The following is a 144179-nucleotide window of genomic DNA, read 5'->3' on the forward strand; positions in this document are numbered from 1 at the left end:
AACAAAGGAAGGTTCAGACTTGGAGATAGCTTTAACACATTTATTAAACTGTTAACGATTCTCCTACTTGGATTCGACTCTTCTGTTAATCCTGCTATAAGTACTCAGACTGACGGACCAGTCTGCTACCATCCAGGTGGGGTGTGTGATGTGTTTCAAATCAACCCTGTGTACTCACTGAGTGTCTCCACTGGAAAAGAGGAAGATCATGTGTGCTGTGTCCTTATATATGGGTTGGTGTGATGCCCCCGTGGTAGGGTCACCTGTGTGTCGTAAATGCCAATTGGTCATGTCCTATCTTACTGATCGTGTGTGTCATGTCTCTGGTGCTCCCTCTTGTGTCTATCTAGTCTACGTGTATTTACATTAACCCCTTGTGTATTTACAGTGATGCATATCACCACACCAACCGTGAAGTCCTTGCAGATGAATCAGCTCTGGTTGGCCAGGCCTTGCTTATGCAATGTAGATAGTCTTCCTTTGGTCTCTGTGAGATGCAAACTTCTTTGGTACTGCCAAATAGCCTCTTTTGTTCAGGGCCACAGGCAGACATAGCTTTAGCCTTTTTGAAAGGTCTTTATCCAGTTCTAAAATTGCAGAAATTAGCCGTGAAGATAGTGCAAGGCCCGGGTCCCCTGACTTCATAGCAGATTATAATGCTGATGTGCTAAAATATGATACATATGGAGAGGCTGAGAGACAGGCAGGAAAAATAAAGGAATGGGGAGATAGTGGTGCTGGAGGTCAGTGGCAGGGTGATGCGGTTGGCAAAAAGGAAAGCATAAAGGGTTGGACTGAAAAGCAACAGAATCACAGAAAAATACAGCAGAGCCCCTTCAGCCCATCAAGTCTACCTACCTAAAAAAACACCTGACTTACCTACTTAATTCCATTTGCCAGCCCTTGACCCATAGCCTTGAATGTCATGATGGGCCAAGTGCTCATTCTGGTTCTTTTTAAAGGATGTGAAGCGACCCACCTCCAACACTCTTCCAGGCAGTGGATTGCAGACCATCACCACCCTCTGGGTAAGAAAAAGTGTTTCCTCAAATTTCCCCGAAACCTTCTGTCCTTCACCTTGAACTTGTGTCCTCTCGTGACTGACCTTTCAACTAAGACAGTTGCTCCAAATCCACCCTGTCCGTGCCCCTCAATCTTGTACAATAGTGAAGGCACATAATTAGTTCTTTCCAGTGGAAAGCATATAAACATTAGTGGGTGTTTCAATTCCTGCTCATGTTACTTACTCCCCATTTACTTCTTTCCCACTACTGAATCACCAGACGTCCTTCACCTTGTATTGCATATCTCCCTTTGCAATTGGTTTTGCCTCCATCTACTCTCTCTTCTGTTCCTTTTCCGCTATGTCCTTACCTATCTCTTCCCTTCTCCCACGCCAGCCAATCCTTTTATCTCCCTTCTCCCACCCCAGCCAATCCTTTTATCTCAACTAGCATTGAGCTAAGCAAATGGCATTTAAAAAAAAAGCATTTATAAATTGGAATCAATTTATAAAGACCCAGATTTTGCAGAGGGAATAATGGTGTGGCATTCAGTACTCATCCTCATGAAAGAATAAATTTGACAGCAGCTTGCAATTCATGCAATCAAACATGGAAATCCAGATATTGCTAATTTTTCATACCACTACCTCACCAAGAGACTGTAGTATTTACTCATTACTTAGCAAAATGGCCAGAAAATGTTGTCCATTCAAGTGCAAGTAATAGCTTGATAATTTTAAATTATTACCAACTAGCTCTCCGGCCCTGAAAATTTACTTTACCCGTAGATTTTGATTAGTGTTGGGAGAATTTAAAACAAATGCTGAAATTATTTTAAATTTGTCTCTATCACTTAATCCTATTTTCCTTTTCCTCTAATTCTGTAAATAACTTTACATTTACTTAAATATTCTCACCTACGAATCTTGGTTTCTACTCAATGTCACAATAAGAATTCTTCAATCTTATGAGACACCCAGTTACTCTGCTCAGAAAAGGACCAGATTCCCTGTAGTGGACTGTATAGTAGCTACACTAAAGTTGGTCTCTAATTACCAGTCATGCAAAAAATCCAGTCTGTGGACAACTTTTACACAATCAATGGAGAGCGTTTCTTGTGCACCACTGACCACACAATCTGACTGTTTTATTTTTAAAAGGTGCTTATAAAGCAATAACTATCCTACAAATGTCTTCAAAAACAAATTAGCAGTTTCGTGCTGGGAAATTGGTAGAAGAGGGAAAGGCACTGGGATTGTGGAGTTAGTGGTTTCCTGCTTTAATTCTAATAGTGCCGGACAAATAAATATTGCAAATGCGTACTGTTATAGTTTCTGTATCAATACTTCAATGTATAAAAAGCAGTGAATTGTTGCAATATTTTTATTCAGGCCTTTTCTCGTGTCAGTTAAGCTAAAGTATTTTTTACAGAACAGCAAAAATCCTTCAACAGAGTTGGTTCAATGTCAGCTGATATTGATCCATTCTCCATTGAGTTTCTTCTGATTGTATTACCTTGGCTAAAAAGACTGGTGCTTTTGTGCACCATTAGAGACAAAAGTACAAAGAACAATACAGCACAGGAACAGGCCATTCAAGCCTGAACCCGGCATGATGCCACCCTTGGCCAAAACCGTCAGCACTTCCTCCTGGTGTATCTTTCTATACCCACCCTATCCATGTATTTGTTAAGATGCCTTTTGAATGTTGTTAATGTATCTGCTTCCACAACTTCCCTGAGCAGCGCGTTCCAGGCACTCACCACCCTCTGTAAAACAAAAAAAAACTTTCACCGCACATCTCCTCTAAACTTTGCTTCACAGACCTTAAACCTATGCCCTCTAGTGACTGACGCCTCCACCCTGGGAAAGAGTGCGCTGCCCATCCACGCATCTCAATCTTGTAGACCTCTATCAGGTCACCCCTCAACCTCGTCATTCTAATGAATACAGTCAGAGTCTATTCAACCTCTCCACATAGCTAACACCCCCAGACCAGGCAACATCCTGGTAAATCTCCTTTGCACCCTCTCCAAAGCATCCACATCCTTCTGGTAGTGTGGCTATCAGAATTGTGCCCAATATTCCAAGACATCAGATTTGATTTTAAAGAATCATTCCACATTATGTGATATATTGAACATAACCATTCTGAGTTAATTTCGTGCAAGTTGTTTTTTTAAAAATTAATTCAAATTCAATTAAAAAAATGAAAGGATGTACTGGCGCTGGAGGGTATGCAGAGATTCACTAGGTTAATCCCAGAGTTGAGGGGGTTGGATTACGAGGAGAGGTTGAGTAGACTGGGACTGTACTTGTTGGAATTTAGAAGGATGCGAGGGGAATCTTATAGAAACATATAAAATTATGAAAGGAATAGATAGATGTGGGGAGGTTGTTTCCACTGGTGGGTGAAAGCAGAATTGGGGGCATAGCCTCAAAATAAGGGGAAGTAGATTTAGACAAAGGGTTGTGAATCTATGGAAACCCCTGCCCAGTGAAGCAATTGAGGCTCCTTCATTAAATGTTTTCAAGGTGTAGATTTTTTTTTAAGAATAAAGGGTTATGGAGTTCGGGTGGGAAAGTGGAGCTGAGTCCACAAAAGATCAGCCATGATCTCATTGAATTGCAGAGCAGGCCTGAAGGGCCGGATGGCCTACTCCTGCTCCTAGGTCTTATGTAAATGAAGATAGAAATAAAATCAAATTCTATATTGAAATATGGTGACAAGATAAGTTTCTGGGAAACCTACCTATGCAACATTAAATTTGTTAGAAAGAGAATGCAGAGGTGCTGCATTTATTATAATTCAAGTTTTCAATTAAAATCACAAACTTAATATTGGTGGTGACACCACAGGCACATTGTGGAGCATGCATTATCTACGAGATGTACTGCAGTAACTCTCCAAGGCAACTTCAAAAGCATCTGCCAAACCAGTGACCTCTGTGACAAATGCAGGAAAGTTTTATAATTGCAAATATTGTATTGTTTGTTGCAGTAATGTTATTAAAATAACTTGGGTTACAGTATACAGATTATATACCTGCTAAAGCTGTAATTAAGGGGTTACAGGTTATATGCCTGCTAAAGTTGTAATTAAGGGGTTAACGGCAAGGCAGAGTCACTTGAGGGGGCTGGGTCTGTTTTATTTCTGTGTTCAGCCCTGCCCTGTTGTATTCAGTTTCATTTTTAGTTCTGCTCTGGATTGTGAAGGGAGGTGTGTTTTCTCAGACTGCCTTCTGAAAGCTTTTCTCCCAAGGGCATTGTGAATAATCTGTAAAGCACTGAGTGTTAAGTAGCATTTGACCTGTGCGTGTGGATTTTGTTTAATTGAAATTTTTGAAGTAGATAGGAAGTAAGCTCACAAAGACCTTTCTTTTTTTTGTACAAACAGTTTAACTGTTAATTGGAAAGCTGTTTTTTGCTTGGATGTTAATGGGGTTAATCCCGTGTTAATAATAAATTAATATAAAAGATCCCTAGGTGTCAGTGAAATCACTCCTGCAGCAAAGTATCCTTTCCTCAGTTTACAAATTGAAAAATTGTTGGGGTCTAGTCTGGTTTCCTAATATTAATTGGGGCTGATTCAGGTACTGTAACACCTCTACCACCTGCAAAAAGCAGGGCAGCATGTGCAAGGGGTCACCACAACCTCCACATTCCCCACCAAATCATCAGCCTGACTTGGAAATGTAATCACCATTTTGTTCACTGCTGCTGAGTCAAAATCCTGGAAGTCCCCAACAGTGGGCCCACCTACACCACATAGGAGTACAGCAGCTTAAGAAGATCGCTCACCTACAAGCATTATACAATCTACAAACTTTTCAAGCATAACAGTAATAAATACTGGTCCTGCCAGTGACACACACATCCAACGAATGAATGTGACGTTGGACAGGAAATCATTAGAATACACAAGTCTGAAGATTACAGAGGGGGATGAGGCCATGAAGGAATTTAAAAATAAGGATGAAAATTTTAATAATAAAAGTTCACAAAATAACTTGAAGGAACACTTCTGCCATTCACATCCTGAGCCTTCAATTATAGAATGGACCCAAACAAAATTTACATGGTGCAAAACTGATCACTTCTCAGCTCTGCAGCAAGATGGCCCATAACTTTGTGCAACTAACATAACTATGTATATTCTATGTATGTTTAGATCTAGTTTGACCACAAGCTTAATTGGCAAACTAAAATTGAGTTAGCAGGAATACAGGTTATGGTCATAAACAGAAAAACGTTTGGAGTTTCTAATTTGTATTCAAAATGGGTATCCAAACTATTAGTCAGGTTGCACAAGACTGATATCAGTCAGTACTGGGGGACTGACTTACCACAGTCTCCCTAGTAACCATGATTACTCCGATCTTGTCCTCAAACTACTGAACTGGCAGCTCAAATAGTAATTTAAACTGAATCTCTGGTAGAGCGTAGTGACTAGCTGCAAGACGCAAGGATCAACTGTAAAACTGAAATCAATCTGAATGCATTTCACCAAATATGAAAATCAGTTACTTATAACATATGGTTTAAAATAATTTAAAACAAGACTTTAATCGTTTAGGAGGCAGAAACAATTCACAGTTTCACATATACTCTACAGAAATTAGTGAGTGAAATCAAACCCAAAGTTTGAACAATTGACTGGGAAAAGAAACCTAAGAAATGTGTTTTAGAAAATGCTTTTTATATTTAAATATTTTATTATAATACAATTTCCCTGCCACTTTGTTCCTTGGAAGCAGTGCACAACAAAACACATATCATTGTGTAATAAAACTATCTTCTGTTCATTACCCACATTCTAGGTTAACTGCCGCACAATGAGGCATCAATATAATGTTCAAATTAGATATATATTTATATATGTATATTAAAAAAACACAAGACAAAGTTCCTGTTTTTCCTCAACTCTTCATCAACATACTCAAAAGTGTAATTCAAGGGGAAAAGGCACATAGTACCAAAGAAAATTAATAGAGCTGAGTCATATGTTTATTGAGCTTTGAAGTATGCCAAAGGATATGGCCTTGATTTTTAATACATATTTTGTACCTAACAATATTGTAACAAAATATCAGAAAATGTTCATCTTAGTAACTATACAAGTTGGGGGATATAAATAGCCTCTTTTTAAATCCTATTTATGTTCCCTTTCAATAACTTTTGAATGAATTCAATTGTATAAACATATCAAATGATACTGCTTCCAGAAGCTAATTCATTTTAAGAGCATTTCTATACAGAAATCATTTGTACACAAATATTTTATTCACACTTATATAATTTGTTCCAAAAGTATTTGGGGCATAGTGCAGCTACACAGTGCTGATAATTTAAATCTCGCAGTCATAAGCAAGAAAGGCATAGTCAGATGTAATCATCGTGAACTGGCTCTCCACTGACATCACAGTAATGGATGAAAATGGCCACAACTCGCTGAAATACACCACTCCTCATCTGCCTTCGCTCGGAAATCTCCTCACCAATTGTTTCCATGCAAATGTCAGCTGACAATTGTCCTTTTCTCCGTGGAGCATAGATTGTAGCTGGGGGGGGGGGGGGGGGGAAGAGGAGAAACAAGACAATTACATATCAAAGGGTTCCAGACAATTCAATTTAGTTTGATTCAATTACATTTGTTTTAGGTCTTAAATGTACTCTCACATGACAATACTTTAAGAAATAAGTGTTTCAAAAATGCACCTTTAAGAAATGGGTGTTTATCAGTGATGTCATAGTATGGGTGGAGCTGGGCTGTCTGTCAGCTTTTTACATTCGTTTTTGAGCAGGCTGTTATAGAGTGTGTTTTTGGTTTCGTTTTCAGTGTTGGAGCTGAAGTCAGACAAAGCAGGTGTACTGTTGATCTCTTTGCCATGAAAAGACGATCTCTTGATCATTTGGCGAATTCAGAATTATAAATGTTTTCAGTAGTGAATGTAAACCTGATGTGCTTCTGTTAAAAGGTGTTTCTTCTGTCTTCTGGATGATGTTTGGGAAGTTATGAAGGATTACTTAGTGTTGTATTCTTTGGGGGTTGTATTTGAATTGATGGTTGCTAAGATGTTCACTGTATGTTTTAAAAAGGTTAACTTGAGTTCATAGAATAAACATTGTTTTGCTTTAAAAAAAAACTTTTCCATTTCTGCATTACCACACCTGTAGAGTGGGCCGTGTGCTCCCCATACCACAATCTATTAAAAGTTGTGGGTCAGGTGAACTCCATGATACACTTTGGGGTTCTCTAAACCCTGGCCCATAACAGTATACCAGCCTCGAAAAGTAACAATTAAGTTGCCATAAATAAATATGCACGTCCCACCAACAATGCTTGGGATCGTGACATGAAGCAAAAACCTTGTCTAACTTTTTCTTTATCGCAGAAGATGGCTGAGGAAAGTCTTTGGCTGCATCTGTTCTCTAACATAACACTTTGGGCCCGATTTTAACTCTGTAAAAGTGGATGGATTTTGAAGGGGTTAAAATCTCACCCTTAAATTCTGTGCTATGCTTTCTTATAATTAAAGGGGACTGACCAATACTTGCTTGATATTATAACTTACCTTTTAGTCCTTCCTCACACATGGTGCCATTACTGTTCTAAATAAGTGCCACTCTTTTAGGTGATGGTGGAGGTCAAGACTTTATTTTGCTCTTTATGCTCTTCCTCTTCCACTTAAAAGTTCGTAAAGAAAATCTTTATTCTATACAGCTGGGTCTTAGATATGGTAAAGCCGGAATAATGCTTTGAAGTAAGGATAATAGGATTGTATGTTATAAACTGTTGAAGTCAAAACAAGCCAGAGGTGGCCAGTGTGTGGAATATCTGCTCGGCAGCACAGTAGACATGCTGGTATTAAACAGGTGAGCTTCAACAGGTTGCCTGCCTTTTTCTTGATTCCTGCTGGAGTTCCGTTCTGTTCTAAATTACCTGATCACAAACAAGATGGCATTAGGGATGGCCTATTGGCTTCAGAATCCCCAGATTATAGTGTAGGTTGTGGACAACTGAGGAAAGGATACCCAATAATTATCCGCTGTTGAACATCAACGTATCAATACGATGGGTTACACTGACCCAGCAATTGAGGGATAAAGGAGGAATACTGGATTTTAAAAAAGTGGATTCATAATGAAGAAACCAAAAGTCATTCCTTTGAACCTCAAAGAGCTTGAATTGTGGCTTAAAGAAAATGGCTAAAGAACTTAAAAATTAACCCTAAAAACATAATCAGAATGTGAAGAGAATATTTACTTCTCTCATCATCTTCAAAGTCATATCTTGCATAGCTGTTCGGTTCTGCAGTGCGTAGTGAACGAAGCCATGGGAAGTCAGTGATCATGAAATAGGGAGCTCCATCTACTGTTCCTGTCAAAAAACAATTATAAGTAGAACATCTAACATCTGAGAAAATGGCATTTTGTTCTCAAGTACAAGACATAAAAAAACGGAGTAAAATACTAACCCTCAAGCTACATGTGGAATGACCACATAATATCCTTAACATATATTATATGAATTTGGAAAATAATAAGATGCTCCTTTGATGGGTCAGGGGCTAGAAACATTGCCTGGTATAGCACAAGACCACACAAACCAGACAACTTCAGATTGATTTGCAAGTCTGCTGAGTTCGAACACCCCAGCTGTGATTAGCCAATTGAGGGGAGTAAAATTAGCCAGGCTCCACAATAAATATATAGCCTTGTATTTATTTTCTCCTCATGTACCTAGCTAGCTTTTCCTTAAACACATCTACACCCTTCGCCCCAACAACTGTGTGGTAGCAAGTTCAGTATTCTCATCACTCTCCAAGTGAAGAAGCATATTTATTGTACATTAATTATTTATTGCTGAAAGGTTTGAACTCAGACAGGCATCAGGGATTTTTTGAGTATATATTACTGTGTCCAACATGAAAGCTATGCTGACTTCCTAATCACCAAATCATAGTAAAGAAACCAAACAATTATCCCTAAAGAATTTATTAACATAACCACAGAGAACAGTATGCCCTGAGACTACAGTGGTTTAAATAAATTAACATCCATCCAATTATTCCAGTAGTATTACCTATGATAGGAGCACAACAAAATTAATTATTAGTAATTTACACATTTTAAGGACTCTCTGTAAATATTGGGACAATCTAGGAGGTCTCCTTTATTCTCTACTGCCAACAGAATGATACTCAGGATATAGAAACAAAAAAAACTTTGCACAGATCAGCTAGCTTCAGGCAACCACTTCCAGAAAGATGTGTCTGAACCCTTGTGCAAAATGTTGACTTTCCTCTCATCCAGCATGCCCACAATAAAAATACCTTTCTCAAATTCTGCACTGCATGAAACTGGGCTCTCCATCAGCAGATTTGAGGTACTTAGGCAGGAGATCATGCTTTTTGGAATTATGTTTTTCAAAGTGCTGCACGGTACATTAGAATACAGTGAGTAACAGTAATAATAAGGCTGGTGAGGAAGTCGACAGCAATGATCGGCAAATTGGGGATCATCAGAGCAAAAGCAAATCACGATAAAGCTATCAATTGAGAATGCGAACTGGGCCAAACATCATCGCACAAGTTGCCAGATGCTTGTATTAGTTTGAAGATAATAACCTGCTTATCACGGCCATTCTATTGATTAAAGCTCAATAGTAAAATAAAAATTTAAGTAACTGGCTTTCGTGTATATGCTATTTTTCAAAATATGGCTTGGTGCTTGTGACATCCAAAATGTTGAGAACTCCAGCTTGATGACCACCAAATTTCAATATTGCACCTACCTTCTAAAGTATAAATATCCCTTCCCCATGGGTATTTGAGGTACTTTTTTACATCTTCTTCAGTCCGAGTGGCTTCTGGGAAGAACTCGTACTTAATCAATTCTCTGAAAAAAGATGATCAACAGTTTAAGATCAGCAACCTTCCTTAACTATATCAAAGTAAGAAGTCTTACAACACCAGGTTAAAGTCCAACATGTTTGTTTCAAACACAAGCTTTCGGAGCACTGCTCCTTCCTCAGGTGAATGAAGAGGTATGTTCCAGAAACACACATATATATATATATATATATATAGACAAATTCAAAGATGCCAGACAATGCCTAGAATGCGAGCATTTGCAGGTAATTAAATCTTTACAGATCCAAAGATAGGGGTAACCCCAGGTTAAAGAGGTGTGAATTGTCTCTAGTCAGGACACCTGCAAATGCTCGCATTCTAAGCATTGTCTGGCATCTTTGAATTGGTCTATATATGTTTCTGGAACATACCTCTTCATTCATCTGAGGAAGGAGTAGTGCTCTGAAAGCTAGTGTTTGAAACAAACATGTTGGACTTTAACCTGGTGTTGTAAGACTTCTTACTGTGCTCACCCCAGTCCAACGCCAGCATCTCCACATCATAACTATATCAAAGTATAATTTACCCAACAAATTCGAATTTGTATTTCAAGAAACCAATCCAGGTTTCCACAACATAGAAAGAGGAGTATGACTGTAGCTCATGGAACCAGTTCTACATTTCAATCAGACCATGCCTGATCTGTAACTCGGTTCCATTTACCAGTTCTGAAGAACTGAATTAACCAAAATCTACAGCATTGTAGACTCCAGATTCTACTGCACTTTGGCAAATGTCCTGATTGCACAGTTAAACGGCCTAACTCCAATTTTAAGATTGTGCCACCGTGTTTGGACTTGCCCAGATGAAATAGTTTCTCTGTATCAAACCTACGGAATTCCTTTATCATTTTAATAGTATTAATTAAATCCTCTTATCAGTTGCATAAACCCAAAGGAATATATGCCAAGTTCATTCAGCCTGCCCTAATAATTTAACTCTTTAAGCCACAATATCAGTCTGGCAAGTCTCCACATCCCTTTTAAGGCCAATATATCCTTCCTGAGATGAGGTTGTGAAAATCAAACATGGTACTCCAGACAGCATTTGGCTCAGGCTCTGCAACAACTGATGCATAACTTCCTGTGTTGTACTCCAACCCCCGTGTGATTTTAGCGGTTTGTGTACACAGATGCCCAAATTCTTTCAGCTCATTCACAGCTCCCAGTTTCTCATTACAAAGTATTTTCATTTGCCTTTTCTAGATCCAAAGTGGTTGATTTGCTAGTTGGCAGCAGCTGGTTGGAACAAAAGGCCTCTCCTGCGCTCTATATCCTATGATTTCACATACTTCCACATTTAAGTCCAGCATTATTTTCTCCATTCCCTTAGTCCAGCTACACCCACTTAGAACTTTCTGCTCCCATCCATGCAACTTACATTGATGTTATCTACACATTTGGATATTTAATTTTCTAGTTTGTCTTTGAAGTAATATAAATGGTGGAATGCTGAAGCCCCAGTATGAATCTCTGGGGAATCCCATCATCTGCAAACTTCAAGTTCCAACCCACGTCAATAAATTACTTCCAATTCCATGTGCTCCATTTCTCTCTCGAAAGTACCGAGTGGAAAATGCCTTCTGCAGGTCCATATAGAAAATATCTATTGCTGTAAGGTCAGTAACCACTCCCCACCCCCCCCTAAAAAAAAACCCCAAACCCCAGATTACTAAGACTGTTGCACCTTGTGCATGATGCACAGTTTCCATTGTGTGCCAGTGGTGGAGGGAGTGAATATTTAAGGTGGTGATTGAGGTGCCGGCTGTTTTGTCCTGGATAATGTAGAGTTTAAATGTTGATCAAGCTGCACTAATGCAGGCAAGTGGAGAGAATTCCATTACTTGCCTGACTTGTGCCTTGTAGATGGTAGATATGACTTTCAAGAGTTAGGAGACTTACTTGTTGCAAACTCTACCTCTCCTCCAGATACTTCTCTTCCCTATTCTTCCCCAAACACCCCTCCATGTGTCCCAAATCACTTAGACTCAATTTGCTGCCTAACTCCTACTGCATATGTAAAAACATAATTTACATTGTTCTTGTAGCCAGTATTTTGAGGCTGATCCAGTTAAGGTTCTGGTTAATGGTAACCCCCAGGATGTTGATGGTGGAGATGCAGTGAAAGCAATCCTATTGAAGGTCAACTGGGGATGGTTCAATGCACTCTTGTTGGAGATGATCATTGCCTGGTATTTGTGCGGCACAAATGTTATTCCACCTATTTACCCAAACCTTAGTGTCATCCAGGTTTTGTTGCATATGGACACAGGCTGTTCAAGTATCTGAGAAGTAGTGAATGGAATGGGACATTGTGCAACTGAACACAGTCCAATCAGTAAGCCTTCAACCATCTGGCCAGTGACCTAACAGCTGACTGTAAGTGAACTGCCAATGAATTAGAATTGTTTCAAGCTAAACATTAAGCTCAAATGTAATGAACAATTTCTATATTGCTTCCCCACTACACACCCAGACTTTCTCCCCCACGCCCAAATCTCTGCTCAAAGAAGTCCACAAGGTTCCCAGTTCACTCAGCTCAAGCATTGTATAAAGAATAATAAGAATGCTTTTTTAATTGTAAAGTCTTTGATTTCATAGAAATAATTGCAACTTTGTATAATAGAACATACTTACTGATTAATATTTGCTATTGTGTCCATCCAACTACGAATGCGAACCTTGTTTCGCACATTTGGTGGGTTGCTAAACTCATGAATAATACAGATATGGTAAGGGTATGGTCCACTAAATATCTTCCGTTCCAATTTTAAAGTATCAATCTGCAATGGTATGAAAAGCAATTTAAATTGTTATGCCCAACACAATTTTCAATAGCTCAAAGGAAATCCATGAGTATAGTTTACACTCTTATGAAGTGGATACATTAAAGTTAAGGAAAATATTTCTTCACATTTTATTTTATTATAAGTTTATTATCTTAGAATTTCTTGAGGACCTCCTATCAAAGGGACCCTGACAAAGAGAAGGGATGACACCTGCTGTTGAAGCCTGTGAAGAGAAAGGGGAAAACAATCCTTTTAACCCTATTTTTGACAACAATTACATTTTTATACACTAATAGATCAATGAAAATATTTACTTTATTAGCTGAAGTATCTTCAATCCACCAAGAATTCAGCACTAAAAATCTAAATTGCTGGAAACACTTAGGCAGTGTCAAGCAAATGCTGCCTGACCTACAAGTGTGCTTACAACAATATTTCAATTTGGCCTCAGATTTCCAGCAGCTCTTGCAATTTTCTCATAGAATGCAAGCATCATTTGCTGGGCCAGAATTTACTGCCTATCCACAATTGCCACCGAGAGGGTGGTGGTTAGCCACCCTTTCCAACTGTTACAATTGGTGAAGGCAGCGCCAAATTGCTGTTGGCTGGGGGGTTCCAGGAAAGCAATCCTGAAAGAATGACAATATATTTTCAAGTCAGGGTGGTGTATAACTTAGGGAGGTATACCTAGGTGGTGTTTCCATGCTCTCATCCTTTTAGATGCCAAGTTTAGGAAGTGCTGCTGAATAAGCCTTGGCGTGAATTTTGGCAGGGGTTCACCTCCTGCCATTTGAAGAGTCGATGGGGACCACATCCCTGCCAACGCAGACTGTCCCATAGCCAATTTATGCTCCAATTAACTCGATTGGCTGTAGGTGGGACTTCTGCTCCTCACTCAGAAGGAAGTCCCATTTTAAGAGCTCCTTGCCGACAGCTCACCAGGCCTTGCGGTGACAGTGCTGCAGTGGACAGAAGAGGCACTGCACCAACCTGCCTATACCAAAGTGCCAGAGCTGATGGACAAGGTAAGTGTAAAGGGTCCAGGGCAGGGAAGGCCTGGGGGCTCACCAAAGCGGTGATTAGGGTCTCAGGGGAAGAGGATGGTGGGGGAGAGACATGTAGCTCCAGAGTTCACCAGACCTCACGGGAAGGTACCAGACATGGGGGGCTTCTGTGTGGTGAGGGTGGGCGGGAACCAGGAGAGAATCCCTTCCCGGCAATTTCATACTCCTCCACCACCTTAAATCCCACTGGTCGGGTGCTCAATATTCTAGCCCTTGCAGAGTTGCTGCTGTGCAACGTATAGATGGTATTGCAGCAGCCATACTGTACCACTGATGGGAGTGGTGAATATAGTGTACCACTGATGGAGTGGTGAATATAGTGTACCACTGATGGGAGTGGTGAATATAGTGTACCACTGATGGGAGTGGTGAATATAGTGTACCACTGATGGGAGTGGTGAATATAGTGTACCACTGATGGAGTGGTGAATATAGTGTACCACTGATGGGAGTGGTGAATATAGTGTACCACTGATGGGAGTGGTGAATATAGTGTACCACTGATGGGAGTGGTGAATATAGTGTACCACTGATGGGAGTGGTGAATATAGTGTACCACTGATGGGAGTGGTGAATATAGTGTACCACTGATGGGAGTGGTGAATATAGTGTACCACTGATGGGAGTGGTGAATATAGTGTACCACTGATGGGAGTGGTGAATATAGTGTACCACTGATGGGAGTGGTGAATATAGTGTACCACTGATGGGAGTGGTGAATATAGTGTACCACTGATGGGAGTGGTGAATATAGTGTACCACTGATGGGAGTGGTGAATATAGTGTACCACTGATGGGAGTGGTGAATATAGTGTACCACTGATGGGAGTGGTGAATATAGTGTACCACTGATGGGAGTGGTGAATATAGTGTACCACTGATGGGAGTGGTGAATATAGTGTACCACTGATGGGAGTGGTGAATATAGTGTACCACTGATGGGAGTGGTGAATATAGTGTACCACTGATGGGAGTGGTGAATATAGTGTACCACTGATGGGAGTGGTGAATATAGTGTACCACTGATGGGAGTGGTGAATATAGTGTACCACTGATGAGAGTGGTGAATATAGTGTACCACTGATGAGAGTGGTGAATATAGTGTACCACTGATGGAGTGGTGAATACATAAGGCGATGGACGGGGTGCCAATCCAGTAGGCGGGTTAGTCGTGTTGCCAAACTTCAAGATGTTGTTGGAGCTTCTCTCATCTCATCACATTCCTGACACATGTCTAGTTGGAAGTCAGGTGAGTCTCTCATCTCAAAATACCATCCTCCTAATCTACAGCCGCAGTATTTATATGGCTGGCCTAATTAAGTTTCTATGCAATGGTGACCCACCAGGAATTACTGGAATATGGCAGCTGTTTTAAAAAAAAATAAACACCCGAGTAACAATAAATACATTAACAGATTCATAACTGCTGAATTAAAAAGGAAATAAAATAGGGAAGAGCAGGGATTGTAACTAACTGAACAACTCATTCAAAGGGATAACACAGGCACAATAGCCTCAGGCAGTCTTAATGCTGGATGTGGTGCAAAAAAAGCAGCATGGGAGATTATTTTCAATTCCCAGTCTTCATCAATACTAATAAAGAGGATGCATCATGCGAGACAGGTTGCAAAACGCACATATACACATACACAGGTTTAACATATCACTGAATGGGACAACTCTCATGTCATAAACTAAATCAGGTTGAAACATTACCAGAGTAGCAATAGTTTGGCAAACAGAACATATCACCCCAAAGAGATTCAAACATAATGTATTCCTATATGAAAATCTGGAACACATTATCTTAGAGTGGCACACAGACAAATTAATGGCACTTATAAAATGAACTATTAAGGATCTATTGAAATATCATGGAAATTAAAGATAACATTTTATGGACCTTACAATGAAAGTTAATTACATTTAAAATAGCTATATTCATTCACCTGTTGCATTGGCCGGAGATAAATGATACGGTTCCTTTCAGGAGGCATTTGTAAAATCTGGTCAAGAACCTGTTCAATGTTGAGCTTCCGACATTGTACATAGTCAAATCGGTTTACAATTGGTGCATTGTCCACCTTTAGGTGCTTTAGTACCCTGCATCGAGTAGCTTAAAAATAAACAAACACAGCATTTACTTATTCAATCACATCTGCTGTCTAAAGGACAACACAAATTGTGCTGCTGCTAACGATCCACAGCATCTCATGGATGCCCAGTTTTGAGCAAACAGATCATACCTACTTTACATTTAGTATGACAGGAGTGCCACACAATACAATGGAGGGTATCCACAACGTGAAGACAAGATTTTGTCTTCACAAGGACTGTGTGGTGGTTATTCCTACCAATAAGTTATGGACAGATGCAACTGTTGACTGCAGATTGGTGGGTGCAAAGACAAATAGCTTTTCTCGTGTTTGCTCACTCACCACCTGCCACAATGGTGCTACCGAGCCACTGTTAGCAGATATTGAAGACCCCCTATGAAGAGTATATACTCTGCCCTCGCTATCCTCTGTGCTTCTTCCTAGTATTGATTCAACATTGTGGAGTACTGAATCATCAGCAGAGCAGAGGGTAGCAGATGGCTATCTGCAGGTTTGCTTGCCCATGTTTTATCTGATGCCATGTGACTTCATCGGGCGCAAGTCAATGTTGAGTACTCCTTGGGCTACTTCCTCCCAACTATGTCACTGTGCTATCACCTGCCATGGAAGAGGGCACACAGGGATGTTGACGGAAGGACACTTGCTGAGAGTACACCTAGATGCCAGGCAGTTGCTGACAAGTCCCCAAATATTATTGAGGATTAGTGAGTTAGGAGTTTGCAAATGTTACTGGACTGTGTGCACCTCTATTGTGCTGCGTCTAGCTTAATACTGGAATCTCTATTCTGATTAGAATTTCTGTTGGTGTTTGATATACGAGTGCCATTTTGAAGGCAGTTAAGAGTTCAAATACATTGCTGTGGGCCTGGAGTCAAATATGGGCCACTCAGAGTAAGAACTGCAGATTCCCTCTCTAAAGTACATTAGTAAACCAGATGGGTTTTTAATCGATCTGATCACTATTACTAATACTAGCTTTTTACTCCAGATTTTAAAACAAATTAACTGATTTTAAGTTCGTCCACTGCCAATGTGGAAATTGAACTCCTCTCCAGATTTGTCCAGTCATCTGAATTACCGTTCTCGTAACTTAGCCGATATGCTATTGTACCCATTTGAAACATGAGAAGAGAATTTTTAATTGCACTTTGGGATCTGGGAACCAATGCTGATTGGGAAGGATATGGAATGGGATATGGGCAGTAAAGATTTGGATGAACTGAGAACTCCAAGAGGAAGTTGGGAGGTTGCCCCATCAGATAGTTGAATTTGGAAATGACTTGAGCATAGATGAACGTCTTATCAAGAATGGATGGTGGAGGAGGAACAAGGAAGAATCAGGAGAAAAGGGGAAAGCAGATGATGTTACACAGATGGAAGTAGACAATTTGCAATACAGAAGATGGAGATAAGAAGCTCAGCTCGGGGTCAGAGGTTACAAACTGCCTGCTTCAATCCAGGAAACTGGGGAAAATAGAGATCGGACTCTGGTTTAATAATAGAATCTACAGTGCAGAAGGTGGCCATTCAGCATGCACTGGCTCTTGGAAAGAGCACTCTACTTAAGCCCATGCCTCCACCCTGTCCCTGTAACCCCACCTCACCTTTTTTTGACACTAAGGGCAATTTACCATGGCCAGTCCACCTAACCTGCACATCTTTGGACTGTGGGAGGAAACCGCAGCACCCGGAGGATACCCACACAGACACGGGGAGAACGTGCAGACTCCGCACAGACAGTGACCCAAGCCGGGAATCGAACCTGGGACCCTGGAGTGGTGAAGCAACTGTACTAACCACTATGCTACCATGCTGCCCTTAACATCTCCACCAAAAGATAGTGTACCACGCTATGTACTATACTGAAGTGTCAGCCTAAGATTATTTGCTTAAGTCTCGACGGGAACTTGAAGCCGTTATACGACCAGACAGGTGACTGTACATAACTTAAATTCTTAGAGCGGGTCATTGCATTTTCCTTGCCTAGTACACACGTTTAGATTATTTTTATCGACAGCACAGTGGTTAGCACTGTTGCTTCACCGCTCCAGGGTCCCAGGTTTGATTCCCAGCTTGGGTCACTGGCTGTGCAGAGTCTGCACATTCTCCCTGTGTCTGCGTGGGTTTCCTCCCACAAGTCCTGAAAGACGTGCTTGTTAGGTGAATTGGGCATTCTGATTTCTCCCTCAGTGTTCCCAAACAGGCGCCGGAATGTGGTGACTAGGGGATTTTCACAGTAACTTCATTGCAGTGTTAATGTAAGCCTACTTGTGACGCTAATAAAGATTATTAGATTCAAATTTTTAAGTGCAGCAGCATAACAAATTAGAACATGATGCTGCCTGAGCTCTCAACGTAATTATGCTGTGGAGAACAACTGAGCAGAGACCAGGATACTCCCTACGAGATTTAAATGATCATTCTTGGAATTTGAATGTCACTGGTAAGATTGCCCAAGACGCCTTGAGAAGGTGGTGGTTGGTATTCTTAAACAGTTGCAATTCACCTGGAACCATAAATATGGTGGTCACTAACATTCAATTAGGGATTCGGGAGAAACCTCTTTATTCAGTGATTAGAATGTAGAGCTTGTAGAGAATGTAGTTGAGATGAATAGCATAGTTGCATTCAAGAGGATGACAAACAACTTGAGGGAGAACGAAACAGAAAGATATGGTGATAGGATGAGACGAAGTAATGCAGAAGGCAGCTCAAGTTACATATAAACTTGTGTTGGATGGCCTTTTTCTATACTGTAATTACTAGGAGTCTGAATTTAAGTCTGTGTAAGTGGGTGGTGCTTTGAATTAAGTTTAAAATCTTACCCCAAGTAGACTAATCCAAAATTGCTATTAAATAGGAATTATCATGATACTGACTGAGTGACAATGATATTTACAGTTCTTATTTAACACTATTCTATAATATTGTCAGCTATTCTGATGCTGTCTGCCAGTTATTTGCAATTTTGAACATTGAATGTCTTTCATTCATGCTTTCAGTTGCATTCCCACTTCTGGCCAGTGAATAGCCCATCAGGTTTTTCACTATTTTAAAGAGACGTTTTGTGCATATAATATACTACATGTTCCCAATGTGTCGATATGATGAACATGCCAAAAATAATTCAAGCACTTACCATGGATAAACATCATTTTGGGACAATCTCTGAGTACCAAGTCTGTAATTCCACAATTTGTAAGTGTAATCCCAACTAAATTTTTGGACTTCAGGTTAAGAACCTGTAATACAAAGTGTAGGTTAGCTATTTAGGAAGGCAATAATCAAACATTTAAAACAAATTAAAAATGTAATTTATTTTTAAAGCAATTACTACAAGGTTCTGGAGTCCATGCATGTCATGAACTACAAAATAAAAATGTCTGTTTGGACAATATATGGCTTGTCCCCCAGCATAAGGAGACACTGAACTATCCCGTTTTGAAAGATTCCAGACCTATGCTGAATCAGTCAATTTTCTCCAAAGCGATGGCACAGGTGCTAAATCTGCTTTCTTTGTCCTGGTTTCAGGGAGAGAAAAAGGAAGAAAGAAAATGACTCTTATTTCTGATTAAGGGAGCTGAGCTTCTTATCCCCATCTTCTCTATTGCAAATTGTCTACTTCCATCTGTGTAACATCATCTGCTTTCCCCTTTTCTCCTGCTTCTTCCTTGTTCCTCCTCCACCATCCATTCTTGCTGAAACGTTAATTTATGCTTGTCATTTCCAAATTCAACTATCTGATGGGGCAACCTCCCAACTTCCTCTTGGAGTTCTCAGTTCATCCAAATCTTTACTGCCCATATCCAGCACCTCCAGTGTGCAAGGAAACAATGAGTGCTGTCATGTCTTATGTGATCACCTAAACTGCTGAAACTCATTTTAAGACTCACACATGAAAAAATAGCCATATTGCCAGAGGACACCTGTAGAAACCCACCAAGGAGATAATGCACGCAGATGAACCGTAAAGATGGTACGAAGAGGGAAAACTCACAAAACATATATTTAAAAGACTTGGGAATTCTTCTTGTAACTGCACAGTCAAAGAAAATGGCAGTAATATTGATTTATTAAACTGAGCAGTTTATTTAGAAGCACTTGCAGTGAATGATTCTTCAACTTTAATTTTTCCCACCTAATAATAGCAATGTTGAAAGAAAGAAGTTGCTCTAGAAATCTGATGTTTCACCTGGACATGATCATCCTCAATGACTGGATCACTTGTGCTTGTTGATTTATCCGCTGTTCTTTTCCGCTTGACAGATTGCCTGGGCTTGGGTTTAGAAATATCTGGTAAAAAAAAACTTATAGGAGTGAGGACGAATTGAATACTTGTAAACAAAACAAAAATATGGATCAGAAAAATTATAATGACACTGCATTTTGGAAAAACTTCAAAAGCAGATCCAGGGTTCGTGCAGTACAACCAAGATATCACTTAATCTACAGAACACAGAAAAATACAGCACAGAACAGGCCCTTCGATGTTGTGCCAAACTTTTGACCTAGATTAAGAACAAATTAATCTACACCCCATCATTCTACCCTAATCCATGTACCTATCCAATAGCCGCTTGAAGGTTCCTAATGTTTCCGACTCAACTACTTCCACAGGCAGTGCATTCCATGCCCCCACTACTCTCTGGGTAAAGAACCTACCTCTGACATCCCCCCTATATCTTCCAACATTCAACTTAAATTTATGTCCTCTTGTCATGGTTTGTTCCACCCAGGAAAAAAGTCAGACTGTCTACTCTATCTATTCCCCTGATCATCTTATAAACCTCTATCAAGTCACCCCTCCGTTCTAATGAGAAAAGGCCTAGCACCTATACTTTGGTCAATCCAAATTTCAGGTTATTGCACGGAAATACGCTTTTCTACCATCTCCCTACATCAAAACAAGGAAGCATCTGCTTCCTCAATAAAATGTTCGGTTTCAATTCTTTATTCCATGGATACTACAAAGACTATAAATCTCAACAATATTCTGGCAATGGTACTGAAGACTTGTGCTCCAAAACTGGACACCCTCCTCATTGTTCCAGTACAGCCAACAACACTGGCATCTACCTGGCAATACGGAACATTTCTCAGGCATGCACTGACCACAAAAAGGAGAAATCCAGTTCAGCCAATTACCGCCCCATTAACCTACTCTTGATCACCAGCAAAGTGATGGAAGGGGTTGTCAATGGTGCTGTCAAGTGGCACTTATTTAGCAATCCACCTGCTCAGTTTAGGATTCACCAATGTCACTCAGAGCTCTTGACCTCATTACAGCCTCAGTCCAAACAGCCTCAGGCAAAAGTCAAGTGCTGAACGCCAGAGGTGAAGTGACAGTGACTGCCCTTGACATCAAGGTAGCATTTGATGGAGTGTGGCGTCAAGGAGCACCAGCAAAATTGAAGCAAAATGGAATAGAGAGAAAGCTCACTTCTGGTTGGAGTTACACGAAGCTCAAAAGGCTGTGATTTTTGCAAGTCAATCATCTCAGTTCAAGGTCATCACTGCAGGAGCTCCTCCTAGTGTCCTAGGCCTAGCTAACGTCATTAATGACCCTCCCTCCATCATGTCAAAAACCTGGATATTTGCTGATAATTGCTCAATATTTACTCCATTCGTGGAGATTCAGAAGCAGGACATGTCCAAATACAGCTAGACCTAGACAATATTCAGACTTGGGCTGATAGGTGACAAGCAACAATCACACTACACAAGAGCCAGGCAATGGACATCTCCAAGAAAAAAGCTAACCATCTTTCCATGACATTCAATGGCATTACCATTGCTGAATCCCTGTGGTCAACATCCTGGGGAGTTACCATTGACCAGAAACTAAACCGGACCCGTCATGTAAATGCTCTGGCTACAAGAGCAAGTCAGCGGCTGGGAATTCTGCAGTAACTCACCTCATGACTCCTCAAAACCTGCCCACCATAGCCAAGACACAAGTCAGGATTGTGATGCATTACTCTCCAATTTCCTTTGCACTCCTGAACTCCATACGCCCGTTTAAACAACCCTCAACACTGTCCAGGACAAAGCAGCTCACTTGACTGGCACCACACCCACCACCGGTGCACAGTGGCAGCAGTGTACACCATCTACAAGATGTAGTATACCTGTCAAACCCACAACCTCTACCACTTGAAGGACAGAGGCAGCAGATGCATGGGAACACCACCACCTGCAAGTTGTTCTCTAAGCCGCACAACATCCTGACTTGGTACTATATCGCCATTGCTGGGTCAAAATCCTGGAACTTCCCACCTAAAAGCACTGTGGGTGTAACTATATCATATTTCACAATATTATTAGCGATGAGTAATTGAGCACACTTCCAACTTTTTACCCCAACAGTAAGAAATACTTGCAGGTTAGCATAAGTTGAAAAAAATGCTTCTCTAAATGCATTTTAGCTCAAACTTTCACAACTCTGCCAAATAAGATGTCAACATTTTTAATGTCAGCTATGTGCCTTCTTGTATATTCCTCAAAATTGGAAACTAATGCTGTAAATATACTGTGAACTAAATTAAGAGGGCATTTATACAGCACTTAGGTATTTTGTTACAGTCTGCATTCCAGCCAGGCAGAATCACATTTAAATTGTTCAAATTCTGCCTGGTTGGAAATGAACTGCCCTATTTTGGAAATAATTTTGCAACCCTGGATACAACCTCCACAGAACTCTCTCCCAATAGTTAGACATTTTAAACATTGGAGAAGGGAGTGGGGTGGAAATCACTACTCTTTACCATTTTAATTCAGGTAAGCAGGTTTTAAAAAAATTGTAGGTTTAAAAAAAAGATTATCAGTGCAATGTACCCTGTGCCACCCACTGATTGCTATAGATTAAGCCCAACATAACCCGATTTAGTATTATAAAATCCACAAGCTAGTTATCAAACATTCAAAGTACAAATTATGCAAACAATTTTGTCCAATGCTTAACATTAAGTGCAATATTGGAATTTTGTAGGTGACATAATTGCAGACCGCTACAAATGTTACAGATACAAAACTATCAGCAAGATACAGAAACACGGACTTCAAAAGTGTTTCAATGCAGCAAAACACATGCGCTTTAATCACTCATCAAAATTTAACCTGCATTTCGAAGCTGGTGAGTGGAACTCCACAAATGCATGTTGTGTAACTGGCCCCAACAATATCTTACCAAAGAGCAGTACAAAATCAATCTATAAATATATGGCTATTTATAGATGCCCAAACTAAAGCACATCATAACCGTATTTGAAACATTATTAATCAGTTTGCCAAATTGTTTTAACAGCTTCTGCCAAATATCTACAGTCTTGGATAAGAAGCATATTAGAAGATTCATTAATCTAGCTACAGATTCAAGAATTCCCACATGGCATATGTGGGTGGAAATTGAAAATCAAACATTGGATATCTAAAATAGAACTAAAAATAAAGGAAAGCAAGACACCGAAACAGAAAAAGGTCAATGTTCTAAATAAGGCCCTTCACCAAAACATGAACTTTGCTTTATTTTTCAGATGCTGATGGATCCACTGTATGTATCCAACGTTATGTTTTAATTTAAATAAAGTAAGATTTTAATGTGATACCATAGTAAACCTCGTTTGCATGGTTCCTTTGACCGATCTGAAAATACTGGAGTGCATCATTACCCTCCAAAACGAGGGGCTGAGGACCCGATTGCCTGTATAACAATGAAGTCAGGGCCAAAAATACAGTGAGCAGGACACCACTGCTTGGCTTGTACCACCTAACTTCCACTGGCACAAATGTCCAACAGAAAGTCCAAAGATGTCCGGAGCTAAGCTTAGCAACTTCATACTTGGGAGCTGTTGATTGTGAAATTAATTCCCACTTTTTGCAGTAAATGACTCAGATGAAACAGAGATACAAGCTTTGGAAGGAAAAATGCACAGATCCGTCCTTATTCTAAGTGGATGACGGAGAGTACGGAATAGTCTTTGCCTTTTGAGGCTGTTAACGTCTTTCACCACCCTTCTGCTTTTCCTCAATATTCCTCTAAATCATTGACAAATTCACAAGTAACAAAGTCAATACTGTTCTTCATCCAAGGTTCCAAACGTAGTGGCAGAACCTTAGCGAGCAGCTTAACGTCCGCATTTAAAAGCATGATGGGTCGGTAGGAACCGTACTTGGATGGGTCCTTGTCCCTCTTCAGGGGAAAGGAAATAGAGACTTGAGCAAGGGTTGGAGGCAATGAAACACAGAATTGGGGGTCATTAAACATATCTAACAACAAAAGGTGCGAGCTGTTCTGAGAACTTCTTATAAAATCCGGTCAGAAAGCCATCCGGACCAGAGGTCTTACCAGCCCAATACATTTTAAAATCTCATCTGGTGTTAATGGGGAGTCTAACCCATACCTCGTCTGCCTTGACAGTTGAGATGGGCAGAATCATAGAACCTCTACAGTGCAGAGAGGCCATTTGGCCCAGCAAATCTGCACTGACTCTCTGAAAGAGCACCCTACGGAGGCACACCCCCGCCCAACCCTGTAACCTCACCTAACTTGTACATCGCTGGACACTAAGGGGCAATTTTATCATGGCCAATCCACCTAACTTGCACATCTTTGGAGGATACCGGGCAGGTTATCCAGAAACTCAGACATGATCCGACTTGTCCTCGGGGGGGGGGGGGGGGGGGGGGGCCTCATATTTATACAGGCCACAGTAATAGGATTTAAAAGCTGCAATAACCTGGCGAGGGGTGGAAACGAGGTTGCCACGCGGGTTGAGTATCTGGGGTATCTCATGGGAGGCCTTCTGGCGTTCAAGTTGATGAAGCCAGAAGAAGACATGCTTTCTCCCCATACTCATAAAATGCACCGCTGGAGTGCTGTATCTGACGTAAGGCCTAATCAGTGGACAGAAGCTCGAACTGAGACTGCAACCTTTTTCTGCTTGCATATATTTCTGGAATTGGATCGAGCAGTACTGACAATATATCTCTAAAATGGAGTCCTCTGCTGTTCTAATTTTTTCATCTTCAGCATATATCTGCTCTAAGAAATAATTCTCCCCCCCCCCCCCCCCCCCTCCGCCCAAGGACGCCCTTAAGAGCCTCCAACAATGTGGAAGGGGAGACTGAGTCGGACCTATTCAATTTGATATAGTGATTTTAGAGGTGGTTAAGCACTCGCAATTTTTTAATTTATTTTTTATTTATAAAATCGGCCAGCGTAGTAGTATCCAATCTTCAGGGTGGGTGTTGGTTGGGGCCGGATTTAGCAACAAAGTGTGGGGTGCGGTTAGAGATTACAATTGCTGATTCTCAGCTGCCACTACCAAAGGGAGGAGAGCCATATCTAAAATGAAAAAATCAAAAAGGGAATGCACATGGCGAACATGAAGGGGAAAACAAAAGAGAAATCCCTATCATTTGGATGCAAGAAATGCCAAGGATTTACCCCCTGATTTGACCCATAAAAGGCATCACTGATGGGACAAATGATTTAGTATTAGAACGATCCAAAACACAGTTCAGATCACCTCCTAAAATAAGATGGTGTGAGTTAAGGTTGGGCAGGGAAGCTAACTGAAATTAATGAAATTCGTATCATCCAAACTGGGGGTGTAAACCTTGACCAGAACTACTCGGGAACCGTAGACGATTATGCATCGACCATTGGGGTCAGCCACAATCTGAGAAGAGGGAAATTGACTCTTTTATTAATTAAAATCACCGCACTCCTGGCTCTGCTATTGAAACTACAGTGAAAAACTTGCCCAGTCCAACCTTTACATAGCCTGGCCTGATCCTTAATATACAAATTGGTTTCTTGCAAAAAAAGTCTCAAGATCAGCGAATGCTCTCGACCGTTTTACAGGACAATTTAAAGCTTTCATGTTCCAGGTAATTAGTCGGATTGGAGGTCCCACCGCCCCTCAAAACCGGAATCAGCCATTCCTGTGGCGAGATGTTAAACAAGGGGCACAACTAAGATAAAGCAAGAAGATCCACCCAAGATGGTCTCCGGATCAGGTCAGATGACTCGACAGAGAGGCCAGCAGACACCATCAGCAAACTTGAACTCACACCTCCTCAAAATACCATCACAGTTGAGTATAACTGCATCCCAAAGCAAAAGAAATGATGGCAAACAATAACCTAGCCCAAAGCCTATAATTGACAAAACAAAACAACACTACAAACCATTATTATGAGCTGCAGAAAACCCTCTAATACCACTCCGATTAACTAAGACCCTCTGTTAGCAGGGAGATTCACAACTGGAGAGTAAAAACTTATTCAACCTACAATGCCACGTCGACGACTAAAAGCCATTCCAAATGATAATAATGAAAAGAGAAAGGGGAAAAAAATAGGCTAATATAAAAAGGACAAACACCAGAAACCTCTCAAATATAAGTAAATGCATTAAGAATACACCCAAACAACGAACATGAAAAGAAATGAAATACAAAGTGCACATTCATAGAGCAATCTAACAAATTAAACAGAGCTCAACTTGTACCTCTGAACAAAGGAGTCAGCATCGCCCGGTGAATCAAAAAAGTGGTCTTGTTCTTTGAATGTTACTCAAAGGCAAGCTGGATAGATTATTCCGAATTTGACTCCACTCTTGAACATGATGGATATCACTATTAAAAGTGGCTCTCTTCTTAATTAGGCCTGCACTCATGTCTTGGTACAGTCTAAGAGTGGCCTTCCCACGTGAAATCCCAGTGCTCCTTTGCCCATCGAAGAACCACCTCCTTCTCTTTGAAACTGTTAAATGTTGCAATCACCGCACGAGGACGACCTTCCAAGCCAGGCTTAGGCCGAAGTGGGCTATTTCCGGGGGGTTGGAAGTACACCTCCACCCACTGTCTTGTGGAACATGTCGAAGAAATATTCAGTAGGGGTGCGGCCCTCGATCCCCTCTAGTAACCCCACAATACAAATACTCTGCTTTCTGGATCTATTCTACAAGGGTATTCAACTTAGTTGTCAATGATTTGTTAACTTTGACCACAGAAGGTTGGACTCCATGGAGGTGATCCTATTCACAGTGGTCCGACAGAGCCGTCTCCATGACGTTAATTGCGGCTCCATGAGCTTTGACGGTTTTAGCGGTGGTTTTAAGAACCAAGCGGGGCCAACGCCTCTTCAATTTATCTTTTAAGATCCACTGACAAGGTTTGTAGGTGTTTATCGAGCTGAATCGGAAGAATTTTGGAGAGAGCTCCGGCCGTTAGTGGAATGATTGGAGAAGACACTAACTCCGCCATCCAGTAGCTCTACGAAGGCTTCAGAGCCAGTTGACGAGTTTCGGACCAATTCTTTTTTGCCTCTGCCTCTCTTGGGCATCTCAGAGAAGAGAAAACTGTACACCAATTTTTTTTCAAACCTTTTTGTCCAGGACCCATTTTTAGCAACTGGCCGTCCTTTGGCCCCACACCAGCCGAACTTTGCGACCCATTTTCGCTTCCTTTAATTTGACAGTTGAGCCTGCTTGGTCTTCAGGATCTCACCTGATTTGCCATTGAATGTTACACTTCTGCTAAGGACTTCGCCTGATGATTTAAGATTTTACTGCATCCGTTGAAAAAAATCAAGAGGTTTGTCCTCAAACTCGCCATGTTTGGTCTTGAAATGCCTTTGAAGTTTTGATAGTTTAATTTTTCATTTGCCAGTACTTCGTTACATATAAGATACACAAACTTTACATCCTGATTTGCAGTGGCACAAATAATAAACCCATACCTCAAGAAATCTTTTTTTACACTGCTTTGTTCCTGTTTTCAGCTTCGACTTCATGGGTTGTTCAGAAGTGGCCCTGGAACTTACAACAGCACCACTGGCACCTACGAAGTGGAGAAATCTCTCTTGCGCCCAGAGCACGTGACATCAGTGTACCGGGTGCGTGACCTGCTCTCTGCTGCTGCTTCTGGAGAGAAGACTCCATCAATTAAAAAAAAAAAATCAGCTCCTGGGTCAGCACGCTGCCATCAGAAGGAGGCGTTCTGCTGGTTTAGCACACTGGGCTAAATCGCAGGCTTTTAAAGCAGACCAAAGCAGGCCAGCAGCACGGTTCAATTCCCGTACCAGGCGCTGAAATGTGGCGACTAGGGGCTTTTCACAGTAACTTCATTGAAGCCTACTTGTGACAATAAGCGATTTTCATTTCATTTTCATTTCCTTGCTGGGCTCTGGGCCTGCACACTGCTGAGGGGGCATGCATGCGCAGGGTGTCCGGCATTTGGAAAGCCGGTCGCAGACAACATTTTAAAAAGATGGTCCTGGCCATAGAGCACTTCTTCCCAAGATTGGAAACGCTGCGATCGTTTGCCCCGTGACCCTCCAGACACCCGCATGCGGGTCATGATCCTGACTTTTAAAATTACTGTTCACTTCCAGATCAGAAAGGTGTAAATTCAGGCTTCACTTCAAAGTTTGAGAATATAATGTTAAGACCGAGTCTCAAGTTCAATATTAAGCAACTGCTGCATTCAGAGGCATGGCGACTTTTGGACGAAGTTCAACTGAGGCTCCGCCTTAACCCGCTCTGGTGGATACAAAAGATGCTATGAACTATTCGAAGTAAAGCAGGGAATTTTGCTCATCACCCTTCGCCACTCCATCAAACAGATCTGATAATTTAAGTCATTTGCTGTTAATGGGACCATACTGTATGTAAAGCAGCTATCTTACTTGTCTGCATAATGAGCGCACTTCAAAATGAACCCATTAAATTTAAAGAACTTTGACCCCATTCAAATGCAGGTCCTATTGTCTATCTTGTTCATTCAAAATCTTAAAAACGGTCATGCGATTGAGAAAGAACTGGGAAAAAACAGCTTCAATTGCAAAACTTCTCTGTATTTAAGAAGGCAATCAAAGGCAAGAACTGTAAATATTATGAATAATGCTGACCACAGATGGTTAATATTTTGCACAATTGCTTTTTCCAAGAGTACACAAGAGAAGCTACAACCGCAGTCCTTCATTAAGTTGCAATAGCCCTAGTAGAATTAAGGACATGTATATAAATGGAACAATTGTCCTGGACAACTAATAAACCTAAGAAACAAAAATTCCCAAAAATACATGTTACTAATCCCCGAATACCAACAGAAACACAATAACTGTTGGATGCTGATAATTATGAGGGATTATTAGAACAGTGGAGAGGTAGCACAGATCGACAAGTGTATAATGTAGCAATCATTTTTTAAAAATTCAAATGAAACAAATACAGGCAACTGAAGTCTATTTGGGGAAAATCACTATGAATGCTAGAAATCCTAAATGAGAAAAGAGCATTCTGAAAATATGTTAATCTGCAGCATCTGTGGAGAGATAAACATTTAAATGTTTCAGGTCTATGACCAATTGTCAGAAGTCCAAGTTCTTTCAAAAGGGTTACTGATCTGAAAGGGTAACTCTCTTTTCTCTGGCCACAGATGATGCCAGATCTGCTGAGTATTTCCAGCATTTTCAATTTTTGCTGTAGAATAATTAGTCTTACTTCAACAGAATCATAGAAATTTACAACCCTGAGGCCATTTGACCCATTTTGTACACGCCGGTCGAAAAAGCGTTGCCCAACCAAACCCCACTTTCGGTCCGTAGTCTTGTAGGTTACAGCACTTCAAGTACATAACCGGGTATTTCTAAATGTGATGAGGGTTTTTGCCTCTAACCGTACAGGCAGTGAACTCAGACACTCCCAACCCTCTGGGTCAAAAAATGTTTTCCTCAAATCTCCTCTATTCCTTTGACTAATTGAATTACTTTATCCCCTGGCTATTGACCTCACTGCTACTGGAAATAGGCCCTTGCAATCTGCACCCCTCAAAATTTTATAACCCTCAATTAAATTATCCAGCCTATACAATCTTTTTTGCCAGTCCAGATAACATTGTCATAAATCTCTAATGTACTCTTTCTCATGAGATCATATTCTTCCTGTAATGTAGTGAGCAGAACCGTATCCAGTAATCTACTTGTGGTCCAACTGCACTTATGTTATATCTCCGCAAATAAAATAAGTATCCCATATACCTTTTAAACCACTTTAAAGATCTGTGGGAATGCACCTCAAGATCCCCATACTTCGCAGTGCAATATTACATCTACTGTACATATCAAATAATTGGATCATCAAAAGCAAACTTGGCAATCTGCATAATTATTATTAGTAAATTGTTAATCGAGTCCAAAACTGCTTGACATTTTTTTAAGGAAGTGATAGCGAAGGAGACTATAGATCAAAACTTACACGGAGTGGCAATCAGTGTTGGATTGCCACTCCATGAACAATTACTTACTTTGAATTTCCTCAATGACCATATCGTCCAACCTTCCCAACTCGGGCCAAACAATATCCAGCAGCGCAACAGTCATCGAGGCCCAGCATGAGAGTCAAGATGAAAGGGACACGCTGCTTTTTTACAGCACTAGATGCCTTAATCTAGGAAGTTTAAAGGTCAAATTAAAATGGACAGGCCAGGAGAAGTTAAGTGGGTTGGGTTTGGGAGGTGGGGAAGGGTTTGGACAGTGCTGTGGGGGTTGGGAGATAGAGTCCCGTCAGGTCAGGTGTTAGGCTTGGGGGATCAAGTTGGTTCAGTATTAATTTTTCCAATCAGGTCTTAAGCATTCTAACTTTCTACGGGTAACTATTTCCGAAACACAGTTGCAATCATTGAACATTGCAATTTAAAATCGCATTTACGGATAGTTCCCAGGACAGGGCAATTACCCAGAGGAAGTCTACACTACTGGGTAACTGCCATGCAAAGCCTTCGCTCTGAAGTTCTGAGAGAGGCAGTGGCGTAGTGGTATGGGGAGGCAGTGGTGTGGTGGTATTGTTGGTGGACTAGTAATCCAGAGACCGAGAGTCTTCTCTGAAGACCCAGGTCCAGACCCAGATGGTAAAATTTGAATTCAATAAAAATCTGGAATTAAAAGCCTAATGATGACCATGAAACCATTGTTGATTATCAGAAAAACCCGTCTGGTTCACTAATGTCCTTTAGTGAACAAAATCTGTCGTCCTTACCTTATCTTGCATAGACGTGACTCCAGATCCACAGCAATGTGGTCAACTCTTAAATGCCCTCAGGGATGGGCCATAAATGCTGGCCTGGCCCAGCGACGCCCACATCTCGTGAATGAACAAAATAAAGATTCCCCAGCACATCTTCAGGGTAACTCCCAAATCCAACGCTGGGGAGCTTGTGCATTGACAGCCCTATAATCTGATACCCATAAACCTCTGAAGATTTATGGTCAAACTTGTGGGGATACAGGGTAAAGCTTGGAAATAGATTAGAAATTGAAGAATAATTGATGGCTAATTAGAAAAGTTACTTGTGAAGATGGAGGCGGTAAATAGAACCTGCTGATTTAAGTGCCCCAAAAGTCAATATTAGGGCAACATGATTTCTAATTTACATCAACTTGGGTTCAGAAACCCAAAGTAAAATGGTCACATTTGCAGATGGTAAATTGAAAGGGCTAAGAAAGCAACATGAGAAATACAAAGTTGAATAAAATAAACTATGGCAAGTGAAAATGAACAGACAGATGTAAAGAATTGGACAGAAGGGAAAAATGTGTTAAATACAAACTCCATGAATGGTATTGAAACATCCAAGCTTCTGGTGAAAGCTAAATTTGAAGTTAAACACATTCCATTAATACAGAGCAGCAAACCACACAGGTGACTGAATGTTGAACTGTAATACCAAGAAAGAAGGGAAGAAGTGATGCCTGCTGATTATTGCACTGATCAGAGTTTAATTTGAGTTCAGTTCCAGTCACCAAGACAGAAAAGGAGCTCTCAGCACTGAAAGCAGTTCAGAAAAGAGCCACAAAGGTGGTTCCAAAAGTCGTATGTCTCAGTACGAGGTAAATCTGCAGAGACGTAGGCTTTTTAACCACAAAAGCAAATCAGATGAAATTTTAAGAGGCTGGCAAAACAATATGGAAAGGTTCAGAACTAAATTGCAAGAGCAGGAGTGGGAGCCACAGAATTAAGCTAGTAAAAGTCAAATCTAGGCCTGACATCAGGGGTTTTTCACACAATAATCAACATCTAGACCAGGCATATAGGTATAATGGTGAGAAAATATTTGAATTTCTTAACTATTGGGTTAACTCTATACAGTCTGTACGGGTGGACTACATTGCCTTCTTCATCCATATTCACTTTGCACTTAATACAAGACACTACAGTAAGTATTGTTCAATATTATGCAGTGCAAAATATTTACAATCATATATGTTGTTTACCTGGCTCTGTGATTAATGGAACCTGGCTATATTTGCTACTTGCTCTTGTCACAGGTCTGCGTGGATAGCCTTCATGTTGGGCTCCTTCAGAGCACATGAGATGATGATTAGAATTCTCCGAATCTCTGGCATCATCACTTCTAGTCCTCCCATTATCAACATTTAGTTGTCCTTCTGCACAAGTGGAAGATTTTCTTTGTGAAAATTCTGATACGGTTGAATCTGTGTTGCAGTATCCATTTAAATCACAGTTACCAGATGCCCTGCTTGTGGAAGGCTCATCTGCTTCACAGCATTCACCTGCCCTGCTTTCATTTACCTGAGATGTATTGCATATGCAGCCAGTATGAACTGAATTGTTCATCGAGTTTCCCTCATTACTTTCTGAAGAGTCTCCAATTGTATGTGAAGTACATGAACCGGCATGAATTCCATTACCAGGATGTGATGAATATGATGTTTTACAATGTCGGCACTCTCCATTCACAGTGGCTGTCCTATTAGATTCTATATGCTGAGAAGATGTGACAGTGTTTGAGTTGGTTGTTTTTGAAGGAGTAGAACAGGTTCCAGTTCCAGAAGAAACATCTTTGTTCCTGTTCCTCTCTGGGACATCACTAGCTGCTTTCATATCAGCCTTTATCTGTTCACTGGTCACCTGACAGCCTTTCTCACAACTGCTTTCCTCAACTTGCGATGGTGCTAGCAGGTCCGATTGACTAACTGGGCTTTTCTTCCGCAGTGGGGTCTTGCCTTTACCACAAATGCCTGTAAAATAAAATGGCATTAGTCCAACGTTTGAAGACAAACAGATCACTTGAGCATCATGTCAGAACTGTTTCAAATCATATAGATTGCTAACGTTGGAAAAATAAAATTTAGAGCCAAACAAGCTGATATTCAATGCAATTGAGGAGAAAAGCAAAATAAAATTACAGAAAGGCTTGCACCAAAACTCTATGTAAAACTTCCAAACATGCTTTGGGAAAATAAAGTTGGGACAAAATATCACAATGAACGAGGTTCACAGGCAAATCAAAGAACCATGGTCAATGAAACTCAGCTGGATTTTTAAGAGTGTTTGTTAAACTCAAATGTCAATCAAGAAGATCTTTCTAATTTGCTAAAATGTAGTGACTGGCAGAGTATTTCTAGAAATATTGTGTGAGTGACCATTATCAGATAATTAAGCGAAAGAGAAGATTGGATTTTAATGTATTGAGAAAAAGTTTGGGGGTGGGAGCTTAATATACAAATGCTGAGTGGAAACATTAGTTTTCTATTAAGTTGTGAGATGTATTTTACTGACCCACTAGAAATTAGCTTCAGTTCAAGTTAGTGGGTTTTTTAAAATTACAAAGCGGTTATTCCGTTCAGATGCATGAAAAATGAATTGTTACACAGTTGTTACTCACTAGTAATAGAATTGCATTCTGGTCAGATCTACCAAATGGGTTCCACCTTTTAATATATTTTTGTCACCTATCTCAAAACCTGTACAAAATGAAATAATTACTTAACATAGTTACACAAGTTGAAGAGCCCCATCAATTTTCAATTCACTAACAGCTTGATGCATAAAATCAAATAAATTGGGAAGAAGTAAAATTTAACATAAGCATACATAGTGATCTGCACACCAATGAAACAATTGTAACACTCACCAGAACTTTCACAAGGTATAGACGTAGTTTTCTTTTTTTCATCACCATCTAAATAATTATCCCCAGTGTCATTCCCATTTTGATTGCCAGAAGTATCCATGTTATATTCATCCTCATCTTCACTATCTGAATCGTGTACCATCACTGGCTTTACTTTCACAGTTGGTTGAAGTCCACTTGGTCCTAAACAAATATTACACGTATCTTTCAACAGAAGTAATGCACAAACATAGACCAAATGCTAAATATCTGGTGGGACCCAAACCTGCAAACATATCAGTATTTGGAACAAAAAACTTATCACTTAAATAGTAGCTTAATCACATATCTCAAGTGCTTTATTTACTTTGAAGTGCAACAACTAGCATTTACAATATACCTTTAAATAGCCTAAACCATCACTGAACCACATACTAGAACAAAGAGGTAGATTTTAGGTTTATCTTAAAAGAACACAAGAGGGATTTCCATAGCTGAGGATCGAGGGAGCTGAAGGGAGAGCAAACACCAGTGGAATGATTATAAATCAGCTGCAGAAGTTAGAATTGGAGAAGTGCAGAGATCGGAGAGTTGTAGTAAAGGAGCAGTTTACAGTGATAGGGAAGGCTGAAGAACTTGGAAATATTTGAAAACAGGGATTAGAATTAGAATTTAGTTCTGGAGACCCGGTGACGGTGATGTGCTGAGCAGTCGCACATCAGGGAGCTCTCCTCCAGAATACAATCAAATAGGCACTTTTAGACGAATTTAGCCCGAAAATTCAGGCTTATTTCACCCACAAGGGAAAGAATAGGTACAACATGACAGCAAATGGGAGCACGAGAGGCCGTAGAGAAGGTAGAAGTGAAGGAAAAGGCAGAACAGCAGGTGAGCAAGTCTGCAGACCCACGAGACAAGGGGTCCGCAGCCTCCCCGGATAGGGGCAGACCAGCGACCCGAACAACGGCCTCCCCCACCCCACGTACGGAGATGGATTGGAGACATCCTTGACAAATGAATTGATGGCGATGAGAGATGAAAAAAGTGGAGATCCAGGTGGCAGTGACAGAGTCGTTGGTCGCCATGCAGAACATGATTGATGGAATGGGGAACAAACTGGAAGCTCAGGGGAAAGCGATCCTAGAGCTGGAAAATGCGTTGATAGACCAGAGCGACAGGATTGTTGCTCTGGAGGCCGAAATAAAAAGGTTAATGGCAACCCAGGGGAGCCTGAATGGGAAAGTCGAGGACCAGGAGAATTGGTCTCACCAGCAAAATATCTGGATCGTGGGTCTGTCAGAGGGGATCAAGAGCAGGGACCCGACGGACTATGTGGCCCAGATGCTGTGCAACCTAATCGGGAGGGACAGCTTCCCCAAGCCGCCGGAAATTGACAAGGCACACAGATCGCTCTGACTGAAGCCCAAGGCGGGGGAACAGCCAAGGGCAATAATTGCCAAATTACATAGAAACAGGGCAGCACGGTGGCACAGTGGGTTAGCCTTGTTGCCTCACGGTGCCGAGGTCCCAGGTTCGATCCCAGCTCTGGGTCACTGTCCGTGTGGAGTTTGCACATTCTCCCAGTGTTTTCATGGGTTTCGCCCCACAACCCTATGATGTGCAATATAGGTCAATTGGCCACGCTAAATTGCTCCATAATTGGAAAAAATGAATTGGGTACACTAAATTTAAAAAAAAATTACATAGATACCAGGATCGGGAGAAGACCTCTTTGCAGTGGGGAAATTGGTGCTTCCAGAAATAGCAAGAGCGGAATACTCCGCGATAGTCATCTCCGACCACACTCCATATTACACGGATGTGAGGTTGGAGACAGGCCGTGCCCAACGCTCTGCATGGAGGTTGGACACGGACCTCACGGCCGACAAGGTCTTCTGCTGGAAACATCACAGGCCATAGGCGAGTACACTACCAACAACCAGAATGGGGAAGTCTTACCTTTCATGTTCTGGGAGACATTAAAAGCGGTGATCAGGGGAGAGATTATAGCATACAAGACATGTAGAGATAGGGAAAAGGCGGCAGCTAGGCAACAACTGATCGACTCCATTCTGGAGGTCGACAGAAGATACTCCGAGGCCCCAACCGTACAGCCTCTGGCAGGGAGGAAAAAGCTACAAAAGGACTTTAACCTATCTACTAGGAAGGCAGTGCACCAACTCTGCCAGACCTTTTATGAATATGGAGAGAAGGCTAGCTGCCTGTTGGCTCACCAGCTGACAAAGCAGGCAGCCACGAGGGAGATAGACCAGGTAAAGGAGAGCAGAGGCGGACTGGTATCTGAACCAAAAAAGGTCACCAGGCATTTGAGGCCTTCTACCGAACACCTCCGAGCCCGACGGGGGAGCAGGGATGAAACAGTTCCTCGATGGACTGGGTATGCCAGTTGTGGCAGACGATAGAGGAGGGAGCTGGAAGCACCAATAGGACTGGGTGAGGTCATGGAGACCATCAACTCCATGCAGGTGGGGAAGGAGCCAGGGCCTGATGGGTTCTTGGCAGACTTCTGTGAAAAATTCTCACCAGCTTTTTACCCGCACCTACAGGAGATGTTTGCTCACTCGCTAGCAAGGGGCACTTTGCCTCCTACTCGAACCCAGGCCACCTTTTCGCTGATACCCAAAACAAACAAAGACCCAATGGAATGCAAATCATATAGGCCAATTTCGCTGCTTAATGTAGATGCGAAAATACTCGTTGAACTCCTGGCCAAGAGACTGTGTACCAGAAGTGGCCGCGGAGGACCAGATGGGTTTTGTCAAAGGTAGACAGCCAACTGTGAACATCAGATGGCTGCTGAATGTGATTCTGACCCCATCCAGGGAGAGAACATCATAGGTGGTCGTCTCCCTGGACGCAGAAAAGGCCTTAGGCAGAGTTAAATGGCGGTACTTCATTGAGGTACTGGAGCGGTTTGGGCTGGGGACAGGGTTCACCTCGTGGGTAAATCTCCTGTACATTGCCTCCAAAGCGAGCGTTCGGACCAACACAGCAACTCTGAATAGTTCCAGTTGCAGAGGCACCAAGCTGGAATGCCCGCTGGCCCCGCAGCTGTTCGCCCGAGCAATTGAACCCTGGCGATCGCCCTACAACACGTGAGAGGTTAGAAGGGTATCTGAAGAGGAGGCAGACAGCACAGAGTCTTACTCTATGCTGATGGCCTGCTACTCTACATCTCGGACCCGCAGAACAGTTTGAAAGAAATCATGAAGCTCCTGGAAGAGTTTGGGATCTTCTAGGGCTACAAACTCAACTTGGGCAAAAGTGAGGTATTCCCAGTGAACCCAAATGGGGAAGGAACAGAGCAAGAAGGTCTACCATTTAAACTAGCCTAAAACAAATTCCGCTTCTTGGGGATCCAGATAGCCCATGACTGGACACGGATCCACAAGTGGAATCTGACCAGTCTGGCGGAGGAAGTCAAAAAGAACCTACACAGATGGGGTGCACTCCTGCTTTCCTGGCAGGGAGGGTGCAGACGATCAAGATGAATGTACTGCCAAGGTTCCTCTTCCTGTTTGTATTCATACCAATCTTCATCCCTACGGCCTTTTTCCAAAGATTAGATAAAATGATTATGTACACATCCAGCCCAGTAGTGGAAGCAAAGCTAAAATCTTGGAACCAGCTGAATTAACACTTTGGCTTAACTGAGGTGTCCACCATGGCCCCCATCTACGGTAACCACAGATTCCCACCAGCCATGCTAGACACCGCCTTCAACAGGTGAAGACTAGTGATTAGGGACTTCTACATGGGGGACAGACTTGCAACCTTGAACGAGCCGACGGAGAAACCAAACTACCGAACAGTCTAGAGCTCCAACATTTACAAATCAAAAAGTTTCTCTGCAAGGAGACGCCGATGTACCCTAGGGCCCCGAGATACATAATGCTGGAGGAACTACTGGATGCGGACAGTATGGAGAAAGGGGCGAGCACACCACTAGACGGAGCAAGACAGAAATGGTACGATGACCTAGGGACGGAAGTAGGGTGGGGATGCTGGAGCGAAGCAAGTAGGGGCAACACTACCTCCTCCTGTGCAAGGCTGAGCCTCATGCAGTTTAAAGCGGTTCACAGAGCGCACCTAATCAGAACTAGAATGTGCAGGTTCTTCCTGGAGGTGAAGGACAAGTGGTTGTGGGGGTGAGGGTGGTGCCGTACCCAAAAGACGCAGTCTTCAGGGTATCGGACCAGCCAGAACTTCAAATGGGGAAGAGGGCCGATGCCCTTGCTTTTGCTTCCTTAATCGTCCGCCGGAGACTACGAGGGTACTGAGGGAAAGATCAAAAAGGGCCCCCCACCCCCAACAAAGCCATAGGATTAAAAATAAGATGAAAGATAGATTATAACATCTAAACAGAAAAGGGGAGGGGGTGGGAAAATAAGGGGGGAGGGCAAAAGAGCGAAGAAGTGCCTAAGAAAGGAAAACAGGTAAATTGTAAATAATAATCATTTCAATCATCTCCTGTATAGTGTACAAATGTAAAATTCAATAAAAATATTTATTAAAAAAATGAACTGGAATTTAGGCATTTCTGGGCCAGGAACGAATTTAATTCATGGCCTACACGAGTCATGGGTGAATGGGACGTAGTGCAAGTTTCTGGGTATTCAGGGAGCTGGGCAGACTGTTGTTGCGATTCTCATGGTCTTCTTGGCTCACTCTGCCATCTGTGCAGGAGACTGAGAGGACGGCCAAGGGCAGAGAGATCGCGTGCTGTGAAAACAAAGAGGACATTCACCTTCACACTGTAATTTGCTCCTCCAATCAGACTCTTTCTCTCCCAAATTTGTTGCTCACACTCACTTGCCGACCTACCAGCAGCAACTGCAGGAGAGAAAAGGCCTGTGATTGGAGGAGGAACTTCTTGCAGCATCATTCATTGAACTTACCATAGTTCGAACAGAAAGTCCGCAGGCTGGATAGTGGTCCATGGGCTGGACAAACCAGGTGTAACTGATTCTAGGTCACAGATAGATCCTCATTTGTAAATGAAAAATGCTGGTTCTTTAATTATATGTGATGGACCCCTTGAAACTTTTGCAAGGACCACAAAGTGAGAAGGCAGCATTTGGCTCAGCATATTATTATACACATTTTGGGGGCTTACACTGCAGCAATATGTGTGGGGGCCTGGGAATGGAAGCTCACCAGTATATTGTATCATTTTGCATATGGCTGAGGAAGATGAGATTAGTAGTATAGGGCTTACATCCTCATTGAATATAAACAATTGAGGGGTGCAGTGCACTATAGCATAGGTTGAGTTCAATTTAATCTATTTAGCTTATTTCAATGATAGCAAACTCACCCGAGGCAAAAAGGTCTAGTTCAAGCTCTACTCCACAGACACTTCAATGCAGTACCGAGAGAATTAAAATAATGGGCAGAATTTTCTGTAGTAGGGAATGTAGCAGCATGTCATTCACTTGAACCCTTCAGCTCAAATAATTTTTTGCCCATGCAGTTGCTAGAAAGGCGAGGTTGTAATAGCGAAGAGGGAGGAAAACAGGGCACCTGGAACCCAAGTAAACAGGACAAAAAGGTATCTCCCGACAAATTAGATGAAAAGATTAAGAACCAAACATGGAAGGACCAGAAGTCGGGAGATTGTAATCTCAAATCAGGTACGCAGGAAGTAAGAGTGACAAAGGAAAATCAGAGAAAACAAATGTAATTTGGAAACTGCTTTAGTTCGTATCTACCATAAAAGAACAGCAACCTTCTGACATTCAGTGCATACCAATTGAGAAATAGACAATCGAATACCATTTTGGTAAAGTTAACAGCAGAGCAGGGCAACTTGGACAGTAACTTTTGGGTGGCCACGCTGATCCTCACCTGAAATTGCACTACAATTTACGCACACATGACAGTGAGTGTCATTAGTCTCAATATTCTGACAGCCAATTGTGGCAAGTTGAACTATAGACCCCTTTACTGTTTCTGACGATTGTAAATGATGTTGTGGCAATTTACAAGGGCAGAGATGTTATCCTTGTGTTCTGGTTAACATGTATCCTTCATTGTTCTGACAAAGATGCCCCAGACTCTATAGTCTCTCTGTGTATCTGAAGCACCTATGCAGGTATAATCCTTGTTAATGTATTTTGTATCTTGTCCACAGCCTCAATATCCTTTCTAAGGTCGGAAGTCAAATGTATATACAATACATCAAGTGCTACCTAACTATTAATTTGTACAAGTGTGGCAGTCCCTTGTTTAGTACTCAGAGAGAGCTTCAACCTTGAGAATATTTTGTTTTAAACCCTCAACGTGTTCTCTCATTGTCACAATAGTTTATGGTTTTTGTGGACAATTTTGGTTTTTAAAAACTAAATTTTTCAAAATGTCTCAACAATATTTCTCGGCTAGAATGCCTCTTTACTATAAATTGAGCTCTGCCATATAGGTTGGGTTCAGTGGCAATCATTCCCAAAACCATCAGAGCACATTACTTTTATAGACATTAATTCATGTTCCACTATCTATCTGCATGAACGCATATCAGAAACAAACAATTTATATGAACTAGATATTCTCGTTTTTCATAAATGTTCTTGCAATCTCTCCAAATGCAAACAAAGCAAACACCTAATAAAACGAAGACTGTTGTAATTTGACGCCATCTTATCTCAGTGAACATGTAGAATGTCATCAAAATCCATTTAGCTCACTTAGCTCCACTTTTCCTCTCAAAGCAACTAACTCATTAAGTTATGCCACATTTGGTAGTTGTTTTTCTGAGGTCAGCCTTACTTTAATGTCAGCTTTGAGTCAAACTGACTACTGGAGCAGAAATCACCTAATGACATCTGCTGAGTTAAAACAAATAGAGCTGTTGCAGCAGCAAAAACAGTGAATCGCAATCAAAACAATTTATCACCGAAGCATCATCTTTTATTGTCTGCACCATATTGTTTCAAGCATAGAATTTAAACTTTAATCCCTATTCTTCCAACTCTTTTTCTTTAAATATTAAGCTAACCTCAGCAGTTATAAAGTCAGCTACATCAAGTAGTGTACACCACTCTGCATTGGCAGTTAGAAATCCCAAAATATTCTCATTATCAGAAACATACAATTTGTGCTTTGTCCTTGCAGAGGCAGTGTAGTATGTCTAATAATTAGCAATGATCAGAGCAAATTGCACGTTTATGTTTAATTGTTTTTGCATCTTCAGTCATCAGATGGCAGAAAATACAAATGGGTACAGGTCCATCACTGCAAAAAGCACAACACTATTTAGGACAAAAGACTTGTTTGAGAGATTGGTTTAACTAATCATTCTCTTCACCATGAATGCACATTGGCTGCAGAGTAACTGTCTGCAGGGTGTACTACAGGGATTCACCAAGGTTTTTTTAGCAGCAAACCCAAACCAATAACCTCCACCACTTAGGACAAAGGCAGTAGGTGCATGGGGACACCAAGTCATACACTACCCCAACTTAGACTTGTATTCCTTCATTGTCACTGGGCCAAAATCTTGGAATTCCCGTCCTTGCACCAATATTGGAGTGCCCTCTCAAGGACAACTAATGGACAGTAAACATTGACCTTGCTAGTGACGCTCACATCCCAAGAACAAGTAAAACAAAGAAACTAAATACTGATTTATCCTTTCTTCCCAACTACCCCAATCTGGTTTAAAAAAGCCTTCAAGTGAACAGTCGTCAGAAAGTTATTTCCTTACTGTACTTCCTTACAAATATGAACCTTTCTGTCCAACAGCACTATTTAACATCATACATGTTGACGCAGTGGTTAGCACTGCTGCTTCATGGGGCCAAAGACCCGGATTACAGTCCGTGTGGAGTTTGCACATTCTCCCCGTGTCAGTGTGGGTTTCACCCCACAACTCAAAAGATGTGCAAAGTAGGTGAATTGGCCACGCTAAATTACCCTTTACTTAGAAAAAAAAAGAATTGGGCACTCTAAATTTATATTAAAAAAAAAGGAAAGATCATACATGTTAAGATTCAGCATCATCTGGGGACAGACAATGGTGTTGCAGGTACATGGAGGTACAACTCACCACAGTGATAAGGCAAGGCTTCTGCCTACAAATCTAACCATCTTATTCACACACACATGCTTTACCTGCTTGTTCTTCATCTATATCCATAGGTGTCATAGAATGTCCACTGCTCTGGTCAGAATTACATGCAGCCCCATTTGGTCTACTTTCATGCACTGCCTCCTGAAGTCCTTGTTCTGAAAAACCAAAATGCCCACAAATGAATCATCATATCCAAAAACATGATTAAATTTAACAACATGCATCACTGGTCCATAAGCATCATGAATAAAACTTCACTGCAATACTTGAAAATCAAATGCATTTTATTTAGAGGATAGTTAGCATCAAATCTGGTCTGATGGTCAATATGCCACCCCCTGAAACAATATAGCATGTACTCATTCAAATATTTCAAAAAATAACTTCCTTCATACATGGGTTATCTACATATATTAAAAAAAACATAAGAGGAAGTAAAACTGCATTAGTTGCATACAAATTTCATAAACCAAGTGAAGAAATAGTGGCAGAAGCCACTCATTTTCAATACTAGGCCAAGGGGAAGGACGTCAAAAAGAGAAAAAAACTTTGCAAAACATTAACTCAATGAAGTAATAGCCTGACACAATGCAGTACATTTTTCCCAGTATTTGGGTTTCCTAGTTCAACAGTGTGCTCACTCGTCTCAAGACAACTCCCAAAGCTCTTCATTTAGTTTCTCCTAAATAATTACATTTGAACAGTTAATTTATAGTGAGAATCTCCATTTAGCAACAGGTAAAGACTCCAGTATATTGGACTTTGTATAGAAAGAGGACATGGTTTTTTAATGTGCTAACTATGTTTTTTAAACCTGTGAATTTCACGATGCAATTCCAACATGCAACAGGACTGATAATTAAAGGGTGACACTAGATCTCATCACACAAAAGCTCAGAATGTCTTTAAAGACATTAAAAACTTACCATTCACTGGGTTTGGCAGATCAGCTGCTGCTCTCTCTTGTCGAGCATCATTTTCCTCGTTATTGTTATTATTGATATTGGCGTGATTATTTTGGTTATCGTTATCATTGTTGGAATTCTGATTGCTAACAAGAGCAGATGAAACACCAATTCCTGTGCCAGCACTCAGCCCTACACGAGCACAGCCCTGATGTGATAGATAAGCAAACAGTAATTTTACCAGTGTTATTCTAAAGTTTTTGTTGCACTAGTAATGTAAGGAAGTTTTCAGAAGCATCAACAACATTTAGATCTGCCATCAGCTGCAATACAAGTCACCATTTATAATTCATTTTAAATTCTTTCTCCCAACATGCAACTTTCTCTATAACATAGCACAAGTGTAACACTTTGAACAGCACTCCCACAATGTTAAAAACAGCAAACATAATTTTAGCAATTTCAAATTATTCAATCCACAGGCAAATTATTTTCTCTCTCCTGGCAAACAACCAATTACAGTGAGCTCAGGTATGCCAACCAAGGGAGAAAACTATTGATATTAGTGATCTTGGAGCTGGACGTTATTACTTCTCTTCTCTCTCTCACCCTCTTTCCCCACCCTTCTCTTCCACCCTGCAAGAAAATAAATGCACTTAGGTGAATCACTGTTCCACAGGTTTTCCACCAAAAAGCATGCTGAGGAATCATAAAGCTATTGGTTGTACGGTTGATAAAACTGGCAGATCTAGATCTCAAATCTATAATATGCTAGCTTGGAAATTAGTTCCCTTAATGTTAATATAATGTTAAGATTGCATAGAGGACTTTCATTAAAAAAGCGCACATTAGCAATGGTTATGACAGCATTCAATAACAGTATCAATAAACTTCCCGTTTTTTGCAAAATCCAAAGCACACCTTTGGAGGTTCCCGGAACATCTGATCCAATGAAATGAACTCCAAACTTGGCAGCATTTCTACAAACTGACTGAATGACTCCAGTTTGATAGCGTGGCAACGAACAAGTGTAAGATCTACCAAGCGGCTCCACCGTGAATGGTCTAAAAAAGTATAGAAACAAAATTGTATTATATTCAGAATAATAATAATCTTTTATTGTCACAAGTAGGCTCACATTAACAATGCAATGAAGTTACTGTGAAAAGCCCCTAATCACCACATTCCGGCACCTGTTCAGGTACACAGAGGGAGAATTCAGAATGTCCAAATTACCTACAACACTTCTTTCGGCAATTGTGGGAGGAAACTGGAGCACCCGGAGAAAATGAAAGCAGACACAGGGAGAACGTGCAGACTCCGCACAGACAGTGACCCAAGCCGGGAATCGAACCTGGGACCCTGGCGCTGTGAAGCAACAGTGCTAACCACTGTGCTACCGTACCGCCCCATTTCTATTCATCCTAATTTAAAGCAGGGGTCTCTCTTTTATATCTGGAGCATCTCTCCTGTCCAATTATACAAATTCCACGGACCTTGGCATAAAAAAAGAGAGTATTTTCTTCTGTATAATAAACTTGTACAATTAAAAATTTATTTTGTTTTATTTAATGGGACTAGACGATTCTCCAACACCATAAAGAGGGAGTACAGCACTGAGACAGGTTGGAAATTAGATATCAGGAGTGAACGAGAATTCGGAGAAGTAGTTTCTCCTCAACTCTTTAAATTTGCTACCTCTTATTGACTGCTCGTTCTAGAATGCCTCACAAGAGGAACCATCTGCTCCACATCTACTTTATCCATACCTTTTATCACCTTGTATACCTCAATTTGACCTCCCCTCATTCGTTTTGCATGCGTGCAAAAGAAAACTCTTTTATGACTCCAGTGATTTTGTTCAATATACTTAAGGCTGAAATAAACAGATTTTGGTCTTTCACTGAATCAAGGGATATAGCAAACATGTGGATCTAAAGCCTATCAGTCTTGATTGTATTGAGTGGCGGAGTAGGTTGAGGGGCCATCTGGCCCACTACTTCTAACGTTCTTAAACATTGTTACAGATGGTTATTTGATATTCAGTGGATGCTGCTCCTTTGAGCAAATCCACTATCTTTTTGATACTCTTGGTGATTACCTCAATATATCGCCTTATTGTCCTGGTCTCTTTGCAGTAACTAATTGCCCGACCCCCATATTGTCACAAGCACAATGACATTCCTAAACCTGGCCCCACCTGTAATGCTGCATCGTTTGGCTTTGTATCTCTCACCTGAAGTGCCAAATAAACTGACCAACCCGGTTGGCCACATCTAATACAGAGGTAAGAATTAGGCAAGATTACTGGCCAGGAGTGTGGCGGACTGAGATGACGAATGGCACGAGCATTTAATGGTTATTTCTGGCATCCCTTTCAAATATTCTTATGGACCCCAAGGTTGGGGACCTGATACAAAGAACACAAATAAACCTAATAATTGGCATTAAGTATATCCATAATAAACTACAGCCCAAATTTATGCACCATTTTTATTATTGCTACTGTAGTGCAACTTTTGATCTGTATGGAGATTATGCAATTACATAAACAGGAATTAATTAAACAACTGAGCTGTGGAAGGAAGTCATGTTTCTTCATTTACGATCATGAAATATTTGCCAATATAATTCACCACACCAAAATAATTCTGTGTATATTAAATGCTTTGAATGTAACATTTGAGACAGTGTAATAGGAATGGATATCTTCCCTTATCAACTTACATTCTGAAAACCATAACTTTGCAAATAGTTTCAAATGATTATTCAATTATTTGGGAGATATTACACATTTTAAATTTAGAAGTGAACATGCGTTGAAATGACTGAACTGATTAACACTATTACATACACTGCAATGAGTCAGACCATTTTAGTCTGAGTAACATATCCAAAAACAAACATTTATATATGGCACATAATTAAAATTCAGCTTAATGGTCTACCTGTTATCCAGTTATGTGCATTATGCAGATGGGGACAGTTGTAAATAACTAGGTATTTGATGCAAGGAAATACTTCATTTACTGCTTTCATCCCAATGTCTGTAATGATACCAGGATTCTCTACCACATCTGCCAAACCATTCTTCACTAATTCAGCATTCGTCATTTTACCTGAAAATAGGGCAAAGATGACAAGTGAATCATACATCAACATAGTTTGAACAGATAAATAGTTCAGAATTTTACTTCCAAGCATCTATCATGTCCATAATTTATAAAGAAAAAAATCTATATCAATATGATTATTACTTGCTAATTAGTCAAGCTAAAACTTAGCTGAATTATTCACCACTGGTAGAACATAGCCATGTCCTGAATCACACCAATGAAGGAAGAGAAAACAATGTCAGATCCTTACACTGTAATAGAAATTCATCAACATAGCCAAGGTGCAAGGTTTCAAACTGGGGAAATTCCAGCTCCGCCATTTTTAGTGCCGAAAAAACACCATCTTTGGTTAGTGAAGGTTGAATACGAACTTCGTGTAACCTAAAGCAAATAGAACAAAGCAATTCAAAATTCTTGACCTCTTAAAAATATACTTACACACTCCTATTTTCACTAATCTGGTGATACACCAGAATTTCTTTAGGGCAAAAGCCACAAGCATTGCCTTATGAAAAATGAAAATCGCTTATTGTCACGAGTAGGCTTCAATTAAGTTACTGTGAAAAGCCCCTAGTCGCCACATTCCGGCGCCTGTCCGGGGAGGCTGGTACGGCTATGTGCAGCTTATTTTGTTATTTGCATTTTATCTTTTCCTGGGAAATAAAACTACATATTATTCTCAATGAACTTGCTTTCCTTTCATGTTATACCACATATCCAAGGCCTGCAATTGGGGACTCTTGATTATGCCGATTTCCTTTCTGATTTCTTTAATTATTAAATTAAAAAATATATATATAATATAAACATTTGGTTTGAATTTTGAACAAAAACTTTCAGTCAACTGTTTTGTGCTGCATTTCCCGTGGCAACACCTCTAACAGAATCCGCCTGCCAACCAATCAGAATTCTCTTCACACGCAGCATAAATTGTTGTTCCTTTTACTTGATATTTTCTTGCAAGCTGTCCTATTGAGTGTAAGATGAAAAACTTTGATACCATGTCTCTTTTTTCAGCAATACTCAGTTACACACAGTAAATCAACTCTAAAGTCTCTATTTTATTTATGTAAAAATGGATCAGCACCAAAGCTCTTTACAATTTGTAAATATGCTCCCAAGTTCCAGTCATCAAACTTGACAACACAATTTTGAATACAACTGTTTATACACCTAAATAGTAAACTCTACAATGGTAACTAAATACATACTTATCAAATAAAATATATAATTGTAAAAGTAGTTTTCTTTGCAATAAAATTATGATTTATTTGATAAATTTAGAGTTACCCATTTTTTTTTCCAAATTAAGGGGCAATTTAGCATTACCAATTCACCTACCATGCACATCTTTTTGCGTTGTGGGGGTGAGACCCACACAGAGGAGACCCATGGGGGAGAATATGCAAACTCCACATGGACAGTGACCTAGGGCCAGGATCGAACTGGGTCCTCAGCGCTGTGAGGCAGCAGTGCTAACCACTGAGCTGCCGAGTCTTTGCAATTAAATTATACTCGAAATGATAAACTCATAATGGAATAACAAGAGAACACAAATTCTGGAACTGCGGATATTCAGATCTTTAAATGTAGGGTTGAAGAAGGAATCAAGTGTAAAAAGGAAAAGTCAAAAGTACATTTAAAGAAATAGAAGCATTGATTTATCACATCCTTGTTTTCAGCTTAATCTGCAAATGACATTTGTGCCACAACCTAGGGTAGTGTGTGTAGTTTTAGATTTCAGAATACAAAGAATATTCAAACTATGGAATTAGTGTGATGTAGATTCACTAGAATACCAGAGACGAAAGGATAAATATGAAGAGGATTAAAAACTAGGTCAACAGTCGCTTCAGAAAGTGTTCAAAACTTTGAAAGTTTTGAGAGATTTAAATTGTGTCTAACACTTTCAAAAATATTCAGTAAAGTAGGAGTTCTCAAACTTTGTTTCCCATAGACCATTTAGGCAGGGAAAGAGACCCTGCAAACCACCTATCTAGCTGTCCTACCTCATTTGCCTCCGATTGCCACCATAAAACCTCAGCACATTTAATTGGTATGATAGTTAAAGTGTTTTTTTAAATGAAATGTCATAATTAAATCATGCAAGCAGCAAAATAGACATTTTCATACTATAAACATCAATACAAACAGAACACATTTATTTGAAACATTCTAAAAAGTTATATCATCAAAATAATCTGAGAAATGAATACCCATCTCAAACCTATATTAATTAAGCACAATCAACAGTAACATAAATCTAGTTTATAAAACCACATTGTTGTTACTCGTACTTATGACAACTTGTGCTGTGCACAGGGGAGCCAATTTAGTTGCGCAACATCACGAGTAGTGGGGATGAGGATGCTGGCCTATTTTCACATATAGTCTGACCTGTGGCTTCTATGTCAGTGACTTGCATTTTTGGCCAACCACTGGACCTTCACTTACGGAGGCTGTTGGTCCACAATTTGAGAACCATCACAATAAAGTACCATGTAATGAACTGACCAAAATTGAAGCCCTTGAGATTAATGAGGTTCAAAACTAAGGGACAAAAGGCAAACAGTTTTGCTTCAGACAAAAGGAAAGTGCGTAGTGTGTCGTCTGAGGATAAGTGATTGTCCACTGCTATTTTTGTCAGACGTGGCTTTATTGGTGCAGAGTTTCCTCTGTCTACATCATGACTAGTTAACATAGTACACGCTGGTGTTTCCCTATAAATCTGTCTATATTTCTTCAGTACCTTTGTTAGATCCTCTCTCTGTTCTTCATTGGTTTTAGAACTCCCTCTGATATCATCAAATAGTGCCTTGTTTTCACTCTTGTTCAAAATTAAAGACAACGTACTTCCCTTTGTTAGGTTTCTGACTGTCTAAATTGGAGAGCCCCCTGAATGAGTTTCTTCTGCATTTGCCTCCCTATGTAATGCAGTCATCTTTTCAATGTTTGTCCAAATTTTGACGATCTTCTGCAGCCAAACTACAAGCAGATGGTCATGCCAAGAGAAATATTTGGCTCATTTTTAAACAATAAGCACTTTTCAATCCTTCCAGCTTCACATTCACTCTTTTCCTTCACATGGTTACTTTCAGTGACAAGTAAAGCTGAGCGTTCAATCAGAATTGGTTGGCTTTATATGCACCATTCTTTGTTTTACAGCTTTTATCTCTTCAACGGAGCCTCGTAATCACAGCTTTTATCTCCATTTAGTAAAAGGGACTTTACAATTTGTACTTTCCAGATTTCAACTTTTCTTCTTTACTTTTAGATATACCAAGGTAAAACCTGTGGCGAGCAGTGTGGGTGTGTTGTGGTGGATGTGTTGAATTGAAGAGACATTGTTCCTTTAAATGGTGGTGGCCTGCAACTACTTTTCACATCATCAGAATCACATTGTTGGTTCCATTAACTTTCTGTGTTAACAGTTGTGGTTGCAGAATCACTGCCTGGTTCTTCATCCGCCTTCTGCACTTTGAAAAGAAATTGAACACTAATTATTTCATCTCCTTTGCTGTTTGCTTCCTTTACCTTGAAGAGGCACTAAGTGCCTTAAAAAGGAGGTGGGTAAATCAGCAGTTTTCTTGGTGTCATTTCACAGTCATTGCTGTCCTTATGCCCTACTCTTATATGTTTTCCTTCAAGCCAGGCATTCTCTGGGAAATATTTGCACCTGAAGTGGATGGCAATGAGTTTACTGCAAGAGGCTGTAACAAGTTACTTTTAGGAAAGTCCAATTCCCTTTCTTCTTCAGATTTGCCGGCTTCTTCTTTAGCTTTGGAAGAATTACTTGGCAACTGTTCCAAGATCAGTTAGTGACAGGTCTATTCGACAGCAGTTGTTTAACATTTCTTCAGAATCCAAATCAGATTCAGAAGAAATGTTAAACAACTGCTGTTGAATAGATTTGGATTCCTCTTACTTAGGATCAACTTCAGTCTTGGGAGTTCTCAGAATCTGTTTTTCTATTCAACTTTATCTTTGAGAAACGTCTGTGAGGAACTATTCTTGTAGAGATAATTTCATCAGTATCAGGAGAATCAGATTCACTATCATTTTCATTTGATGTGTGATTAACGTCTTTCAACATTTAATTCTTAGAGTCATTTAATGCCCAGTACGTTTTCCAAATTCTCACATGTCCCTGCCATTGGTATCTCATGCGCTATCCACAGTACTTCCACCAAGACTCTCTGTAATGATGGATGAAGCTACAGCCTTCACTCCTGCAAAATCTACTCCGTCTACTGATAACTTCTTAACCAGTCCGAAAACTACTGGGTCTGACACTAAACCACAATTCAAGTGTACATTATACAATGGAACCGGGATATAATCTCCAACTATCCCATTTATTAATACCTTAGCTTTCATTAAAATGTCTGGAGGGAAAACCAAATCCTTCTCCAGTAAGATAGTTTGCCTAGCACCTCTGTCCCTTAATATATATCAGGTCTCCCAAGTCCAGTTAGAGCTATAGTCTGCCCTGTAGTATTCCCCACTATGTTCCCTTTTCAAAACCCTCCTTATGCACTCCAACAAGTCCCATGCATGGGCTTTCCTTGCAACTTCCAACATGCTGAACAAACATGCCCTCATTTATTACAATGGTAACACCTAGGCCTTAAGAGTCTCACCTTCACCCTCATTTCTTCCCTTCCTGGTCTGAGGAGGTGGTCTCGGAGCATTCCAAGCTATCCATTCCTTACCTTGGCTATCTGCCTTCCTTTCACTATCCCATTTCAGATCCTTTTGGGAATTATGGGGGGATGGAAGAAAGGTTTAAATTATTGCTGCTTGCCTAGCAGTCGTTACCCTTTGGTCTTCAACATGGGTTATCATCACAGAACTTAGAGAATTCTTAAACTCTAAGACAATAACCTCTCTCATTGAGAGTCTCATTGGTAGTTTCAACTCCCAATGCTCATATCCATCCATTAAAATAGTTCTGCTTAACACTTTCAAATTCCCGGCTGTTTCCTTAAATTCCGAAACTTTTGCCAACATGCCTCGGAAACCAATTCATATGCACCCAGAATAGCCTTTCTTACCGTGTCATAATTCTTAGACACCTCCTCTAACAGGGAAGCATAAGCCTCCTGTGCCTGCCCTGTCAATTTACTTTGCCTGGGTAACATCCACTTTTCTTTTGGCCACTCTATTTGGGTTGGAATTTTCTCACATGCCCCCCAAAAAGTTTCTTCTACTTTTTCTTCAAATTTTGGGAGGGCGTTTATAAATTTAAACATATCACCACCGGATTCCATTCCAGGATTAAGCTCCCCTCTAGCTCCTTTTAATTTCCACCGCCTTAAGGTGGAACTCTCTCGCTAATGCTTTTTCCTCGTTCTCTTTTGCTTTTTCCTCTCCCCTATTCCAACCTCTTCATTTCAATTTCCATTTGAAAAGTTTTTTCTTTTTGCTGCATTTCCATTTATTTTTGTTGCATCTCCAATTGTTTCATTTGTAACTGGATTTTAGGTAATTCTATGGATTATTGCCATTAACCAGGCTGTGTTCTGGCATTTCTTTCAAATGCTGAAATCTCTTCAGTTACCTCGACCGTCCTAGCTTTAGCTGGCACCTCTATTTTTAATTCACCTGCCAATTTGATGAGCTTGTCTTTTTGAAGCCCTTTTAAGTAAACCAAAGGCAAGTCGTCCACCTGAAAAAAAAACTTAGCAGCCTCCAGAGCCATCCTGTTACATTGCTACAAACCTGGTGTCACTTTTAAATTTATACTGGGACCCAAACATCACTGTCTACCGTTCCAACGCCCAAATTTTATGTTACCAGCCCGTGGGCTAGTGAGCCATCCATTCCAGCCCCACTTGACCTGGAGTCACAACCCAATTGAAATTAATAAATAATTCTTAGAAAAACATCTGAAGTCTTTGGCTCTTGGTTGCCCAAAAACTAGAGTCAGCAGGTTTGTAAATTTAAACACAATTAAGTTTATTAATAACAATAACTATGATTAAATATGCATCACGGTAGCACAAGTGGCTAGCAAAAATAAAAGGGAAATAAGGAAATCAACATTATGGGCCTGCACAACTCTCAATCAGATTGTTGATTTAAAATTATTCCAGATCACGGCAGCACGGTGGCACAGTAGTTAGCACTGCTGCCTCATGGTGCCAAGGACCCGAGTTCGATCCCGGCTCTGGGTCACTGTCAGTGTGGAGTTTGCACATTCTCCCCGTGTCTGCGTGGGTCTCACTTCCACAATCCAAAAGATGTTCAGGTTAGATGAATTGGCCACGCTAAATTGCCCCTTAATTGGAAAAAATATGTAATTGGGTACTCTAAATTTAAAAATAAAAGTTATTCCAGATCTCCTCTATTTAACATCATGACCACTATCATCTAGAAGGACAAGGGCAGAAGACAGATGGGAACCCCATCACCTGGAGGATCTCCTCCAAGTCATTCACCACCGCGACTTGGAAATATTTTGCCATTCCTTCACTGTCGTTGGGTCAAAATCCTGGAACTCCTTCCCTAACAGCACTGTGAATGTATCTACACCTCAGGGATTGCAGAGGTTCAAGAAGGATTCATTATTTTTTCATGTAAAAGATTACAAAGCAAATGAATTACTTCAAGTAGCAATGGTAACATAATGGGCCACCACAACTTTCTGATAGGCAACTAAAAATGGGCAATAAATGTTGCCCTAACCAGCGACACCCACATCCCATAAATGAATTAAAAGAAAAATGCCCTCAGAGGAGAGTGAAGTGAGACACGTTTCCTCTACTCCAGACACCCATTAAATCTCGTAACCATTTGAGGAAGAGACATTAAAATGCAAAATGACGGATATTGAAACAATGGCTACCATAGACAGACCCACCCAAACCCTCTTGGAAATAAATGGTTGGTGCAATATTTAAAAGTAAGGCTGTCAGGCCACTAGAGATTGCAAGCTGCACAGGTGATATCAAGAAAGTCTTCACAGAGGAAACAGGCTGAAGGCTGCTACTTTTCCCGCTCTCCTTTTTGGATTAATTGTGCTGCCCTTTTCAAGAAACTAACACTACCAGAAACCTACTAGTGAACCAAGGTTTCGTAATAATAGCAACATTTTCTACATCCGACTGCATCCAAGAAGCCAGCTAACCCAGAGACTTCTGTGTTTAGTCTACGCCTCAGGGAGAATCAAAGGACATTTAACCGTTCATTATCTTTTTTTTTTTTAATTGGTCTTTTAACTCCTTATTTCTGATACCTTAGTGTGTGAGCAATTGTGTGTGCCTGAATGACTATGTGAAAGTTAAATGCTTGATGTCTCATTTTTATTATTTTCCTTGGGTACAGCGGTTAATAAATTTGTTCATTCTTTGACTCAAGAAAACGTAGTTAGATTGGCTCCTTAATGCTCACAGTTTAAATAGTTAAATACATTTTGCAAAAGGTATAGCCTCGTGAAAAAGAACCTTAAACTTTTTCTGTGACCAACTGAGGAAGTTGAACAGAAGTGAATCAGTTCACCCTTTCTCACCCGGTCGTAACACTGCGCATCATTAATATACAATTAACATTAGCATTGGAATCATCGAGTCTGCAGGTAACAAAAAGCATGGATGAAGTTTTCAGCAACAGGTTGGCTAAAGTGAGTGTGTAAATGGGAAAAGGCAGAATAGGTTGCTTTGCTGTCATGGTGATATGGGATCAGGAGCTCAGCTCAGGATCAAACAGGACATCAATGCAGCAACCGTCTAGTTCAAGCACATACAGAGGCTGATATAATGATGGCTAGGGAACAAAGGTTGTGGTGGGGTCCAAAGACAATGACTTGCTCTTTCCAACAATACATGGATAAATCTCTGGTCATCCAATAATGGATGTCTGTCAAGCAGAATGACAAACCAGAGGCAAATAGCGAAAGATGTATCCACTCGGCTGTAAGTCAGTAATATCAGACCACAAATTCAGAAGCAGTGCTGGAAACACAAGGTGTGTGTGTGTGGTGGGGGGGGGGGGGGGGGGGGGGGGGGGATTCATTATTTTTTCATGTAAAAGATTACAAATCAAACAAATTACTTCAAGTAGCAATGGTAACATGATGGGGCATATATTAAAAAAATAACTCTTCAACAATTGAAGGGTGGAGGCAAAGAAAAGGAGCCATTATAATACAAAGCACCTGTGGATCGCGAGGGCCAGAAGAACTGGTCAAACAGCTTTACTCTGTAACCAAAATTTATCTGATACTATGTTGAGTTAGTACTGCCTGATTCCTAAAATTTATCATATTTATACTAAATATTTGTTTGCCAGCATCTAAACTTTTGCTTCCCAAGTGTTACTATTAGAAACAATGAATCTCCAGGAACGTCTTATCCTCTCTTGTACTAATGCTATAAGTCTTTTCAATTTTTGTCCTTCCAATCTATAGCTCGACACAAGCTTTCAGCTTTAATTTTTCTTTGCCTGTTTCCTACCCAAGAATCTAGCCTGTTCTGTACTGACACAAAGTAACCATTTTGTTGATGTTTCTTATCTTAAAAGGTTATTTTTACAATATCATATAGGAAATTAACTTAAGAAACTTTATACAAATTACAGAAAAAACAAACCTTATGCAACTTCATAAATCTTCCAACCTGGTGGAATAGTGTGTGAATTAACTCTATTCCTCCAGGTGCTCCGGTTTCCTCAGAGTCCAAAGACGTGCAGGTTAGGTAGATTGGCCATGATAAATTGCCCTTAGTGACCAAAAAGGTTAGGAGGGGTCATTGGGTTACAGGGATAGGGTGAAAGTGAGGGCTTAAGTGGGTCGGTGCAGACCCGATGGGCCAAATGGCCTCCTTCTGCATTGTATGTTCTATCTGATTACTTTATAGTAAATATCAATTAAAAATCACATGTAGATCAGAACAGCAATGAAATAAAAATAAATTCTTCGGAACACAGCTCACACAAGTCATATTTTACACAACCAACCTCGGTTTATTTTCCTTTCACTTAATATTCAAGATGTACAAGCTTCATCTTTAAACTCTGTTTTGGAAATGGGATTTGAAATAACTTACATTTGTTATGATCTTGTATGTTATGGCACAATCCTTCATAGGTGCATCTTATTTCCACTCAGTCATCCAATACACCTCAAGGTGTTCATGGTATATGTTGCATAAACTCACCTACGTGCAGCAGTGATAATGAGGTAGCCAAGGTCCACTTCTAGTGCATTTTTGCAGGCTCCAAATACAATAGTCTGTAGATTTCGGAAACCACCTATCAAAAAAAGATTTTTTTTTTTAAAAAGGCGCATTTTTGTAGCAACATAAGCATTAACACAACTATTTAAGTTTTTATATTAGGTTTTCTCTAGCCATTTTACCCCAGATCATTCCAGTTTGTCTATCACTCTCATGGGTAAACTTCTTGCCTCGTACCTTTTGAGATTTCCTATCCTTAAGCTGAGATCTATGCAAGTTATTTTGGTAACACACCTGGGTAAATGGACAGCAAATCCTGCTGAGTAATTGCTTTTAGGTACTGGACTATCTTATGCCTCCACAAAATCTCATTTCAATCTTCAAGAGTTGTAGAGTACCACATCAGACCTCATTTAAAATTTATGACATAAAGTGAATTTATTAAACCGAGAAAAGATAATCTACCATTACATGCTGTATATTTATAACAGCCTTAACTAACTCATGAATGGAGAAAAATACAAGATTGTAACTTTTAAGATCGGAAAATAAATCCTTTGTATTTTACCAAAAAAGTGGAAGTCAACTTCAGCAAAGATGGAAAAAGGGTTGGGGAGCAAATCAGCCATTCATTAAACATTCTACTTGAATAGAAAGAAACACAGAAAGGGTGTAAAACAGGCAGTCAATTCTTTACCACACATTTTGAATTACAACTGAAGTTGACTTTTGGGAGAACAATTTCTCTCCTGCTTCTCAGGAATATCAACCCATTTATTCTCAAATTTCAATCTGACAATATCATGAGATTTGCAAATTATTCACATGGACAGAATAGCCCTGCCCCCTGACTTTCTGTTACCAGGGAACATATAACACACTTGGAACATTCTGTAAGAATAGGCTGTTAGTTTTAACTGGCCAATAAAAAAACCATAGCACAATGACTTTCTTTTTATAAAAATAAAAGCAGTCACCAAATCAGAACTTTTGTCACATTAACCTATTGTTAGGCATGACAAGTCACATACCTGATCTTGAGCTGTCCTCAACTACATGTTGAATCAGTCCTCCAAGAAAAGGTACTCGAATTAGTTCTAGATGTTCCAGATTCCTGGCTGAAGCTAACCCAGTTACTAGTGGAACATACTTTAAGGAATTGGTGGGACCTACAAGATGCAAAACAGCAAATGGATTTTTTCAAATTCAAAAACAATTTTTTAATATTATAAGCACAAATTGTGCTTTATTCTAATTATCTATGAGTTTGCAATAACAGAGGGAATTTATGCAACTTGAAAAAAATGTTCTAAAGATATAACCTTTTCTTTACAACATCTATATGAAATTACTCTTCAATCATACCTGCACAATTCCGCATTACAAAAGTGCGTAAACTGACACAAAGAAAGTCTTTAAAAGGCTGAGGTTTGGTTAGTCGGACCCATTGCAAATACAAGTGTCTCAACATTGGGACACAAGGAATTTCAGGAACATTTACTCCTAAAAGGGAAGAAATTTAGAATAAATTAATTCAAATTTACAGGAATGTTTCAGCCAACAGATTTTGAAACAAAAATACCTTTCACCTCACTGCAAACCACTTGCATAAAAAAATTGCTTACCAACTAGATGAAGTGTTTGTATCTTGACTCCTACTGGAATTGTTAGTTTGTTTTCTGGAGGGATTGGGAAAGCACCATTACGATTTCGAAACTTTCCCAAGATGTGAACCTGTGGCATGTAATTCCAGATGGCTTCTACTAATTCTAAATGGGAAGTTTCTACACCCTACCAAAGTAAAGAAAAATAATAAAGGTACTGAGGAAAGAAGAATTTCATAATATAATTAACAGCCAAAGAATCCACCACAATAAATTCACTTAGATTTGCATAGTTCTGAACTATCACAAATCTAGAATACTTGATGGTAAATTATATAATTCAGCTGAAATAAATTTATGCAATTTTCAGCAAATTCCTGGAAAATTCATTCAGGGCTTTCTACAGTGGAGTTTCTTCCAGTATTTATTTTATTCCAACTAATCTAACAGGGATTATTTTGAACCCAACAAGTAAATTACTCCCTAATTACTAACTAATGTTAGGGAGTAATTTACTTGAGGTTAGTAAATGACTCCCTCACCTACTTACTATTAAAGTCTCAAACCAATCTTCAGCACCTATCTTTTGAGATTTACCTTCACATGGTTTCTCAAAACTTCTGCCACTCGAACAGCAGCAAGCACAAACCAAATCAGTGAAGCATTATCATAAACTGCTTTCAGGTTGCCATTCTTTTCATTAGAAATCTGACCGCTTTATTTGTCTGCTGGGGAAAATGGCTAATCAGCAGAAATTGGGAGCTGGCTCCTGGAATTCAAAATTAAAATATAAAACCAGCTGGAATATATCTTTGAATGATAAGACAAAAGCAAATTGGTGGAAATCGGACGTAAAACAAAAATACTGAAAATACTCAGCAGGTCAAACGGTGTATGTGGCCCAGAGAACTATTAACTCAGCCAGTAATATTGCACTTCACAACTGTGACAGCAGTTTGTTTAGTTTCCTTAGTGCACAGAGCACTTTATGGAAATTAGTCAGCAATACAAATACACCAAGACATTGCTTATTTAGGTTGGAGGGAATGTTATGAGGCGAGATTGTTCAGCATTATACGATATTTATCAAGGCTTGAGAAAAGTGAGCCAATTTAGAACAAAATTCAATGCAGCATAATGAAAAGTTCAATAATCAAGACTATATTTCAACAATAGTCCCCTATCCATAGTTAGCAATTGCAAACATCAATAAGTTGTGCCATTTGCCTGTTGTTCCGCGCAGATTATAATTCATTTATGACTAATCCCAATTTTTGTCTTCTGTATACAAAGTATTCCTTGTGTTATGTGCAATTAATCTTTAATTAGCTAAACTATACTAGTTGGTGAAAGTTTATTTTACTTGCCAATAGATTTGGGCAGGCTTGCAAAGCTTCAAGTACACCAGGAATGCTGAATGCAACATGCCCTCTTACTCGCCGTCGTTCTAAGTGTCGAGGATGCAACCCATACAGCTGTTCCAAATCAGGCATTTTCTTTAATAATATTAAAAAACTGGCATCGATGAAACCTGGTATTAAATACACAAAAACAGTTGTATTTCACTTGTACAGAATAAGTAGCCACACACTCAAAATACCCCAGTTTAATTACAACACAATTTTAATCCGCAAACATTTTTCAATGCTGCAACTAATGTATCTAATTAAGAGATGGTTGCAATTTATGATTATGAAACACTGCACTTGTATGTTAATATGGTGTCACAGAGGTATAGAATCATAGAATGGTTACACTACAGAAGGAGACCATTTGGCGGAAAGCATCCATACCAGTTTTCTACAAGAGCAACTCAGTCCCATTCTCCATCTTTACCTAACAGTCCTGCACATTTTTCCTTCAGGTAACTATCCAGTTTAATTTTGAAACCCATGATTAAATCTGCCTCCACCACAATCTTGACCAATGCATTCCAGATCCTAACCACTTGCTGCACAAAAATACTTCCTTGGGTAACATTTGGTTCTTTTGTTATTCAACTTTAAATTGAAGCCCTCTGGTTCTCAATCATTCTGCAAATTGGAACAGTTTCACCCTATTTATTTTGTACAGACCTCCCTCATGATGTTGAATAATTCAATCAAATCTCCCCAACTAATCTTCTCCAAGGATTTCAAGCCCAGCATTTCCAATCTATCCTGGTAACAGAAATGCCTTGCCCCCAGAATCATCTTCTACTGTGCTGCAACTGTTCAACGATTCAATTGCAGTAAATCTTTTCGCCATCCTTTCTGCAGCCTTCACACCCACCCTAAAGTGCGGTGCGCAGAATTGGACAATCTTCAAGTTGAGGCCAAACCAGTGTTTTATAAAAGGTTTACCATTTCTTCTTTGCTTTTGTCCCTATGCCACAATTTCTAAATCCCTATGTTTCTGTGTGCCTTTTCAACCACTTTCTCACTGTCCTTCAACAATTTATGAACATATAGCTTCCTCCCCAGTAACTCTGCTCCTGCACGTCTTTTAGAATTGTATCTTTATTTTATAGCGCTTCCATTCTTCCTACCAAAATATAACACTTTATACTTCGAGGAGTTAAATTTCATCTGCTATGTGTCAGTCCATTCCTTCTCTCTATATCCTCCTGAAGCCTACCATTCACCTCAGTTCAAAATAATCAGCAAATTTTGAAATATTGCCCTGCACAGCCACACTGAGGTCATTAATATCGATCAAGTATGGTCCTAATAGTCACCCTCGGGAACCACACAGTATAACCTCCTCCAATCCTAAAACAACCATTCATCAGTCAAATTTGCACCCATAATAATAATCTTTACTGTCACAAGTAAGCTTACATTGGCACTGCAATGAAGTTAATGTGAAAAGCCCCCAGTCGCCACATTCCGGCGCCTGTTCGGGTACAAGGAGGGAAAATTCAGAATGTCCAAATTACCTAACAGCACGTCTTTCGGGACCTGTGGGAAGAAACCGGAGCGCCCAGAGGAAACCCATGCAGACTCCCTGAAGGACTGTGTGGCAAAATATGGTTTCACCTCCATCTACAAGTTTGCTGACGACATGACCCTCGTGGGTCGAATCTTGAATAACGATGAGTCAGAGTACAGGAGGAGATAGAGAACCTAGTGAAGTGGTGTAACGACAACAATCTCTCCCTCCATATCAGCAAAACTAAAGAAATGGTCATTGACTTCAGGAAGCAAATGACTGTACACACCCCTGTCAGGGAGAACATGCCGACTCCACACAGACAGTGACCCAAGCTGGGAATCGAATCTGGGATCTGCCGCTGTGAAACAACTGTGCTACCATGCAGCCTCTAGCTGCCACTATCGCTTTTATTCCATAAACTTCATCTTTGCTGACAGGCCTGTAATGTGGTACTTTACCAAATATCTTCTGGAAAACCATATTGGATTGGATTTCTTTATTGCCATGCGTCCGGAGGTACAGTAAAAAGTATTGTTCTGCGTACAGTCCACATAGATCATTTCATACATGAAAAACATAGGGCATACATGAGTACACAATATAAATAAACATCAGGTGAAGCATACAGGAGTGTAGCATTACTCAGTAGAGAAGATGTGTCAAGAGATCAGATCAGTCCATAAGAGGGCCATTCAGGAGTCTGGTAACAGCAGAGAAGAAGCTGTTTTTGAATCTGTTAGTGCATGTTCTCAGGCTTTTGCATCTCCTGCCCGATGGTAGAAGTTGGAAGAGTGAATAAGCCAGGCGGCAGGGTCTTTGATTACGCTGCCCGCTTTTCCAAGGCAGTGGGAGGTGTAGACAGAGTCAATGGATGGGAGGCAGGTTCACGTGATGGACTGGGCTGTGTTCACAACTCTCTGTAGTTTCTCATAATCTTGGGTTGAGCAGTTGCCATACCAGGCTGTGATGCAGCCAGATACGATGCTTTCTATGGTGCATCTGTAAAAGTTGGTAAGAGTCATTGTGGACATGCCGAATTTCCTTAGTTTCCTGAGAAAATATAGGCGTGGTTGTGCTTTCTTGGTCATAGCTGCGACGTGGGTGGACCAGGACAGATTGTTGGTGATGTGCACACCTAGAAATTTGAAGCTGTCAACCATCTCCACCTCGGCCCCATTGATACAGACAGGGGTGTGTACAGTACTTTGCTTCCTTAAGTCAATGACCATCTCTTTAGTTTTATTGATATGGAGAGAGATTGTTGTCGTTACACCACTCCATTAGGTTCTCTATCTCCCTCCTGTACTCTGACTCATCGTTGTTCAAGATCCGACCCACTATGGTCATGTCATCAGCAAACTTGTAGAGTTTGGAGCCATATGAGTTGGAGCCATATTTTGCCACACAGTCCTTCAACAATCTTCTTTTTTACTTCATCAAAAAATTCAATCAAATTAAACATGATTTTCCTTCAACGAACCCATGTTGACTTTCCTTGGTTAATCCATATTTGTTCAAGTGACTGCTAATTTCTGACGATCGTTTCTGAAACTTTTCCCACCACTGAAGTTAAACTGACTAGTCTGCAGTTGTTGGTCTTATCCTTACACATTTTTTTGAAAAAGGTATAATTAACTCTCCAGTCCTTTGGCACCATACGTATATCTAAGGAACCAAAATGAATATAGGAAGTTCAGAGGGAAAGGGAAAATGCAAAGAAAAACTATGAGAAGAGACTGGCAGCTAAAATAAAAGGGAATAGAAAAGTCTTCTCTTGGCATATACATAGTAAAAGGAGGAGTGGGGCTATCCAAGGAGCATGGGAATATTATGGCCAGTGTCACCGCATACTCCATCCTTGCGTGTCTCAGTATTCTCGAATGCATCCCATCCTGCCCTGGTGACTTAAAAACTTGTAAGTACAGACAGTCTTTCTCGCATATCCTCTTCATTAATTTTTAGTCCATCTAGCATCTCAACCACGACCTTTTTCCACTGACTTTAGCAGCATCTTTTTTTCTTTGCAAAGACAGACGAAAGTACTGATTTATACCATAGTCAACTCCTTTGGCTATATGCATTCCTTTTTGGTTCCTAATCAGCCCCACTCTTCCTTTTACTATGTATAAGCCAAGAGAAGACTTTTCTCTTCCCTTTTATGTTAGCTGCCAGTCTCTTCTCATACTCTTTCTTTGCATTTTCCCTTTCTCACTTTCCCTCTGAACTTCCAATATTCAGTTTAGCTCTCACCTGTAAAATCAACCCGACATCTGTCATACACACCCTTTAACTGTTTCATCTTACTCTCTGCCTCTTTCAACAATGAGGCAGTAATGCCAAACTGTTATAAATCACTGATTAGGCCCCAGCTGGAGTACTGCATTCAATTTTGGGCTGGGCATCACACTTTAACAAGAACCTCAGGCCTTACGGAGGCACACAGTGAATTGCTAGAATTTCACCAAGGTTGAGAAACTTCAGTTATATGGACATTACAAACAGCCTAGCTGTAAGGAGCAGCAATATAAAGTTTGCAGCTAAAGAATTTAGCAACCCAGTACACAATGATGAGGATAGTTGTAGACTACACAATGACATAAGCAAGATGGTTAAATGGACAGATGCAGGAATATAAATCACTGGTTAGCACTCAGCTGGGAGTATGGGCGATCATTCTAAGCAGCACATTTCAGGGAAGATGTAAAGGCTTTAGAAGGAATAGAGGTTTACCAAAATGTTACCATGGATGAGGAATTTCAGTTGAGAAAAGGTTTGCAAAAAGTGGACTATTCTCCTCCGAACAGAGAACGTTAAGAAATGGCCTATGATAATGAGGTTTTAGCGGAGGTGGAGAAAAAATATTCTTCTTGGCGAAACTGCCAGTAAGCAACCATCATAGATTTTAAATCATAATCAAAAGATCGGAGGAGAAATGGGGGAATCTCCACTCTCGCCGCCGCCCCCCCCACCAGCCTCTCAGTTATCAAGACTGGAGTATTCCATCTGAAAAGATGGAGAAAGTTGATTTCACAATTAATTTTAAAAGGGAATTGGACAGATATTAAATGTTGAAGAACTTACAAGGTTATCAAGACTGGAGTATTCCATCTGAAAAGATGGAGAAAGTTGATTTCACAATTAATTTTAAAAGGGAATTGGACAGATATTAAATGTTGAAGAAGAACTTACAAGGTTACGGACAAAAGTGGGCTGCAGATCTAAGCACGAGTACTCTTTTAAAGAATCGGCACAGATAAGCTGAATGGCCTCCTCTGGAAAACTTCTCGTGTTTCCAGGCTGGGGTTGTTCTCCTTCGAGCAGAGGTGGTTCAGGAAAGATTTGATAGAGGAGTTATAAATCAAGAAGCATTTGGACAGCGCACATAATGAGAAATTGTTTCCAAGACACAAGGGCCAATAGAGAGAGCAGATTGAAGGTTGATTGGCAAAGGAACCAGTGCCAAAATATGGATTTATTTTATGTAGTGAAGTTATGGTGATCTGGAATAATGCACTGCCCTAAAGGGATTCAACAGTAACCTTCAAAAGGGAATGGCATACATATTTGAAGTGTAAAAACTCTACAGGGCTAAGGGGAAAGAGCAGGGGAGTGGAACTAATTGGATACATCTACCAAAGAACTGAGACAGGTATACGTTAAATGGTCTTGTTTGTGCTGACAGACACAATTAAAATGCACATGGACATTTTCTTTGAAACTGAAATAAAGTAAGCCAAAGTCAACCATTATAGCAGCCAGCATTTAACCTGCACAAGTACAAAGTAAAAAAGGTTTAATAATTTTCTAATAATCTTTATTGTCACAAATAGACTTACATTAACACTGCAATGAAGTTACTGTGAAAAGCCCCGAATCACCACACTCCTGTGCGGATACACGGAGGGAGAATTCAGAATATCCAATTCACCACGTCTTTCGGGACTTGTGGGAGGAAACTGGAGCACCCGGAGGGAACCACGCAGACACAGGGAGAATGTGCAGACTCCGCCGAGACAGTGATCCAAGCCGAAAATTGAACCTGGGACCCAGGCGCTGTGAAGCGACAGTGCTAACCACTGTGTCTAGAATTCAAAGCTCAGATTGCAACATAGGTTTCAACTTTGCATGAAAGCAAGAGGAATTGACTTTTAACTGAGTCTGAAAGTCAAATGTTACTGCAATATGTGAACTTAACTTTAGTTTTTACGTTTTACCCACCTGATGGCATGTACTCCCACCAGCGGCCAGCACATAGGTCAACAACCTTCACTACTCGCATATATACAGTAACTGCCTCCTTCAACTTCCGGGACAAACATTCCATACACATAATGTCCTGCAGGGGAAGATACCTGCAAACAAGATACTTGGACATCAAGCTAATGCTTACATAATCAATAATAACAGAGTTTATATCTAGAAAAACTAGACTATGGTTTGCATTACATGTTAATAGCATCACTACTACCATTAGTAGTTGAAAGTTCAAAGAATATATTGATAGATGACTTAGCATATTGATAATAATGGGGAGTAGAATATTACCCACTGATGGAAGGGTTTAAAGCAGGCAAGCAATATAGCTGATGAGGAAAATAAATTAAATGACCAGATGACCATGTCAGTGATAAAATTTCCATAGCACTGATGACATATAGTTGGTGAGTGGACACCAAGCCCAGGAGGGAGCGAAGGAAGAGGATCTTGGGATGAAAGCTCAGCATCTTAAGAGTTTTGAAGGCAAAGATGTAGTGAAAGATGCTAAAAGGTGGACAAAAAAATAAGAAATATACAAGGGATAAGAAAGGTTAAAAATTGGCTTATATGGGATGTGAGCAAGTGCACAGAACTGGAAGCAAGATAGTGTGGAACAATTTTAGAAGTTGATTCTCTAGGACACAGCAAGTCAGAGAAGCTAATCAAGGCCACGGACGATGGGAACCAGGTGAGCACAACCAGTTTATTAATGATTGAAATGGGGAAGCTGACAAGAACAGTATTGAAGTATACCTGCAAGTTGCATTTCTGGCTGAGGAAGCGCGTAGTGTTCATGGTAAATAGCTTAATATCATTAAAGCCAGACTATGAAATTATGAAAATTTGCAACGGAGGACATCCGTCATATCTATGTTGGTTCTTTGTGCGAGCAATCAAAAAATAATTCCATGGCACTCCTCATCTTCCCACACCCTGTATGCTCCTCCGCTTCCAATATTTGTCCAGCCGGAGATAGAAAGCTAGTTTGATCACATCCAGGTCTTTATGTTAGACAGGTCATTGGGTAATTGTGGCAGCCATGTAGTCAAAAGATAAGTTGCAAGAGATATGGCATATAGGAAAGCTGATTCCATGCTTTTGGATTATCAAGGAGTGGTACGTAAATGATATAAGGGGGTGGCAATGATAGAATCCTGATGTACATCAGTGAGAATCCTGGATACTTTGTTAAAATAATTTTTTTAAGTAATTTTTAAAAAGTGGACACATTCATTAAAAACTAGGAGAGAGTGCAATTCACATTCTCTAGTACAACATGGAGCGCTAGAGACTTTCTGCACATGAAAATGAAATGAAAATCGCTTATTGTCACAAGTAGGCTTCAAATGAAGTTACTGTGAAAAGCCCCTCGTCGCCACATTCCAGCACCTGTTCGGGGAGGCTGGTACGGGAACTGAACTGTGCTGCTGACCTGCCTTGGTCTGCTTTAAAAGTCAGCAATTTAGCCATGTGCTAAACCAGCCCCATAACTATACAAGAATAGATCAACATGAGTGTATTGCAACTAAGCACAACACAGATTCAGTTTTCTTTCCCTTCTCTCCCTCATGTCCCTTCAGTGCTCAGTTTAGAAAGGAATACGAAAATGTAAATGTAAAAATGTAAATAATCTTTATTGTCACAAGTAGGCTTACATTAACACTGCAATGAAGTTACTGTGAATAGCTCCTGGTCGCCACATTCCGGCACCTGTTCGGGTACACAGAGGGAGAATTCAGAATTCTCAGCTGGTCCGGGAATTGAACTCATACACATGGCCTTGTTCTGCATCACAAACCTGCTGTCTAGCCCACTGAGCTAATCCAGCCCTACTAAGTCAGGCAACTATCAGCAGAAATTGAAAGATTTCATCTCAGCTTTTCAGTCAACCACTTGCTCCATATGAAACAATATCTCCACAGGTATTTTGTGTATCAAATAAAACACACGTGGGCACTAACGACATAGATAGAACTAAGAAAGAGATTCTGCTGAGGGAGTATGAACAGTTATGGCCTAAATTAAAAAAGCAGAAGCTCAATAATCCCTTCATTATTGCCCGAGTCTCTAGTAAATTGGTGTAGGGTAAATATGATTAGAAAGTTAGGTGCGGGTGAAATGGGTTTCAATTCATGGTCCACTGGCACTCGTACTGAGGAAAGTGGGATCTATACCATTGGAATGGTCTTCACCTGAATCATGCTGGGATCAGTGTTCTGGTGAGGCAGCACGGTAGCATTGTGGATAGCATAATTGCTTCACAGCTCCAGGGTCCCAGGTTCGATTCCAGCTTGGGTCACTGTCTGTGCGGAGTCTGCACATCCTCCCCGTGTGTGCGTGGGTTTCCTCCGGGTGCTCCGGTTTCCTCCCACAGTCCAAAGATGTGCGGGTTAGGTGGATTGGCCATGCTATATTGCCCGTAGTGCAAGGTTAATGGGGGGATTGTTGGGTTACGGGTTACGTGGGTTTAAGTAGGGTGATCATTGCTCGGCACAACATCGAGGGCCGAAGGGCCTGTTCTGTGCTGTACTGTTCTATAAGAGCAAAATAATTACTCCGGTTTCCTCCCACAGTCCAAAGATATGCAGGTTAGGTGGATTGGCCATTTATAAATTGCCCTTAGTGTCCAAAATTGCTCTTAGTGTTGGGTGGGGTTATGGGGATAGGGTGGAGGTGTTGACCTTGGGTAGGGTGCTCTTTCCAAGAGCCGGTGCAGACTCGATGGGCCGAATGGCCTCCTTCTGCACTGTAACTTCTATGATAACTAGGGTGGTAGAGACAGCTTTAAACTAAATAGGAGTAAAGGATCAAGTTTGGGAAGATGGAATAAATTAAAGAGAAGACAAGGCAAGTGAACAAGGTTGCAATAAGAGGAATGATAATCAGAGCATAGCAGTAAGGGACAGAACATACTAACTTAAGAGTGAGCCAGCAGATAAGGCTAAAAGATTCAGGAATTAAAAAAGGACTGAATTAAAGGCTCTGTATCCAAATGCATATAGCATTTATAGCAAAGCAGATAAATTGAGAAATAATGGAAATAAATAGCCATTACAAAGATATGGCTGCAAGATGTCAGTGACTGGTGCCTGAATATTCAAGGGTATGTGACAGGTCAGAAGGATAGGAAGCTAGGAAAAGGAAGAAGGTTGCTCCGTTATTTAAAGATGGTATTAACATATTAGAGTTGAGGTCATCCCTCTCTAGAACAAGATGTAGAATTGGTTTGTGCAGAAATAAGAAATAGTAAAGGTACAAAGTTATTTGTGGGGATAATTGACTGATCCCTTAACATTTACCACACTTTAGGGCAGGATATAAAGGAAGAAATAATGAGGCTTGAGTAAAAGGTATATCAATAATCATGGGTGAATTTAATCTTCATATAAATTGGACAAATCAGATTGGCAAAGGTAGATGAATTCATAGGCTACTTTTGGGACAGTTTCTGTGAGCAGCACGTTATACAGCCAACCAGAAAGCAAGCTTTTTAGATTTGATAGATTTGGGGGCCTCACGGTAGCATGGTGGTTAGCATCAATGCTTCACAGCTCCAGGGTCCCAGGTTCGATTCCCGGCTGGGTCACTGTCTGTGTGGAGTCTGCACGTCCTCCCCGTGTGTGCGTGGGTTTCCTCCGGGTGCTCCGGTTTCCTCCCACAGTCCAAAGATGTGCGGGTTAGGTGGATTGGCCATGCTATATTGCCCGTAGTGCAAGGTTAATGGGGGGATTGTTGGGTTACGGGTTACGTGGGTTTAAGTAGGGTGATCATTGCTCGGCACAACATCGAGGGCCGAAGGGCCTGTTCTGTGCTGTACTGTTCTATGTTCTATAAGAGCAAAATAATTACTTCATTATAAATCTACCCCGAAGTAACAGTAACCACTGAATTTAGTTTGAGGGAGAGAAGAGTGGGTCTAAAACTAAGGGTGTAAAGACAGAGCTGGTTGAAGTGAACTGGGATACTAGGCTAAAGGAAAGGGAGGTAGGTGCAGGTAGCAGACGTTAGGAGATATTTCATTGCACTGAACAAAGATACATTCCAAAGATAGCATCCATGGCTAACAAAGGAAGTGAAAGATAGCATCAAATTGAAAGAAATGCATACAGATCTGCAAAGAGCGTGGTAAGTCAGCAGCTTGTACAAAATATCAATACAGCAAAGAATGACTAAAAGAATAACGAGGGAGAAAATAGACAGTAAGAGTTTCTACAGGTGTTTAAAAAGGAAACAAATAACTACAGGGTGAGTTTGCACTTTCACCCCGTGTCTGCGTGGGTTTCCTCCAGGTGCTCTGCTTTCCTTCCACAATCCAAAGATGGGCAGGTTAGGTGGATTGCCATGATCAATTGCCCCTTCGTGTCCAAAAGGTTAGGTTAGGTGGGGTTACTGGGTTAGCGGGATGGGATTGGGGTCTGACCCTAGGTAGGGTATCCTTTCAGAGGGTCGCTGCAGACTTGATGGGCTGAATGGCATCATTCTGCAATATAATGATTCTCCATAGAAGATAGCGTCCCTAAGTTCAGTTCGCTCTCTTGGCCTTGGCTCTCAACGAGGAGACACCTGCCTAGCAGCTGCATCAACCAAGTAAGTCTCAGATCAAAGCACGCTACGAGATAGACGCTCCTAGCTACTATTCCATACCAGTTCGAAGCCAGCAGAATCAGAACCGGACAAAGGCCATTGTTCCTCTGACCTGGTGGGCCATTCGAAGCTACGTATAGGCTTTTAGTAGTAATGATAGTTTAGTAAGTAGAGTTTATGCATGAGTAGTGATTGACTGTGTGTATAATAAATGTGTATTGATTTCAAACTTACTAACTGAAGTATTGAGTTATTGATCAGTACTTGGCTTTGAACCTCGTGGTGGTATCAGAAAGGTACCTGGCGACTCTAGAGCAAAGGTTATTAAAACAGAGCAAATTAAGGAAAAGCATAACCAGCAACATTTACTGACGACCTCTGACGGGACTTGACTTAGAAGTGCCCCCCCCCCACCACTCCGAGAGAACCCAGAAATTTGAATTAGAAATCCAATTGGAAGCAGAAATAACCACAAAAGTTTAAGCAGTACTGATCAAACCTCACAGAATTCGGAAGTGTTTTAATGCATGCGTACTAACAGGGATATAAGGTAAACCCGAGAGATTTTGTTGCGAAAAACTGTCGGGAGTTTTGTATTCCGGAAATTAGCATAAGCCGTACCCGTGTTTGCATCACCGCTTTATTACCCCCTCTTCCAAATTTAAAGAGAACTCAGATAGGAAAAATGACCTCATGAACCCGCAGGAATTCGTGGTCGCAGCGACCAGTAGAGTAGGACAGTGTCCCATTTGGGAAGATGAGATTAGAAAGTACCTCAAAGGGAAAGGATTTGGAGCGAATTTTGCGCAAATGAGGAAACAGGTCCCGCGCGTATAGGACATACTTGGTGGGAGAACCTGAGAGATTCAGAAGAAGTGCTTTGGAAAAGCTCGCAAGCCGATGGCAATCGTGTCCTGTCTGGCACAATTGCGAGGCACAGAGGAGGTCTCTCCATAGAGAGATAGAGGAGAGAGATAGGATAAGTAAAGTAGATGTGAGCGAGATAGAGAAAGTGAACAGAGAGTTAAAAGGGAAGTTGGCAGCAAAGGACAGAGAGGTGGATGATGCCAAGAGAGCACACCAGTCTTGACCGGCGCACTTAAGCAGCTTCCAGACCCAGTACGACAAGGCCTACCAGGACACAACGTGCGGTCCTAGTGACAAGAAACAGAGCAGCAGGTAGAGGCATTGCAGAAGCTGTGCAGCGATTTAAAAGCAGCTCTACGAGCACTCCATGCTTCCACAACGGAACAAAGGCAGAGCTCGGTAGACCATGCAAAGTGCCGGAAGCAAATTGCAGAATTGCAATCTCTGCTTTCAGTCCAAAATGGCTTTCAGAGCACATTCGGATCCCAATTAGATGAGGAAAACGGCCCCGATTGGCAAGAATTAAATGAAACAGCCCATAGGTACGTACATGGAGCATGTACGCAGGAGAAGCCCCAGAAAAGAAGAGCACCCCAACCCCCCACAGAACACACCCCCATGAATCCGGTAACTACACAATGCAGAGCCGCAGCAGAAGGAGACACGGATTTCATGTACACAACCCCCTTAACCGTGACCCAATTACGGGATGCGTGCGAGAAAATCACACCGTTCCTCCCCACTTCAGATCCCCACCAATTCTTTGCAAAAGTTAAACAACAGGCCACTATGTACGGCCTGGACGAGAGAGAGCAGGTGAAGCTCACAGTTTTGAGCCTAGACCCTTCCGTAGTAGCAGTCCTTCCCGACCCACAGAATGTAGGAGGAGGCACCCTAGCAGAGATGCACACAGCGATCCTTGATGTGATCGGCTATAACCGAGGAGACCCGGTAGAAGGCCGGAATAAATGCAGGCAAAAGAAGACCGAGCACTCCACAGGATTTGCTGGATGCTTGTGGATTCATTTCACGGCAGTTTTCGGAGACTTAGCCCGCGCCCATTTGTCCTCAGATAACATGGCCAAATGGACTCGAATCCTGATCTCTCATGCAACAGAGGCAGGACAGAGAGCTTGCACAAATTATGACCCCTCAGATGAGGCCCACAACGAGAAATGTGTTTTAAAAAGGTTGTCCCGCGCTTGGGAGCAATCCGTACACAATAAAACTGCATTTAGGAAACCCGATGAAGGGCAGGCAGATGCAGACATGCATGCAATTAAAGCGCACCAGAACCCCGCATGGGTAAATGAGAGTAGGAACAGCCCACCCCAGAAATCGCAAGAATGTTACAACTGTGGTCAATTAGGACACTTTGCACGAGAGTGCAACGCCCCGCAGAAAGCACAAAGAGCCCAACAGACAGGCACCCTAAATAGGAATAGGACAAAGCCTATTCATTGTTTAAGCGCCCGTTCAGACCAGGGAGACATGAACGGCACAGGCTGATGGTGTTTGGGCTCCCCAACCTGGGTCTGCGACACCCTTTGGGATAGGTCCGGCCGACCGGTCGTTGCAGCAAAAGTACGGGGTCAGCCCGTTGAATTTATTTGGGACACAGGAGGGTCCCGCACCACACTTAATTCCTCCACCATGTTTCAGAAAGACACATGGCCCACTACAGACACCATCACCCTCAGCGGCTTCACAGGCCACTCACAACAGGGACACATTACAGCCCCTGTATCCATTCAGATCGGCAATATAACGACCAAACACCCCATAGTTTTAGTTGATCTACCCCACACAGCAGAACACATTTTGAGAATTGACTTTATGAGCTCCCACAACCTTTCATTCGATCCAGTAAACAAATGTGTCTGGAAAATGGTAAAAACAGCAAGAGCCCCCGCCACGCTCACAGTAGGCGAATCCTGGTTTGACACAACGATAATTAGTTCAGACAAACAGGTTAGGGTGGTCCTGCAAGAACACAAAGCAACATTTGCACAGCACAAACACGACTGGCTGAATGGCTGGATCAGTGCAGATTACAGGTCCTGACCCCAGAAAAAGTACGGATTTCCCCAGGAGGCAGAGGGAGGAATCTCAAAGGTAATAGACAGCTTATGAGAACAGGGCGTACTAAGATCAGTAGCCTCCACCAAGAATGCCCCGATTTGGCCAGTTAGGAAACCTGATGGATCATGGCGACTGACCATTGATTACCGGGAACTTAAAGTGACCCCAGCCGCAGCCCCCACTGTTGCCACAAGTCCCGAGACCATGCTCAAGCAGGGACTCCATTCACGATACTTTACAGTTTTGGACATTAGCAACGGCTTCTGGTCCATTCCATTGGCTAAAGCGTGCCAGTATAAATTTGTTTTCACTTTTAAAGGTCAGCAATACACGTGGACATGCCTTCCACAAGAATTCCACAACTCCCCCTCCATTTTCCACAGACAACTGGCAAATGGATTAGTTACATGTTCCCGCCCCGAATGTCTGGTCCAATACGTAGACGACCTGTTACTGCAGACAGACACAAAGGCAGAGCACATCTTGCTTCTAGCACTGAGAAAGAAATCGGATGTAAGATTAACCCCAAAAAGGCCCAGATTCTGGAAGAAAAGGTGATATATTTGGGAACAATTATCACGCATGGTAAACGCGAGATCGAGCATAAAAGGATTAACTCGAGTGTCAAATTGCCCCTTCCCCACAACGTCTCAGCCCGCCGGTCATTTTTAGGACTGGTTGGCTACTGCCGAAACCATATCGACGGTTTCACCACTAAAGCAGCACCCCAATCCGACCTTCTCAAGAAAAAAGCACCTTGGGAATGGCTTTCGCAGCATACAGATGCCGTGGACGCTTTAAAACGAGCCCTCACCACAACCCCCGCACTACAAGTTCCAGACCTCCATTCCCCGTACACTATAGAAGTAGCTAGCACCGACCGAACCCTTTCGGCCATGCTCCTCCAGGAACGGCATGAACAGTTAAGACCCGTGGCATACGCCTCAAGCGTTTTAGACCCTGTAGAGCAAGGATTTTCTGCCTGTGAAAGGCACCTGCTTGCAGTTTTTTGGGCAGTTCAGTATTTTTCGTACATAACAGGACTCAACCCCATCACCATCCTCACAGAACACACCCCAACACAGCTATTATTAGACGGCCGACTTAAAGACGGCAGTCAGCCAAATCCGCTGGACCCTTCTTTTACAGGGACGGGACATCACCGTTAAAAGGACAAAGACCCACACTTTCCTTGCGGACAATTTACAGTACCCAGGCACCCCTCATGAATGTGAGATTATCTCCACACACAAGACATGCCCTTTCATCGCAAAAACACCTCCCAGGAAGATAGGTAGTTCACCCCTGAGACCCCAGCCCACAGACACGTGCGCACCCCTGAAGATATATGTGATGGCTCTTCCACAGTTTTAGACAGAAAACGCATAACAGGATGCGGTATCTATGTAAAGGACACGCAGGGACGGCCCTAGAGGAAATTTCACTAAAGTTGCCAGGACACTTGGGCTCGCAGTCAGCAGAACTGGCAGCAATTGCGTATTTTGTAGATCACCCCGATTCGTTCCCCAGCCCGGAAGACATCTACTCGGACAGCTTGTATGTCTGCAACAGCTTAACAGAATTCCTACCCCTGTGGGAAGCAAGAGGATTTGTTTCCGCAGACAGAAAACCCCTACCATCAGCCCCATTACTCCGCCATATTTTAAACCAGGCACAGGACAGGAAATATGGCATCGTAAAAGTTTGTAGTCACCACTGTTCATCCCCACCTGGAAATGTAAAAGCAGACGCCCAAGCTAAAGCAGGCTCCAGACATGGTTATTTTTCGAACCCCCCCTCCCGAAAGCGCCCCAGTACACGGAGCTCAGGTCTCCCAGACCAACATCCAAGATTTAACGCAGCCACAGAGACAAGATGAAAAGCTCAGGGAAGTTTTAAAGGGAACCTTCCCAGCCCCTTATGACAAATTTAGGAATATTATAATCACACATGACGGTGTGATCCTTAAAGATAGCCTCTATGTGGTTCCTGAACAGGATAGGAACCAACTCATTTGTTTGTTCTATGACAATCATAGACATCAGGGAATTGCCCACTGTAGCCCACCTCAGACAGCTCTGCTGGTGGCCAAATTTAAAAGCAGATATCACCCACTACGTTTAGAATTGCTTGATCGGTGCCCAGAACAATCCGGACAGATATGCAAAAAAGGCTCAATTTAGCCACACCCGCCCCGTTAATGGCCCATGGGCTAACCTCCAGATTGACTTTATAGGACCCTTACCCCCTTGCAGAAATGGATATAAATATGTGTTGGTGGTCATCGACACATTTACAAAATGGGTAGAGGCATTCCCATCAAGAACTAATACGGCAAAGACCACAGCCAAAATTCTGACCCACCACATCTTTACAAGATGGGGACTCCCCTGCAGCATAGAGTCCGACCAATGCTCCCATTTCACAGGACGTGTTATGAAAAACGTCCTGACAATATTTGGCATTACTCAAAAATTTCACATCGCATACCACCCTGTCAAGTGGTATTGTTGAAAGGATGAATCGGACGCTAAAAGCCACCCTTAGGAAGATGGTTCAACAGAACAACAGCACATGGGACTCAGTCCTCCCATTTGCACTGATGTTCTTACGAAACACGGTATCCACGTCCACAGGATACACCCCCCACACTCTCATGACCAGGCGCCCCATGAATGGCACAGAATATTTATTGGGATTGGACTTGACCAGCCCGAAGTGACGGCCCTCACCCACGAGAATGTTGTGCAACAGCTAATCTAAAATGTTAATACGGCTCAACTAGCAGCCGCAGTAAGATTGGGCACACAAAAGAAACAGAGCAAGGCTTGTTTCGACAAGACAGTGCATGCGACTGAGTTTGCAGTAAGGCAGAAAGTTATGATCTCCCTTTACAACCCCAGCACATTCCTGTCACCAAAGTACTCAGGTCCGTACTCCATTTCGGACAAAGTAAGCTCCTCCGTGTACAAGATAAAGTAGCCCAATGGAAAGTCTGCGTGGTTTCATATTAACCAGCTCAAGGCATATGGCACACAGTCTAACCACGCACACCACATCCTGCTCCCGCAGCAGACGACCTCGCCCCGCCCACAGGGAACGCATTCCTACCCTCCCCCAGCTGCTCCAGCCTATCCATGGACTCATCTTCGACTCCGCTCCGAAACACGACTCCGCCTCTCCCCGCCCACAGACAGCAGCGACAGCGACAGCAAAAACACTGACGACAGCCACAGCACACCACGATACTATCCCCCTGCAACAGGCCCCACTCCCAGCGACTCTGAGAACAATTAGAGTGATCCCTTCAAGATCACATACATTAAAGCCCCTGACCCAGAACCACCGCCCAACGATGACGACCTCAACTCCAGTACCTCCCAACCAGACCCACATATATGACACGGCGACAATTCATTCAGGCTAATCAGGAACGATGAGATGAACCCCAAGTCACATCATGCAGCTTTGGCGAAACTTATACAGACAAGAGTATGGCAGCCGGGAGAAGATGATGTCATTGAGTCTGACTCCCACCACGCGAATCCCTTTTCGACCCTGTTCGCAACAGAAAACTGAGGTGTCCAGATGATGTTTTAAAAAGGAACCGCTAGAGAGAAACTGTGTCCTTTCTGATGGAACCTGCACGATATTCGTTGCATGTTTGTTTGTTTGTGTTTGTTAAATGTTCATTGTCTGAGATTAAAACAGCCTTCCACAGCCCCACACCAAATTTGTCCGCAGATACCTCTGAAAACTTGCCAGAGGGCATTTCATAATTGCTCTTCCGATTTAACGGTAGAGGCATTACTGCAACCCCCACGATGACTACATTCTTGCCCGTTCTTGCCGGTTACTCAGGCAGTGGAGAAACGGCACTTATCCCCGCCCTGTTTGAGGACCCCCCCTCTGGTCAACGAAGCTCGGGTAGAGCACAGCCCAAAAGTTTTTGTTCTGTTTTATAGTAACCCTTTGGTTGCTTCCCCCTATGCTATTTACATCCTCAAACATTAGGATGGCAAATCGCACAGGCTGCGAGACGGCTCACACTGTTTCAGTATTTTCGAGACTGTCTGGTCCTGAAATCCGGTTTTTTAAAAAATCAGGGAGTCACAGACGGTGACCGATTATAAAGGGAAATTGGCACTAAAGGACAGCCAAACACACGAGATCTTAAGCAAGATAATAACAGATGTTATGCTTGTATTCACAGAATCCCAGACGCTCTTGGAAGACGAGAAGAGAAGAAAGAAAAGAGAAGATGAAGCCGACCTCCATCTTTATTGTAGGGATCATAGGATCCATCTGGTTGCGCACGAACGCGAACCCCCTCACCCCCCACCCCACAGGCCGTCAATGATTCACTCCCTCATAGCACACAGAGCCCAGTGACAGTCAACAGTACCCCGACATGGTGTGATAAGTTTATCACATGGTAATCCCTCTCGTATGTTGTCGAAACACTTTTAGCACTGGCGATACTCTGCAGCATCGTGCAGACCATTCGCATGAAGAAATGGCAAAGGAGAGCCCGCCGCTCTCGCACCCCAGTATACAGAATAAGATCCCCTATTTTCGGTTTCCACCAGGCTCCCGAACCCCTTGACATGTAATAAAGCACATTTGTTTTTGTTTGTGCGTCTTCGATGTTGAATAAAGAAATGTGTTCGTTTCGTGAATAAAGGATTGTAAAACTCTGCGTTTGACTGCCAAACCAGAGAAAAATTTGAATGCTGCTATTTGTACAGTTAGGAAGTTAGTATATTTTTGAATGGTTTAAATAAGAATAGTTTATTGAGGATAGTTAGAGGTTCCAGTTTTTATTTTTTTGTAATGCATGTCCTTAATGACATAGCGCCCCCATAGAGTTTTGATGACGTGTATGTACAATTGTTTAGTTAAAAATTTATTGCATAGTTAGGGTCAGAGCAGAGCCTAATCATGAGTGCCCACTTGGTCAGAGGACGAAGACATTGTAGTAATGTGATCCTTCACGCTTCGCGTTGAGGATCACAAGGAGGGAGTGTAGCCACCTGGGGTGGCCACGTCCCGATTTCAAAATGGACACTTGCAAGGAGTGCAGGGAAAATTGAACAATACCAGCAGGTGCAAGGTTTCCTGTGTATTAAGATTTGCAGAACCCAGACAGAACCAAAACCAATAGCCATTAACATATTAATGAGCTATCTCCAGGGACAAAAAGAGACATTGAAACAATCGGGACCAAGACAGACACCGTGGCGCCAGTGGGAGCTAAGACAAAGGCAGGCCAACGACAACATAGAGCCCGCCCAACGATCAGGGAACAACTCCGGTATTGGAGAAAATCGATAAGAACGATTGAGACATGGTCCAATTAATTGGGACCCAGTCCGGGGCCCGCCCAAAAGGGCGCGAAACCCCTGGGGACTATAAGATAGCGTCCCCAAGTTCAGCTCGCTCTCTTGGGCTTGGCTCTCAACAAGGAGAGACCTGCCTAGCAGCTACATCAACCAAGTAAGTCTCAGATCAACGCACGCTACGAGATAGACGCTCCTAGCTACTATTCCGTACCAGTTCGAAGCCAGCAGAATCAGAACCGGACAACGGTCATTGTTCCTCTGACCTGGTGGGCCATTCGAAGCTACGTATAGGCTTTTAGTAGTAATGATAGTTTAGTAAGTAGAGTTTATGCACGAGTAGTGATTGACTGTGTGTATAATAAATGTGTATTGATTTCAAACTTACTAACTGGTGTATTGAGTTATTGATCAGTACTTGGCTTTGAACCTCATGGTGGTATCAGAAAGATACCTGGCGACTCTAGAGCAAAAAGGTTAGAACGGGTTACTGGGTAACGGGGGCAGGTTGAAAGTGTGGGTTTAAGTGGGGTGCACTTTCCAAGGGCAGGTGCAGACTCGATGGGCCAAATGGCTTCCTTCTGCACTGTAAATTCTATGATTCTATGAAAAGCTGGCAAGTCTTCAGGTACTTCTGGATTTCATCTTGGAGTCTTAAAATAAGTGTCTGCTGAGATAGTAGATGCATTGATTTTCATTTTCCAAAATTCCCTAGATGCTGGAAAAGTCTCAGCAGATTGGAAAATAGCAAATGTGTCTCCTCTCCTCAGAAAGAAGGGAGGCAGAAAGCAAGAAACTCCAGGCCAGTTAACTTAACATCTGCTGTAGGGTAATTGCTGGAATCTATTATAAGGAGGTTACAGCTGGACACTTCAAAAATCTCAATGCAATCAGGCATGGTCAACATGATTTTGCCTGAGGGAAATCACATTTGATGAATTTTCTTTTAACAAATTCAGCGTACCCAATTATTTTATATTTTTTTCCAAGTAAGGGGCACCCACGCAGCACTGGGAGAGTATGCAAACTCCACACAGTTACCCGGGGCTGGGATCGAACCCGGGTCATCAGCGCCGTGAGGCAGCAGTGCTAACCAGTGCACCACTGTCCTGCCCCCATGTTTGACTAATTTATTAAGATTTATTTGAGGAATAATAATCTTTACTGTCAGAAGTAGGCTTACATTAACACTGCAATTAAGTTACTTTGAAAATCCCCCAGTCGCCACATTCCGGCACCTGTTCGGGTACACAGAGGGAGAATTCAGAATGTCCAATTCACCTAACCAGAACATCTGGGGCTGATTTAGCTCATTGGGCTAAATCGCTGGCTTTTAAAGCAGACCAAGCAGGCCAGCAGCACGGTTCGATTCCCGTATCAGCCTCCCCGGACAGGCGCCGGAATGTGGCGACTAGGGGCTTTTCACAGTAACTTCATTGAAGCCTACTCGTGACAATAAGCGATTTTCATTTTTCATTTTCATCTTTCGGGACTTTGTGGGAAGTGGTGTGGGAAGAAACCGGAGCATCCGGAGGAAGCCCACGCAGACACAGGGAGAACGTGCAGACTCCGCACAGACAGTGACCCAAGCCAGGAATCGCGCCTGGGACCCTGCCACTGTGAAGCAACAATGCTAACCACCTTGCTACTGTGATAAGCAGTATGAATAAAGAGAAAACTGTGGATGTGTTCCATTTAGATTTTCAGGAGACATAGGACAGGGTGCCACAACAAAGGTTACTACACAAAACAAGAGCGTATATTGCAGGTAGCAACATATCAGCATGGATGAAGAATTGGTTAGCTACAGCAAAGAGTTGACATGAATGGGTCATTTTCAGGTTGGCAGGATGTGACAAGTGGAGTGCAACAGGGATCAGTGCTGGCGGCCTCAACTATTTACAATCTACGTCAGTGATTTAGATGAAGGGATCAAACATATATTATAACATGAATACAAATATATAAATAAATTTGCTGATAACACAAAGACAGATAGGAATTGTTTGGTTATTGCACTGGAAGTGGAATATAACTAGTTGGGACAAGACATTGGTGAGTCCACATCAGGGGCTGGATTCTCCGCTGGCGGGATGCTCTGTTTTGCCGGCAGGCCGGGGGTTTCCAGACACGTGGGGCTGCCCCACAATGGGAAACCCCATTGACCAGCCGGCTTAACGGAGCATCCTCCGGCGTGCTGAAACAGAAACGTGGTGCAGCGGGACGGAGAATGCAGCCCCTGAACTATTGTGTAGTCTTGATTTCCTTATCTGCATGAGAAACAGTTCATGGAAGGTTCACTCAACTGATACCTGGGATAAGATAGTTGGTTATCTTATGAGAAGTTGGACAGGTCAGGCCTACATCCATTGGAGTTAGAAGAATGAGAGCGGGACCATAACTTCAGAAGGCCCCAGTATCAGATTGGAAGGGAATTCCGCCCCTCCCCACTGACCTCCGATTTCGCCCCCCTCCCCGCCGATGTCAGATTCCGACCCCATCCCTGCCGACCGATGCGGATTGCCACTCTGCAGAAGTTCACTCTGCGGAAGTTCAGGCCAGTGGTATTATTTAAATACACAAGATCCTGAGGGAGCTTGGATGATGTTTCCCCTTGTGAAAGACATCAAAACTAGGGCAGACAATTTACAAATAAGGGGAATGCACTTTGCCAGACAACAGCAGAGACTGAGTAATTGAATATTTTTAAGGCTGAGGTAGTTAAAGAAATCAAAGGGCTGTCTGTCAGATTGAATGTCAGAGCACGCGGGGTAGGGGGGCAAATGGCCGCCCGCACCCCTAACTAGTGTGTTTGGGAGAGGGGTGGGGGCAGAAAGTGAGAGAGAGGGACACCAAGCCGAACACACACAAATTGGTTCCCCTCACAATAATGAAAAGGTGAAAAGACCTGAAAAAATCTGCACAGACCTGAATATATGACAGAGCACTTCATGTGAGAACTGATTCATATAGTCCCTCGGCTCATCTTGCTTTGCAGCTTCCCCTCCTTCATTCACGTTGGAGCACCTTTTGATGCTTTTCCGTCGGGGTCCCATCTTCAGTAAGTGTCTCCAAAGTGCGCTCCTTCCTGAAGTCACTACTTGTCCAAATATATCAAATCAAATTTTCAGAAATCAACCTGTTCCGACAAAATTTTTTTTTTAAATCTAAAATTGTCCCCAGATAATTAGGTAGTAATTAGTCATTGATCTGTTGTGCTTGGTACATGAACTCAAATCCCGTCAAGCTAGATAAAACTATTCTCTGTCGCCTGGCTGTAAGTAACCTATTTTAAATAAACTTGGACAGACCTTTTCTAATTGTCATGGGTTGACAGCACAGCGCTATCAATAATTCAGCACCAACTAGCAATCTCGGTCAAGAGGCCACGGTACAGCCTTTGATGAAATTGAAATATTTCACAATGATGCAGCAAGTTTTGAAGTTTCAAGTTGTTGGGCATAGTTTATTCTGTATCCAAGTGCATTTGTTGACCTGGGAATATTTTCTGCTGATATCAACCAAAAGTGTTTTTAAAAAAATCATGGAAAAGTAAATGAAGCAGATTACACAATGGCTGCGAGTGATTGACAATGTTTATATCAATAATCAAGAGCCCCAAATCTAATGGCTAGTTTCAATCATCATGGAATGATTATTTTTGCCTCTCTGATAGCAAATGCCCATGAAGTCACTGTACACTTTTCTTGAATAGGCAGTATCATCCTCTATATGATCCATCATCTAATACACAGCATGTTTAAAATATGAATACACAATATGTAACCATTCTGAAAGGTTTCAATCCTCAGCACAAATGTCACTGAAGTGTCATGAATGATGCTACCAGTGCTATCCTACAGAGCTTTATTTACAAAAACATATTTTTCTCCCCTGCCCACTTAAAAATGGAGAGTTTACGTAGGGATATGTACATTAGAAATAAAGGAAATTAAAGGTCTCTTAAATTATATTTAATTTAAACAACCACATTAATTTACAGGGAAATTTCGAAAAATAGCAAATATGACCATGAAAATATAAGTGGGGATTGAATTTCTCATTTAATGAACATCTCAATACTGTGAAAAGTCAACCATTACGGAATCAAAAGTAGCATCGGGAATTTACGAGTACTGTCCAGTAATTGCAGTAGGTCTTTGCAATGTATTTTATTCATAAGGTTAATTTTTGATCTGTTTTTACAACTGCAAACCATTCATCTTGAAGTTTAACTGTGATTCCTTGTCCAACTGTTTCCATCTTAATTTTGATATTCTGCCAAATATAACTATTGACAGGTCATTCTTGTTCTATGGTTTTTCATTATCGACTTTAATGTTGTTACCTGGGATTCAGGCTGGTCTTGCAACCCTATTGATGCTTTTATATTGGGTTGATAGAGGATGGGGAGCAAAGAACAAAGAAAAGTACAGCACAGGAACAGGCCCTTCGGCCCTCCAAGCCTGTGCTGACCATGCTGCCCATCTAAACTAAAATCTTCCGGAGTCCATATCCTTGTTCCCATCCTATTCATGTATTTGTCAAGATGCCCCTTCTTCCCTGCTTCCACCACCTTCTCCGGCAGCGAGTTCCAGGCACCCACTACCCTCTGTGTAAAAAAACTTGCCTCGTACATCTCCTCTAAACCTTGCCCCTCGCACCTTAAACATATGCCCCCTAGTAATTGATCCCTCTACCCTGGGAAAAAGCCTCTGACTATCCACTCTGACTATGCCTCTCATAATTTTGTAGACCTCTATCAGGTCGCCCCTCAACTTCCGTCATTCCAGTGAGAACAAACCGAGTTTATTCAATCGCTCCTCATAGCTAATGCCCTCCATACCAGGCAACATTCTGGTAAATCTCTTCTACACCCTCTCTAAAGCCACCACATCCTTCTGGTAGTGTGGCGACCATAATTGAACACTATACCCAAGTGTGGCCTAACTAAGGTTCTATACAGCTGCAACATGACATGCCAATTTTTATACTCAATGCCCCAGCCAATGAAGGCAAGCATGCCGTATGCCTTCTAGACTACCTTCTCCACTTGTGTTGCCCCTTTCAGTGACCTGCACACCTAGATCTCTCTGACTGTCAATACTCGAGGGTTCTACCATTCACTGTATATTCCCTACCAGCATTAGGCCTTCTAAAATGCATTACCTCGCATTTGTCTGGATGAAACCCCATCTACCATCTCTCTGCCCAAGTCTCCAAACGATCTAAATCCTGCTGTATCCTGACAGTCCTCATCGCTATCCGCAATTCCACCAACCTTTGTGTCATCTGCAAACTTACTAATCAGACCTGATACATTTTCCTCCAAAATCATTTATATATACTACGAACAGCAAAGGTCCCAGCACTGATCCCTGCGGAATAACACTAGTCACAGCCTTCCAATCAGAAAAACACCCTTCCATTGCTCTCAGCCTCCTATGGCCGAGCAAGTTCTGTATCCATCTTGTCAGCTCACCCCTGATCCCATGTGACTTCACCTTTTGTACCAGTCTGCCAAAGGCCTTACTGAAGTCCATATAGACAACATCCACTGCCCTACCTGCATCATCTTTGTGACTTCCTCAAAATATCTTATCAAGTTAGTAAGACACGACCTTCCCGTCACAAAAGCGCGCTACCTCTCACTAATACATCCATTTGCTTCTAAATGGGAGAAGATCCTGTCTCGAAGAATTCTCTCCAGTAAATTTGCTACCACTGACGCAAGGCTCACCAGCCTGTAGTTCCCTGGATTATCCTTGCTACCCTTCTTAAACAGAGGAACAACATTGGCTATTTTCCAGTTCTCCGAGATATCACCTGAAGACAGTGAGGATCCAAAGATTTCTGTCAAGGCCTCAGCAATTTCTTCTCTAGCCTACTTCAGTATTCTGGGGTAGATCCCATCAGGCCCTGGGGACTTATCTACCTTAATATTTTTCAAGACATCCAACACCTCGTCTTTTTGGATCTCAATGTGACCCAGGCTATCTACACACCCTTCTCCCAGCATAACAAAGTTGGTGGCTATGAAGACATGCCTTCAGTAAGTCATTCTGGCCAGTTTACCATCCCTGAACCCAAGATCAGAGTGGCTTAGCACACATTGTCAATGAACAGAGACAATGGCAAGCCAATCCAATTGCAACAGGAAATCCCATGGAAACAATGGCATACCAGGCCACTTGGGAATAGGTAGGAAGAAATTAAAGCAAATTGAGCAAGTTATTGTCTGAACAACTGCCAGGACACTGATCAAAGATTAAATTAAAAAAGGGTTATCTACCTTCCAGGAGATGAACTCAGGGTTGAATCTTATCCCACTAAGACCCATCTATTCTTACACAGGAAACCAGTTCAACATTATTATACAGGGGCTAGCCTCGGAGCTGGATAGTGTAACTCAGAGCTCAACACCTTCACCGCCATCGGATGTTGACTGTCAGTAAGTCAAGAATCCACATCTCCAGGTCAGTTCAAGATGCTGACGTGCAGATCACTCGCCCATAGCAGCAGATTCAGACCAAGAAGCAGCTGCGAATGCAGAGCTGACATGGGAACTAACTGTAGGATAGCATGAGAGAAACTCAGTTTCAATAATGCAGGAAATCCCGGGAGGAGAGAATACTTTAAATTTAAACCTCCTCCTGTCTAGACTATATTTTCCGCTGCCCTCGGTTCTACAGCCCACATCAATGAAACTCTTCAGAAACAAGAAATGGAGGAGGTTCCTCTACAAAGCTCCACACACACAAACAAGGCCCCGGGTGAGAATTCACCCTCTCCTGAGAGAGCGCGGTTCAGCCCAAACCCCAGGGAAGAGGAGGCGACAGGAGAGGCCGCGGTGACATGGCCAGGCGGCCGCCCCGTTCCCCGGGGGATAAATCCGACTGGAATTCCTCAGCGGGGCCTGGCCGGTCTTCCCTGCAGGGGGAATGGGGTGGAAAAGTGAGAGAGAGAGAACGCTGGTTTGGTCCGGCCTAGATCCCGGCTGGGGCTCCCTCACCTTCGCAAACAGACCGTGTCCGCCGCCGCTGGACCGGGAACTGGAGTCCGGCAACATCAACATCCGCCACCTTACCCACAATCCCCCGGGCGCGCTGCTTACCCACAATCCCCCGGGTGCGCACCCATTACCCCCCACCCCCGCCCCGGATGCAATCTCCACGCGCCTGCGCATCAGCGACGACGGCCTCCGAGGCCAGAAAGCGGCGCCGCATTCTTATCGCTGTCCGCGTTTCAAGCTCATTCTCCTATTTCCTTTGGCTTCCAACGCGGGGCTCCCAATCGTCACTCACTTCATATCAAAATATACATCTATCTTGTTCTGCATGCTTTAAAAAAATACACAACACTCACATATTTCAATGTTTTTCGCAGTTAGTCAATCTCACTCTTTTGTTGCCACCTCAACTCTTTTATCTAATCTTCAATGCAAGGTAGGTCCATGATGGTCATTGTTGCCCGTGGTGCAGGTACAGCGAAAGGGATATGTCCCCTTTAATGCCAATAACATCAGGTTCTTCCTGTGGAATCACACCAACCTGATTGGCCGATAGTACTGTAGTCTCAGTAGCGCCAGCGGTGGCCAGGACTGGGAGTGCAAGCAATTTCTTCAGTTTTAGTTCTGGGGTACACGACCAGGTAAATGGGGGTGTCATTGTGGAGAGGTGAGGGGAGGCCCTGGTGGAGACCATTAGCGAGGGAAGACCTAGGGGGGGGGGGGAAAACACCTAATTGGAGGCACCTCCCCACTCCTTTGTGCCTGAGTCCCAACCAGGGTGACCTGCCGAGCTCTTCCCCCTGACCCGTAAGTCCAGGCAGTCCTTAAGTGATGAGGGTGTACACATTGCCCTCAGCCTTGCCAGCCTCACCTACAATTGAGGACAAGTCAGGTGCAGGCCAACCAGGAAATTCTACAGGTCCGCCCACCCAAATCCAAATACACTACATCTACTGGTACCTCTTCGACCCTGCTGTTACATCCTCAAAATAATTTTAATAAATTTGTCAAACACAATTTCCCTTTTACAAAACCATAGTGACTCTGCCTGATTATGATGTGGAGATGCCGGCGTTGGACTGGGGTGAGCACAGTAAGAAGTCTTAAAGTCCAACAGGTTTGTTTCAAACACTAGATTTCGGAGCACTGCTACTTCCTCAGGTGAATGAAGAGGTATTAAGGTTAGGGTAGGTTAGGGTACCCACCAGGTATGCGGTACATACTCGTGCGACTCATCCAACGTTCTCTACCTCATACGCTGCAGGAAAGGATGTCCCGAAGTGTGGTACATTGGCGAGACCATGCAGACGCTGCGACAACGAATGAACGGACATTGCGCGACAATCACCAGCCAGGAATGTTCCCTTCCAGTCGGGGAACACTTCAGCAGTCAAGGGCATTCAGCCTCTGATCTCCGGGTAAGCGTTCTCCAAGGCGGCCTTCAGGACTCGCGACAACGCAGAATCGCCGAGCAGAAACTTATATCCAAGTGCCGCACACATGAGTCAGCCTCAACCGGGACATGGGATTCATGTCGCGTTACATTCATCCCCCACCATCTGGCCTGGGCTTGAAAAATCCTACCAACTGTCCTGGCTTGAGACAATTCACACCTCTTCAACCTGGGGTTACGTCAATCTGGATTTGTAAAGATTTGATTGCCTGCAAATGCTCGCATTCTAAGCATTGTCTGGCATCTTTGAATTTGTCTATATATATGTTTCTAGAACATACCTCTTCATTCACCTGAGGAAGGAGCAGTGCTCCGAAAGCTCGTGTTTGAAACAAATCTGTTGGACTTTAACCTGGTGTTGTAAGACTTTTACTGCCTGATTATATCATTGATTTTCAAAATGTCCTGTATCTACCTCTGTAATAACAGCTTCCAGCATTTCCCAATGACAGATGTAGGCTAACCTATAGTTTTGTTTTTTTTGTCTCCTTTCTTCAATAGAGGTATTACATTTGTGGTTCCAACCTATTGTTACTTTTTAAGAATCTCGGCAATGTTGGAACATTATTACCAATGCACCCACTATCTCTGCAATCAGTTATTTTAAGACGCTAGTGTTATGGGCTAGGGTTTAGAGAACCGAAAGTGTATCATAGAGTTCACCTGACCCACAACTTTTAATAGATTGTGGTATGGGGAGCACACAGCCCACTCTACAGGTGGGGTGCAACAGAAATTGAAAAGTTTTTTTAAGCAAAACAATGTTTATTGTATTAACTCAAGTTAACCTTTTTAAAACATACAGTGAACATCTTAGCAACCATCAATTCAAAAACAACCCCTAAAGAATACAACACTAAGTAAACCTTTAAGCTTTCCTTTTAACATCCATAAGACTTTAAAAAAACTTTTAACAGAAGCACATCAGGTTAAAGTCACTACTGAGAGCAGTTATTGGTTTTAAATCAGCAAAGGATCGATTTACAGTCTTTAGATTACAGAGAGTGAGACTAATACACGCTCTGACTGTGACTGCAGCTATTCAGCTCTGAAAACGAAACTAAAAACTCACTCTGCAGCAGCCTGCTGAAAAATGAAAGTAAAGCAGACAGCCCAGCTCCACACATACTCTGACATCACTGATAAACACCCATTTCTTAAAGATACATTTCTTAAACACTCATTTCTTAAAGGTATTCTCACTACAGATATTTATATACATACCCATTTCTAAACATGCATTTCTTAAAGGTACTCTCACATGACACTAGGATGTGGCAATCAAATCCAGGTGACTTGTTAATCTCATTAGTCTTCCTAGTACTTTTCTAGTGATCATTGTTTTAAGTTCTTCCTTCACTTTTTCCTCTTGTTCTATTATTTTTGCGATGCAGTTTATATTTTCCACTGGGAAGACAGATACAAAATGGTTGTTCAAAGTTTCATCCATTTCCTGATTTCCCATTATTAATATTAATTCCACAGCCTGATCCTCTAAGACACAAAAGCTCGCTTTATCTACTATTTTCCTTTTTATATGCAAAAGCTTCTGTCTGTTTTCTATTTCTTATGCATTTTCTCTCACACTCCAATGTCTCCTCTTCTTTATTTTGTCATCCTTTGCTGTTTTCTGAAATGTTTCCAATCTTTTGGCCTACCACTAATCTTTACAGCATTGTACTTCTTTTCTTTAACATAGTTACAGATAGTGCATGCTTTTCATAGACTCTTTCTCAAGAAATAGGAGTAGGAGTAGACCAGAGGGCTAATCAAGCCTGTTCCACCATTCCTTACGATCATGGCTTTAGTACAATTTCCCACCCACTCTCGATATCCCTCGAGAACTTGCACCCGTAATATGCTCTTCCTGTGCTATGTGGCAATTCATGGAAGCTTCAATTGTCTCTGGTGACCATTTGTGCAGGAGGTGTGTCTAATTGCAGCTACTGACTAACTATCTCGGAGCTGGGACTGACAGTGAATTCACTGTGGAGCATCTGCAATGCTGAGCAAGTCATGGATAGGACATTCGTGAGGTGGTCACACCTCAGGTGAGGATTGAACAGGTAGAAAGGGTGTGGTAAACACCATGAGCAACACATTGCATGCATTACGGTACTGCCACTGTATTACAGGTACCACAGTAAATCCCAGTCTGCTGGCTCCCCCCAGCAGGCAGCGTATAAAAGTGTATGCTCTCCTGCGCTGCTCCCATTCTGATTCCAGCAGCAGGAGGCACAATATCTTGTGCAATAAAGTCTCGATTGTTTCACCATTCTCACCTCGTGGTCATTGACAGTACATCAATATATTGCACAAGATTTTAAAAGAACATATTAAGCCTGGAGCTGAGCCCTCACGCAGCCAACGCCACTTCCACCTTCGACCACTGGCTAGCCTGCTTCGAAGGATATCTCAGAGCAGCCACTGAAGACCTCTTGGACCCACAGAAGTTCCAAGTCCTCTACTCATGGGTGAGCCCTGAAATTTTCCCCTCATCCGGGATGCGCCCACCTACACTGAAGCGATGACGCTACTAAAGGGACATTACATCAAGTCAGTGAATCAGTCTCATTAGTACGCCAGCCACCTTTTGGCCACGAAGCGGCAACTCCCTGGGGAGACTCTGGACGATTCTTGCGGGCTCTACAGATTTTCAGTAGGAACTGTGACTGCCAGGCAGTTTCGGCAGTCCAACACACCAAACTACTAATCAGAGACGCTTATATCACGGGCATGAAGTCTACATATGTTCGCCAGCGACTATTGGAAGTGGGTACGTCCATCTTGCAGGGACTAGGCAGCTTGCTAATACCCGAGAGGTGGCATCCCGTAATCTGGAGGCCTACACCTCCGACCGTGTGGACCCTCATGGGCGTCGTGTGCCCCACCAGCTGCCGACTTGAGCTCACCACAAGCCTGCGCCGTGCGGCAGCCAGCCAACTCCGGGGGCCCAAGTGTTATTTTTGCGGCCAGAGCAAACATCCCAGGCAGCACTGCCTGGCGCAGAACGCGACCTGCAATGGGTGCGGGAAGAAGGGCCACTTTGTTTCCGTTTGCCAGGCCCGGTCGGTCGCCGCTGTTTCCATGCCCGGCAATGCTACATCCCCCACGTATGATCCAGGGCCACCGCCATCTTCTCCACCACAAGCCACGTGCGGCCCGTGGGCACCACCATCTTTGATGCCACCCACGGGGCGTGTGTGCCGCCATCTTCGGCGCCATTTTGGACCGCGCCTCAGGACCCCTGCTCGTCAGGCCGTTCGCTGCCCGCTGATACCTCCGCACTGTTGATCAGCCCCGGACCTCACAACATCTTCTGCAGATTGCCTCCATCACCCTGGATCAGTTTCGGCCCCGCAACCTCACGACCGCTATGACAACAGTGAAGATCAACGGGCACGAGACAAACTCTTTGACTCCGGGAGCACAGAGAGTTTCATCCACCCTGCTACGGAAGTCAACCTCCGGCATCTCACTCCCAGCATGGCTGACAGTTCCTGGACCCGTCCTCCTCCGGAAGCATGTGTGGAGCCATAAATCGGATCCCTTGGTTGAGAAAGTCCACCTCCTCTATGCCAGCCTGCAGTATGCCTCGGTGGCACATCCCGATGGGCGACAGGACACAGTCACCCTCCGGGACCTGGCACCAGCAGGGTCCCCACCCGCAACTCCCGACCTGACACCACTCCCCCCCCCCCCCCCCCCCCCCGGGTTGATTCATTCACCCCTGCGCCACCCACCCTCCCACTAGCGAACCTCACCGCAGCCACCACCCCAGCAGGATCCGTCCCCTCACTGGATCCACTAAGGGGTGACGAAGATGAGGACAACACGCTCCCGGAGTCGCAGGTGACCACGTCAGCGCCGACATCACCACCGGGACTGAGGCGATCGCAGCGGAGGGTCAGAGACAGACTCAATCTGTCATGTTTTTCTTCAACACCGCCAGACTCTTTTTTTAAACAGGGGGTGAATGTGGTAAACACCACTAGTAACACATTGCATGTATTACGGTACTGTCACTGTATTACAGGTACCTCAGTAAATCCCAGCCTGTTGGCTCCTCCCAGCAGGCGGCGTATAAAAGTGTACACTCTCCTGCGCTGCTCCCATTCTGATTCGAGCTACAGGAGGCACAACATCTTGTGCAGTAAAGCCTCAATTGTTTTCACCATTCTCGTCTCGTGGTAATTGATGGTACATCAAAGGGCACGGGTAACCACGATGCAGAGTAGAGAAAAGCAGTGTGGCAGTCACCACTGATGTATATATTGTATATATAGGATGTTGATATAGGTGCTTTACGGTAAGGCCCCTGTACTACAGGTACGGGGGTAGATCCTTGCCTGCTGGCTCCGCCCAGTAGGTGGAGTATAAATATGTGTGCTCCCCGTACAGCAGCCATTTTGTCAGCTGCTGTAGGAGGCCACAGATCTCAGTGTAATAAAGTCTCAATTACATCCTGCTCTCGTCTTTGCATAATTGATCGTGCATCAATTTATTACACTGAGATGGACCTCCGCATTAAGCTTGATAGCCTGCAGCTGCATCCTCAAGCAGACAATGCCAAAAAGGACTTTGAACATTGGCTAGCCTGTTTTGAAGCGTACATCAGGTCTGCACCAGACACAATTCCAGAAGCACAGAAGCTCCAGATTTTTCACACGCGGCTGAGCTCCAACGTCTTTCCACTCGTCCAGGACACGCCGACCTACGCAGAGGCCATGGCGCTACTGAAGGAAAACTATGCTCAGCGGATTAACAAAATCTAGGCCGGACACCTCCTCTCCACGCGGCGCCAACTTTTCGGTAAGCCGGTGAAAGATTTCTGGCGCGCCCTGCTCGCCCTAGTTAGAGACTGTGACTGCCAGGCCGTTTCAGCCATGGAACACTCAAATTTGCGAATGAGAGACGCATTTGTTGCGGGCATAGGGTCTGACTACATCTGCCAGCGCCTCTTAGAGGGGGCCACGCTCCACCTCGCGGCGACCACAAAACTAGCGCTCTCACGGTCGGATCACACAAGATTCAGGCCTATGCTCCCGACCGCACAGCCCACCCCCCGTGTGCATCAATGACTCCACAGATGGCCGCCCCATCATGGACCCCATCAGCGACCGCCCTCAGCCAACCCCACGCCTGTGCCAAGCGGCAGCTAACCAACCCTGGGGGGACCCAAATGCTACTTCTGTGGGCAGTCAAAACACCCCCGATAGCACTGCCCGGTGTGGAGCGCCCTCTGCAAGGCCTGTGGCAAGAAGGGACATTTCGCTGCAGTGTGCCAGGCCCGTTCAATCACTGCTATTGTCCCGGCACTCCCCACGTGCGGCCAGTGGACGCCGCTACCTTGCTCGACTCACAACACGTATGGCCCGTGGGCGCCGCCATCTTGTTCCACCCAGGACCAACGGGCCCCGCCAACTTGCCTTCCTCACGACACGTGCAGCTCCAGGGCGCCGCCATCTTGCCTCCCCCACGACACGTGCGGCTTGTGGGCGCCGCCATCCTACCCGACTCAGGACCCCTGCCCGTCAGGCACCTCATCAGGTCGCTCACCGACGACCAGCCGTATCTCGCCTCGGTCACGATTGACTAGCGTCGACTGCTTCAATTAAAGTGACGGTCACTGGACATGAGATCTCCTGCCTGCTGGACTCCGGGAGCACTGAGAGCTTCATTCACCCTGATACGGTAAGGCACTGATCCCTCGCGGTACACCATGCGAACCAGAGAATCTCCCTGGCCTCCGGATCCCACTCCGTGGCAATCCGGGGTACTGTAAGATCACACTCATGGTCCAGTGCGTAGAATTCAGCGGCTTCCGCCTCTACGTCCTCCCTAATCTTTGCGCTGCCCTACTACTCGGCCTGGACTTGCAGTGTAACCTCCAGAGCCTAACCCTGAAATTCGGCGAGTCCCTACCATCCCTTACTGTCTGCGGCCTCGTGACCCTAAAGGTCGATCCTCCCTCCCTCTTCGCAAATCTAACCCCAGATTGCAAACCGTCGCCACCAGGAGCAGACCGTACTGCACCCAGGACAGGACCTTCATCGGGTCCGAGGTCCAGTGGCTGCTTTGGGAAGGCATCATCGAGGCCAGCAACAGCCCCTGGAGAGCCCAAGTGGTAGTAGTTAAAACTGGGGAGAAAAACAGAATGGCCGTGGACTACAGCCAGACCATCAATTGGTACATGCAGCTCGACGCGTACCCCCTCCCACGCATATCTGATATGGTCAATCAGATTGCACAGTACCGGGTCTTCTCAATGGTAGACCTCAAATCCGCCTACCACCATCTCCCCATCCGTAAAGCGCACCGTCCATACACAGCCTTCGAGGCAGATGGCCGCCTCTATCACTTTCTTAGGGTTCCCTTCGGCGTCACCAACGGGGTCTCGGTCTTCCAAAGGGAGATGCACCGAATGGTCGACCGGTACGGTTTGCGGGCCACCTTCCCGTACCTAGACAACGTCACCATCTGCGGCCATGATCAGCAGGACCACGATGCCAACCTTGCCAAATTTCTCCACACCGCCACTCTCCTAAACCTCACCTACAACAAGGAGAAGTGCGTGTTTAGTACGAACCGCTTAGCCATCCTCAGGTACGTGGTCCAGAACAGAGTTCTGGGGCCCGATCCCGACTGCATGCACCCCCTCATGGAGTTCCCCTCCCCCACAACCCCAAGGCTCTCAAACGCTGCCTGGGGTTCTTTTCATACTAGACCCAGTGGGTTCCAAACTATGTGGACATGGCCCGCCCACTCATACAGTCCACCAATTTTCCTCTGATGGTATCAGAGCCGATATCGCCAAGGCTGGGATGCACGCAGTAGACGAGACGCTGCCCTTTCAAATGGAATGCGATGCATCAGATGCGATGCCCTAGCTGCCACCCTCAATCAGGCAGACAGACCCGTGGCACTCATCCGTCGATAAAGAGGCCCAAGCTATCGTTGAAGCTGTGCGGCATTGGAGGCACTACCTGGCCGGAAGGAGATTCACTCTCCTCACTGACCAACAGTCGGTAGCCTTCATGTTCAATAACACACAGCAGGGCAAGATCAAGAATGATAAGATCTTGAGGTGGAGGATCGAGCTCTCCACCTACAATTATGAGATTTTGTATCGCCCCGGCAAGGTCAACGAGCCCCCAGACGCCATATTCTGAGGTATATGTGCCAGCGCACAAGTAGACCGTCTCTGGGCCCTGCACGACAGCCTTTGTCACCCGGGAGTCACACGGTTGTACCATTTCATAAAGGCCCGCAACCTGCCCTATTCCGTCGAGGAAGTACGGAGAATCACCAGGGACTGCCAGGTCTGTGCGGAGTGCAAACCGCACTTCTACCAGCCGGACCGCGTGCGCCTGGTGAAGGCCTCCCGCTCCTTTGAACGCCTCAGCGTGAATTTTAAAGGGCCCCTCCCCTCCATCGACCGTAACACGTATTTTCTCAGCATGGTTGATGAGTACTCCAGATTCCCCTTCGCTATCCCATGACATCTGCCACCGTCATCAAAGCCGGCAACACAATCTTTGCTCTGTTCGGTTTCCCCGCCTACATCCACAGTGACAGGGGATCTCATTCATGAGTGATGAGCTGCGTCAGTTCCTGCTCAGCAGGGGTATCGCCTCCAGCAGAACGACAAGCTTTAACCCCCGGGGAAACGGACAGGTATAAAAGTCTCACCAGTGCAACTGTCAGCTAGCCGATCCCTGAGCTGTCTCCAAGCCCTGCCTGTCCAACACAGACCTGATCCCATCCATCCTGCTCTTGGCTAGGAATACTGACCAGCTCTCTGTCACAACCTTTGTGTTAAACCCAGGATGCACATAACACTGCAGCTAAGCTCCCAGTACATGCACACATCCCTCGCTCACCCCAATCTGTAGAACCTATCCATACACGGATAGCTTATCACAGAGGCCACTGGCAACACAAGTTGACCGTCTCCACCACATAGCCAGTTGCCACCCAGCTGGCGGAAGAAAACAAGGCACACCCAGTGAGGAGATGCAAAGTAAACCCCAGTGGGACAAACAGTCAACGCCCGGCCAATACTTTTGATGCCCTCAGTCATGAACCTTTGTGAATGGGCCAAGCTCTGGAACACCACAGCAATGTTCATCTGTGCCCGGGACATAGCCTGTGACTGGGCTCTCCTGTCCTGAATTTCAGCCTTGGACATACTGACATTGCCCCAAGCCTTGGACATACTGACACATGACTCTGATATCTTGCCCAGGTCTTCCACTGGGTTTCCACCCTTTCAATGTTGGCCTGGTATCACACATTGTCGTAATATCTGCACCTGAAGGCTGTTGGACTACTCCAGCTGGACTTGCAGGCGATGGAAAGTTGCTTACACCTCCTCCGGTAAATTCTGGCTCTGCATCTGCACCAGTGGTGGGACCATATTTTCTAGAAGTATTACGCAGCCTTCTGATCGTTTGCTCCCTCAGGAGTCCCTGCCTCCACCTGATGTGCTGTAGCATGTGTGTGGTGCTCACCAGAGGGTGACCCAGGAGCTTGATTGCTAACATTACCTACCAAAGCGATAAGTCTCCATGATGGTGGCGGATGCAGGTGACAGCAGGGTTGAAACGTCAGTATCTTCCCCGGAGGTGTGCTCTGGGATATGCTGGGAGCCTGGCTGGGGGAGCGACCCCGACGACCCGCCTGGCCCGGCCTCATCTGATGGTGAGCCTGCAAGACAAAAGACATGGATTAAACCTTGGGAAGGACTGGCCTGTGGGAGATGGGTGACTCACTTGCTATAGGGACATCTGTGTTTCATTGGGCTCTCACTTGTTTGGCACACACCGACCTCCATCGCCACTTCCCGGCGGGTTGCAGGGTCCTCTCCTCAGAGTGGATGTGGACCCGAATGCCTGTGTTTCCCCTTCCCGTCTTCTGGCACTTACACCGATTATGAATTGCTTTACCCTTGGTGACATAAAAAAGGACAGATTGAGATGTTGGGAGGCAAGTTCTACGGGGGTCTGTAGCTGCTGGCCGACCAAAGAGGGCAATACATGTGTTGGGGTTTGGTGGAGGGTGGGTTGTAAGGGAGGTGTAGGCATGTTTTTTAAAAATTTGTTCATAGGACGTGGGAATCATTGGCTGTGCAGCATTTATTGCCCATCCCTAATTGCCCTTGAGGGGCAGTTAAGAGTCAACCACATTGCCATGGGTCTGGAGTCACATGTTGGCCAGACCAGGTAAGGATGATAGATTGCCTTCCCTAAAGGACATGAGGGAAACAGATGACAATTGACAATTATTTCATAATCACCTTTAGACTCTTAATCCCAGATTTTTATTGAATTCAAATTTCACCATCTGCTTTAACGGGATTTGAACCCAGGTCCCCAGAGCATGATTCTGATTACTAGTCTAGCGACAATACCACCATGCCACTGCCTCTAGGGGATTGGGGGCAGATGTGAGGAGGGAGGGATGGGAGTGATGCCAGGGACACAGAGGTGGTGACTCACCCGAGCTGCCCTAAGGAGGTTGTGCATCTTCCTTCGGCATTGCGTGCCCGTCCACCTGGTGATGCACTGACACCCTCGACCACTTCTTCCCAGGCACTGTTGAGTAGGGTGGGCTTGAGTCACTGTTCCACCCTGTGGAAAAAGGTATCCCTCCCCTCCGCAATGGCATCCAGCATATGGTCAGTCTCGGAATCCCGGAAACGGGGGCAGGTAGTTGTACAGCCACCTTCTTGGCTGGAATGGTGAGTGGAGCGCATTCTGCAGCTCCAGTTTGTGACGCTCTTTAATGCAAATCCCGGCCCCAGCGAATCAAATACCAGTGGGGCTGGGAATTGCTTGGGCTGCATTTGGGCAGTGTGCCGGTTCATTTGCATGACCTAAATTTTGACTGCATGGCGCTTCAAGCGGGAGCATGAATTCTATACAATGTACCTCAGGTGGGAGAATATCAACTCCCAAACGGAGAATCCAGCCACTAGTCATTTTCTGTTGGAATTGTCTCATTTAGTTGTGGTCTCAACTCCACTTTCCTGTATGTCCCCCATAACCCTTGGCTCTCTTGTCTACCAAAAATATAACTTGGCCTTGAATAAATTCAATGGTCCAGCCTCCAGTGCTTTCTTGGGGAAATAATTCAACACACACATTACCCTCTGACAATTGTTTTTAAAATATTGAGTCCCCTGGTTCTAGTCTCCCCTACACGATGAAACATCTTTCTAGTATGCACCATATTAAATCTCCTCTGGGTCTTATATGTTTTAAATATAGTTTGTATCCTGCATGCCATTTTGCTTCTGTGTTACTGCCTGTGAAAAATAAAATGGTGGTTAGCACTGCTGCCTCACAGCGCCAGGGATATGGGTTCAGTTCCGACCTTGGGTGACTGTGTGCAGTTTCCACATTCTCCCCATGTCTGCGTGGGTTACCTCTGGGTGCTCTGGTTTCTTCCCACTGTCCACAGGTGAGCAGGTTAGATGGATTGACCATGCTAAATTGTCCCTTAGAGTCCCAAAAGGTTAGGTGGGGTTACTGGAATAGGGTGATGGTGTGGGCGTAGGTAGGGCGCTCTATTGAAGAGTCGGTGCAAGCTCAATGGGCCGAATTATCTCCTTCTGCACTGTAGGAATTCTATGATTCTATGATTCTGAAGTACAGGTGTTTGATTTGCAGTCACTAACATAGGGCGAAATTCTCCGACCCCCAGCAGGGTCGGAGAATCGCATGGGGGCACCTAAAATCCCGCCCCCGCCGTGGCAGAGATTCTCCGCCACCCGGGAAGTGGCGGGAGCAGGAATCTCGCCACTCCGATCGGAGAGGCCCCTGCGGCGATTCTCCGGCCCGGATGGGCCGAGGTCCTGCCGCTGGGAGGCCTCTCCCGCCGCCGAGGTTTAAACCACCTCTGGAACAGTGGGAGCAGGCCCCCGGGGTCCTGGGGGGGGCGGGGGGCGATCGGACCCCGGGGGGTGCCCCCACGTTGGCCTGGCCCGCGATCGGGGTCCCCCGGTCAGGGGCTGGGCCAGTGCCCTGGGTGCACTATGTTCCTCCGCGACCGCCATGGCCTCCGCCATGGCGGAAGCGGAAGGGAACACCACATCGCGCATGCGCCGGCAGTGACGTCAGCGGCAGCTGGCCGCTGACGTCACTGCCGGCGCATGCGCCGACCGGCGAAAGCCTTTCGGCCAGCCCCGCTTGCGGGGGCGCCGGGTGTTTGCGCCAGTCTTCTGGTGCAAACCGCTCTGGTGCGGGGCTGGCCCCCAAAGGTGGGGAGAATTCCCCACCTTTGGGGAGGCGCGACCCCTGAGTGGTTGGTGCCACTCCCCTACTCCGGCACCCTCCGTCACGCCGGGTAGGGGAGAATGCCGCCCCAGTTTGATGTGCATGATTCCATCTGATATTGTGCTGAATGGCTGTAGCTTGACTCTCTAATGTGACAATGACTTGCATTAATTACCCAAAAGCCGATACAGAGAATTTACTGAAAAGCCCTCCTCTACTGGAGTTTCAGTACGATAAAATATGTTTGGGGAAACTATTTCTGTTTATTTGGTGATCCCAGGAAGACCTTTAGGACAGCTTCCTCGACATTCTGAATTGATGTATTTTCAATTTGCCATTCAAAATTATTTTACAGTCTGGAAATTTGTTCAGGGAAAAGATAAATACTAGAAGAGAATCTGAGTTGAGTGGTGATTATTGTTGGAATAAGAAACTTAAAAATATAGATTTTTTTTGTTCCCTTTATAATTAGTTTTTCTCACTGCAGTGTGATAATCCAAACTGAAAATTCTCAGTGGTGCATTCCATTTTAAAATAGACTCTTGAGGGTAGAACAAAACCAATTATTTGGTGAATCAAAATACTGTTTTCTTACTAACTGCATTGCGACAAGCTCTCGCCTATAAATTTTTAATGCTTAAAGTAAGTAAGCATCTATCCGGATGTACCATCACATGCAGTGTAGTACTTGACTTCTGCCACTAGATGTTGCAGTGGCCAAATCTCAGACGTGGAATGGTAGATTATGTTATCAACTGTCTTTGTAGGAATTTTCCATTAATACTGTGTCACAGTCTTTAGCAGTGATATATTGAACAATTCAGCCAATATTTGAAATGGCGAAAACGTTTCACAATCAAACTCAATTAAGGACTGTCAGGTCTGATCAGGGAAACCTTCATGAGATGCTTAAATAATTGCAGATGATACTAAGATTGGTGGAGTTGCAGATAGCGAGGAGGACTGTCAGAGAATACAACAAAATATAGATAGATTGGAGAGTTGGGCAGAGAAATGGCAGATGGAGTTCAATCCAGGCAAATGCGAGGTGATGCATTTTGGAAGATCAAATTCAAGAGCGGACTATATGGTCAATGGAAGGGCCTTGGGGAAAATTGATGTGCAGAGAGATCTGGGAGTTCAGGTCCATTGTACCCTGAAGGTGGCAACGCAGGTTGATAGAGTGGTCAAGAAGACATACAGCATGCTTGCTTCATCAGACGGGGTATTGAGTACAAGAGTTGGCAGGTCATGTTACAGTTGTATAGGACTTTGGTTCGGCCACATTTGGAATACTGCGTGCAGTTCTGGTCGCCACATTACCAGAAGGATGTGGATGCCTTGGAGAGGGTGCAGAGGAGGTTCACCAGGATGTTGCCTGGTATGGAGGGTGCTAGCTATGAAGAAAGGTTGAGTAGATTAGGATTGTTTTTGTTGGAAAGACGGAGGTTGAGGGGGGACGTGATTGAGGTCTACAAAATTATGAGAGGTATGGACAGGGTGGATAGCAACAAGCTTTTCCCAAGAGTGGGGGTGTCAGTTACAAGGGGTCACAATTTCAAGGTGAGAGGGGGAAAGTTTAAGGGAGATATGCGTGGAAAGTTTTTTACGCAGAGGGTGGTGGGTGCCTGGAACGCTTTACCAGTGGAGGTGGTAGAGGCGGGCACGATAGCATCATTTAAGAAGCATCTAGACAGGTATATGAATGGGCAGGGAGCAGAGGGAAGTAGACCTAGGAAAATAGGAGACAGGTTTAGATAAAGGATCTGGATCGGCGAAGGCTGGGAGGGCCGAAGGGCCTGTTCCTGTGCTGTAATTTTCTTTGTTCTTATAATCAACTATTCACCCACTTCAGCATCTGAGTGACAGCTGAAAGTTTTCTACTATTGTATGAGTCTGAAACGCAATTATTGAAAGCTGCAATGGGATGGAACAACAAGGCAGTGGTTTGAACAATAACTGACATTGTTATCTATAGAACATAGAACAGTACATAGAACAGTACAGCACAGAACAGGCCCTTCGGCCCTCGATGTTGTGCTGAGCAATGATCACCCTACTTAAACCCACGTAACCTGTATACCCGTAACCCAACAATCCCCCCATTAACCTTACACTACGGGCAATTTAGCATGGCCAATCCACCTAACCCGCACATCTTTGGACTGTGGGAGGAAACCGGAGCACCCGGAGGAAACCCACGCACACACGGGGCGGACGTACAGACTCCACACGGGAACCGAACCTGGGACCCTGGAGCTGTGAAGCATTTATGCTAACCACCGTGCTGCCCAATTGATGGTTTTCCATCATTATCTAAGTATGCATAAGCTGTTTGGGTACAGATAAATGTTGATATCAGTGCATTGTACTAAAATGTGTGGGTGGCACAGTCGCACAGTGGGGCGGTATGGTAGCACAGTGGTTCGCACTGTTGCTTCATAGCTCCAGGGTCCCAGGTTTGATTCCCGGTTTGGGCCATTGTCTGTGTGGAGGTCTGCACGTTCTCCCTGTGTCTGCCTGGGTTTCTTCCAGATGCTCTGGTTTCCTCCTTCAAGTCCCGAAAGACGTGCTGTTGGATGAATTGGACATTTTGAATTCTCCCTCTGTGAACCCGAACAGGTGCCGGAATGTGGCGACTAAACTTTTCACAGTAACTTTCAAAGTATTTTTCTGCGTGCAGCTCAAATAGATCATTTAGTACATGAAAAGAAAATACACAATAGGGCAACATAATAGGGCAACAGAAGGTACAGAATGTAAATACATAGACACCAGCATTGGGTATAGCATACAGGAGTGTAGTATTAATCAGGTCAGTCATAAGAGGGTCGTTTAGGAGTCTGTTAACAGCTGTGAAGAAGTATATTAACCCCTAAGCATGTGTGTCTCAAGATGATCGTCTTAACCCCTGATGTACCATCAATTGGACGCGAGACACGATGAAGGTCCAAACTTAGGCTTTAATCAGCTAGATGTTAGCCCGGTGGTCGACTACAGTGAAAGGCCGACCGCCGAGAACTCTGGGTACTTATACCCCACCTCGGAGGCGGGGTCTACTTGCCTCTCGACCAATTGCTGAGCAGTCACATGACTAGTCCCAGCCAATCAGCCGAGAGGCACATGACCAGCCAGAGCCAATGGGAAACCAGTGCTCTGCACCAATGGCAGTGCTCCTATTCATACCACCATAACCCCTCTTTGGATGAATGTCTTTAAAAAGAATAAATCAGGGTGTGGCTAACTAACCTAAGATTACCACCATGTTAAGAACACGAACTGCAAGATATGAGGATCACTTTGTAAAACAACCATGTTTATTCCTTTGTAACATTTCAATGCTGACTTCAGAAAGTAAGACACAGCAGCAGCAGAAAAGGCAGTAACATTTATGCATTTAAGAACCGGAGGCTGTCACATCGCAATGTCTCTAAGCCTGTTCCTTTTTGGATCCACCGATATAGCAAACTGATCTTCTGTGAATGAGACTACACGCAACGAACTTCAAGGCCTGCAGAAAATCCATCCCCTTGAGAGAATCCTGAAATGACTGTGGCATACAACTTTGGCTGTTGAATTCACCGAAATTACCCTCCAGGAGTGGAGACACGTTCTTCTTCAGAACTCAAATGTGTCCTCACGGCGCCGAGGTCCCAGGTTCGATCCCGTCTCTGGGTCACTGTCCACGTGGAGTTTGCACATTCTCCCCGTATTTGTGTGGGTTTCGCCCCCACAACCCAAAGATGTGCAGGGTAGGTGGATTGGCCACGCTAAATTGCCCCTTAATTGGAAAAAATGAATTGGGTACTCTAAATTTATATTTTAAAAAAAGAACTGAAATGTGTGTTTTCCAGAACAAGACAATCATGTGAATTATAAACTAGTCTGTGCTTATAACCTGTAAAAGTGCATATTCTCTTCCTGAAGTGCATTTTTGTGTGTGATTATTTGACTTAGTGCTGTACTGTTAGATTTTGGGGCGAGGGCATAAATAAACAATTTCATTCATTGTTTAAACCCATAAAAGGCTTGCTGCTGGTTATTCTAATAATCCATACATTAAAGGGTTAAAAACACAAACATATCTTCCTATCACGCCGACTGATTACAGACAGTTGGGAAGGGAACAGGCATTTCAACAGTTCTCTCTCACCCTGTCTGTAACATCTCACTTTGTGCCTTACCTGGTATCCGAAGAAACTTTTCTCCTGAGCCCCTACTTCCCTATGCACTGCTCAACATATGGAAGATATTCTGGTCCTAATAATTCATCCTCAAATTAGGTAATTCGCTGGCCCATCCTCAGTTAGATCATCTAGTTTGTGCTTTCATGCCTCTTAAAAAACAATGAACATGATGGCAGAAGTACATGCCAAGTTGTTACCTTCCTTGCCGGTTTTCTACAAACGTGTACACTTTAGCTTTGCTATGTGTGTAATCTGTTTAACTCTTCAGAAATGCAATTTGTCGAAAGTTCAAAACGACAACTGAAAATGCTTTGAAACACTCTGTAGGTCAGGCAGCTTCTGAGGAGTAACAACGTCTGGCATTTACATTGCACCTTTAACATAGCAAAATATTGCAAAGAAAGGGATTAATGTTTCCGATTGTTGACCCTTCATCACAGCTACGAGGTGTGAGAGATGAACAGATTTTAAGCATGTGCAGAGCCAAGGAAAATGGAGTTGCATTTCGATATGCCTGATGAGAAAGAGGAAGTCAATGGTGTTTCTGGGTGGAGGCAGAGTGAGGGTAACCTGAAATCAGTGCAGAGAGGTGATGGTTAGTTGATCCACTTGAAAGATTTAAATGAGTTGGTTCCTTTCCAAATCTTTAGAGTAAAATCCAAGCTCCGTTGTTTAATTAAAAAAAAACACAAGTTGAGTCTTTACGACAAAACATGACACAGACATGATTTAGTGCCTTTACAATTAACAAACAGCACCTCACAGCACAGCACTGTGACTACTGTTCAAGGTAGAGCCAGATGGTTTCTAACTTGTGAAATGATTGATTTTTGTACTTGGCAAGCTTTGTACAGCAGGGAATTGCACATTTCATTCTATTTTTTGAAACTGTTTGATTATTTTGTGTGCATTCAGTGTTAATGTCTCTTTCACTTTGATTAAATATGCAGTCTTAGTGGGGTTGAATCGCATTTTTCTTGGTATTGATATCTCTGAATGTTAGAGATCATAAACCGTGTTATCCTTTACAACTGGGACAAACACAAATACTAAAATTAGAATTCCAATGACAACATGATACATTTAAACTAATTATACTTTACAATAAGGTATGACAGCCACGATTCTCCCGCCAGGAGCGACCCTGGCATGCTGTTCAGGCATTTTTTACCTGAATCAGGTTTTCATGCCATTCCATGGCACACCAGGGTGCACGCTGAAACTCAGAGGGGCGGGACCTCATCTCTCTGAAAGGTCCAGCATCTCTGAGATAGGAGCACCATTTTTAAAGGACGCTCCGATATCAAAAAGCTGCTGCAGCCCCCTGGGATCGCTGACAGGGCAGCCCCACTCCCAGCCTAATTGCTGGCATGGGTTCCCCCTCAGAACTCCTCCTTCAACCTCCCAAGACCCCCTGTTCAGCACCACCCTCAGTAGTTCCTCCCTTCAATCACCCCCTCTGATGGAGAGGGTGGAGGGGACAACCCCTGCTCTTTCTATGAAGCACTTCAGAACAAAGATCGGGCTCATTAAAAAAACTGTGGTTAGGAAAACATCTGCACCCTTAAGTTAATGGATTCCTGCAAAGCTGTATAATTACACAATCTGAATCTCCCCTTTAAAATTGCCTCGACCTGTCAGTTAAAAAGCTGAATGTAAACAATGCAATTCAAAGCTTTCAGTCGTCTAGGCATACAGATAGACTTCTGTACTTTAAAGCAAAATCAAATTAACTTTGTGAACACCACTTCAAACGTTTCCATCACTTTAAAGGGATCATTTAACCCTCACAGGCCTTTAAACTTGTCATACTGACAGACCTTTTAAAGGGTTTGAGGTTCAGATGGTGTCACTTTCACTTGTGTTATGACACCCTGGGCTAGTGCATGGTCAATTCCGGCCCCTCTTGACTTGGAGTCGCAACGTCAATGAAATTAGATTTAGTTAAATACCCAAGGTCTTTGGTTGAGTCCAATAAACTACAGACATTAGGTTGTAACTTTAAAACACAAGTGACCTTTTATTATGAACGGTATATTTAATTAAACAGAAAAAAAATGTAGCTGGCTATCTACTACCCATTTCCCAACTCCCCCCCCCCCCCCCATTTCTAACTCACCCCACTATTTACACACACACACACAAACCACATAGAGGGAAAAGGGTGGTGGAAAGGGAAAGAAAATATCACAAAAATGAAAGGATAGGGATCTTTGATTCATAGGGATGACTTCCAGTCAATATCTTTCTGAAGTTCAGGCTTCCAGTTTGGTATTTCCTTACTTCCAGGCTTGATATAATCTTTTCAGGCAAGGTTATCAACTGTCCCTGCAGACTTAGAATAATTTCAGGTCACAGCAGACGATAAGCTGGACATTCACTGCTTTCAAAACAATAGATTCAGCCCCTGAAGCGCAACAAGCTGCTGGGTTTGATACACTTAAAAGATCCTCAGCTTCCACCTGCAGACAGCAGGCAGCAGGAAGAGAGAAAACAGTTCCCTTCACTTCTGATCACTTCTGGAAGGTTCTGTCAGAAACATCACCCAGCAGGAACCAGTCACTGATTATTGCCAGGCAGAACCCTCTCCTTGGCCAACACATTAGTTGCCAGTTAATCAATCACTCCAAAACTGGTTCCTCCCATCTACTTGGTGCTGAAGAGTCTGGCTTCTCCTTCTCCCAAACATAATACTTCAGAATACAGTATCCTGGCAAGCTGGCTGTTTTAATCTTTAGTTTTCTGCTTTCTTCTCACTACTTAAAGGCACATCCCAATTATTGATCCACGGACCAAAACAATAAAATAAAAGGAAGGAATTGGGATGAAAATAAATAAACAAGAAGGACTCTTGCATGTGGGAGATGTGTATTTCTGAGATACTGAGTGATTGTTTCATGAGATTATGGGGTACGGATGGGATCATATTCACTTTGCTATCTGTAAATTTTAATATTTACATGCTGACTGACTGTTGAAAGGATCCAGATGGGTAGGGTAGCCAAACGAGCCCCATCCCAGGAAAGAGCCCTGAACAGAGCATCTCCATCCCAGCACAAGCCCCACCCCCCAACCTCCACCTCCCATAAAGAACACCCCCGCTGTCAGGCTGGCCGTGCCAGGGTGCCTGATGTCAGGTTGGTACTGCCAGGGATTGGGCCCAGGGGGCCTTATCATTTGGAGGGGGTGTTCCCGGGGGCTTCCCCGACATTGGAGGGAGTGGGGTTGGAAACGAGGGAGGGGGCTGAAAGGGATGGGGAGAAAGTTCGGGGCAGCCTTCTAAAATGGTGCCCCGATCTGCGTGGGGCCTGCTCGCCAGCAGGAAATTACTCTAAGTGTGGCCTTGGCGGAGAGAAACTCCCTGAGACCAAAGAAAAGGCAAAGTGCCTTTGAATAACAGGGTATTACTCACCACTGCAGCTGCCAAAACCACCCCGCTAAACATGCCCAAAACCAGACATAGATTTTTTTCTAGTTAAATGGCGGCCATTATCTTTTCTCCCATGAAAAGTATTCCTTCTGCTCCATGAAGTTCCACACAGAAGGTCCAGTACTCTTGTACAGTAGAAGTGGTTCTGCTCTGACATGTTGGCAGATAGTTTGCACAATTTGCTGCAGTTTTCTCAGGGCGGTATCATTCTTGTTTGCTTCCCTGACCTCATCCAGTTTGGTTACAGTTATAGGTAAGTTCTTAGTCGGCATAGGAACCCATGCTTCCATTTCTTTGTTATCTTCTTCATAATGGGTAGATATGCACTTGACAGAGTGTCTGTTATGTACATTTCTTTGCCCAGTTTGTATTTAACTCTGATCTAGCACTTCTGCAGATGCATTTGTGATCTTTGGATCAAAAACAGAAAATACTGGACAATTTTAGCAAGTCTGACAATATCTGTGGAGAGAAAAGGGAGCCAATGTTCCGAGTCTGGATAACACTTCCAGACTCAAAATGTTAGCTACCTTCTCTCTGCACAGATGCTGCCAGACATGCTGAGATTGTCCAGTATTTTTGGTTTTTGTTTCAGATTCCAGCATCCAGAGTAATTTGCTTTTATCTATAGTAGTCTTTGGATTCTTGGTTGTGCACAGTTCGGTGTTTTTTAGGACAGCTTCCAAAGGCTTATGATCGGATTCTACCTCACCTCTTTGCCATAGACAAACTGATGGAAGTGTTTTAGGCCAAATACAATTGCTGGCATTTCTTTCTGATTGGGGCATAAGACTGCTGTGTTTAAATCATTGCCTCTTAAGCGTCTGCCGCTGTTGCTTAATTTTCAAAGAGGAAAGTTCCCAGGCTGGTTTTTGAAGCATCCACTAAAATTATGACTGGCTGACTGACATTGTAATACTTTAAGACTAGTGTCTGGGCCAGTGACCTCTTCAGACTGGTCAAAGCTTATTGGTAACTTTGCTCCCAGTGCCATTCTACATCATTTTGTAGAAGTTCTCAGAGAGTTGCTGTCAGGTTTAACGTATGGAATAAATTTCCCACGGTAGGTCACCATGCCGAAAAACCTCTCCAAATCTTTCTTACATTCTGGGAGTGGCATGTTCATGACTGCTTCAAATTACTCTGTTCAGCTTCAGTCCCTCACTTGTTAGCCCATGTCCCAAGTACTTGATTTCATGAAGACCTATTTTGCACTTTTCCTGCTTCAACCTTCTCCAGCTCTTACCAGCACCTGCCTCAGTCTGTGGTCGTGTTCTTTTTGAGTGGGCCCCTAGACCAGCGCACATCAATATAGGTTTCTACATGCTCTAACCCTTTGAACAGCTGCTTCGCTGTTCTGCGGAACACCTCAGGAGCTGAATTAATACCAACAGGTAAGTGTAAAAACCTGTACTGCCCAAATAGTGCGGTGATGGTACAGAGATGGTACATTCATCCAGCTTGACCTACCAGAAGCCTGAACTTGCATCTAAGACTGAATAATATTTAGCACCAGCTAGCTTACACATGATCTATTCTACTGTGGACAACTGATTATGCTCTCTTTGTGCTGCCTGGTTTAGATCCTTGGGATCCATTCTGTCCAATTTTACTTTCAGTCGGTCTCAGCACGACTGGCACTTTCCTGGGCGGGTGTATTTGGGTGTCGCAGTTTCATTAATCTTGATGGTGTGTCCTCACTTTAAGCAACCAATCCCATTTGTACTCACATCTTTGTACTCACTCAGGATGTCATCAGTTATTCTCTTGATTAGCTCAGACTTTCACAAGATTTGATTCCAAGAATGGGTATTACATCATTTTCACCACCATAAATGGAAGTGCATGGGACTGTTTTTGTAGTTTACTTTAAGTGTGCAATGGCCTTTTACAGCAATCCTCCACCTGTGTAAGCAGACAGCCTCACATTTGTTTTAGTTAGCTGTTTTCCTTTACTTATCTTACGATACAGGTCTATGGGAATGACATTTGCTTGTGCACCTGTGTAAACTTGAAATTCATCATCATGTTAGAAATTTTTAAACCAACCTTCCATTCATCTTCTTTCGCATTTACTATTACTGCACCAATGAAAAGTTCAGTTTCCGTGCCTGCATATCATCTGCAAATTTATGCACCTTCTTCAATTTACACATCTTAGGGAAATGATTTAGCTTATCATCGTTCTTACATTGCTTTCCAAAGGCTGGACAACTATGTGGTAAATGTTCTGTTCTGCATCGACTGCATTTAAGTGTTTTAGTAGCAGTTTTAATTATTCTTACCTGTTGATTTGTTTTTCCGCAGTGCTGCTTTAGTTCAACTGCATCTAACTGCTCAACTGTGATCAGCGTATCAACATCCATCACCTGTTTAACACAGAATTGTGTGCTTTTCATCACTCTAGATATTTATTTCCCCTGCATGAGATCCACTTCTCTCAAAAGCGGTTCTCTCATACAATCATTTGCGATCCTGCAGATTATTCTATCTCGAATGAGTGATTCTTCAAGATCTCCAAATTCACATGATTTCACTAATTTTCTCAACTCAGTTACCTGCTGATTAATGTTGTCACTGCCTTGTCTGTATGTAAGACAATTGAATCTTTCAGATGTGATGTTTTTCTTAGGGCAGCAGTAAGCTTTGAATTTTTCCATTATTTCGTTCAAGTCTTTTTGTTTGTCATCACTTTCAAATGTTAATGTGTTATTAACTTCTAGGGTTTCTTTCTCTGCTCCGTGAAGAAAGGTGGAAGACTGTATCTGCGCGTCTTTCTTACCACTGTCCATTGCTGTGAGGTACAGGCTGAAGTGCTGTCGGAATCTCCTCCAGTTTTTGGTGAGATTTCTCTTGAAACTGAACGCTGTCAGTGGTTTCAGTGCCTCCATTGTTTGTTTAGTTTATTCCTGCCACTATCTCTTGTTTTTATGTTGCAGTATGACCGACACTGTGGCTGTTAACTAACTTTATGACGAACACATTTTCAGAACATGAACACACACAACTGCAAGGCATCTATAGCCTTGTTACAATCTATTCTTTCATGTACTATCTGACCTTCAACTGCCAAGTCAGGTGACGCCATCTCATACAGAATGTACATTATTGTAAGCTAATACTGGAATTCACTACCATAATCAACCTATTCTCACGACGGTAGTAAGGAACTCCTTCTCCACCTCCCCCTGCTCCTCCAGAAGCTTTTATGGACAACCTTATCATAGAATTTACAGTGCAGAAGGAGGCCATTCAGCCCATCGAGTCTGCACCGGCCCTTGGAAAGAGCACCCTACTTAGGCTTAAGCCCATGCCTCCATCCACCCTGTAACCCCACCTAACATTTTTGGTCACTAAGGAGCAATTTGCCATGGTCAATCCACCTAACCTGTACATCTCTGGACTTTGATACATGTTAGTATCAATGATCATATGCTCATTGGCACCTATATGCTCAGATACTATTGGGAGGGATGGCCTATCAGGGGATAACAGAAGCAGCCAGAGCAGTGACACCACGGCTGGCTCTGTTGTCAAGCGGGGAGGGACAAACAGCACTAGAGCAATAGTTATAAGGGACTCTGTAGTTAGGGGTACAGATAATCGCTTCTGTGGACGTGAAAGAGACTCCAGAATTGTATGTTGCCTCTCTGGTGCCAGGGTCCAGGATGTTTTTAAAGGGAAAGGGTGAACAGCCGGAGGTTGGTATTAATAACATAGGCAGGAAAAATGACGAGATTTTGTCGTACCAGTTCAGGGAGTTAGGCAGAAAGTTAAAAAGCAGGACCTCTGGGGTTGTAATCTCAGGATTACCCCCTGTGCCAAGTGCCAGTGAGGTTAGAAATAAGAAGATAGTACAGCTCAACACATGGCTAAACCGATGATGTAGGAGGGAGGGTTTCATATATCTGGACAATTGGGATCTCGATCGGGGCAGTGGGACCTGTACAAGAAGGACGGGTTGCATCTAAACTGGAGGGACATAAATATTCTGGCCGGTGGTTTGCAAGTGTCACACAGGAGGATTAAAACTAGTTTGGCAGGGGGTGGGAACCAAAGCAAAGTGAATTAACTGAAGGGGAATTAGAGAGAAGGGCCAGCAAGACACAGAGGAAGAGCAGGCAGGGTGTGGTTGCTGATCAAAGAGGGTCTGGTGGACTGAAGTGCATTTGATTTAATGCAAGAAGGTAAGGCAGATGAACCTTGAGATTGGATTAGTGCTTTGGACTATGATGTTGTTGCCATTACAGAGACTTGGTTAAGAGAAGGACAGAATTGGCAGCTGAATGGTCCAGGATATAGATGTTTCAGGTGGGATAGAGGGTGATGTAAAAGGGCTGGGGAGTTGCACAACTGGTTAAGGAGAATACTGCAGGAGGACATCTTGGAAGGGTCATACAGCGAGGCAATATGGGTAGAGCTCAGGAATAGGAAGGGTGTAGTCACAATGTTGGGGGTTTACTACAGGCCTCCCGACAGCCAGCAGGAGATGGAGGAACAGATATGTAGGCAGATATTGGCAAGGCGTAAAAATAACAGGATTGTTGTGGTGGGTGATTTTAACTTCCCCTATATTGACTGGAAATCACTTAGTGCTAGGGGCATGGATGGGGGCAGAGTTTCTTAGGAGCATCCAAGAGGGCGTCTTGAAACAATATATAGATAGTCCAACTAGGAAAGGGGCTGTACTGGACCTGGTATTGGGGAATGAGCCTGGCCAGGTGGTCGACGTTTCAGTGGGGGAGCAGTTCGGGAACAGTGACCACAATTCAGTAAGCTTTAAGATACTGATGAATAAAAATAAGTGTGATCCTCAAGTGAAGGTGCTAAATTGGGTGATGGCTAATTACAACAATATTAGGCAGGAACTGAAGAATGAAGATGGAGGCAGATGTTTGAGGGCAAATTAACATCTGGCATGTGGGAGGCTTTCAAGTATAAATTGATAAGAATTCAGGACCGGTATGTTCCTGTAAGGATGAAGGATAAGTATGGCAAGTTTCGGGAATCTTGGATAACGAGAGATATTATGAGCCTTGTCAAAAAGAAAAAGGAAGCATTTGTCAAGGCTCTGGAGGCTGGGAACACACCTAGCAAGAGTGGATACAAGGAAAGTAGAAAGAAACTTAAGCAAAGAGTCAGGAGGGCTATAGGGGGACCCGAAAAGTAATTGGCCAGCAGGATTAAGGAACATCACAAGGCTTTTTATACATATATAAAGAACAAGAGGGTTAGCCACTGAAGGACTGGAGAGGGGATCTATGCATGGAGCCAGAGGAAATGGGCGAGGTATTTTGTAATACCTTTGTGTAAGTATTCACGAAAGAGAAGGACTTGGTAGATGATGAGTGTAGATAGTTTGGGTCATGTGAAATCAAAAGGAGGAGGTATTGGGGGACTTGAAAAACATTAAGGTAGACAAGTCCCCACGGCCTGATGGGATCTACCCAAGAATACTGGGCGCGATTCTCCCAAAGGGAGACAAAGTGCCGTGCCGGAGTGAAAACCGGAGTGTTTCACTAGGGCGTCGGAAGCCGCTCCTCGCCCCTTATTCCCCCCCCCCCTCCCCGGGGGGGGGGGGGGGGGGGGGCTAGGAGTGGCAGCGCATCAATCTCGCGCGCCGGGCACCTAAATGACGTCCCCATGCATGCGCGGTTGCCGTCCTCACCTCCGCTGCCTCGCAAGACATGGAGGATTGATCTTGCGGGGCGGTGGAGGGAAAAGATTGCGTCTTTTAGAGACGCCGGCCTGACAATCGGTGGCACCGATCGTGGGCCAGACCCCTCCTGAGCACCTCCCTGGTGCTCGATCCTCCCTCCGCCCCACACAAGCTCCACACGCAGCGGTCGCGCGCTGTTCACGCCGGCAGCGACCAGGTGTGGTTGGCGCCGGCGTGAACCGGTCGTATTAAGTAGGCGGCTCGGCCCATCCGGGCCGCAGAATCGCCGCTCGACTGGAGCGGCGATTCTCCGAGCGGCCTGTCGCAAAACGCGACATGACGTTTTGGGGGGGGTGGGAGAATCACGTGCGGGTGCCAGGGCGGCGTGGCGTGAATCGCCCGGCACTCCCGTGATTCTCCCACCTGACGTGGGGGTCGGAGAATCGCGCCCACTGAGTGAGACAAGGGAAGAAGTTGCTTGGGCCTTGAGAGAAATCTTTGTACCCTCACTGGCTGCAGGGGAGATCACAGAGGACTGGAGAATAACCAATATTGTTCCTTTGTTTAAGAAGGGTAGCAAGGATAATCCAGGTAATTACAGGCCAGTGAGCCTTACATCAATGGTAGGGAACCTATTGGAGAGGATTCTTCGAGACAGGATTTACTCCCACTTGGAAATAAGTGGACGTATTAGCGAGAGGCAACATGGTTTTGTGACGGGGATGTCGTGTCTCACTAACTTGACAGTTTTTCGAGGAAGTGATGAAGATGATTGATGAGGATGGGGCAATGGATGTCATCTACATGGACTTCTACATGACAAGGTCCCTCATGGCAGGTTGGTACAAAAGGTGAAGTCACATGGGTTCAGAGGTGAGCTGGCAAGATATAGAACTGGCTCAGTCATAGAAGACAGAGGGTAGCAGTGGAAGGGTGAATTTCTGAATGGAGGGCAGTGACTAGTGACATTCCTCAAGGATCAGTGCTGGGACCTTTGCTGTTTGTAATATATATAAATGATTTGAGGAAAATGTAACTGGTTTGATTTGTAACTTTGTGGATGACACAAAGGTTGGCATTGCGGATAGCGATGAGGACCGTCAGAGGATACAACAGTATATAGAGCGGTTGGAGACTGGGGTGGAGGAATGGCAGATGGAGTTTAATCTGGACATATGTGAGGTAATGCATTTTCGAAGGTCTAATACATATGGGAAATATACAGTAAATGGCAGAGCCCATAAGAGTATTGATAGGCAGAGAGATCTGGGTGTACAGGTACACAGGTCACTGAAAGAGGGAACGCAGGTAGAGAAGGAAATCAAGATGGCATACGGCAAGCTTGCCTTCATCAGCCGGGGCATTGAGTTTAAAAATTGGCCACTTTATGTTGCAGCTTTATAGAACCTTAGTTAGGCCACACTTGGAATATAGTGTTCAACTCTGGTTGCCACACTATCAGAAGGACGTGGAGGCGTTGGAGTTGGTACAGATAATATTTACCAGGATGTTGCCTGGTTTGGAGGGCATTAGCTAAGAAGAGAGATTGGAGAAACTTGGTGGAACGATGGAGGTTGAGGGGCGACCTGACATAAGTCTACAAGACTATGAGGGGCATGGACAGAGTGGATAGTCAGAAGCTTTATCCCAGGGTGGAAGAGCCAATTACTAGGGGTCATAGGTTTAAGGTACGAGGGGCAAGGTTTAAAGGAGATGTACGAGGCATGTTTTTTTACACAGAGGGTGGTGGGAGCCTGGAACTCACTGTCAGGGGTGGTAGTGGAAGCAAATATAATAGTGACTTTTAAGTGACCTTGACAAATACATGAATGGGATGGGAACATCCGGAGGAGTAGGGGGTTTTAGTTCAGACGGGCAGCATGGTCACTGAAAGGCTTGGAGGGCAGAAGGGCCTGTTCCTGTGCTGTAATTTTCTTTGTTCAAATCCTATCAAAGATTTATAAAAGTGAATGAGGTATAGAGCTTGACTGATAAATTATGTCAATGTTTGCTTTTGTGAGGGCCACGAAGAATCCAGCACGAATTTTCAGGATACAAAGAAATAAAATGTATTTACAATAACATATATATACAACAGCAGCAGCAACTTCCTTTGCTGCTCACTCCTCTCTCTCTGCTGGTTCCAAACTGGCCAGCTCTATTTATGCAGGGAGTCTGCTAATGATTTCTCTGCCCCCTCTCATTGGGGAAGCTCATACTCCCATAGGATTGTGGGATTGTCATTAGTCCCCAGCCAATGGTAAGCAGGCAGGTTATAACACTTGCCTTAGCATGATTCAATTTTTGCCTCCTTCTATTGAAGTGAAAAGTAACATTATGGCTGGGGTCTTCTGGTCCTGTCCAAATCTATAGGCTTTTGTGTGACTGACCAGTCCTGCTGCTGTTTCGTCGCGTGGTTGAGACTTTAACGGGACTGGCAGGTCCCATCGAGCAAAAGGGCTGGAAAATCCCATCCAATATGTCTGCATCTTACACTGTTGCGTAGCAACATTTGACTATCTATTTATATTTCTCATCTACATGTTGTCCCTCATCTGAAAAAAATCAACAATGTCTGGCTTTACAGGCATGCTAATTATATCCAACCCTACCTTAATACCACCTGTCTCAACCTCTCGACTGTCTCCAAGTTTTCTGACTGATTGCCTGACAACCAGTATTGGATGAGCAGAAATTTCCCCCAACCAAATATTGGGAAGCTATTGTTTTGAGTCCTTGCCATTAACTTTGTTCTCTCTCCCTGGTAACTGTCGGACATTAAACCGGACTGTTGGCAACCTTAGTGTCATATTTGACCTGGATGACCTTCTACCCATATATCTGTACCATCAGTGGGCAGCACGGTAGCATTGTGGATAGCACAATTGCTTCACAGCTCCAGGTTCCCAGGTTCGATTCCTGGCTTGGGTCACTGTCTATGCGGAGTCTGCACATCCTCTCCTTGTGTGCGTGGGTTTCCTCCGGGTGCTCCGGTTTCCTCCCACAGTCCAAAGATGTGCAGGTTAGGTGGATTGGCCATGATAAATTGCCCTTAGTGTCCAAAATTGCCCTTGTGTTGGGTGGGGTGACTGGGTTGTGGGGATAGGGTGGAGGTGTTGACCTCGGGTGGGGTGCTCTTTCCAAGAGCCGATGCAGACACGATGGGCCGAGTGGCCTCCTTCTGCACTGTAAATTCTTTGATAATCACCAAAATCAGCCATATCCATCTCTGTAAAATTGGAGACTGCCTGTCAGCTCATCTATTGCTGCAACATTAATTCATACCTTTGTTCCCCGTAAACTTTAGAATTCCAACAGACTCCTGGCCAGCCTCCCAAATTCTAACTTCCGGAAACTTGAGGTTATCCAAAACTCTCTGCCCAATTCTAATTTGCATCATCACCCCTCTGCTTATTGTGGTTTTCGAATCCCTCTATGCCCCTCCCTATTTCACCAACCTTCTTAAATGCCACAATCCTCCATGATCTCTGTGCTCTTCTCATTTTGGTCGCTTGACCATCCTTGACTTTAATTGTTCCACCATTAGTGGTCGTGCCTTCAGATACCGAGGCCCTAAACTCTGGATATCCTTCCGTAAGCCTCCCTGCAACTCTACATCTCTTTGCTCCTTTCAGACACTTCTTAAAACCCCTCTCTTTGACTAAGCTTTTAGTCATCTGTGTTAATATCTCCTCATGTGACTTTGTATCATACCTGATTTTATAAGACTCCTGCAACGTGCCTTGTTATGTTAAAGACACTGTATAAATGCAAGTTCACAGAATCACAGAATTGTTACCATGCAGGAGGCCATTTGGCCTATTGTGTCTCTATCGGCTCTCCAAACAAACATCACGGATTGATGCCATTTCGCTGCCTTTTCCCCATTCCCTGCATATTATTTCTATTCAAGTAATCTTCTAATGCCCTCTTGAATGCCTTGATTGAACCTGCCTCCATAACACTTCCAGGAATGCATTGCAGACCTGAACCATTTGTGGTGTGGTAAAGCTTTTTCTCACATCACATTTGTTCTTTTTGAAAATCATACTAAATCTGTGTCCTTTTGTTCTTGATCCTTTTATGAGCAGGAACGGTTTCTCCCGATCTAATCTGTGCAGCCCGTTCATGATTTTGAATATCTCGATCAAATTTCCTCTTAGCCTTCATCTTGAAAAGGAGAACAGTCCCAACTGCTCCAATATATCCTCAGAAATGAAGTTCTTCAGCCCTAGAACCGTTCTTGTAAACCTCTTCTGCACTCTCTCCAGTGCATTCACATCCTTCTTATAGTGTGGTTCCCAGGACTGTTAACAAATGTTCCATTATTACACAACGACTTCTGTGACTCAGAATAAAAGCCTTAGAATCAACACACATGATTGCCTTTTACTTGGAAGAATATGCCAGTCAGAGTCCAGTAATTTATCAACTGTGTTGGGTCAGTTTCTTAGGTGACTCAGTGGATAAGCATACAGTCTTATATCGCACATATCAGAAATGTCCAGGCTTGTTTGTTGAGTTGTGCTGAGTTAGCCGAGCTGTGTTCTGACAGCAACAGGGAAGCTAATGCTTGTTTCTGTGCCTCTTATGATATGGTAAAATTAACTGGATTTCCCATTTCTGATCACTACTCAGATATCCTAGAGGCAAGAAGTGTGTGTAAACATCAGATGAAGACTGTAAATCCCCGATGCTAATATGATTGATTAACTTGCACTCACTTTCCAGACTCACAAATGAAAAAATAACAGCTTGGATGAGGTATTCCACATAGGTCACAGCTTCAGGAGAAGGGAAAATAACTGATGAAACATCCTCATGATCCCACTAAAACCGTTAACTTAAAACAAAATCTAAAATAAAGTGGTTTTGGTTTCTCGTATTTTGTATTATAAAGCAATTGAATTAAGTACTGCAATCATGTTTTTGAAAAAGAAAGGTGGCGAGATGAACTCTGAACCTCCTGACTCATTTCAGGCCCTTTGGCCCATTGAGTCTGCACTGGCGCAAGAAAGGCTCTGACCTGCCCAACTAATCCCACTTGCCAGCCTTGAATGTTGAGGCATGCCAAGTACTCATCCAGGTACTTTTTAAAGGATGTGAGGTATCCTGCCTCGACCACCATCCCAGGCAGTGCATTTCCGACCACCACCACTCTGAGTAAAAAGGTTTTTCCTCAAATTCCCCTTAACCCAACCCACCCCTCACTTTGAACTTGTGTCCACTCGTAATTGACCCTTCAACTAAGGTGAACAGCTGCTCCCTAGTCACTCTATCCATGCCCCGCATAATCTTATACACCTCAATCAGGTCACCCCTCAGTTTTCTCCAGAGAAAACAACCCATGCCTATCGAACCTCTCTTTATAACTTAAATGTTCATCCCAACCAACATTCTGGTGAATCTTCTCTGCATCCCCTCCAGTGCAATTACATCCTTCCTATAACATGGCGACCAGAATTTCACACAGTACTCCAGCTGTGGCCTGTACAGCTCCATCATGACCTCCCTGCTTTCGTAATTTATGCCCCGATTGATAAAAGCGAGTGTCCCATATGCCTTTTCCACCACCCTATTAACCTGCCCTTCTACCTTCAGAGATCGATGGACAAACACGCCAAGGCTCCTTTGTTCTTTGGAACTTCCCATTGTCAGACCTTTCATAGTATACTTCCTTGTTAAATTACTCCTTCCAAAGTGTATCACCTCACACATTTCAGGGTTAAATTCCATCTGCCACTTATCCGGCCATTTGACCTTCCCCTCTATAGCTTCCTGTAACCCACGTCACTCACTGTTAACCACCTGGCCAATCTTTGTGTCATCCGCAAACTTACTGATCCTACCCCCAATTTTTCATTTGTCATTTAAAGGGCTGAATTTCTGGGAGGGGAGTTCTGCTCCTCCACCAGAGCTTTACTCAAAGAATTGTGGAAATCATAGATCAATGTAAATGAGGGTTGTCATTTCTCTGAGATTCTGAGGTTCTTCTGGATGAAGGGAAATATACGTTTTGAAATCTACCCTCTTAATTAGCTGTGGCATGGAACATTTTCTAGAATGTATAAAAGGAAAAATGAACTTTCATCCATGCTTTTCTTCCAAATTCTGGAGAAGAAACAGTGAGAAATGAACACTTGTTATTCACATGAATGTTACATCTTAATGCATCAACAATAAATTGCACGAATAACAATAGCAAATTAATAAAACCAATGTTTAATACTTGCTTTTTACATTACTAAAATTGTTGCTCTTTTATAACCATAGTGTGTTTAACCAATATACGGTGAACAAATGATCACACAAGTAGTTTAGCACAATTATAGTTTATTTAACATACACAAGGTCATTTACTTAATTAATCACACGTTCATGCACATTGGACTATAACTAACACGCTTAAACGACCTCAACTTAACTTCCAGGTGACCGGCAGATGCAGAGTAGATATGGCCTTATCTGAATCCAGTAGTCTGGCAGCACTGAAGTTCTGTTGGTGGTCTGTGTTCTGTTGTCATCCTCTGTGGATGGCGTGGGCTCTGCTTGGCTGGTGGATTCACCGTTGTTGATGCGGCAGTCGAGAGAGCGAGTGAAGGCCTGCGCTGCCTTCTAACTGGCTTGGGATTCCCTGCCCTTTTGTGGGAGGTCTCTGGGTCGCTGTCAATCAATTGCTCAAAGCTCCATCCCCCTGATTGGTCACGTCCAGTCAGGGGCTGCCACATCGATTTTGGGGTGGGCACTCAGTGACCATTCCTGGGAGTGTTCCGAGCAGGGGCTGGTGCTGCTCTGTCTGGTAGATGATGTGATGGACAGGATAGTTCTATTGTTCCTTTAATTGCCTTTTAATGGCCTTTTACAGGTGTGAGTTTCTGCATAAAGTTAGTACATAGAACATAGAACAGTACAGCACAGAACAGGCCCTTCAGCCCTCGATGTTGTGCCGAGCATTGTCCGAAACCAAGATCAAGCTATCCCACTCCCTGTCATTCTGGTGTGTTCCATGTGCCTATCCAATAACCGCTTGAAAGTTCCTAAAGTGTCCGACTCCATGATCACAGCAGGCAGTCCATTCCACACCCTAACCACTCTCTGAGTAAAGAACCTACCTCGGACATCCCTCCTATATCTCCCACCCTGAATCTTATAGTTATGCCCCCTTGTAACAGCTGCATCCACCCGAGGAAATAGTCTATGAACGTCCACTCTATCTATCCCCCTCATCATCTTATAAACCTCTATTAAGTCACCTCTCATCCTCCTCCGCTCCAAAGAGAAAAGCCCTAGTTCCTGCAACCTTTCCTCATAAGACCTATCCTGCAAACCAGGCAGCATCCTGGTAAATCTCCTTTGCACCCTTTCCAATGCTTCCACATCCTTCCTATAATGAGGTGACCAGAACTGCACACAATACTCCAAATGTGGCCTCACCAGGGTCATGTATAGTTGCAGCATACCCCGCGGCTCTTAAACTCAAGCCCCCGTTAATAGACGCTAACACACTATAAGCCTTCTTCACGGCTCTATCCACTTGAGTGCCAACCTTCAGAGATCTGTGGCCATGAACCCCAAGATCTCTCTGTTCCTCCACATTCCTCAGAACCCTGCCGTTGACCCTGTAATCCACATTCAAATTTTTTCTACCAAAATGAATCACCTCGCACTTATCAGGGTTAAACTCTATCTGCCATTTTTCGGCCCAGCTCTGCATCCTATCAATGTCTCGTTGCAGCCTACAACAGCCCTCCACCTCATCCACTACTCCACCAATCTTGGTGCCGTCAGCAAATTTACTGACCCACCCGTCAGCCCCCTCCTCCAAGTGATTGATAAAAATCACAAATAGCAGAGGACCCAGCACTGATCCCTGTGGTACACCGCTGGTAACTGGTCTCCAGTCTGAAAAATTTCCATCCACCACCACCCTCTGTCTTCTATGTGATAGCCAGTTACTTATCCAATTGGCCAAATTTCCCTCTATCCCACACCTCCTTACTTTCTTCATGAGCCGACCATGGGGAACCTTATAAAACGCCTTACTAAAATCCATGTATATTACATCAACTGCTCTACCTTCATCTGCACACTTAGTTACCTCCTCAAAGAATTCAATCAAATTTGTGAGGCAAGATTTACCCTTCATGAATCCGTGTTGACTATCCCGGATTAAGCTGCATCTTTCCAAATGGTGATAAATCCTATCCTTCAGGACCTTTTCCATTAACTTACCGACCACCGAAGTAAGACTAACTGGCCTATAATTACCAGGGTTCATCCTATTCCCTTTCTTGAACAGAGGAACAACATTCGCCATTCTGCAGTCCTCTGGCACTATCCCCGTGGACAGTGAGGACCCAAAGATCAAAGCCAAAGGCTATGCAATCTCATCCCTTGCCTCCCAAAGAATCCTTGGATATATCCCATCTGGCCCAGGGGACTTGTCGACCCTCAGGTTTTTCAAAATTGCTAATACATCCTTCCTCAGAACATCGACAAAACAAGAGGGCATAACCTTCAAGTTAGAGTTACGTTGTTTGGAGGTGATATCACAAAGCATTTCTTCACAAAAAGTGCTGTGGAATTCCGAAACTCTCCTTCAAAATACATAATACAGTATTACCTAAATTCATTATCAAATACAATTCATGATCAGGATATCAGGATATCAGTTGAACAGTTTCAGAACTGAGATTTTTAGATTGTTAGGTAAGGATACCAAGGATTATAGAAGCAAGGCAGTAAATAGAGTCAGATACTGATCAGCCATGATCTAACTGAATGGTGGCACAGGCTCAAAGTCTGGCGGCATTCTGATGTTCCTGCCTCCTCACAGCAGAGAAGGCTAAAGGGAGATTTAATTGAGGTGTTCAAAATCCAGCAAGATTTTGATAAAATGATGAAGGAGAAACTACTTGCAGTGGCAAAACTGTCAGTAACCAGAGGTCACAGATTTGAGGTAATTTGAAAAAAAGAACCAGAAGCAAGTTGAGGTGTACCCTTTTTTCCTCCAGAGTTGTGGTGTCTTGGAATGTATTGGATGAAAGGGTGGTGAAAGCAGATTCATCACCAACTTTTAAAAGAGATTAGACAAATACACTTGAAAAGAAGATATCTGTGTGGCCTGAGGAAAGGAATGTGGCACAGGACTTTTTGGAGACCTCTTTTGAAGGGATGGCAGAGGCCTGATGGGTCGAATGGCCACTTTTTGTGCGATATTATTCTATAATTCAATCGGCATTAAGAGTTACAGATCCAAGGCTGGTAAATGGGGTTAAGATATAAAGTATCCATGATCTAATTGAATGATGAACAGACTTGAGGGACCTATTCCTGTTGCTATGCATTCTATAATGATAACTGTCAATAGCAACAGAGTAATTTGTAATGAATATCTGTTTAGTGCTGCACTTTGTAATTCCTGTTGTATATTACACCATAGGGTGCAGTTGCAGAGCTTGGGCTGCAGTTTGTATATTTGCAAGCTGTAGCCTGTCTGTGTTCAAGCTAGGCCGAATTTCCCATCACACTTTGCGGGAGACCATTTTAGGTGGCCACATAGCCATCCTCTAGATCCTGAATGCGAAGTGTGGTGGATCACAGACTCGGACCAATACCAACCCTGCACTCCCAGTCACCTGTCGGTCAATCAGGCCCTACTCTACTTTAGTCAAAATACATGACACAATATTACCTAAATTCATTATCAAATACAATTCATCATCAAATTAAATTAATCTTATACTATTTCTTGCACATCCAAACCTATTTACAATACAGAGATTTAAAGCAACAGCATCACATTACACAATTTTTAAAAATCATAAATCTTAACACATGGGGCCCAAATGGCCCATTTAGCAGCAGGTGCTTGTAAACTTTGGTACTTAGTACAACGAGGTATAAATCCCAGGGCATCTTTTGGTTTGCCTGAAGTAAAGGGGCTCGGGTTGCAAATATAGGTCCCAAGTCCAGGCGCTTGATGATTTTTGCTTTCCACCTATGGAACTGGACTGTGAGGATGATAAGATAAACTAGTGTAAACAGGATGAGGACTACAGCCATTGGGAGATGAGTCGCACCATTGGGTGGATCTGAATGTTCGAGCCCCAATCCCAGAAATCATCCCACCAAGTGGTGGCCTTGATTTCTGCGATCTGCCGGGTGACATCCTTGGACTGCTGCATTACTTTGGCGAATGTTTTGTGGCCGTGGCCACTGCAGTTCCTCAGGTAGGGGTATATGTTTACTATCCCAATCAGCCAAATTTGGAGGGTTAGTGGTTGAGATCCCTGTTTTGTCTACAGTTTCATCTACTAGTCCCCTCCTTTCTCTGTCCTGTTCCTCATCTGTCCCCGCCTTTCATCCTAGTAGCCTGCGAGTCAGGTGTAGGTATAGCCATTTTATTTGGGGAGAGCACTGCTCTGGTATTTGTGTCCCAGCTATGTCTATCACCACAGGTACCAATTTGTGGTGGATGTTATCACACAGGATTTTCCCTGTGGGTTTTAGCACTAATCCGTTTCATAGTCCGGGAGTGGCTTCAGGACAAATAGATGGTGGGGTGTTTGGGGCTGGCTTAGGTCCGGTCCTGATTTTTGTAGAGGGCAAAGTTATCCTCTGTGAGTGTCCCGGGGCATTTTTGCCCAATTCCAATCCTGTTTCGGGGCTTTTTGCAAGGCATCCAATTTCAGGACACCCATTGCTTGAAAATCCCCACCAATCCCCTTGGGTTTTTTGTATATTGCCCTTTGATTGTTACACCCAAACATCCTTTTTTGTTTAAATTTAGAGTACCCAATTATTTTTTCCCAATTAAGGGGCCATTTAGCCTGGCCAATCCACCTAACCTGCACATCTTTGGGTTGTGGGGGTGAAACCCACGCAGACACGGGGAGAATGTGCAAACTCCACACGGACAGTGACCCAGGGCCAGGATTCAAACCTGGATCCTCAGTGCCGTAGGCAGTAATGCTAACCACTGTGCCACCGTGCTGCCCAGTCGCACTCAAACATGATGCTTTTGTTATACTTGGGCGGGATTCTCCAGCTTCACAGCCGCATGTTTCTTGGCGACGTGGCGTTTGCTGGCGATAGGATTCTCTGCTCCCGCTGCTGTCAATGGGAATTCACATTGAAGCCACCCCACACCGCTGGAAAACCCATGGCCAGGGGTACACTGCAGGCAGGACCAGAGAATATCGCTGCCAGCGAATGGCTGGAGAATTGGGGTATTGAAACTTTCTTTCTTTTTAACTCCTCAAGATTGAAAAACCTGCCTTGTTATCTCCCCTCCTGGCTCTACAAAACCTTTCCACCATCTTCGAAGGCCCAAGTCTGAAGTGAAATTATTGGCTCCCCACTTGCCTGGATATGTGTAACGCCAACAACACTTAAGAAGCTTATGATGGGTGGAAATCATTGGTCCATCTACCTAGAGACACACAGAAATTGTGAAACTAAGGAGAATGCTTTTTACAGATTTCTGTTAAACTAACTGGGTTTACACAACTAAGTCTCATTAAATACACTTTCCAACTCTGGAACTTTGAGTTTAAGCCATGTACAAGACTATGTTTTGCAGTTAGAACAAAGAACAAAGAACAAAGAAAATTACAGCACAGGAACAGGCCCTTCGGCCCTCCCAGCCTGCGCCAATCCAGATCCTTTATCTAAACCTGTTGCTTATTTTCCAAGGTGTACTTCTCTCTGTTCCCCACCCATTCATATATCTGTCCAGATGCATCTTAAATGATGCTATCATGCCCGCCTCTACCACCTCCGTTGGCAAAGCATTCCAGGCACCCACCACCCTCTGCATAAAAAACTTTCCACGCACATCTCCCTTAAACTTTCCCCCTCTCACCTTGAAATCGTGACCCCTTGTAATTGACACCCCCACTCTTGGAAAAAGCTTGTTGCTATCCACCCTGTCCATACCTCTCATAATTTTGTAGACCTCAATCAGGTCTCCCCTTAACCTCCGTCTTTCCAATGAAAACAATCCTAATCTACTCAACTTTTCTTCATAGCTAGCACCCTCCATAACAGGCAACATCCTGGTGAACCTCCTCTGCACCCTCTCTAAAGCATCCACATCCTTCTGGTAATGTGGCGGCCAGAACTGCACGCAGTATTCCAAATGTGGCCGAACCAAAGTCCGATACAACTGTAACATGACCTGCCGACTCTTGTACTCAATACCCCGTCAGATGAAGGCAAGCATGCTGTATGCCTTCTTGACCACTCTATCGACCTGCGTTGCCACCTTCAGGGTACAATGGACCTGAACTCGCGGATCTCTCTGTACATCAATTTTCCCCAGGACTCTTCCATTGACCATATAGACTGCTCTTGAGTTAGATCTTCCAAAATGCAACACCTTGCATTTGCCTGGATTGAACTCCATCTGCCATTTCTCTGCCCACCTCTCCAATCTATCTATATTTTGCTGTATTCTTTGACAGTCCGCCTCGCTATCTGCAACTCCACCAATCTTAGTATCATCTGCAAACTTGCTTATCAGACCACTTATACCTTCGTCCAGATCATTTATGTATATCACAAACAACAGTGGTCCGATCACGGTTCCTATGGAACACCAATAGTCATCTTTCTCCATTTTGAGACACTCCCTTCCACCACTACTCTCTGTCTCCTGTTGCCCAGCCAGTTCTTTATCCATCTAGCTAGTACACCCTGAACCCCATACAACCTCACTTTTTCCAACAACCTGCCATGGGAAACTTTATCAAATGCTTTACTGAAGTCCATGTATATGACATCTACAGCCCTTCCCTCATCAATTAACTTTGTCACTTCCTCAAATAATTCTATTAGGTTTGTAAGACATGACCTTCCCTGCACAAAACCATGCTCCCTATCATTGATAAGTCTATTTTCTTCCAAATGTGAATAGATCCTATCCCTCAGTATCTTCTCCAACAGTTTGCCTACCACTGACGTCAAGCTCACAGGTCTATAATTCCCTGGATTATCCCTGCTACCCTTCTTAAACAAAGGGACAACATTAGCAATTCTCCAGTCCTCCGGGACCTCACCCGTGCTCAAGGATGCTGCAAAGATATCTGTTAAGGTCCCAGCTATTTTGTCCCTCGCTTCCCTCAGTAACCTGGGATAGATCCCATCCGGTTAGGTCGCCATTAATAGCTGCATAATTCATCAGAATTTTAAAAATGATTATTTGTAATAGATCAGGCTAGTAGACCAGAGGCAGCCTCATTAAACCATCCACCAAAGTATTGCATAAAGGGATATTAGGCCAGATGACCAAAAACTTGGTCAAAAAGGTACATTTTAAGGAGTGGCTTCAAGGAGGAAAGCGAGGTTGAAAAATTGAGACATGTAGAGAGGATTTCCCTGAGCGTGGGACCGAGACAGCTGATGACACGGCTACCAATGATGGAGCAGTAAAAAATGATGATGTACAAGAGGTCTGAATGAGAAGATTGCAAATATCTTGTGTGGTTTGTGGGGCTGGGGGAAGTTATGGAGATAGGGAGTAGTTCTAGTCAAGTTTGCTATGGGATTCAGAATAGAAAATTAGATTGCACCAAAACTGAGAGGTTGAGAAATATGCCGCTGCTTATAAAGGGGAACAAATCAAAACATCTTTCTGTTCAGGGATGAGCAGTGAGAAGCAAACCCCCCATCCTGTACATAACAGTAGCGAGAAAGTATTTTTGATAGATACCGATACCTATACAATGGAGTATGGAGCTATGATAGTAAATGGAGATGTGGTTCAGATCAACCCTGATCTAATTGCACAGTTTCTGTGGCATATTAGTGTTACCAAGAAAGGTTTTTATTTCCCTGAATTTAGAATATCATTAAAGATCCTTTATCATGAGTTAGGCTGCTAGTTTATGTATCAATATTCCTTTGCAGCAATAAGAAAGGAACTGCACCCTAATGTAATAAAATAAATAAAAAACTGCATTTATATCGCACCTTTTCATGCCCCCAGGACATTCCACAGGATTTTACACCACTGAAAGATGCTTGAAGTGTAGTTGCTGTTCTCACATATGAAACATGGCAACCAATTTGCACTTAAAGAACTCCCGCAAAAAATAATGTGATAATGACCAAATAATGTGTTTTTGTGCTATTGGCTGGAATAATGTGGCGTGATAGTAATTTGAGAGATATGGGAAATAGTTTAATTCATTCCCTTATGTTGGGCTCATGGGAATTCTGGAAACTAAAAACAACTGTAAAAATAGAAAGGTTAGTTCCAGTGATTACTGATGTAGCTTTGCCATTTAGCATTGGTCTCAACGATAGTTCCCACGCTATTTTAGTGATAGAGGAATTAGTTGCTGCATTCTTTGTCAGAATGTTCTGTCGTCAAATTATTGAATTGACTGTACAATTAATTTTATTATTTTCGACAGTTATCACACTAGCAATTAATTACACAGTGTTAGGAAAGCGAAGGTAGGCAGAACGTTCCTCGCTTAGGCCCCAAAATGAAGCAGTGTCTCATTCGATAACGAGGTCACTCTCGGCGCTGCCGGCGCTGGGAAACATTCGGCAAAACGAGCTCAACATGGGATTGTTTCATTTCCATTAGATCGTGCCCATGGTGTTCTGGTTTAAAGAGACAATTGCAGTGACTAGATTCCAAGTGGGACACCAGTCTTCAGAGATAGAGAAATTGTTTGATGTCATTTTAAGACCATCAGTGATCGAAAGTTAAAGCAATTGTGAGCAGTCTGCACAGCAGTCAAGACAAAGAAATCCTAAAGTGGTTGGTGTGACATCCTGGACTGGATTAGCTGTTAAATGTGGAGCAGAAGATTTGTTTGAAAGTGTCATTTGTAAAATGTGGACTGGATTTCAGAATGCACATCACCAAGGGAAAATATTATTATGAGAAGAATTCAAAGCAAGTTTTTGGAGTGGAGTTTGGTCTGGGGGGGATTCTGAGGAGAAAGCTACAGGCACTAACTTGGATTTAGATGTGAGACTTGACCACAGCCACCTTGTATGTTCATGAGACCATTGTAGATTAAGATGTACTTTGTAAAGTTGTGTGTATGTGTTAAGATAAGGGGGGAGTAAAGGAGTATTGTCTTATAATCCAACTTCTCATGTTTAATTAAAACCAATTAAAAATATTTTCTGTTGTTAAAACTAATTAGCAGTCCTGTGACTCTTTCTCCATATTTTATAGAAAAGGTTATGTTTCTTTGAACCAGAGATCCAATCTGGAATCTTCCTGTCCAGTTGTAACATCAAATGTGATTGCAAAACCAGTCTTAATTGCTCAGGGTACACAAGCTCTGCCCAGAAGACAATTAGCGTACTTTACACCAGGGTTTTTCAAATTTTGGCCGTGACCCGAAGGTGGGTCTGTGGCAGGTGTTGGGGAGGTTGCAGGGTGGTCGGTCTCACCATTCCCATGGTGGTCCTAATGTCAATATTCGATGGCTGCTACCGGCTTATACACTGAGAAAGGTGGCCACATTTTAAATTAAAAGAAATTAGGCTGTGTGCAGTCTTCCACTAGAAAAGACACTGGTGAGCAGGCCTGGTGCCCTGCACATACACTTGGCATCAAGTGCTCTCGGTGTACATGCTTTTGGTGCCAAATGCTGGTGCCGAGCTGCCTCCATTTTCCAGCTGCTGGCAAGAGGACTATGAAAATGGATCATTTTGTTAATGTAAGAGATGGCCAAAGAATCAAATAGGCAGTGTGCCGACTGGAAAGGATGTAACAACAGAATCCTCTGGCGAAGGCTACTCAGAAGAGACCAGGACAGGACAGAGCAGTGCTAGTGTTAGCTCTGTACAGTGCTCCAGGGCCTCTGGTTAACAATCTACAAAGAAGAAGCTTAACTCAGGAACAAGGCAGTAAAAAGATGATTCCGTGAGGTACGGTTTTGTCAATTGTGCCAATGCAAGTAAAGATGCAAAGCCCATATGTGTTATATGCTGGGAAATACTGGAAAATGAGAGGAGAGCTTTTGAAAGTGAAGTGGTGGGTGAAAAATTAATTTTGTGGTTGAGACCCCAGAGTCATTTATTACCTACAACTGACTCCAAATCAAAAGACTACGTTGCTACACCTGACCTGTCATACCACTTTAAAAATACATTCAAAGCCCATGAGGCTGTCAGCATCTCCCAGGAGTGTTCATAGCACATAGAACATACAGTGCAGAAGGAGGCCATTCAGCCCATCAAATCTGCACCGACCCACTTAAGCCTACTTTCCTACGACCCACTTCCGCCCTATCCCCGTAACCCAATAACCCCTCCTAACCTTTTTGGACATTAAGAGCAATTTAGCATGGCCTATCCACCTAACCTGCATGTCTTTGGACTGTGGGAGGAACCAGAGCCCCCGGAGGAAACCCACGCAGACACGAGGAGAACATGCAGACTCCGCACAGATAGTGACCCAGCAGGGAATCGAACCTGGGACCCTGGCGCTGTGAAGACACGGTGCTAGCCACTTGCGCTACCTTGCTGCCCACTAAAATTAGAGTACCCAATTAATTTTTTCCAATTAAGGGGCAATATAGCATGGCCAATCCACATACCCTGCACATCTTTTGGGTTGTGGGGGCGAAACCCATGCAAACACGGGGAGAATGTGCAAACTCCACACGGACAGTGACCCGTGATCGAGCCTGGGACCTCAGTGCCGTGAGGCAGCAGTGCTACTCACTGCGCCACCGTGTTACCCCAACAAGCATTTTGTTGCAATTGCCCTTCCCGACGACCTACATGTATAAGGTTGGGTTTTCTATTTTCATAAAGATAGAGAGGGGACAAAGGAGCTGACTGAAGTCTGCATCTTATGTGTGCAATGTTCTCTCCTCCTTTGAACCTGATTTAAGTGAGATCGTGAGGACAAAGCAGGCTCCCCTTTTTGCATTAATGTTGCATGGGTCGTGAAGGTTGGCCAGCGTGGGTCACGAACATCGGCCAGCATGTGTCGTGGAGGTCAGCCAATGTGGGCCGTGAAAGTGAGCCGACATGAGTCCCGAAGGTTGGCCGGTTGGGAACAGTGGGCCCTGGAAAAAGAAGTTTGAAAATCATTGCTTTACACTACACACTCTCTGGGCGAAATTCTCCGACCCCACGCAGGGTCGGAGAATCGGCCGGCAGCGCCGTTAATCCCGCTCCCGCAGGGTTTTTAATTCTCTGACCGGCCAAAAACCGGAGCTGTGCAAATCCCGCCGGCAGCCTCTGAAAACAGCTGGCGCCGGCGGGATGTCATTATATTTTTGTTTCCACAAATCTCCGGCCCGGATGGGCCGAAGTCCCGCCGACGTGGCCATGGGTCACGTCGGCGAAAATCACAGTACCTTTAAAACGGCGTCAACCATTGATGATGGTTTATGCCGTTCAGTGTCGGGGGGGGGGTTGGGTTGCGGCATCGGGGGGGGGTTGCGGCATCGGGGGGGGGGTTGCGGCATCGGGGGAGGTTGCGGCATCGGGGGGGGGTTGCGGCATCGGGGGGGGGTTGCGGCATCGGGGGGGTTGCGGCATCGGGGGGGGGTTGCGGCATGGGGGGGTTTGGGGGCAGCGGCGTGCAGAGAGGGGGGGGCGACGGATACCCGGGGCCAACGCACCGTTGCCCCCCCGTCTGTACGCCGCTGCCCCCCCTCTGTACGCCGCTGCCCCCTACCCCAACCACCCCCCTCACCACCCCTACCTCCCTCCAACGCCCCTACCCCGCTCCCCACCACCCCTACCCCCCTCCCCACCACCCCTACCCCCCTCCCCAACCCCCCTCCCCACCACCCCTACCCCCCTCCAACGCCGCCCCCCCATCTCTCGCAACGCCACAACCCCCCACCCTCAACGCCGGGTCCCCCCCCCTCTCAACGCCGGTACCCACACCCCGTCCCCCTCCCTCTGAAGGCCGGTACCCACATCCCCCCCTCCCTCTGAAGGCCGGTACCCACACCCCCCCTCTCTCCTCCTCCCCCTTCCTTCCTCCTCCCCCCCTTCCTTCCTCCTCCCCCCCTCCTTCCTCCTCCCCCCCTTCCTTCCTCCTACCCCTTCCTCCTTCCCCCTTCCTTCCTCCTCCCCCCCTTCCTTCCTCCTCCCCCTTCCTTCCTCCTCCCCCTTCCTTCCTCCTCCCCCCCTTCCTTCCTCCGTTAGTGGGGGGGGGTGCGGCGTTACTGGGGGGTGGGGGGTGGGGGGGGTGCGGCGTTGGAGGGGGGGGACCCGGCGTTGAGAGGGGGGGACCCGGCGTTGAGAGGGGGGGTTGCGGCGTTGCGAGAGATGGGGGGCGGCGTTGGAGGGGGGTAGGGGTGGTGGGGAGGGGGGTAGGGGTGGTGGGGAGGGGGGTAGGGGCGTTGGAGGGAGGTAGGGGTGGTGAGGGGAGGGTGGTTGGGGTAGGGGGCAGCGGCGTACAGAGGGGGGGGCGACGGTGCGTTGGCCCCGGGCATCCGTCGCCCCCCCTCTTTGCACGCCGCTGCCCCCAAACCCCCCCCCGATGCCGCAACCCGCCCCCGATGCCGCAACCCCCCCCGATGCCGCAACCCCCCCCGATGCCGCAACCCCCCCCCGATGCCGCAACCCCCCCCCCCGATGCCGCAACCCTCCCCCGATGCCGCAACCCCCCCCCCAAATGCCGGGTCTGTCTCTCTCCTCCCCCCCCCCAAATGCCGGGTCTGTCTCTCTCCTCCTCCCCCCCCCCCAAAATGCCGGTCTGTCTCTCTCCTCCTCCCCCCCCCAAAATGCCGGTCTGTCTCTCTCCCCCTCCTCCCCCCCCCCCCCAATTCCGGTCTGTCTCTCTCTCTCTCTCCCCCCCCCCCCCCCCCCAAACGCCGGGTCAGTCTCTCTCCTCCTCCTGCTCCCCCCCCCCCCAAAAAACGCCGGGTCTCACCACTTCCGCAGCTGGTGAAACTGACGCGTATCGCGTCAGTCCGCTGCTGGCCCCTCCGGGAACGGAGAAAAGCGGCCTTAAAGAAGGCCCCCACGCCGGAGTCATCTACACCAATTTTGCTCACCGGAAATCGGCGTTACGACGGTCTGCAGTGAATTTCGCCCTAACAGCATTTAAATTTGATTAAAAGGAATGCAGAACAAAAATGCGAATAATTTCTATGAAGTATGAACTTAATATCAAAAGATGTTTCTTACTACCTGGAGCATCCAGAACAATTACATTTAAAAACATATTACTTTTTCCTGAAAAAATAAATGACTTGACTCCTGAAATCGCTTTATAATGTTGTGAAGCATACATTTTCCGAGTTGAGAAAAATAAATTAATTCAGAAACATTTAATTCAAATAAAGCATGATTATTACCTTTTCAATGGGCAATAAAGATACTTATTTTCCCCGAGCGGGGCTTACCGATCGGCGGGCTGGCCTCTTGGGCTGGGGGCCTCTTTTGCTCCGTGCCAGCCCCTGTAGCCCTATACCATGTTAAGAACATAAGAACATAAGAACTAGGAGCAGGAGTAGGCCATCTGGCCCCTCGAGCCTGCTCCGCCATTCAATTAGATCATGGCTGATCTTTTGTGGACTCAGCTCCACTTTCCGGCCCGAACACCATAACCCTTAATCCCTTTATTCTTGTTGCGTCGGGGTGGCGTGGAGAAGGAAGCCACTGCGCATGCGCACATTGGCACCAGTCCCACTGCACAGGCGCAGACCTGCGGCGCCCATCTGACGCTGGCATCGGCAGCTGGAGCGCTCCAGTGCCATGCTGGCCCCCTGTAGGGGTCAGAGTCGCTGCTCCTGAGGGCATGTTGACGCTGTCAACACTTAGCCTCAGGTTCAGAGAATCCTGCCCAGGGTCAGGAAGATCAGAATTCTCTCTCTCTCAAAGCTTCTTCAAACACTCTCTCTCTACCTTCCTGGGCACCAACCAATATTAACCTCATCTCCCCAGGCTGAAAAGCAAATGATCTCTGCAGGCTGCAATTCCCCAGGAACCTCCCCAGTCAAGCCACATTCCTCCAGTCAGCTCCACATGCTATTTTCTAGAAGCAAAACAAAATTATTTTTACAACCATGCACACTGCAGGCAAACACACTATACCCCCAGGCTTTTAACCTTTTTCATCCAGTCCCAATATTTAGAAACCAATATTCCTAAAATCCTCCAATTGTCACAGTACCCTACCTATGACTACTTCCCCCACCCTATTCCCGTAACCCTGTAACCCCCAACTAACCTGCACATCTTTGGACTGGATGCTTACAGGAATTGTGCATTATCTGAAGGGCTCAGCCTTGATGGAATTCACCATTAGACATGCTCGTGAACATTTAAATTAGAATTTTTTGACATGACATGACAAATTGCTGAAAATGTAATTGAAAAGCAGGAAAAGTAAAGAAAATATCACCACGTTTCATTAAGCTGCTCTTGCCTTTGAGAGCTGACTGGTGGTAATTTAAAATGATGGCCATCATACCTCAGACAAGGGGCAAGGGTGAGAAGGCAGGACCTTCATGAATAACCTCAGCTGGTACAGGAATTGAACTTACACTGTTGGTATCACTGCACATCACAAACCATCTGCCTATCCAGCTGAGCTAACAAACCCTGCGAGGGATGTAGGGCAGCTGAGATCTTAGTGAACAAGACTTACAAGTGAGTGAACTCAAAATAAAATCAGGAACAGGGGCCGGGATTCTCCTGCAATTGGCGGGATGGCCCGACGCCGGCGCCAAGAGCGGCGTGAATCACTCTGGTGTCGGGCCGACCGGAAGTTGTGGAATCCTCTGCACTTCCGGGATTGGCGGAACTGCCGACGTGTTTCTTGTGCATGCGCAGGGGGTTTCTTCTCGGCACTAAACATGGCGGAGCCCTACAGAGGCTGGCGTGGAGGGAAAGAGTGCCTCCACGGCACAGGCCCACCCGCAGATCGGCGAGCTCCGAGGACTCCGCTAGCTGTCCTCCAAGCCAGGTCCCGCCGGAGTGGACCATGTCCATTTCACGCTGGTGGGACTGGTCAAAAATGGGCGGCCGCTCAGCCCATCGGGGCCCGGAGAGTTGCCGGGGGGGGCTGCTGCCAATGGCCCCCAATCGGCGCGGGGGTCAGAAAATCCCGCCCAGAGGTTTTTCACAGTAACTTCATTGCAATGTAAGCCTACTTGTGACAATACAGATTATTATTATAACAGAATGAACCATTAAGACGTCGAAGGAAAAATGTATTTAGAGAGAGAGAGAAAAAAGACAGAAAGGAAAAATATATAGCCATGGCAACACTCTAGGTAACATCATGTATGGCCACTTCTCACTTTATCCTTTTTCTCTCTTTGTACTTCTCTCTTACCCAGAATGTCATGTTAAGGTGCTTTCACCACCCATTGCATCCTCCACGTTTTCCCTTTACATTAAAAGCTGACAATTGTGTCTCTCTTTCATTTCAGGCTTTGAGAGTTTTCAAGGTCCTGTGCCAGCTTCCTGAAAATGCGCAATCACTTGATCCTGCCCTCACAAGCACCAGCTCAAATTGATACCAAATAGGCAGCACGGTAGCATGGTGGTTAGCATCAATGCTTCACAGCTTCAGGGTCCCAGGTTCGATTCCCGGCTGGGTCACTGTCTGTGCGGAGTCTGCACGTCCTCCCCGTGTGTGCGTGGGTTTCCTCCGGGTGCTCCGGTTTCCTCCCACAGTCCAAAGATGTGCGGGTTAGGTGGATTGGCCTGGCTAAATTGCCCTTAGTGTCCTAAAAAATAATGTTAATGGGGGTTGTTGGGTTACTGGTATAGGGTGGATACGTGGGCTTGAGTAGGGTGATCATTGCTCGGCACAACATTGAGGGCCGAAGGGCCTGTTCTGTGCTGTATTGTTCTAATTCTAATTCTAATGTTCTACAGGCTAGGCTGGAGGAATCTCTACACCCGGAAACCCACCAGACACGTGCATACAGTAATTCGGGTAGAGGAAAGGGCACCACGAGTTAATACACTAATCTATTGCAGAGGATACACATGCTCATTACCAAGTTCCAGGCTACCCAGGAAGGTACATGGGCATGCACCAAAAATTTGTAGTTGCACTGGGCAGCTTTCCAACATGCTTGCATATTACATTGCAAAGCACAGAGGATCCCAATTCCAACTTGTCTCAAAGCTAGCATACAGACTGTCCATGTGGACCTAGCAGTCAGCTCCTTTAACACCACAGTAGCTCAGCTCTGGAGCCTCTGGTTGCAGCTGTCACAGATGTCATAGAATAGAGATAGCTTCCATCTTGGCTCTACAGTTAGTGAAGATACGGCCAGAATACCACCTCTCACGTCCTTTTCTCCAATGGAGCCATAGGGCTTCACAGGTAGAGTCTGCGAGCCTAATCGTGCGCCATAGGAACAGTATCTGCGGCTGAATCTCAGGAACCGCCATACCTACTCCTTGCCTCCTACTCTGCTCGTGCCCTTTTCATGCCACATAATTAGTTGAGTCAGACTGCATGAGCCAGACAATACTACTGTAATATGCAACCAGACCTTCAAGGCCCAAAATCGTTCAAGATTATTTTTGCAAGTAACTGAAGAGTCATAAACAGAAATGCAGTAGCCTTTCACATTTCAAACAATAGCCATGAGGAAACATGTTGTCAGGTCATTAGGATAGGTGAATGAGCACATATGATGGGGCTTAAGGGCCTGTAGATTGGTGAGCCATTGTATTTTTTGACAACGTTGATATACTTTGAAAATATTTGGCTGATAAATTTGTTTTGTTCTGGATTTGGTGTCGAGGTTTATATTTATAGCTAAGTATGAGGAAGTCTCATCAGTCTGAATGGAAGGCAAGCGATCAGATGATGTTAGTAAGGATGATGTTGATAAGGAATGTGGAATTCTTGGTGCACTGGGGACAGGAGGTATTACTTTTTATGTTATAGGGAAAGAGTTATAAACTATACAGGTGCATACCCAATATCTGGCTGTCTGTAAACTGGAATTGTCTGAAAACTGGACTTGTGGGGGTGTTAGACATCAAGGGGGAGCAGAAGTCAGACTTTGGGGGTGGTTGGGAAGGTCAGAAATGTGGGGGGTACTTGAAATGGGTGGGAGGGTGGCTTCAGGCATGGGGTTGGGGGTTGGGGTATGGTCGGGATGTCAAGTCGAGGGTATGAAGAACTCGTAGCTGCTGTGGAACGTGATTAGCACTCCAATAGCGCATAGCCTTAATACATAGTGCAGTCCTTTTGATAATTGCGGAACCAGGTCATTGGCCATGCCAGCCTTCAAGAGACTGCAATGCGATTGTGTACATGGACGCACTCATGCCAGTGTGACAGCAGCTGATCAAGGTGGTGGGAACTGGGAAAACGTATGTCAATGGTCAGTGCTTGACCTGTCAAAAGGGAGCTACATCCGAATAGGTCCATCTTTCCAAACACCAGCTTTTATGCATGTTTAATGTGGAAACCATGGCTGGAATTCGCTAGCCATTGGGATTCTCTATTCCTGTCAGCAGCGATCCCGGCCCACGGGTATCCCGGTGGTGTGGGTGGCTTCAATGGAAAATCCATTGACAAACGGCTGGCAGCCGAGAAACACATGGCTGCGGGATCGGAGAATCTAGCCCCATATCTTATTACTAAATCCCACATCAGATATCTTGTTAGTGACCATTCACTCAATAGCATGCAGTGAAAATTTTGAGTAATGTTAGTATTGTCCTCATAGAGAGAGGTTCCGCAGAATCATTTTGTCATTATCGATGAATACTTACAACCCTGCATTTGACAGAAGCCTATCAAGTTTATGTTTTGCATTTCTTGACATTGGGGAGAGATGTGGCCCAGTCAATATTGACACAGCCATCAATGAAAACTCAGAGCATCACTTTCATGACATAATAGTCCTTAACATTGTCCATCTCACAAAGGCCAATCTTTTCACTGAACTTGGGTCTATGACTTCACAGCTATAAAATTAATTCCATTTTGGTTAACATTCTGTGACTTCACAGAATGATTTCGCAAAGCACTGCTAGGCAGCTTTTTAGGGGCAAAGTAACATCCTCATGGGTTTGTCAAGATGAGCACACATTTCTGACATCACACATTAATTCCCAAGCTGGACAGGAGAAAGGGGCTATAAAGTGGCCAAACCAGATACAGTCCAGTCAGCCAGGAAAGTGGGGGAGGAAGACTGAAGTTAAGAGAACAATGTCTAAGAACTGAAACAATGTACTGTTCAGGATGATTCAAGGGGAAAGCAGATGAAATGTTCAGAGTAACAGAGACAGCTGCAGTAATCAGACTGAAAGTGGGAAAGAAGATTTCAGAGCTAAATCAAAAGTTTGATACCAGCTTAATAGAGTCTGAGAATTGATAATCAACGCAATCATGAAGAGTTTGTGAAACAGTCAAGACAAAGAAATCCTGAAGGGGAGGTGGGGTTGGTGTAAAACCTGGATTCCTTGTTAAAAGTGGAGCGGAAGCTATGCTTGAAAGAATAGTTTAAAAATCCTGGAGTGGATTGTTTAAATTCAAAGAGCTGAGGAAAAACACTGTTTAGAAGAAGATTTGAAAGTACCATCTTTTATGAAAGCAAAATGTGAAATCACTCAGGTGGAAGCCAGAGTTCAGTGAGACAAAGGTGGCTCATGGTATAAGAATCACCCTGGGGGTAGATTTTGAAGAGAAGTCCACAAAATTTCATTTGGGTGCAGAGTGTCTGACCACTGCCAACCTGTGTGTTTAAAGGGACTATGTGTTACTGAGATTAATATAGCCTAAGATACACTGTGTAACCCATGTTAACCTTAAAATCTGTGTATGTTTGTGAATCTAATGGGCAGAAAAGGAGTTCTGTAGCATAATTAATCTTTTCATGTTCAATAAATGTTTTTTTCTCATTGTTAAAACTAATTAGCGGACCTGTGACGGTTCCCTCACATTCCCTGAAAAAAGTAAAAGTTATGTCTTTTGAGCTAGGGTTCCATTCCAGGATCTACCCATTCAGTTATGACGCTAATCTCTTACCAATGTTTACAGATGCAACATAGAAAGCATCCTAACTGGCTGCATCACAGGCTGGTTGAAGATAGGACATCAGGGAGTGAACATCTCTGAACTCTGTCAGAAAAAAGCTGGACAGGAGAAGGGGGCTTCAAACAGGCAGACTTTCCAAAGAACTAGATACAGTCCAGTCAACCTGGGAATTTGGACAGAAAGAATGTCTTAGGAAGACTGAAGACCGCTTGGCCCAAGACCGTAAAAAACTACAGAGAGTAGTGAACACAGCCCATTCCAACATGCGAACCCACCTCCCATCCATCGACTCTATCTACAACTTGGGAAGGCGGGCAGCATAATCAAAGACTCCTCCCACCCAGGTTGTTCTCTCTTCCAACCTCTTCCATCAGGCAGGAGATACTAAAGTCTGAGAATACGCACTAACAGATTCAAAAAACAGCTTCTTCTCCTCTGATTCCAAGACTCCTGAATGACCCTTTTATGGACTGAACTGATCTCTCCACACATCCTCTCTGCTGAGTAGGACATCACTCGATGTCTGTGTTTATGGGTTTACATTGTATATTTATCATATGACCTATGTTTTTCATGTATGGAATGATCTGCCTGGACCGTACGTAGAACAATACTTTGCACTGTGATAATAAATCAAATCAATCAATCAATTGACCAACTGGGATTGTATCATCACTGAGTTGAGCCAACTTCCATCACTCAGATCATGCATAAGGAACTAATAGAGGAACAACATTCAGCTTTAAAATCGCAGAGATGAAATAACGCTGCCGAGTGGCATGAAAGGCCCTGATGCTCGATGACGAATTCTACTTTACCTAAAATCTCACAGTCATTAAATGAACACCATTTCAAAGGGCACCTGTATGAAAAGACTCCAAGATTGGTTACGACAAATACTTTTAACATCCAAAAACTACAGACATTAGTATGACAGCATCAGGATAATCACTAACCTTGATGAATAATTTTCATGAGGTCACATAGGCTGGAATTCTCTGGCTGTTCGCTAGTGGAGGGATCCTCTGGTCCTGCTGGCAGTGCACCCCCACATGTGGGTTTGCCTGCAGTGCTGGGTGCTTCAATGGGAATTTCCATTGACAGCAGTAGGAACAGAGAATCCCACAGCCAGCAAATGGTGTGCCAACTCCCACCACTGAGAAACATGCAGCTGCAGGGTTGGAGAATTGCACCCATAATATCTGCCTGGACATGATGGTCATATATGTATTGTCCAGCTATTGACTTCATCTAGATGTACCTTTGTTCATGTTGCAAAAGGTGATTCACTGTGATGAGACTTAATGAGCTGAGGGGAGATCAATGGGGTGTTTTATTTTTGACCTTTGAATTAAAGTGGGACCTTACATCACATTGATTAGCTATTCAATACCTGAGACTTGGAGAGGGATAAATGCAAAATAGATTTACAATGGTATATTGTGAATGAACACGCACAGCACCATTGTGCATTCAAAACACCTTGGGCGGGATTCTGCAATCCTGGGGCTAAGTGTTGCCGCTGTCATAATTGCCGGTGCGTTTTACACAGGCGTCATCTGGCCCCTAGGATCAGCGATCTTGCGGTGCACAGGGGGCCAGCACGGCACTGGAGAGCCTCACGCTGCCAATACCGGTGTCAGCATGCGCGCCACGGCTGGCGCGAGTACACGCATGTGTGCCACGGCCGGTGCGGGTTCGCGCATGCATTGCCGTCTCCGCGCCAGCCCGGAAGTAACATGGTGGAGACCTACAGAGGCCCGACGCGGAGGAACATAGGCCCCCACTGGGGAGGGGCTGGTTTAGCACAGTGAGCTAAATAGCTGGCTTTTAAAAAGCAGACCAAGGCAGGCTAGCAGCGCGGGTTCAATTCCCGTACCAGCCTTCCCGAACAGGCGCCGGAATGTGCCGATTAGGGGCTTTTCACAGTAACTTCATCTGAAGCCTACTTGTGACAATAAGCGATTTTCATTTCATTCATTTTTCATAAGCCCGCCGGCCGATCGGTAGGCCCCGATTGCGGGCCAGGCTACCGTGGAGGTCCCCCACCCCCGGAGTCGGATCCCCCTTCCCTCACCAGGTCGCCCCCCGCAGCATGAATGCCGAGGTCCTGCTGGGTCGGACCACACGAGAACGACACTGGCGGTATTCGGCCTAGCTCGGCGGGCACTTGGCCCATCGCGCGTGGAGAATCGCCAGCAGGGGCCACGGACCGATGTCGGAGGGGCGTCGTGTGATTTGCGTCCCCGGCGCGGGGTCGGAGAATCCTGCCCCTTAAATTTCGTAACTTCACCACTATCAATGTATAGCCCTGATAGCTGCAGCAGAGGTGAAGGCAGCCTGCTGACTGCTCGGCTCTGTTGGCTGAGATTACTCTTGCATCTTCTGGAGGCCCGAAGCCTGGAGACCTAAGGGTCTCCTGCTCTGATCAGCTGCACCCTACTCAACCTGGACCTGCCAGAGTTGATGGGATCAGAGGCAGATTTGGAGCAGTCGGGCACCCTTGGCGCATCCTGAGTGGATGCCCCTGGGATGTCTGGTTAATGCCCCTCCTCACTTTGAGTGCCCAAGGACCCCTCCCTAACTCCTTGCAGAGAAGGTACACCTGGAGGGAGGTCGTGGTGCCCTGACTCCTTTTGTCTATCCATTGCTGCCATGCACCTATAGCTAGAGCGATTGTGTTTAGGTCCAAATGCAAATCGGCAGAAACTGCTGGACCTGGGTATCCCTGGAGACTTCCTGCATTCCCATGGAGAATTCAAGGTGCTCGCCTGCCAGAGCCATGACATCAGACAGGATGTGGACAGACTCCTCCATCCTTCATTCCAGTCTGGTGACAGTCTCTGAAAACTCTGTCTGATGTTCCTTTGACTGTCTTTGCATCTTCAACACCACTCTCAGAGCTTATTGCAGAGACACATCAGGACTCAGCAGGGCCCTGGTTTCCAGCAGTCCTCTGAGTATCAGAAGCCTTGGCTTTGTCTGCTGTGCACATGTCTCCATGAGTTAATCAGCAGAATGTGGTCCTGAGTCTATTCTAGAACTGAGACCCACCGAGGTGCATGTATCTGTGCTGGTGGACGGTGGAGGTGAACACAGTCACAGGTCATCCTTGGATACTTACTCTGCCTCTTTACTTGAGGTGCTCGGGGGTTGGGACTGATGTGCTTGCTTGTCGGCATCCTCCACCTTTTCTTGCTTGTGCCTGGAATAAAGAAAATAGATAATTAATGATTGATTGGGTAGGCTCCAACATAATAGGTTACTCACAGTCATTGTCTCATGCTGTTGATATGCACGGATGGATCTTCATTGGCTTATTGGGGGAGACCGATCTCATCATCTGCACAGAAGCAATCCTTATCCTCTCCAACGAGTTCTGCTGCTTGCTCCTTGTGGGAGGACAGTGCCATCAGCTCCTGTTTTTGGACTCTCCTGCTGTTTGTGGGACATCTTGTTCTGCCTGAAGACAGATGGCTTGACTGTGAGCACTATGGATGAAAGCGCAATTCATACACACCCGTGCCTATTGTTTTTGCTGAGCCCTACCCAGCAAGGAATTAAGATACCGATAGTGAAAGTACTTACATTAGATGGGGAGCTTAAAGTGGCAGCCAGAAATGCAGTACTGATGTCCCATTTACTGTTAGTGTGTGACATGCCTGTCGACTCTAACCCTTAAACGGCCTGATGCCCTTATGTGAATATGAGTTTGGAGCGAATAGAAGTTTCAATGATCCTGAGAGAGCACATCATTCATTTGTTTCTCGCATTGCAGGGTGGTCCTTGTCTGTTGGGCACAAGGGCTGGCGTCGCTAGCGAGCTCCTCCAAGGCTGGCATGGAATGATGGAAGAGCATCCTGCGCACATTCCTTGGAAAGAGGACTTCCCATTTTTCCAAGATGGCCTGGGAGAGAATCCCCAGGAAGGCCTCACTGGACCGTGGAGCTAAGGATTTATTACCTTTTGTTGCCTTGGTAATGCAGGTGTTCAGTTTAAATCTGACATGTAGTGGGTGCTGTTTAAATATCGCACCCCATGAGGTGGATGAATCTGTCTGTAGCGGGTGCTGTTTAAATATCGCACCCCATGAGGTGGATGAATCTGTCTGTAGCGGGTGCTGTTTAAATATCGCACCCCATGAGGTGGATGAATCTCTGTCTGCCCCACAACGAGATTTGACGAGATCCTTATTGATACATAATTAAAGAGCTGAAAACCCATCCTGCTGCCCAGCGGGAATCATGCCGACATTCCCACCCACCATTGCACTTATTCTCCAGAATGAAAAATTCCACCCCACCCCTTAGTAATCAGGCATGATCAGTAAAACCTGTTCAAGTAAGTATATAGTGACAATGAAAATTCTTGTCCAATGTTTTTTATAAATGTTCCGACACCTATTAGTACTTGGGATAAACACATTCCTGATTAATGGACTTAGATTGGGAATGACTCATTTAATGACCACCTCTTAATCAAATGTGTTGAAAGTATAAGATTCAGTAAACTGCATTGAAAATAATATGTAACGTTGGAAAATAATGATACAACTGTTGCAGGTTGTGCAATGACTTATCTTTCATCATGTGCTAGTGATGTCACAAACAGAATGACTAGGATCAAGTAAAGATATAAATACTGCTGAGACCAATTGGTTCAAAGCAACCCCAGAAAGTTCAAAATGAAGAGAATAAAGTCTTTACTCATTGCTGCCCTGGTGGCATTCATTTTTGCTGGTGAGTACAATTTGTACTGATGCAGTTCACCATAACCTTTAAAATGTGTTGAAGACTATTTTGATTATTGGGCCATTGTGTCAGATTTTTAGAACATTCATAATTATTTTGATGTCGGAAATGCCTGCCAACGGAAGAAACGTTAAAAAAGAATAACTTGTGTTACAACCAAATGAGGAGGCAAATTAGTTTCTAAAAGCAATTTTATAAATAAAATCAATGTTTATACTTATTTATTTCAGTGTGGTTCCGTCATAGTACTATGGTTTTGTGTAAAAAATAATACATTAGAACTCCACATGTGTAAGGCTATCAGACAATTCTTCATCTACCGTGCATATATTTATTTGCAAGTTTTAACATTGTTCATTTATCTCAAGTACTCTAAGACTTATTTACAACTTCAGCCATTGTGAGGTCTTCAGATGATGCATATAAAATAATAGCTTCTAAATCAAGGGATGATTCCAGTTAGGTATGTTATTTGACGATTTGCTTGTGCTCATCTTGCATTTTTACAGATTAGAGGGTGCAAAATATAACTTTTGTCTTTAACACTTGTTAATGCACTCGAAAATGCATTTGCTTGCAGTTACATTTCTGCAGAACATGAGTTAACTTTGCTTTTCAGCAAACTACGAGATGGGTTCAGTTACTTACTTTCTCGACCAAATCTTTATATATTTCAGATATGTCCAAAACTATTAATATTAATGAAGAAACTGAACAGGTGAGATCGGAATTTGATTTGTTGTCCAAAACTTAAAAAAAGGATTTTACTGGATTTGTGTCTTCGAACTGAGTTGTGAAATTTTTATTTTCTTGTAGCCTGCCTGTGATAAGTACATTTTGCCAGCATGTGCGAGGAATTACGTTCCTGTCTGTGGCACAGATGGCAACACGTACTCAAATGAGTGTTTGATGTGCGTTGAGATCAAGTGAGTGAATTATATCTTTCACATCAGGTTAAAAGATAGAAATAGGAATCACCTGAAAATCCAAAGTGAGCCTGTTTGTTCAGATATCGCTACCATACATTGTAATTGGAAAGACCGCACAAGCTGATTGCACAAACAACATTTAGCCAAACTAAGACATCCTAAATGGCAAAGTATTCTTTTTTTCTGCAAAATATTTTACAAACCTCCCAAAATGTTACGAGATAAAACTTCTGGATTTTTTAATTGAAAGTAGTATCCAATAGCAAAATCCCTTAATTACAATAAAGATTGACTTTTTAGACGTACAGCACCAGATTTTTTTACAAGTAGCTATACACCTGGAAAATACAGGGAAATAGAAATCCTACAGTGCAGATGGAGCCCATTTTTGCCCATCGGGTCTGCACTGACCCTCTTGATGGAACACCCTACCTAAGCCCACTGCCCTGCCCTGTAACCCCATCTGCGTGCGTATCTTTGGACACAAAGGGGCAATTTAGCATGGCCAATCAACCAAACTGCACTTCTTTGGACATTGAGAAACCCAAACGGACGTGGGGAGAAAGTGCAAACTTCACACAGACAGTCATCCAAGGCCGGAATTGAATTTGGAGCCCTGGTGCTGTGAGGCTTCAGTGCTTACCACAGTTCCTCCGTGGTGCCGTTAAGTTTATACCTATAGCCCAACAATGTTGACAAATTTAGAAAAGAAAATGCATTACGAGGCATTGAGCCTGAATGGTCTCAGACCTACTGACATTCAAACAGTAGCTAGTAAGAATCTGAAATTTATTGTTGAGATAATGGAAGGCCTCAAGACAGATGGTTAGATTTTTGTTCGGTCAGGGTAGCAAGGGTTAGGAGCTATGACAGCTAAATGGTGGAGGTATGTTCTAATTGAATGACACTGCAGGCTTAAGAGACTGAATGGCCTTCTTGGGTTCCTATGCTGCTGAACCACTCTGATTTGCATGCTGGAAGTGCGGCAGAACACCATATGCATGAGGAAATAAAGTTATAGCTCTGCGGTGGTAGAAATTCTGAGGAAATTCAGAACCATTACCGGGAATCCTCTGAAGATTAAGGTTAACTGTCATTATGTCTCACTGAATAATTAGAAAGTGTGGAACATAAAACTATAGAGTCAAATTATGATCAAAAAATTGTTACTATCATAATGACACTATTAAATACTGAATACAATGGGCATGTTTCTAGGCCTGGGGGGAAAAAAACAACTGGTTCAGAACATTCCAAGGCTATGGTGGTGAGTAATGATTTTGTGATGACTTTGGACGTGGGAACATACCAACATAATACAAATGTTCACTCAGGACGCCTGCTAGTTTCACCTTAAACTCTGTTTTTCTTCCTTTACAGTGGACATTCTCTAAAGTGTTCACTCCTATACCAATAACATTTGTGCTCAGTTGACTGTCTAATTTGTCAGTAATGAAAGATAATAAAGATCTGTAATCACCACCTTAGACTGAATATTTTCATTCTTCTTCAGGCAAAGAAAAGTCAACATCCGTATAACGAAACAAGCGGAATGCTAAGTTAGACATTTCAATACGAGGTGATGGAGCGTGTTTTGTAAAAGCAATGAATGTTAAAGTTATGAACAAAATAAACAGAATGATTTAGTACTTGTATGTGGAGTTTTTTTCTCCCTTTAATAGGTGGCCAGCACAAGGTGCTTATTAGTTTAATATTGCTGGAGTTAGAGCACTTGGCCTCCTGACTGGGCACATTCTTGATAAGATCCACTCACCAGAGTGAAGTTAGTTTTATCAGTTCTAACATCGGCCATTTAATTAAACAAAACATGAAAGAGAAATATATTGAGAGGTGATTAGATCAGCAGTGTTTACAAACTCTGAACGTGGCAGTACAATTTCAGGTAGGAACTGCATTTGGAAGAAACAGTTCTGTTGAAGTGGGGAATGAAGAAAATGGGACTTATATTGAACTCATTGACTCCCCACTTTCATAGATTATCATGGAATTTACAGTGCAGAAGGAGGCCGCTCGGCCCATCGGGTTTGCACCGGCTCTTGGAAAGAGCACCCTACCCGAGGTCAACACCTCCACCCTATCCCCATAACTCAGTAACCCCACCCAACACTAAGGGAAATTTTGGACACTAAGGGCAATTTATCATGGCCAATCCACCTAACCTGCATATCTTTGGACTGTGGGAGGAAACCAGAGCACCCGGAGGAAACCCACGCACACACGGGGAGAACGTGCAGACTCTACACAGACAGTGACCCAAGCCGGGAATCGAACCTGGGACCCTGGAGCTGTGAAGAAATTATGCTATCCACAATGCTACCGTGCTGCCCACTTGTTCCAAATACCATACTAACTTTTAGTCCTGAGTTTCCACAAGCAAAACATGCAAGCGTTTCTATTGATATTTATATTCCATGTGAATAAGGGCATTGTGAGGCAGTCCTCTTTTTTTTCTACGCTTCAGGCGCAACCCCTACCCACCATTAAGGCTCCCAATTTAAACTTGAATTCATTTTGCACCCTTACATTACGACAATGTTCCAAAGTACCTCAAAGGGGAAATATGGAACAAAATTTGACACCAAGCCATATTAGGCGATATTAAGCCAGACAATCAAAGGCTTGGTCAATGATTAAGGTTTTAAGGGGCAACTTAAATGAGTCAAGAGAGGCAGATAGATACAAGGAAGAAATTCCGGAGTCCAGGAAGCTTAAGGCAAGGCCGAAAGTGGTGGAGTAATTAAAATCAGGAATTCTGAATAGGTCATCATTTATGTAGCATCGAGATCGGGGGGATTGTAATGCTGAAGGCAATTACAGAGATAGGAAGATACAAGGCCATGAAGATATTTGGAAATGAGGATAACAATTTTAAAATCAAGGTTGACTTGACCAGTAGCCAATGTAGTGAGCACAGAGGTAATAGCTGAATGGCACTTAGTGCAAGTTGAGGGAACGGCAGCAGAATTTTGAATGACCTCAAGCTTGCAGTAGGTCTAACATGGGAAACCAGCCAATAGTTCATTGAGTTAAACACATCTACAAGTAACAAGAGTATGTATGGATGAAGGTCTCAGCTGATATACTGAGGCAATATTGAAGAGGTAGAAATAGGTGGTCTTAGTGATGGAGCAGATTTGTGTTCAAAGTTTCAAGTCATTGCTGACTACTCAGCAAATCAGACAATTTAGAGAGTAGGAGGAGTTAAGGAGGAGAAGAGGTAGAGCTAGACAGTGTACATATAGAACATAGAACAGTACAGCACAGAACAGGCCCTTCGGCCCTCAATGTTGTGCCGAGCCATGATCACCCTACTCAAACTCACGTATCCACCCTATACCCGTAACCCAACAACCCCCCCCCTTAACCTTACTTTTATTAGGACACTACGGGCAATTTAGCATGGCCAATCCACCTAACCCGCACATCTTTGGACTGTGGGAGGAAACCGGAGCACCCGGAGGAAACCCACGCACACAGGGAGAGGACGTGCAGACTCCACACAGACAGTGACCCAGCCGGGAATCGAACCTGGGACCCTGGAGCTGTGAAGCATTTATGCTATCCACCATGCTACCCTGCTGCCCCAATATAGAAGTTGAGGGCGGGATTCTCTCAGCCCATGCTGGGTCGGCGAATTGCGCGACGTCGCCCTGATGCCGGTCCGACGATTCTCGAGAGAGCGGTGGTCGGCGCAGCGCTGGTCGGGGGCCGCTCTACGTGGCCCCCCTGGTAAATCTCCACCCGGGATGGGCCA

At 43.8% G+C, this 144179-nt stretch overlaps 2 protein-coding genes across 9 annotated transcripts; one reads left to right on the forward strand and one right to left on the reverse strand.

The window, feature by feature from the left end:
• Window positions 1-5988: 5988 nt before the first annotated feature.
• Window positions 5989-84239, reverse strand: fbxo38 (F-box protein 38). 8 transcript variants are annotated; one of them, XM_038795588.1, is made up of 22 exons: window positions 84103-84239; window positions 79666-79834; window positions 63827-63960; window positions 58063-58226; window positions 56717-56882; window positions 56457-56594; window positions 56123-56260; window positions 55074-55167; window positions 46169-46299; window positions 45751-45921; window positions 43724-43866; window positions 42824-43010; window positions 41939-42052; window positions 33830-34012; window positions 32166-32933; window positions 20080-20180; window positions 19027-19129; window positions 15720-15886; window positions 12555-12700; window positions 9801-9904; window positions 8271-8384; window positions 5989-6564 (listed from the first exon to the last, which is right to left on the reverse strand). In XM_038795588.1, the coding sequence occupies exons 2-22, from the start codon at window positions 79791-79793 to the stop codon at window positions 6386-6388; spliced, it is 3573 nt and encodes a 1190-aa protein (XP_038651516.1). In that variant the 5' UTR covers window positions 79794-79834; window positions 84103-84239; the 3' UTR covers window positions 5989-6385. The 8 variants fall into 8 exon arrangements, with proteins under 8 accessions (XP_038651516.1, XP_038651514.1, XP_038651513.1 ...); XM_038795586.1 differs by having other exon boundaries at window positions 79666-79837; window positions 84103-84238; XM_038795585.1 differs by having other exon boundaries at window positions 79666-79876; window positions 84103-84228.
• Window positions 84240-106261: 22022 nt separating this feature from the next.
• On the forward strand, window positions 106262-142054 carry LOC119965185 (ovomucoid-like). Its single transcript, XM_038795591.1, has 6 exons — window positions 106262-106316; window positions 106819-106936; window positions 140153-140193; window positions 140292-140401; window positions 141623-141671; window positions 141918-142054. The coding sequence occupies exons 3-6, from the start codon at window positions 140155-140157 to the stop codon at window positions 141966-141968; spliced, it is 249 nt and encodes an 82-aa protein (XP_038651519.1). The 5' UTR covers window positions 106262-106316; window positions 106819-106936; window positions 140153-140154; the 3' UTR covers window positions 141969-142054.
• The last annotated feature ends 2125 nt before the right edge of the window (window positions 142055-144179 follow it).

Source organism: Scyliorhinus canicula, chromosome 4 (genome assembly GCF_902713615.1).
Source record: "Scyliorhinus canicula chromosome 4, sScyCan1.1, whole genome shotgun sequence".
In the NCBI taxonomy this organism is placed as follows: Eukaryota; Metazoa; Chordata; class Chondrichthyes; order Carcharhiniformes; family Scyliorhinidae; genus Scyliorhinus; species Scyliorhinus canicula.

Excerpts from the sequence above, each read along its gene's own strand:
- fbxo38 (XM_038795588.1), bottom strand. The coding sequence starts at position 79,793 with ATGGGACCCCGACGGAAAAGCATCAAAAGGTGCTCCAACGTGAATGAA. Across the intron at positions 45,922-46,168 it reads TGATGAATTTCTATTACAGT|GTAAAATGACGAATGCTGAA; the intron begins GTAAGGATCTGA and ends CCCTATTTTCAG. Across the intron at positions 9,905-12,554 it reads ACAATAGCAAATATTAATCA|AGAATTGATTAAGTACGAGT; the intron begins GTAAGTATGTTC and ends ATCTTTTTTCAG.
- LOC119965185 (XM_038795591.1), top strand. The coding sequence starts at position 140,155 with ATGTCCAAAACTATTAATATTAATGAAGAAACTGAACAG. Across the intron at positions 140,194-140,291 it reads TTAATGAAGAAACTGAACAG|CCTGCCTGTGATAAGTACAT; the intron begins GTGAGATCGGAA and ends ATTTTCTTGTAG. Across the intron at positions 140,402-141,622 it reads TTGATGTGCGTTGAGATCAA|GCCTGGGGGGAAAAAAACAA; the intron begins GTGAGTGAATTA and ends GCATGTTTCTAG.